The sequence below is a fragment of the Sorex araneus genome, chromosome 2, assembly GCF_027595985.1.
Source record: "Sorex araneus isolate mSorAra2 chromosome 2, mSorAra2.pri, whole genome shotgun sequence".
In the NCBI taxonomy this organism is placed as follows: Eukaryota; Metazoa; Chordata; class Mammalia; order Eulipotyphla; family Soricidae; genus Sorex; species Sorex araneus.
In genome coordinates, this window is record NC_073303.1 from 42382660 (window position 1) to 42512151 (window position 129492).

General features: G+C 56.6%; 1 protein-coding gene across 5 annotated transcripts; it reads left to right on the forward strand.

Annotated features, from left to right (window-relative positions):
- The first annotated feature begins 19165 nt into the window (after positions 1-19165).
- WNK2 (WNK lysine deficient protein kinase 2) lies at positions 19166-106545 on the forward strand. Of its 5 annotated transcripts, none has more exons than XM_055129144.1 (29): positions 19166-19854; positions 44976-45148; positions 45685-45905; positions 47749-47906; positions 49706-49794; positions 49995-50214; positions 53920-54202; positions 56312-56505; positions 58324-58476; positions 58999-59196; positions 59826-60362; positions 60999-61343; positions 61757-61806; positions 62317-62485; positions 62559-62675; positions 62947-63117; positions 63203-63248; positions 63800-63919; positions 77007-77692; positions 77799-77868; positions 78592-78671; positions 78768-79450; positions 81043-81257; positions 81732-81926; positions 82481-82579; positions 88044-88088; positions 89423-89682; positions 104493-104604; positions 106365-106545. In XM_055129144.1, exons 1-29 carry the CDS (start codon positions 19168-19170, stop codon positions 106388-106390), a joined length of 6402 nt encoding a protein of 2133 aa, XP_054985119.1. In that variant the 5' UTR covers positions 19166-19167; the 3' UTR covers positions 106391-106545. The 5 variants fall into 5 exon arrangements, with proteins under 5 accessions (XP_054985119.1, XP_054985120.1, XP_054985121.1 ...); XM_055129145.1 differs by having other exon boundaries at positions 78595-78671; XM_055129146.1 differs by lacking the exon at positions 82481-82579.
- The last annotated feature ends 22947 nt before the right edge of the window (positions 106546-129492 follow it).

Here is a 129492-nt window from a genome sequence, read left to right on the forward strand (position 1 = left end):
GAAGGTGTGCTGGCTGTACCTCCTCCGTCTGGCTCCCCGGTGTTGCTGGCCCGGTCTGGGGTCCAGAGCAGACTCGGCCTGTGTTGGTTACCGGAACGCCCGGATCCTTCTCTGTTGAATACACATCCATTCTTAACCCTTTTGAACATGGCCCTGTCTGCTTAACCCCATGCAAACACAGTGGGGTGCTGGGGACCACTGGCTGGGCGCTCAGGGCAAGGATGCACCAGGACCCCAAGAAGTTCCAAGAAGGGCTAGAGGTGTCCTGGAGAGGTGGCTGGCCATGTCATAGGTGAGGGCCTGTTCCCTGCCCCCTCACACGGCCTCGGCTGCTTCCTTAGATTTCAGCTTCTCAGGAGAAAGGCCAAGTCACCCTTCCTGCCTCAGGGGCCCACGGGGAGAGCCAACCCAGCGTGCTGGCCTGGACGGACCAGCCCAGGGACTGACTCTCGTGCCGGTGGGTGTCAGAGGGCCCCGCCTGCCTTAGTGTGCTCCGAGTCTCCGCGGGACAGTGTGGAGAAGGTGCACTGGGCTCTGTCCGCAGCTGGCCGTTCTCCGCAAATCCCACCCATGACATCCCCTCTGCGTGGCGTGGGGTGCTCCCCCCAGGCCTCAGTGCGATGAGCCGTGGGAGCTCCAGCGGGCCCCTGCAGGCTGGCAGCCCGTTCCGACAGCAGGGGGCTGGCACGCAGGCTGCCCTGTGACCCACATTCCATGCCACAGCCTGGAAGCCCCGGGCCGCACTCCCCACCTGGGAAGGAAGCCAACTGTGGAACCCAGGCCACGCCCGCCAGGGCCACGGCGGCCCACACCGCCTCTCTCTCGGCTGAAGAGCAGAGTTGAGCCACAGTGAGAAGAAATCTGGACAGCGATCGGACATTGCTCAGCCCTGATGTGGGAACGGAAGTGCTCCCGTGCACGTGCCAGGGAACGGTGGGTGTGTCCCGGTGCCAGGCACCAGTGTCTACGACCTCGTCCGCGTCCTCCCCTCCAGCGTACTTACACCCTCGGTTGGCCTGACCTGGCTGCAGGAACATGCTAACGGACGTTTGTGTCGGCGCTTCTAAAATTCACCTTTTACTTTCAGGCACTGTGGCTGACGGTGCTGGGAGTGACAGGGCTTTATGCCTGTCCCAACACCACACCCTCCTCCAGTGTCCCCCCGCCCTGCCCCGCCCCGTTCCCACACTGGGGAGCTCAGTTCTGCGGACCAGGTCTCAAGCTCTGTTGTCTTTGGCCATTTGTTACTCTCCCTACGTTGCTTCCTGTCCCAAGTCTTAGGGGAGAGAACAATGATTCTGTTCTGTGCTAATAGGGATTTTTTGTTGTTGTTGTTGCTCTTTGGTTGTATTTGGGTCATGCCCAGTGATGCTTGGAACTTACTCCTGACTGCACTCAGGGGTCACTCATGGCAGGGCTCAGACGACAATTGGGGGCACTGTGGACAGAAGCCTGGTCAGCAGCATGCAAGGCGAGCACCCCGCCCACTGTCCTACTCTCCAGCCTCTGTTCTTGTAGTTTTAACGGGAAGTTTTCTTCTGGGGTCACACCCGGGGGGTGCTCTGGGAAGCTCAGGCTGCGGTGCCAGGGATAGAACCTGGGTGCCCACACACAGAAGACTCACTCTAGGCCTTTGACCATCTCCCGAGTTTAGCAATTTTCTAACAATAACTAAAGTGGCACTTTAAAAATACCTATCTATATTTTTTTCTGTTAAGTTTTTATTTACATTACTTATCTGTTTTTCTGTTAGGTTGCTTGACCATACTTACTGATTTGTAGAAAATCTGCAAAAATTGGGAATGTGTCATTTGTTTTCTGTTTAATCATAGATAATAAAATCCAGTATATATATATGTATATATATATATATATATATATATATATATACTTTTATATGGGCTGGAGTGAGAGCACAGCAAGTAGGATGTTTGCCTTGCATGTGGCTGACCCGGGTTTGATCCCTCTGTCCCTTTCGGAGAGCCCAGCAAGCTACCAAGAGTATCCTGCCTGCACAGCATTGCCTGGCAAGCTAGCCGTGGTGTATTCGATATGCCAAAAACAGTAACAACAAGTCTCCAGCCCCGAGAGATGGATATTTCTTCATCTCAGCTCAGCCCCTGAACATCCTTCTCAGCCTCATCCATGCTGCCGGGACATGGTCTGGTTCAGGATGGACACGGTTCAAATAGTAAAAATTGAGTTTCCATGTGACCCAGCAATTCCACTTCTTGAAATCTATCCCAAGGACCCCAAAACACTCATATTTGCACTCCTATGCTCACTGCAGCATTATTCACAATGGCCAAGATCTGGAAACATCCCAAGTGCTCAAGAACAGATGAGTGATTAAAGAAACTGCGGTCTAGATACACAATAAAATGTTACTCAGCTAAAAGAGAAGATGAAACCCTGCAATTCGCTGTAATGTGGGTGGAAGTAGAGGGCACTGTGTGGAGTGACACCAGTCAGCAGGAGAGCGACAGATGCAGAACAATCTCACCGGTGGGACGTAAAGCACAGTAAGGGGCAGGGAACTGGTCAATGGGGACAGACTCTTGGTCTGCAGAACCGAGTCTGTCCACAGGACGCATTGGAGGAGGGTGGGAGGGGACCTTCAGTCATTGGCTCGAGGGAAGTTGACACTGGTGGTGGGATTAGTGTTGGAATACTGCATGCCCAAAGCTCTAGTATTAAGAGCAGAACAAATCACAGTGCTTAGGTCAAACTGGGAAAAGAGAAAAAAACATCCTGGGGCTTGAGAGACAGTACAGTGGGTAGGGCTCTCGTCTTGCATGCAGCCCACCCCGGTCTATCCCTGGCATCCCATAGGGTTCCCCAAGCCCATCAGGATTGATTCCAGAGCATAGAGCCAGGAATAACACCTGAGCACTGCCAGGTGTGGCCCCTCCCCCAAGCAAGCAAAAATCATCCCTCCACAGCTCTTAGCGCCCCCTTCTCTGTCTCTCAGTGTCTCTTGTGGGTGATTAGACGGTGTGAAGCAGCCCCAGGCTGGGAGCTCCGTGTGGTGTTCTGGGAGCAGGGCTGAGATTCACCTTCCAGGGCAGCTGCTGTGCTGGCTGGATGTCCTCCCACTGTGCCCAGCCAGGAGCTCAGGGTGAGCGGGTAAACGACACCAATGAGGCGCCTTTACAGAAGCTGCTGTAAGCTGGGTGTGGGCCGGTCGGTTCCTCCAGAAACGTGCCTGAGGTGTGGGAGAGTCAAACTCTGCTTCTCGCCCAGCTCCAGAGCAGCTTCCCGGAGCACACGGGATGCCGGGAATCCCCCTGGCTCTCACAAGGGTCTCCTGGGGGTCCTGCAGATAATAGCACTCTCCCGCCCAGTCCCCCCTGCGCCCCCAATCTTATTCCGCACTTGCTTCCTGCTATCCCTGGTGGGTGGCACCTGCACGCCCCTCGCAGTGGCCTTGGTTTGGTGCGCCCCCTGCAGGCTGGGGACGGCACTGCACTGTGGGTGGCGCTTGCTGGGGAACCCCGGGGTGAGGACTCTAGGGAAGGGGTGGCCCTGGGGCTCAGGGGAACCTGTGTGTGTGTGGAAGGGGGTGGGCTACACTGCCTCTGCCCACTGCTGCACTGCCTGCTGCCCACTGCGCCGTGCTGCCCTCCACCCAGGCCTGCCGCCCGGAAGCAGGTGAAACCCCTGCAAGCCTGGCTCTGGTGCAGTTGCCCCAGTGCCCAGCCGCCCTGGCCAGTGGCCGGGACTCCGGTTGGGGTGCCCGAGCCATGCCCGTTGACTGGTGCTAGACCGACTCCCACACTGCTTCGCTCGCCCTGTCCACCTGAGCCCGCAGGCCCGCAGGTCCCGTTACCCCCAGAGCTGGCGGCTTTGCCTGGTAAACTCACCCAATGGACATGAAGACTGTTTGCTTTCCTGTTTAGACTTTTGGTGTGTGGTGGGTGGTTTCCTCCCAGACGTGCTCGGGACCCAGGGCCCAGTCCCAGCCATACGGGGTCCAGCGGCCTGGGGGCTCCATGCTCGGGCCCCACCGACAAGGCCCTGCTTGGGCCTGGCAGTGTGTGGGGAGGCGCTCATGGTCATGGCGGTGGTGCTGGCACGCTGGGCCTTTCAGCTGAGCTCTGAGTGGAGGCCATGAGGGAGGGTTGTGTGCTTTCTGGCCGTGACACTCTGGCATTGTTTATGGTTGTGGTGTTTGTGGACATCACACACAACTGAGTGTGGCCAGAAACCACGGGTAGTGATAGGAATTGCTAGTCCACAGCTCGCAGGATCACGCTTGACGTGTGTGGAATACCAGGGATTTGAACTTGTGACCTTGTAAGGCAAGGTGTTGTCTAAAGTATTGCAATACTTGCAAGGCAGATATTCTAAGCCCCTATGCCCTCTGGACCCTACTAATATTTATAGCAGATTTGTTTTGATTTGTTTGTCTTGTTTTGGGGGGGTCAGGGCTTACTTCTGGCTCTACACTCAGGGATTACTCCTGTCGGGGCTCATATGGGGTGATGGGATGGAGCCCAGGTCAGCTGTGTGCAAGGCAGGTGCCTCCCCACTGTCCTACTGCTCCGGTCCCTACAGCAGATATTTGCATCTACATTTATCAGGAATGTTAGCCTGCGATTGCTCAGGGCAGCCTTCTCTGGCTTTGCTTTTAGGGCCATTCTGACTTCATTAGATGATTTTGCAAGGGTTCCCCTGCTTCTCCTTTTCGGGAAAGAATTCAAGAAGGATTGGCATTGATTCTTCCTTGAATACTTGGTAGAATTCACCATCTGGTCCTGGGCTTTGTTTGCTGTCGAGTCTTGATGGCGGATCCAATCCCTTAACTAGGAGTCCTTGGCAGGGGCTGTGGATGGTCTCTGGCAGAGTTTTGGGGCAGTCGGGCGCTCCCGGCCCTCACCGATGTCCTGCGGAGAGAGGAGTGGTGAGTCCATCCCCCCTGGGGTATACCTGCCTCTGATTTTCTCTTCAGGACTCGGTGGAAGGGAGTCACCGTGTCCCCATGGATCGTGGGTGCTCTGAGATGGTTCTATGCCAGCACAGATCTTGCCAGCTGGTAGCACTTCAGAAGAGGATGCGCCTGCAGCCATGCACAGATGCCCTCGATCACAGATGTGTGCGGTGGCACACAGATGCACATGGCTGCGTACTGATGCACTCTGGTCTGCAGGCGGAGGGCTCAGGGCCCCAGGCTGCAAAGGTCAGGAACTGCTGAGATGGCCTCCAAAAAAGCCCATTTTCATGCTCTTATTTCTCCATGAAGCCCCAGATTAGGACCCAGGGGTCCTAAGAAATCAGAATGTTGGTAGTGGGGGTGTGGTTGTTGGGCCAGGAGAGGTGGCAGTTAAACAATTCTGCCGAAATGTGGGTGATGCTCCCCAAGGCTTGAAGGAATGTGGAATGTGCCAAGCGCTGAGCTTGTGCCTCGGAGAGATTCTGCTCCGCGTGCCCCCGCCCACGGCCTGGAGGGCCACACTATCAGACAGGAGGGAAGGCGGCAGGAGAGGACGTGCCTCTGGAGGGCCACACTATCAGACAGGAGGGAAGGCGGCAGGAGAGGACGTGCCTCTGCTCCAGCTGCAGCACTGGCCCACAGGAGAGTGGGACTCGGGCCCGCACCCCGGGAGCTGCAGGCCTGCCCCCTCCAGACTGCCATGGTCAGCTCGGCCCCCCAACTTCCTTAGGTCCGAAGACGGGGTGGGGTGTGTGATCTTCCTCTCCTGGCCCTGCTGGTTTGAGGTGCTGGAGGAGGTCCTGGCTGGGAGGGAGGCACGCTGGCTCCGTTTCTGACACCATCAGTAGCCGCTGGGCAGGACAGACCCTCCTCCTCCTGCCGCTGCTTGCCCCAGACCCGGTGTCTGCACCCCGCACAGAGCAGAGCACTGTCCCCCTGCCCAGGAAAGGCCTGAGATGGCCCTCCAGCCCGACTTCACAGCCGCTGCTTCTGCTCTGGGACCCCACGGTGGGCCATGGAGCACTGCATGAGGCCTTCCATTTCTCTCTTCCCAGGGGGGCTATTTCTTAACGGACAGGCCAGGGGTCAGGATGTTCCGTCCATTCCAGCTTGACCTCAGGCCCAGCCACACCCACCTACCACCCTCCACAGTGGCCCCCACCAGGCCAGAACACAGTTTGGTCTGTGTTCCCCTCTTGATCCCAACAAGTCATGCAAGGCAGACGGGGTCACATGGGGAGCTCGCTGAGTGCCTTAGAGTCCCCTGCCCCAGGGTCCCTGCAAAGCAGTCCAGGAAGAATCAAGACTCAAAATACCCGTAGGATGGGGAGATGGTCATTGGGTTGGAGGCACACCTTGCCTGCATGCATGAGCCACCAGCACTGCTGGCGTGGTCTGCTGGTGGTTTGATCTAGTGGCCCCATACCCAAGCTTAGGTCAAATCCTACCAATTACCCTAAACTTAATATCTGCTTTAATACTAACTTTCAATCACAGGAAAAGCTCTTCCCTAACCATAACCCGAACCCTAGACCTAACCCTTACTATACTCTAACCCTAACCCCTAATAGTAACATTTACTCTGGCATAGGCCTAATTTACCAATTTACCTAAATTTAATATTCATCCTAATCCTAACTTCGACCATAGACACACCTAAATTTTTTTTTTAATTTATTTATTAGTGAGTCACAGTGAGGGTACAGTTACAGATTTATACATTTTCGTGCTCGTTTCCCTCATACAAAGTTCGAAAACCCATCCCTTCACCAGTGCCCATTCTCCACCACAAATAAACCCAACATCCCTCCCACCCCCCCAATCCCATCTCCCCCCACCCCTTCCCCTGCCACTGCCATTGTTCTCTCTCTCAAATTACGTGTTGTGGTTTGCAATAAAGGTGTTGAGTGGTCATTGTGTTCAGTCTCTAGTCTACATTCAGCACTCTTCACCCTTCCCTCATGTGGCCTCCAACCACATTTTACTTGGTGTTCCCTTCTCTATCTGAGCTGCCCTTTTCCCAGAATGTGAGGCCAGCTTCCAAGCCATGGAGTCAACCTCCTGGTACTTATTTCTACTATTCTTGGGGACACACCTAAATCTTGACCCTCACCTGAACCCTAGTCCTAATTATAACCCTAATATCTTGAGTTAGGTATATGCCAGGTCAAGGCTTAGTAGAAGATTTAGGGTTATAGTTAGGAATAGGGTTACTATTAGGGTTCAGGATAGGTTTGGCTATGGTTGAGTTTGAAAATGAAAGTTAGTAGTAGGGTAAATGTTAAATTTAGGGTAATGTTTAGGGTTAGGTCTATGCTTGGGCAAGGTTAGCATTAGAGTTAGGGTTCCGGTGAGGATTTGTGTTGGATTATAGTTTCAAGCATCATAGGTTTAACATTGGGTTGTCCTTTCTCCTCCCGAAGAGAGCTTAGGTTAATCGTATTATCCCACGGCAGTGCTTCTGGGGGCACACCCTATCTCATCAGGCACCCCCAATCCTCTGTGTTTATCTTTAAGTTCCCCTTTGTGCTCTTCTTCTCATACCTGTTAGTCACAAATATCTCCAAATCAGAAACTGTAACCTGTAAAGTCAAACCTTCTGATGAGTCTGGATTTTGTATATGTAAGTGAAATATTGCTTTTCTCTTTCTTTTATGTTCTTTGCATAGCTTTATTTTAGAGTAATGTCCTTTGTTTTTTCTTTTTGGGGTCATACCCAGCGATGCACAGGAGTTCTCCTGGCTCTGCACTCAGGAATTACTCCTGGCGGTGCTCTGGGGACCATATGGGATGCTGGGAATCGAACCCGGGTCGGCCTCGTGCAAGGCAAATGCCCTACCCGCTGTGCTATCCCTCCAGCCCCGCAATGTCCTTTTTGTATAGACACAGGAAGACAGTTAATGCCATGCTTTTGAAATGTAAGCATTAACTGACAGTGAGTAATATTTACTTCTGTGTATCCATCATATTTACTTGACTTAACTTAAGCCTCAGTTGCCCTTAGGTTGACCTTAGTTCCTAACACCCTGAAAGGTGGGTCCTACTGTGGACATGGCAAGCCGTAAGCTACCCTGATTTTGAGAAGGGACAGCTTAAGTGCCATAAGAAGTATGATAAACTAAGAGCATGGTCATGGAACAAACTCTGTCATGACCCAAAAAGTAACTGAATAAGGACCCTGTTGGGGTTAGGAAAAACTAAACTGGCCTGATAAATGAAGTCTGGAAATATAGCAAGATGTCTCCAGGAAAAGCCACCCTTTATCACTGAGTCCAGAGAGACCATTTAACTTAATCTAACTGATAGATAAAAGCCAATATCTCTTACTGTGTTCATACAAAATGACCAGAAATATTATTCAGAAGTGAAGTTAATATGATTGTTTAAATGGACTGCCAGTAAAGGAAAAAGCAATATGCCCTTAGACGGAATTCCGCCCTTGGGCAGATCTCCTAGTGGGAATCTGGAGTGCCAGAGACCCTGCATGATACTCTGTGCTTGGGTGGGTGTCCTAGAAGAATTCCCTGGAGGCAGGGATTTGCATCTGTTCACTGTTCATGTTAACATTCTATCACACCTACGTATAATTGCTTCCCCAATCCTTCATGATGCCTTATATAATAATGCTGAGAGATTTGAACACAGGACCACTGATTACCAGCCACTGATTACCATGCCTGTGGCCCTGTTCCTACACCTGTCGGCTGGGGGAACAGTCATTGGCCCAGACACATGAGGGGACCGCTGGTTATCTCAGGACTGTGATGATGACAGGTTAGGATTTAGGCTTTTCTATTCTTAAATTTTAAAATGAATATTAGTATTAGGTGAATGTTTAATTTAGGGTAATCACAGGGCTAGGCCAATGGCAGGGTAGTTTAGTATTAGAGTTAGGGTTATAACCAGGGTTAGGGGTAGGCTCAGGATTTAGATTAGGGTTAGGACTTAGTTTGGGCTATTGTTGACTACGAATATGAAAGCTAGTATTAGGGTCACTGTTAAAATTTAGGATAATTGGTTGGATTAGGGCTCTGACAGGCTAGGGTTAGTATTTGTGTTATAATTAGGATTGGAGTTACTGTTAGGGTTCAGGAAAGCGTTATGAGTTAGGTTAGGCTATGATTAAGGTTGAAAATGAGAGTATTAGGGTGAATGTTAAATTTAGGTTGATGGTTAGATCTATGCTAGGGTAGAGATTCATCTTAGAGTTAGGGTTATAATAGCGGTTCGATTAGGGTTAGGGTTCGGGTACATTTTAGGATTTAGATTTGTGTATGGTAGAAATTGAAAAGGAATATTAGTACTAGGTGAATATTTTTAACTTTGTTATAGTTTTTGATTGTTAAGATTATTAAAAATTACCCTAAATTTACCATAAGGTCATATTAGGGTTAGGATTATAATTAAGATTAGGGTTTAGGTTAGGGTTACAACTTAGATTTGCTGGTGGTTGACTTTGAACATGACAATATCGAGGTGGATGTTCATTTTAGGTAATCAGTAGGTTTGGACCTATGTGAGGGTAAGGTTAGTATTAGAGTTAGGGCTGGTGTCATAGTTCTGGCTTAGGGTTCAGGTTAGGGTTTAGGTTTGGCTATGGTCAAAGTTAAAACTGAAAGTTAGTATTAGGGTGATATTAAATTTAAGGTAATTGATAAGGGTAAGTTTACACTAGAATAAGGGTTGTATTAAAGTTAAGATTATAATTAGGGTTAGGTTTAGGGTTATCGTTCAGGTTGGGATTAAGTTTAGGTTTGGCCATGATCAAGTTTAAATCAAATTTAACATTAAGATGAATGTTAAACTTAGGGCAATTGGTCAGGCTAGACCAATGCAGGGCAAAAGTTAGTATAAGGTTTAGGGTTATAATTAGGGTTAGGGCTCAGAATAGGGTTATGGTTTAGGTTTGGCTATGGCTAAAATTGAAATTGAAAGTTAGTATTGAGGCAAATGTTAAATTGAGTGTAATGGTTAGGTTTAGGCCTATGCTATGGAAAGGGTTAGTAACAGAATTAGGGATATAATCAGTTTTAGCATTAGAGTTAATGTTTAGGTGAGGTTAGGATTTAGGTTTGGTTATGGTTGAAATTGAAAATAAAAATTTACGTTAGGGTGGATGTTAAACAGTCAACCCCAGTCACTGCACCACCTCCAATAACCACAGAGAAGGGAAGGAGAGGAGACATGAAACAACAAATAAGGAACCCAAATAAAATGCCAGTTAGCCCAACTCAACAGTTTATCACAGGGTGAGATGCCACAATCAAGCAGGATTGACCTTAGGGATCCAAGGGAGTTTCAACACTGCAGCTCCATTGGTACGATATGTCACAGAAGCAGCTAACAAAATGTGGCATCCATCAAGGACAACAACTTCATGAAGCATTATGTGAACCCGTTAGGCATTTTTTTAAGGGGGAGAGGCACACTTAGTGGTGCTTAGAGTTTACTCCTTGTGGGGCTGGGGAAACCAGGGAATCAAACCTGCCTTGGACCTAATCTGGCTGCGTGCCAGGCAAGTGCTTTTCTGACTGTACTATCTTTCCAACCCCGATGACAAAACCTTTCAAGTGAGCTAGTTCAAGGGGCTGGAGGAGGCCCAGGTTCAACCCCCAACTCCATGTACTCCAGTGCACTCCAGAAGTGAGCTCTGAAGTTCTGTGCTGGGATGGTCCCCAGTACAGGTGCTCTGGTGTGACCTCCCCAAACCAAAACAACCAATCAAAATCCAAGACAAGCCTACAACCAACTTACTTAGTGACTTTCTTCTAAGGTGAGAATTAAGATAATGGTGCCCTTCTTATCTCTTCTACTCATGTTAGCGTAAGGGTTTAGTCCTCTGAGCAACCAGGCAAGAAAAAGAAAAAATAAGAAAGGAAGATGTAAAACAGGTTCTATTTGCATATTTATATATAGAAAATCCTAAGAACTCCACCACCAAAACATTGTCAGAACAAATAAGCCAATCCAATAAAGCTGGAGGCTACAAAATTAATATACAAACCAGTTTTTTCCCCGTATACACTAATAGTAATGAACTAGCAACAAAGAACAATGAAGAAATCAGTTCTATTCACAGATGCATCCCAGAAAAAAACAACCTGGATAAATTGAACCCAGGAGATAAACGACCTCTACATGTAAAACTCTAAGAAAAGAAATTAAAGAATACACACATAAATAAAAAGATATTCCCTGCTAATGCAAAGAATTAATATTGTTACAATGCTTATACTTTCCCAAAACAATCTACAGCTTCAATAGAATTCCTAACAAAATTCCAATGACATTTTCCATGGAAACAAAACAGAGACTCCTGAATTATTTAAGGAACCATAAAAGGCCAGCAATAGCCAGAGCACTCTCGTTATTTGTTCTGGGGACCACAGGGACTACTCCTGAGCCCAAGCTCAGGGTCACTCCTGGTGATGTGATCCTCTAAGGTCCATGCAGTGCTATGGATTGAACCCAAGGCCTCTGGCACGTAAATCATGCTCTGAGTCCTACTAGCTCTTTGAGCAATTTTCTGGTCCCCAAAGCAGTCTTTTTTTTTTTTTTCTTTCGGGGGTCACACTCAGTGATGCTCAAAGATTACCCCTGGTGCTGTACTCAGCAATTGCTCCTTGTGATGCTCGGGGGACCGAACCTGGTCGGCTGTGTGCAAGGCAAATGCCCCATCACTGTACTCCTGACCCACTCTGGTCCCCAAAGCAGTCATGAAAAGAACAAAGTTGGGGCTGGAGCGATAGCACAGTGGGAGGGTGTTTGCCTTGTACTGGCCAACCCGGGTTCATTTCCCAGCATCCCATAAGGTCCCCCAAGCACCGCCAGGAGTAATTCCTTAGTGTATGAGCCAGGAGTTACCTCTGTGCATTGCAGGGTGTGACCGAAAAAGCAAAAAAAAAAAAAAAAAAAGAATAAGAATAAGAACAAAATTGGAGGCATCACACCTTTTGACTTCATTATGTTATGAAGCTATTATCATAAAAACATTATGGTACTGGCGTAACAACAGACTCATAGATCAATGGGACAGAACAGATATCCCAGAAGAAAAATTATGCCGAACATTAGATATGATATGACCAATACATATGGCCAAATAGATATGACCAATTATTTTATGACAACGTGGTCAAGAAAATCAATGGGAAGATGAGAGTCTTCTCAATATTGGGAAATATTTAGTAGTGGGAAATCAAGGCAGCCACATGAAACCAAATGACATAACCCCACCCTCTCACACTGTACACATTAATTACTCAACATGGATTAAACACTTGAATGTAATACCCATAACACTCTCAAAAGAAAACATGTGCTGCAAGGTCCTATTATTCCCTTCTCTTTTTCCAGTTTTTATTTGGGCACCGTGATTTCTAGCACTATTAATAATAGAGTTTTAGGCACTCAATGTTCCATCCCCACATCCACCACTAGGCCTTTCCATTCTTCCACCAATATCTCCAGGTCCTCTTCCACCACCAGTATCTGTCTCCCGGCAGACTTGATTCTGTAGGCTGACTCCTGGAGTCAGGTGTCATTGGCCGATTGTCATTCTCTTACTATGTCCCTTAGGCCCCACATAAGAGAGAGATCATTCTGTAATTTTTCCTAACTTCACTCAACATGATGCCCTCTAGGTTCTTAACTAACTTCACTTAACATGATGCCCTCTGGGTCCATCCACATTGCAGCAAATTGTATGGTTTCATCCTTTCTTTTAGCTGAACAATGTTCATTGTGCCTGTAGACCACAATTTCTTCATCCACTCATTCTGTCCTTCGGCACTTGAGTTGTTTCCAAATCTTGGCTAGTGTGAATAGCACTTTAATGAATACAGGAAGGCAAATATCTTTTATAACAATTGCTATTCTCTGTTTTGAAAAAACTGTTTCTGGGTCTTTGGGGGAGATGCCAAGAAGTGGAACTGTTGGTTCATACAGAGACTCATTTCTTCCTTTGTGGGGAGTAGGTTTGGGGTCACACCCAGCAGTGCTTACTCCTGGCTCTGTGCTTAGGGGTCACTCCTGGTAATGCTTGGAGGATCCTATGAGGCACCATGGATGAAAGCAGTTGTGTGCAAGGAAGTGCCTTACTGTCCAGCCTGAAATTTCAATTCTTTTTTTTTTTAATTTTAATTTTTTAATTAGTGAGTCACAGTGAGGGTACAGTTACAGATTCAAACATTTCGTGCTTGTTTTTCCCTCATGCAGTGTTCGAGAGCCCATCCCTCCACCAGTGTCCATTCTCCACCACCAATGAACCCAGTATCCCTCCCACCCCCCAACCCCACCCCCCCTCCCCACCCCGCCTCTGAGGCAGGGCATTCCAATTTGTTTTCTCTCTCTTCTTTTGGGTGTTGTGGTCTGCAATAGGGGTATTGAGTGGCCATCATGTTCGGACACTAGCCCACTTTCAGCATGCATTTCCCTTACCACTTGGGATCTCCACTCACAATTTACTTGGTGTTCCCTTCTTCATTTGGTATGACTTCCCCCCAGCATGTGAGGCCAAGTTCCAAGCTATGGAGTCAACCTCCTGGTCTGAAATTTCAATTCTTAATTTTTTTTCAGAAGGCTATATACTGGTCAAACCAGATGAAATCCCCACCAACAGTGGATAAGGGTTTCTTTCTCCCCACATCGCTGCCACCAGCTGTTTTTGCCCTTTTTGATGTGTGCTAATCTCACTGGTGTGAGGTGATCTCATTGTTGACTTGATTTGTGTTCTCCTGATGACAAGTGATAACTCTTTTAGATATTCCTATTGGCCATGGGCGTGTCTTCTTTCAGGAAGTGTTTGTTCAGCTCTTCTCATTTTTTCATGTCTTCCCCCCTTATGTTATGCTGTATTAGCCCTTTGTCGGACATGTGATAAGCAAATATTTTCTTTCTCTCATTCTGTGTGGTGTCTTTTTATTCATCATTTTTTGCTGAATTGAGATAGTAGTGGTTACTGCTATCTCCTTTTTCCTTTTCTTCTTGTTTTTGGGTGACAACAGTGTGCTCAGGGTTTACTCCTGGCTCTATACTCAGAGACCACCTCACCTTTGGCAGGGCTCAGGGGACTACATGGGGTGGTGGGGATCAAACCTGGGCTGGCTACATGCGTGGCAAGTGTTGTACATGCTCACATCTTTTTTATTTTTATTTTTTCAGTATAGAAGCTCCTTAATTTGATGTATGAACTGTAAGCTCCTTAATATCGGTCTTGGCAATGATTTTTTTTGGGGGGGTCACACCTGGCAGTGCACAAGGGTTACTCCTGGCTCTGCACTCAGGAGTTACTCCTGGCGGTGTTCAGGGGACCATATGGGATGCTGGAATTTAAACCTGGGTTGGCCGTGTTTAAGACAAATGTCCTACCTGCTGTGCTATTGTTCCAGCCCCTTGGCAATAATTTTTTAAAAAATTTTGCACACACAGAAAAAATATTAACACAAGGTAGAACTTATCAAACTAAAAAAATTTTGCACAGCCAAGAAAATCCCTGAGTGCAGAGCCAGCAGTAAGCCCTGAGCATCACTGGGTGTGACTCAAAAAAATAAAAATAAAAACCCCAAAAAGATGAAGATGCTTAACGACTACCACCACTGGTGGACACGGAAATGCAAGTCAAGAGAACAAGGAACAAAATTTTCCTTCACACTCATTAGGATGACTATGATAAAAAAAAAAAAAGAAAGAATGGGAGTTGGGGAAGATGTGGAAGGAAGGTAAAACTCAAGCACTGTGATGTCGACTGTTGCAACTGATGGGAAAGCCAGGACAAAGAGGCCAGAGAGATAGTACAATGCGAGGGCACTTGTCTTGCACGTGACTGATCTGATCAGTTCGATCTAGACACTTCATATGGTTCCCTGAGCACTGTCAGGAGCAATCCCTAAATATAGAGCCAGGAGTAAGCCCTGAGTACTGCTGGATATAGCTAAAACAACAACAACAACAAAAAGAAAAAAATAAGCAAACAAACAGAAAAGAAAAAAAACAAAAAAGGAAAAAGGAAACCAGGATGAAATTTCCTCAAAAAATGACCAGGAATACCATAAAATCCCAACTAATCTATTTGTGAGTGTTTATTGGAAGGAGATTAAAACACTAACTTAAAAAGACATATATGCCCTATCTTAACAGCACTGCTACAATAGCCAAGACACGGAAGCAACCTAACATGCATCAATGGGTGGATGGACAAAGAGTCATGGTATTATATTCAATATACAATATGTCATACAGTGTCTATATTCAATGGAGTATTTTTCAGTCATAAAGGACGAAGGCAACCTGGTCATTAGCAAATCGTGGATGACCCTCAAGGGCACTATGCTAAGAGAAGAAAATCAGAAAAAGATATATATCACTAAAAGAAGAAAATCAAAAAAGATATATACCATATGATCTTTCTAATATGTGGACTCTAAAAGAATTAAAAACAACATTCCAAACCCACAGATATGTAGAACAGATTTGGGTCATTGGGTGTGTATGAAGGATGGATATAATACGTGAAGGGTGTCAAAAGTCATACGCTTCCAGTATAAACAAATTGGGACTGGAAAGATAGTATAGCTGGTAGGGCGGTTGCTTTGCATGTGGCTGATTTGAATTCCATCCCAGGCATCCCATACGGTCCCCAGAGTACTGCCAGGAGTAATTCCTAAGTGCAGAGTCAGTAGTAACCCCTGAATATCAGAGTGTGGCCCCAAATCCAACTCTCCCCAAACTCACAACCTCCCAAAAAACAGTTATAAAAGAATTAAGTTCAGGGTGTGTAAGACAGAGTCTGGGGAGAATAGTTAAAACCCTCTACTGTACTATTAAAAAATTGGAAAGAGAATAAATCTTAAAAGTTCTAGCTGGGAAGAGATGCCAACTAGACTTCGTGTGGTCCTTTTTTAATATACACAAGTATTGAACAACTGTCTACATAAAAGTAATATAATGGTATGTGTCAATTACACTTCAACACACCCCTCTTGGAGATCAATATGTCTATACACAAAGTGAAAACGACTCTACCATCGAACAGGAGAGGGGCAGTGAGAGACCTGCTACAGTGTGGATAGAAAGTGAAACATTATTTTGGGTGCAGCAGCCAGACTCAAAGGACGGGGAGCCTGTGGCTTAGCCCAGAGCAGTGGCCACCACAGGCAAAGCCACAGAAGCAGGAAGCAGGTAAATGAGCCTCTGTGGCGGGGCCAGGAGGAAGCGCGCAGAGACGGCTCTTTCTTCGCACGCTCAGGACACACTGGAGGAGAGTCACACGGGTTGACTTTAATTTGGGAGTGAAGGTCCTATCACACCAGCTGACTGTACAGGAGGAGAGAGATGAAGAATGCCACAGACACTGTGGCCCCTAGTGGCTCAGGGGCTTCCTCAGCGGGGAGCAATACCTGGAGTGGCCCATCTACCTGGAGATACTTTGCGCACCCCCTAGGACGCCCCAGTACCTCTGGTCCTGCCCTCCCAGCAGCTCACTCCCTGCACCCCCACTTGTGGGACCTGAACCCCTGGTGTCTCCCTACAGCTGGGTGGACCGCAGAGCAGTGACCAGAAGGGGTCCCTGTAGGCTCTCAGGGAAGGGGTGGGTGGTAGCGCTGCTTCAGACCAGGCAGGTGGGGCTGCCTGGTGCATCCAGAGGACACCCCATCCCCCAAGGCCTCGCCACCTCCCTCCTCGCCCTGAGCTGCCCTGTCCCTTCCCCACCTGTTGCTTGTGGGCTCCCAGCTTGAAAGTTGTCTTGTGAGGCAAGTGGTACCTATAGGAGGCCAGTGGTCTTCTTGGCCTGGCCATGGGCAGCTGGAACTGAGGGGTCTTGCAGTTCCCTGGTACTGGAGGTACAGAGGCAACAGCTGGGGACTGGGAGCGTGGGCTCCGGCTCTGGGGTCTTAAGTCAACTCTCTGAAGCTGATGGGGCCAGAGCGATAGTACAGAGGGGAGGGCACTTGCCTTGCACACTGCCAACCCAGGTTCAATCCCCGGCACCGCACATGGTCCCTTGAGCCCCGTCAGGAGTGACCCCTGAGTGCAGAGCCAGCAGTAAACCCCATACACAGCTGAGGGTGGCTCCCAAACAAAACCAAAACAAAAAGCTATCAGAGGTTGCCAAGCTTTAGGGTCTCAACCAGCCCCTCTGGGACACGGAGGTGATTGTGCCTGCTGGACCATCAGCAATGTGGGGTGTGGTCTGCAGGGTCCTTCCATGCGCCAGCCCAGGTTAGTCCCAAGACAGGAAGAGCTGGTAACTGGAGCTGGCAAGGGGGGGGGCTCAGGGACAGGAGGTGACCTGTGACCTGCAGAGGGTACCATGACCCGAGAGGCCCTGGCCCCCAACCCAGGACAGGGCCCCTCAGGTTCACCCTCCCTGTTTTCAGGCCCTACTCCCGAGTCCAGCCCAGGCGCCCTGGTGAAGGGGCTTGTGAGCTGCCACCCTGTTGGCCTTGTCTTAGCCAGGGGACCAAAGTCCCTTCCATGAGAAGCTTGTAGGCGGGGCTCCTGTCAGCTACCTCCCAGGTCAGAGAGAGCCTCAGCCCTAGGTAAGGGATGGGTTCTCCACTGCCTCGGGGTCTGCACCCACTGCCCACATGTTGGGTCACTGTCATTCATGCACACCTGCCATTGTGGGTGGCTGGCGCGGTGGCCAGCTATCTTCTCTGGTGGCAGATGTGGCCAGACCAGTGTGCACCTTTACTCATTTAGCTCACTTAGCCCCACCCCTGCTGGCTCTCGTTCGGCCTGGCCTGAGCACATGCCAGAGACAGTCTTGGTTTTTCAGCGCACAGCCCTGTTGAAAGGTTGGCAGCCTTTCCAGATGAACTGACTAGGATGGCCAGGCCAGATCTGCAGGGGTACGTGGGCCTGGAAGAAGCAGGCTGGGCCCGGGGTTATGCAGACGGTAGGGCAAGGGTGGCACTGGGTTTCAGATGAAAGGCAGATTCACCTCTCTGGTCCCCACTGCCACCGGCAGACCTGACCCTCCTCCCACCAGGACATGGCACTCTCCCCACGTCACAGGGCTTCCTTAGATGGCCGGGCAACTGCCTGATGTCCTCCCCTCTCTTCTGCGCTCTGAGCCGGACACCTCTGTGGCCAGGAGGATGCGATGGGCGGAGGATGCCCGGAGCGGGTGTGGGGTGGTGCTGAGTGCGGCAGCAAGCTGCTGATGTCTCTGCAGAAGCCCGGAGCAGTCTGCGGGTTTCTGCGGGGTAAATGCTCCTAGCAGAGACTCTGGCCAGTGTCCTGGCCTCACACGGGGTCTGGGCTCGCAGTCCTCGCAAGGCATCTGGATGTGCGGTTGTTCCGACCATCCCCCTCCCATCGCCAGGATCTGGCACCCCATGTGTTAGTTGCGCCACGGGCCCCAGGTCCGCAGCCCCCAGGCATCCTCAGAGGATGGGAGCCCCGTCCGCCCTAGGCCGTCATCGGCACAGGGCTCTGAGGTCGTGGTGCCCGCCCGCGCCAGGTGAGGCGGGGAGCCCGTGCTGCGACCGGGGGCCGGGGTGGGGCGGACACCCGGACCTCGCGCGCCGGGGGCGGGGCCGGGCCGGCCCGCAGGTGGCCGCGCGCGCCGCAGCCCGGGGGGCGTGTCCGGCTCCGCCCCGCGCGCCGGCCGGGGGCGGGGACAGCGCAGGCCCCGCCCTCCCCGCGCGCCGGGTCAGAGCCGGTGCCGGAGCGCAGCGGCGCGGAGCCGGGGCCGCACGCGGGAGCGCGGTCCGCAGCGGGCGGCCCGAGGGAGCAGCTCCGCGACTCAGCCCCGAGCGGCGCTCGGCCCGGGCCCCGGCCCCGGCCCCCGGCGCGACTCGTCCGGCGCGCGCCCCGGCCCCGAGAGCGACCCGGCCCGGGCGCGGAGCCTGGCCCTGGAGCGCGGCCTCGCCCGGCCGGCCCGCCGCCGCCGCCGCCCGGCCGCGGGCATGGACGGCGCCCGCTAGCCCGTGAGTCCGAGCCCCCCGCCCGCCGCCTTTGTGTGCGCGCCGCGCGCCGCGGCCCCTCTCCCCGCGCGCCCCTCCGGCGCCCCCGGGCGCGTCCTTTGTGGAGCCGCCGCCCGGCCGGTGCCGCCCGCGCCCGCCGCCGCCCGCCGCGGCCCCGGGACCCCCGCGGCCGCGCGCCCCGCGGCCCCCCGGCGCCCCGCAGCGTCGCGCCCCGCGCGCCCGCGGCGCGCCGACGCCCCAGCCCGGGCCGGGCATCCCGCGGGCAGGTGCGCGGCGCTCACCGGCCTGTCCTTGCCCGCAGACATGGACGGCGATGGCGGCCGCCGGGACGCCCCCGGCGCGCTGAGGGAGGCCGGGCGGCGCGGCGGCGCGGGGCCGGCGGGCATGGCGGAGCCGCGGGCGCGGGCGGCGCGGCCCGGGCCGCAGCGCTTCCTGCGGCGCAGCGTGGTGGAGTCGGACCAGGAGGAGGCGCCGGGCCTGGAGGCGGCCGAGGCGCCGGGCGCGCAGCCCCCGCAGCCCCTGCAGCGCCGGGTGCTGCTGCTCTGCAAGACGCGCCGCCTCATCGCCGAGCGCGCCCGCGGCCGCCCCGCCGCCCCCGCCGCCGCCGCCGCCGCGCCCGGCGCCCCGCCCGGCGCCCCCGCCGCCGCCGCCGCCCGGCCCGCGCCCGCCGACCCCGGCCCCGCGCCCGCCGCGCCCGCCCCCGACGGCCGCCCGGCCGGCCCCGAGCAGGACCAGCCGCCCGCGGCGGCGGCGGCGGCGGCGGCCAAGGAGGACGCGGGGGCCGCCGAGGCGAAGCCCGAGGCGGGGCGCGCCCGGCGGGACGAGCCCGAAGAGGACGAGGACGACGAGGACGACCTCAAGGCCGTGGCCACCTCCCTGGACGGCCGCTTCCTCAAGTTCGACATCGAGCTGGGCCGCGGCTCCTTCAAGACCGTCTACAAGGGGCTGGACACGGAGACCTGGGTGGAGGTGGCGTGGTGCGAGCTGCAGGTGAGGCGCCGCCGCGCGCGGATGGGCCGGCGGACACACTGCCGCGGCCCCGCGGGGTCCCCGGGGCGCCCTGGGCGTGCGTGCCCGCCTGGTGGGTGGGGGCCGTGCCCAGGTGGGGCCGCGTCGGCTGCGCACAGGTGGGGAGGTTTCGCCCTGCCCAGCCGGCGGAGGTGCGGGGGGCCAGGTGGACCGTGGCAGCCCTGCCCACGATGGGGGGGGGGGTCCCGGCGAAGCCTTCTGGGAGAGCGTGTTGTGGCCGCGGGAGAGTGGGCACTGAAAGGGCGTGTCCCTCTTCGGCTCTTGGGGTCTGACCTCGGCCCGCCAGACCCTTGTCTCTGCAGAAGCAGCTGGGGGGGCCCGCTGCAAGGCCTTTGCCAGGCTGGGGGTCCCATGACCTGGCAAAGGGAGGCTGCCCTCCCGCCAGCAGCTGTCAGTGTAGGACAGACCGCGGGAGTCCCACCTGGGCAGGGCTGGGGTGGGCTTCTGGACTGGGTGGGCAGCAGCTCTGGTGGGCCAGGCCTGGAAGGGAACAGCCCCCAGCCTCGCCAGGCACCCTCCCCTACCACCTGTGCAGCCCGAGCCCAGAACGCGCACAGGGCGGGTGGGCTTGCGTTTATTTCTGAGTAGGGGGTTGCGATGCATTTTTCATGACAGGGCCGGCCCGTTGGCGGTGCCAGCCCCAGGCCTGAAAGATTATATAAACGTAACCCGAGCTGCCCGGGGCCAGCCCTGGGAGCTGGGGCTGTGCCTGTCACAGCGGGTGTTTACGGGCCCTCCCCTGGATTTTGGGGGGGTCAGCTGCTGGGCACAGGGCGGCCTGCGTGTGCGGGTGTAAGCCTACCCGGGCGCTGTAAAGTTAGCTGCCTGCCAGGCCTGACGCAGGCGCTCGCCTCGCTGCAGGGCGCCTGCCTCTCTGGCTCACTCACGCGCCTTTGGTCCTCTGCCCTCTGGGCCCGTGCAGGGTGGCCTCCTGCGTGTGGGCACGCGTGTGTGCGTGGGAGCGGGGCCCAGTGTGGTGGGTGCTGACCCGCCCGCCACCCTCTCCTGAGACAAAGAGCGGGGAGCCGCCCCTCCCCACGGCCCCTTGGTCTTGCCAGGGGAATGTGGGCAGCCCCTTCCTCCCGGGGCTGCCCGCAGAGGGCGCGGGAAAGGGGGCTGGGGCCATGGTGTGGGGGCCCGAAGCGCTGGCGGTGCGTGGGGTCCATGCTGGTCCCGCACTGAGAGGGCAGCGGGAGAGGCCAGGTGCCCTGTGGTGGGGGCTGCGGTGGGCAGGCGCCCCGCAGGGCCTCCCCGCAGCGCCCTGCCGCCCTCCTGGGGCACTGCAGCGCATGTGACTCTCAGGACGGGCTGTTTGTTCCCGGCCCTTTAAGGGAAGGCAGCGCTCCTGTTCCCCGGGGCCCCCCAGCCGAGTGCCCGGAGGAGGAGCCTGGCCACCGTTCAGGGGTCATTTATTCCTGGACTCCGGTGGGAGTGGGGAGGCTAAAGATGGCCTCTCCTCTGTCTGGTGATGCTCCTTCCTCCTTGCCGGCCCCGGTGCCCCCGGCCCTGCAGGCGCTCTCACCCTCCACCCCTCCCCCGCCCCGCCCCACACAGGAGGGTCCCGTGAGTGTGGCTGTAGGTCCACGCTCAGGGCCACTGAGGGTTTCCCACGGGAGGGCCTGGCCCGGCCCAGGGTGCCCTCACAGAACTGTTTGTCCTTTATGTTGCGGGGAGGATGTAGCTGCCCAGGGGGATGGTCGTGGCCACGCCTGGGAAGAGCGCTGACTGGGGAGGGGGCAGCGGTGCCTGACAGTTGCTGCCTCTGACTGCGCCGGGCTTCTCAGTCTGTCCTCCCAACTCGGGGCTGCTGGGTTCGGGTGTCTCGGAGAGTGGGGGTGCTGGGTGCTCTCCCGGGTCGCTCTACCCTCTGTCCTCTCTTCCCTGGCACCTAGAAGTACCTGAGCCAGTAGCTCCGGGATGCTCCAGAAACCACCCCCAACTCTGCTGCCTTTCCCTTCTTTGCCGTGGGGCCACCCCTCCCTCATTTTGGGAGGGTCCCCCCCCGGTAGTGCTCAGGGGACCGTATGTGATGCTGGGGATTGAACCCAGGCCAACTGTATGCGAGGCAGATACTTTATGCTTCCCCATAGTTCTCTGCTGAGGGAGGAGAGGCCCACTGGGGCCTGCTCGCCCCTGAGGGACGGAGGGGTAGCCGGGACCCCCAGATTCCTTTCCTAAACCAGTGCTGAAGGCTTCGTGGGAGCAGCGCGCTCACCCTCAGGCCGTGGTGCCTTGCCCCTGCCCGCCAGGCCTCCAACACTAGCTCTGAGCTTTTAATATTTTTTGGGGAAAGCCATTTAAAATCTTAGCTCTTTTTTACCTTTTGGATGAACGTTTGTCCTAGGAACTATTGTAGGAGGATGTGGAAATGCACCTCTTTATTTTTCACCTTTTTTTCCCCCCCTTTTGGGTTATGTCCAGTGGTGCTCAGGGTTTACTCCTGGCTCTGTGCTCAGAGCTTCCCTTCTGCCGTGGCTCAGGGGACCCTGTGGGGTGCTGGTGATCAAACCTGTGTCCGCTGGGTGCAAGGCAGGCGCCTCACCCCTGTGCTGTCCCTCCGGCCTCTACCCTCTGCCCTGCCGACCCACGTGGCCTGGGCCCATCTGGTCTCGCACAGACTCGTGTGGTCAGAGAGTTTGTGGCGCTACAGGCTCCCCTGGAGCCCTGGGCTGCTCAGGGTCCCCTCGGAGTCGCCACGGGGAGTTGTGTGTTCGCTGTGTCCTTGCCCTCCTCAGCTGTGTCCCTGCCAGCTGCCCAAAGGGCCATTCTGAGCACAGTGGCCCCTGCCCTGTGCCTCAGGGGTGTCACCTTGCCTCTCCCACAGTGTTGGCCTGGGACCTCCCGACTCGAGGGTCAGCCCGCTGGGCAGCTTGGGCCCGGCTGAGAGATGGCCCTGGGCAGGAGGTGCTGTCCCGGGAACCAGAGCCGCTGGCCTGGGGGCAGTGGGGGGCGTGGACAGCCCTGCAGTCAGGTGAGGGCGCTGAGCGAGGCTCAGCTCACCCCATGGGTGGCCATGGCACTTTCCCGGTTGGCATCACCTCAAGGACCGACCTTTGCCTGGGAGAACTGTCCCTTCGAGTCACCCATGGCCAGCACCCAGCCTGCCCTTCCGAGGGGAGGTGGGCGTGTGGTGTGCCTGGCCGGCAGGGGCACTGGGCGCTGGGCATGTGGGAGGCACTCTCCCCACCCCCCGGGCGGAGGTGGGGGTGCCCGTGCTGTGGTGTGGTGAGGGTTGAGGCCGTCAGCTGTGGGTCGCTGTTCTCTGCCAGGCTGGGCACTCCCTCGGCCAAGCAGGTCCCTTTTCTGGTGGTCCGCAGAAGTCCTGTGGTGTGGGTGCGGGGCTGAGCCTGTCCTTGTCCTAAATTCCCATGTGACCTGGGGTCCAGTGCGAGGACGCCAAGACAAACCTGTGTGGACGGCTGACGGGCCACCTGCAGGAGGTTGCGGCGGGGGGGTGTGCTGGGGGCAGGGGAGCTGTGACTGGACTCTTCAGTCAAAGAAGAGGTGGTCAGTGAGAGGGTTGCGGAGAGGAGAGGACATAGAATGTTCTGGATCTGGTCCCGTGCTGAGGACCCCGCGGCACTGGCTTCTGTGGCTTCCACCAGCGTTTGTGAGTTGTGTGTCCTGGTTCCTGCCCAGAAGTCGTGACTAGTGTCCTGGGATCCCAGGGAGCATGCAGGGCATTTGGTGGGGAGCCCGGAGGCCCAGCCAGTGGGGACTCCAGGGGTGGGGGGAGCCTGGGGAAGCCTGGTCTGCGCCGGCCACGCTTCACACTGCCACTCGTGTTGCGAAACAGCCGCCCCGCCCCGCACAGGGTCATCGGTGTCTCCTGAGTCTGTGGCTTGGTGCGTCTTCAGGCCAGAGTTGGCTGATGCCCAAGGCGACGGCCCCGCCCTCTGGTCAATGCTTTGATGGAGCAGTGTTTGACCCGGGCCTTTGTGGTCTGCATGGACTGGGTGTCCACCGTGGGGGCGGAGGACCGCTCTGGGCATCACAGCTGCATCCTTGCGGTAGCCTCCCACCTCCAGACCCCCCCCCCCCAGTGTGCCTTGGTTTCCCCCTTTGCACCATCCGTGCAGCTAGTGAAGGCTGACCACCACAGATGTGTTAGCCCCGGGGGACACTCAGTAAAGGCTCTTCCTCAGCCTTAAACTCGATGGCCCTGCAGGGAGTTTTCAAAGGCCGGTAGTGGGCTGCTCCCCCCCGCCCCCCCTCCGTGCAGCCGGCTGTGGGCGCTGCTGGTGGCCTCAGCTTCAGCCCTGCCCAGCTCAGCACCTGGCAGCCGCCTTATCATCTGCGCTGCAGATAAGGGAAGGGTGTGAACCCAGCAGCTGGAGTTCTAAGAAGCAAGTCAGGATTTGCTTCTCCCTGCTGACAGTCCCAGGGCTGTCTGGGAGCTGGTGCTGGGCGAAGTTGCCCGGGTAAGGGGCACAGCCCCCTGAGCGACCGCCCTGAAGCGCAGACTGCAGGGATTGGATTTCAGGGCATTTTCAAATCCACTTCTGTTCCCTGCTAGGTTGAATCCTAGGGATTTCCCAGAACAGTTAGCTTCTTGTATTTGTCATTGATGTCAGCTGTATATATACATGGGTGTATATATGTATATATATGTGTATGTATGTGTATACCGTGGGATGGGGTGGAATAAGAAAAGAGGTTGCCATAACGTGGTAAGGAGAAATGGAGCAATAGAGCAGAAAATAGAGCTTCAGCTGTCCCGTGAACGTAGTCAGCTGACCTTTGACAGGGAACAAAGGTAGTACGCTGAGGTACGATAGTTTCTTTTCCTTTTCTTTCTGCTTAAACAACTGGACCCATATATGATAAGAAACGAATATTGAGACAAAGAGTGCACCTTCCACAAAATTAACTCAGGATGAATAAACATAACCACAACAATGGATAAACAGAAAGACATTAATGTCAAGTGCGAGACCATGGAACTTCTAGGAGACAGCCGGAGAAAGCCAGCTGAGCCCTGAGGTCTGTGACGTTTCAGATACAGCACCAAGGGCTCATGGTGCAGGAAGAAAACCTAAGTTGGACTTCATTAAAATGAACCTTGCTAGTTTAAACTTCATTAAAATAGACTTTGCTAGTTTATGAAGTCCTGGATTTGCGCGCGCACACACACACACACACACACACACACAGAGAGAGAGAGAGAGAGAGAGAGAGAGAGAATAAATAAATGATTCTTTGGAAGACTGCTAGAGAATGGAAGGACTGGCTGAGGGAGTTTTCTTCATCACATACACATCTGATAAAGGACTGTTGCCCAGGGCAGGCAGCAAGCTCTTCTAACTCTGGTGTGAGAACACTTTGTTTAAAAGTGGTTTAAATAAATAAACTTTTTTGGGGGGTGGATAGATAGTACAGCAGGTAGGATGTTTCTGCTTGCCTTGCATGCAGCTGACCCGAGTTTGATCCTCAGCATCCCATATGGTCCCCTGAGCACTGCCAGGAGTAATTTCTGAGTGCAGAACCAGGAGAAACCCCTGAGCATCATCAGGTTGCCCCCACCCCCCCAAAAAATAAAATGGGTCACTTGTACTTCCCTTAGAAAGATCCAACTGGGGAACACTGCTATCCCCCACAAGGGCTGGTGGGGATAGAACAACAGACTCCTGGTCCATCGCAGGGGAGGATGGGACGCCAGCGCTTACAAAATAGACTCAGGATGTTCTCACGTGCAGTCCGCGCATCATGCTACTGATTTTCCAGAAGGGGTTGGAAATTTATTTGTACGCACAAACCTACATGGATATATTAGCATAGAAGCCTTATTCATAACTGCCCGAACTTGGATGAAACCAGGGTGTCCTTTAGTACGTGGCTGGATAAACGGGCACATCCTGAGGATGGACTATTACTCAGGGCTAAAAGGACATTAATTACCGAGGCTTGGAGGAAAATTAAATGCATTTTTACTGGAGGAAAGAAACCAGTCTGAAAAGGCTCCATACAGGTACCATTCCAGCTATCTGAGGTTCTTGAAAAGGCAAAGCTATGAGGAAGATAAAAATGTCAGTGGTCGCTAGGGTTTGTGGGTAGAAGGTGGCATGACGAGGCAGAACACAGAGGAATTTCAGAGTCTGTGATACTGTATGGTGGATACTTGGCAGTGCTCTCACATCCACATCCACCTAATGTGAGCCAAGAGTGAGCTAATGCACGTGTGAACTGTGTATCAAGTTGTAACAAAATCAATGCACTGTGTTAATTGTTGCGACCTGGAGGGCTTGGAGATTCAGTTTCAGGCAACTCTGCTTTTTGCTCAGTCTTGCCATAAACCTACAGCTTCTCTGCAGAGCAGTCTGTTTAAGAAAAAGGTAGTGTCACAGTTTCCTCAAGGAGATCTGCAGAGATGCAGAGAAGGACCCCAGAGTCTGGGTGAATGTAGCTGATTGGGTTTTCATAGTAGCTTCCTGTTCCTTTATACCTACAGCTGCAACCCAGGCTCATGTCACGTAAAACCCACCTTTTTAACCCCTTTCCCAAGAGGCAGAGAGCGTCGTCCTAGGAGGGCCGTGGTTTCTGAGGGCCTTCCTCACCTGCATGCCTTCAGCTCTGGCATTGACCCAGCTCTATTCCAGAAATGTCTGCCCAGGTGCAGGGGCGGGGGGCTGGCCCGATTCCCCCAGCCCACAGTGAATCTGCTCTAGGGGCGTGGGGCGTGGTGGTCTCTTGGTGCCCAGGGCACAGCCCTGCCTGCCTTCCTGAGGACCAGGGTCTCTGGGCTCTTTCCAGAATGTGAAGTGATGTCTCCCCACTCCCTGGGATCGACCTAGAAATTCAAGTCATCACGGCACAGAGCTGCCTGGCCGGTGGGGTCGAGGAGAGGCCCGAATCTGTGCGGGCCCACCCTGGCTGAGAAGGGCCCGGCTGGCCGTGGTCAGGGGGAGGACTTTGCTGGCTAGCTGGACCCACGCTGAGTCGCTGTTGTCCCCAGAACCACTTCCGGCAGCTCAGGGTGCTTCACGATGAGAAGTGGGGGCTCAGGCCTGGGCCTGCCCCGGAGACCGGGTCCTCCTTTGGGGCTCACCTCACGTGCGGCTGCAGAAAGGGGTGTCCCGAGTGGGCAGTGTTCTACTGCCACGTGGGTTCTCAAGGTGGTCTGTTACTCCGATCATTAACATTTTGGTTCAGGGTTAACTCGCATCCAGTCGTGCTCAGGGGCCACTCTCGACTCTGCTCAGGTGTGCCCCCTGGCATAGTGCTGGGGGGGCATCCGTGGTGCCAGGGATCAGAGTGGATTTGGCTGCAGGCAAGGCGAGGCCAGTGCCTGCCCCGCGGTGCTCTTTCCCTCCCTGGCCCTCTCGGGACCGTCAGACGTGCCCACCGGGTTGCAGGCTTCCCAGTGGGAGGGGAGTGTGGTCTTTTCTCTCACCCACATGGGACTGGGCAGGGCGGTGCCCCCTTGGTGGGGAGGGGGTGGGCGTGTATAGTGTTTGCTGTGAACCCCACGGGGGCTTCCCTGGTGGTGCCAGTGACCACGTGTGGACGCGGTGGCTGAGCCTCCGCTGGGGACTCCCCACTTGTCTGTCTCCAGCCAGAGAAAGGCCTGTCCTCCCGCTGCTGTCCCGGCCCCTCCAGACACCTGCCTCTCAGGACGGGAGCCAGGAGGACTTTGCAGCAGGAAGTGGCTGAGGGACTGCAGACCTTTGATCGCCCCCAAAATCTGATACCTGGAGGTGGTGCTGGGGCCCAGCTGCCTGGTAGTGTCAGCAGGGATGGTGGTGCCCTCCCACTCCTTTGTGCTTCCCTCAGCTGTGTTGGGTTGGTCCTTAGCCTCCACGCCTTTTGGCTACAAAAGGGCTGCCACAGCTCCAGGCAACACAGCCATATTCGAGGGCAGGAAGCGAAGCGAGCAGGTGGTTAGGTGTGGCTTTGGCTAGGTGTCCACAGTTTATCCCAGAGGGGAAGGTGTTGGCTGGTAAACCTCCTCGGTGTCTCTGTGGGAAAGGGGGTCTGCGGCCCCGCCTCGCTGCGTGGGACCTGATGGGATTGCCGGGTCTAGTCTGATTCCGGGCTGGGCCGCGCGGGCGGGAGGCGTGGCAGGGTGTGGGTGGGGCACGCCTGGCCGGGTCTGTCCTGGTTACCTCATCCCTCCGGCGTCAGCCACTGTCCTCGTGCAGGACGGAACAGCCACTGCCCCGGCCCCCGAGACGGTTCCTCCTGGTCGTGGCCTCAGGCCCACCATTGCGCCCCACCCCTGCTGCTTCCCCCCTGCCAGGTTCTGTTTCCATCTCTCCATTGCGATGAACCGCAGCCGGGGTTGGAGGGCCTGGTGCGCCCTCCTCGCGCCGCTGGGGCCTCCGTCGGGACGACACTGTTTTCCCGCTCGCCCCGGCCTGGCCTCCTCGGCTCCTGCTCGGGTCCTGAGCCCCATACCCGCGAGGGCTGGCACGGTGGCACTTGGGGCAGGGGCCCACCGGGGGGCGTGGCCAAGTCTGTTGTCCTTCCTCACTCTTCTCCTTGGCGTCCTGCTGACCGCTGGCGACGTCCTGGTGCTGTCCTTTCTGGGGAACCGTCCGGGTTTTGGCACGAGCAGGTTCCTGGCATGGGGCCTGTGGTCTGATGCTGGCCGGACCGTGTGGTCAGTCTGGCCCCTGTGGGAGTGTGGGACGCTGTCTCGGGGTGGGCCCACCCCCAGGTGGTAAAGAGGGTGCTGAGAAGGGGGTCATGGCCTGTGGCCTCAGCCTCCAGGGTCCATCCGGCAGAGACACATGTGGCCATGATGGTTCCCAGGGCCGCCCCTGGAGAGGGAGGGAGGGAGGGAGGGAGGGAGGAAGGAGGGAGGGAGCCCAGGCTCTGGAGACGGTGCCAGTGCGTGCATGTCTGCCGTGACGAGCCCGGTCACCTCTGGGACCCGCAGATCTTAGACTCCGGGGGCCTGTCTGGGTGTCTTCTCTGCCCACCCTGTGATATCCCGAGGCCGGTCTTGGCCCTTCCCAGCCCTGGAGGACACGTCTCCTGCCTCCGGATCCCGGGAAGGTGTTGGGTGTGCGGGGCCTAGTGAACACTGAAATCTGGCCTGTGTGCGCGAGCACGCGTACACACACACACACACACACACACACACACAGACTCACACGTGAAGCAAGGAGCGAGGACTCTGCCCCGTCTTCCCTCTGACATAGCGGTTTCCGCTCCGCTGCGCGCCCCTGGCTCCTGTCTCTGTTCCTGGGTGTTTCTGCAGAGTCATAGTCGGAGTCTGCACCAACGTGCGCTGTGATGGTGACTCACGCCACTGCCTTCAGTACCTCGCTGCCCCGCCTCGGGGGGCCGGGGGCCGGGGGCCGCGCAGCCGCCCTGCATCCTGCAGAGGTGCCCACAGGCCGGCTCGGTCCAGCCTCACCCCGAAGCTAGGGCCAGTCTCCTGGCCTTGTCTGGACCATGCTGGGTGCCACCCCGTCCCTGGCCATTGGTGCCTCACGGGGAGATGGCCTGTGCCCTGCCCCTCTGGGAGCCAGGAAGTCATCTGGCCTGGGGGCCGGCGCCAGGACACCTGCCTGGGCAGGTTCCGAGGAATCTGTGCTGAAGAGGCCTGAGCCTGAGAGTGGAAGCACCCCGGCAGGCGGGCACACGGGGGGGGGGGGGGCGGCCCCCAGGCTCCCCTGCAAGGCTTTTGCATAAGCCAGCGACCTCCTTCTTGGACGAGAGCCCCCGCCCTGGCCACAAGTTCCAGGGCTGTCCTGTGGTCTGGGCGTGGGAGGTGTCCCATCGGCTGGACGGCTCAGAGTGCACCTCGTGGGGGCCTCGCACAGGCCAGGCATCTTGTCCCCCCGCTGCCCCACACTGTGTGTGTGAATGTGTGTGTGTGAGGGTGTGTGTGTGTGTGTGTGTGTGTGTGTGTGTGTGTGTGTGTGAATGTGTAAGTGAGTGTGTGTGTGAGGGTGTGTGTGTGAGTGTGTATGTGAATGTATGTAAGTGTGAGAGTGTGTGTGTGAGGGTGTGTGTGTGTGAGAGAGTGTGTGTGTGAATGTGTGTGTGAGGGTATATGTGAATGTCTGTAAGTGTAAGAATGTGTGTGTGAGGGGGTGTGTGTATATGTGTGAGTGTATGTGAATGTGTGTAAGTGTGAGAGTGTGTGTGTGTGAGGGTGTGTGTATGTATGTGAGTGTATGTGAATGTGTAAGTGTGGGTGTGTGTGTGTGAGGGTGTATGTGTGTGAGTGTGTGTGTGTGAGGGTGTATGTGTGTGAGTGTATGTGAATGTGTGTAAGTAAGTGTGAGAGAGAGAGAGAGTGTGTGTGTGTGTGTGTGTGTGTGTGTGTGTGTGTGAGAGAGAGTGTGTGTGTTTAGGCCCAGTGGCACCCCGTGTCCCTCTGGCCCCATGCTCGGGGCTCCATACCAGGTGCTGGGGATGGTGCCCAGGTCTGCTGCTTGCCAGGCAGGAGCCTTCTCAGCTGTTCTGTTGTGTGAGACTCCGAGCTGGCGCGGCTGCCCGGGGTGGGCCTGTGCCTCTGGGCACCTCTGAACCCTGCTGCGGCTTCCACTCACACTTGTCGTTTGAGGGTCCCCAGGAGGAGACTTTTTGGCGGGGAGTGTGGAGGGGGTGAAGTGTGAGTGCTGCATGCGGACCCCAAGCCTGGAGCCCGGGGCTGCAGAGGGCCGAGAGCGGGGCGGGGGTCTGGCGCCTCTGCTTTGGCTTGGCTGGGGTCACAGTTCTAGACTCGGTGGATCCTCCAGCTTGTGTCCAGGTGGTCTCAGGCTGGGGCAGGGCGAGGCGGGGTCCTTGAATCTGGGCGACTCAGAGTGGGCACTTCAGGGCAGGCTGGGTGGCCTGAGCCTGGAGCAGGAGCAGAAACCACGCCCAGGAGCGGCTCCCTGGACGGCAGAGGCAGCGAGCAGCGGGGGTGAGGGAGCGCGGGTTCCTGGAGGAGCAAGGCTCGGGGGCCTGGAAGGAGGGTCTCCTGGGCTTCTCTGGGCAAGCGGTGGTCTGCCCGCCCTCCTGCCTCTCGGAGTGGGCCAGCGCCCTGGGCCCTGCTACACTGGCCCACCATCCTGTCCGTTCCCACCTGGGAGCTGCTTCAGGGAGCGGCATCAGTCTGTCTGTCTGTCCTTCTGTCTGCCTGCTGCTGCGCGTGAGGGGTTGTGGGCAGAGGTCGAGGTCCAGGAGGGGGCCTGGGGGGGCTTCCTGTGGGTGAGGATGTCTCTTCCTGGTCCTGCGCCTGCTCCTGACTTCCCTTTGGGACGGGTCTCGGGGATCCAGACCCAGGCTGGGTCCTCGCCGCGCGCCCACCCCGGGCCCAGCCCTGCTCACCTGCTCCTCCCGGCCTGGGGCAGGGTGCCTTTGGCTCCGAGCTCGCCTGCTGAGATGGTCCATCAGCCTCAGTAAATATTTGATGACGGGGACGATAAAAAACAAAGACCTGCTGTGTTCCCGAGGGCAGCGGGCCCCGCGGTGGGCCCTGCCGGCCGCTTCCTGGGCTGGCTGGCAGATGCGTGTCTGAGGCAGGCCCTGTGCGTCCTGTCCCCAGGCTGTGGGCAGGTGGGGGCAGGGACCACCGGAGGCCTGGTGAGGTGATGTTTTAGGCCGCCACTGACTTGCCCCCAGAAACTGAGAGCACTGCTAGCCAGTGCAGGGGTCACTGTATGCAGGGTTCTCCTGAGTCAGACGTGGCCCCTGGCTTGGGGAGGGGCTGTGGGTAGTGGGAGGAGGACAAGGGTCTGGCTTACGGGGCCTGGCAGTAGAGCGGAGGGGCAGTGAGCTCAGTGCCCCCTTGCGGCCCCCTCCCCCATCTCCGTGGGTCTGAGTGTGGCAGTAGCTGTGTCCAGCCTGGCCCCTGTGCTGGGCAGTGAGGACGCCCCGGGTTTTGCTACCTCTGTGAGCACAGGAGCCATGTGGGTCTGTTTTCGAGGAAGGAGACCCGCCCACCTCATGGGGGGGGGGGCATGAGAACCCCAGGAGGTACAGGACGGTTTTTCCTGGGCTTGCCAGAAAATCTGGGCCCCAGCGCCCAGGAAGTGGGGGGTGGGAGGTAGGTTGTTCCAGGCGGATGGCCTTTAAACAAAGGTTCCTGCTGTGTTTTCTCTTTGGCGGGAGGGTGCCTCGTGGGCCAGGTTGCCGCCCAAGTGCCTCGGTGGAGCTTGGGTCACGAGTCTCGGAAGGACCTTCCTGACCGGGTGTAGTGATGCGGGTGATAAGAGCCGGGCACTCCTGGGTGCGCGCCGAGGGCCGGCTCAGTGCTGCTCGCTGAGTCCTGCCTGCCTTGCCGAGCCTGTGCTCACTGCAGACAGTCGCTGGGAGGCGGGGCTGGCCAGGAACATTCTTCCAGGGGCGCTGGCAGGAGCCTCGCGTGTGTGCTGCAGACCTTGCACCTCACTTCGGAGCATGCGTCCCCGGGGAAGTCGGGGTGGCCGGGAGGATGCGGGGAGGACGGAGGCAGGGTGGCATGAACAGCTACGGAGCAGTGACGGGGTATCGGGAGTGGGAGGTGCAGCCGGTGGCGGCCTGTGTGGGGCTCCCCTCTCCGTCCAGACAAGAAGGAAAGGGCGGTGAAGGATGACTGTGGCTCCCCAGGGGTGACGCTGGCGACCGCAGGAGCCTGATGACCCAGGCGTGGGTGAGCCCGCGTAGCAGGGGAGCTGGTGGGCCGGGGAGGGCTCTGGGGTCTGGGTGGCAGAGGCGTTCGTGCCACCCTCGGTGTGGCTTTGTGGAATGCGAGTGAGGTAGGGCCGCTGGTGTGAGGGATGCCTCTGGGGTTCCAGATCGCCCACCCCCAGAAGCCTCGTAAGAAGGTGGGTCCCTGGGAGGTTGGAGGGAGGAAGACGGCCAGGATTCACCGGGAATGGCTCTCCTGTGTCGGCCTCTTTGTGCTGCCACTGCATGCAGGTGTAGGTGTGTGTGTGCGCGTATATGTGTGATGCTGTGTTCTTTGTGCATGTGTGTGTGCTTCTAGCGTGTATATGCATTACACCATGTGCACACATGTGCATGCACATAACGTGCATGTATGCATGTGTATGTTGCACTACGTGCAACTGTAGCACATGTATGTATTGCAGTGTGCAGGTGTGTGTTTGCATGTGTCCATGAGCCTGTGATGTATCTGTGTGTGCACCTAAGTGTATGTGTGCCTGAGGTGTATGTATTTGTGTGCATGTGCTTGTGGTGTGTGTGTATTTGCACGTGCACATGAATGTGTGTGTGCCTTTGTGCCTGGAGTGCATGTATGTGTTGCATTGTGTGCATGTGTGTGTTTGCATGGGTTTTCATGCCTGAAGTGACTGCGCACATGTGTGTTTGTATGCATGTGGTGGCACAAGCACCCCTGCCCACCTGTCCTGGCAGCCGGGGTCTCCTCTGCAGGGGGGAGGCGTCCTCCTGCCCTCCTGCCGCCAGCCCCCAGCGAGGGAATCCTTGAGCGCTAGGAAGTGCGCACGACCTGCTGTGCTCGAATCAGAAGCGTGTTTGCGTTTTGGGGAGATCCTGTTTCCTCTTTCCACTCTGCTGTGAGCCCCGCCACTCGCAGCCACCCCACCCCCCACCCCCAGAGTCTGTGCAGCTCCGCTCGGCTCCGCCGTGAGGGCCCGGGTGCCAGGCACTCTGCTCCCCTCTGGTTCTCCCATCTCCGTCCCCAGCTCTGCCCTTTCCCGGCTCTGCCCCCCCACCCCCCTGCTGGCTGGAGCCCCATCTCCATAGCAACAGTTGCTGCTGTGGAAGGTGGCGCCGCTCCCTCATCCCGTGGGGAGGTATTTTTGGCACTGCAGAGGGATTTCATTTTATTTTATCTTTGGTGTTGACTTTTACCCCTGAGTGAGCGCTACAGAGCTGGGCACAGGGTTCAAGGAGACTGAGAGCCACCCCGTGGGGTGTGTGTGGCGGGCAGACCCTTCCCCGTGGCTCCCGGGCTCCGGGGCCTTTCCCAGGAGGTCCCGGGACATCCGTCCTGGATGTGGATGTTGGCCTGGGCAGCCCTGGCAGTGACCTTGGCCATAAGAGGAGCCCGGAGTTGCTGTGAGCCTGGTTCCGGTGCCTCGGGCGTGGCCTGTTCCCAGGCCCACCCCGTGCCGCCTCCCGCCTTCCCCCTCCCCAGGCGGGAGCCAGCTCTGTCTGGGGCTCTGTACTGCCTAGGAGGTAGCCGCAAGGCCACGTGACGGCATAGCTCCTGGGGTCATCTTTCTCACCTTGGGGGCTCCCCGTCTCTTGTAGAAGGGGCTGTTCTTGCCCCAATGCTCAGGGCTTCCTCCTGGCTCTGCACTCAGGAATCGCTCCTGCGGTGCTCGGGACCATGTGGGATGCCGGGGATCGAACCTGGGTCAGCTGCGTGCAAGGCCAACACCCTTCCCACTGTGCTATCTCTCTAGCCCCAAAGTTAGCCCAGCTCCTGCCCCTGCTAGGGGCGCTACCAGCCAGCCCAGGAAATGGGACTGCCCTGCCTGGGCCCCACCCCACAGTGGACAGGAGGGCTGGGCAGTGCATCCCAGCACTGAGGATGCTCCCCTGGGCCCGCCACCGGGGGGAGGGGGCGACTCTGGTCTCCTGGGGTTGAATCTCGCTCCTCCAAGGCTCCCGAGGTGAGCTGCCCTCTTCACGATGGGCTCTCGAGGTGGCCTGTGCCTGGCTGGCCCCGTGAGCAAAGTGGCCTCCAGGGGCACCCCTGTAGGGGGCCCCGACCCGCCCTAGCAGAGGCTTCCTGAGTGCCTGGACACTCTGACTCTGCTCACCCAAAGTGCTCGGGAAGGTCCGAGACAGGAACACCCAGGGCTGCTTCTCCTGCCATTGTCACCCGGGGTCCCCATCCTCCTCTGACACCCCGTGTGCACACATAAGGGGTATGACCCGCCCGGCTCTCAGGGGCCCTCAGCCTCTGGCCCCCCATGTGGCATCGTGTCCTCGCTCTCCTGCGTGTGCCCAGGGCGGCCGCTGCCTCCCGCGCTGGCGCCTGCTGTGGGTGGGGGTGTGAGTTGGCAGCGAGAGGCGTGAGCTGTGTGTGTGTTGAGGGGAGGTCAGGGGGCGGCAGGGAGGCACCGCCGTGGGCTGCCCAGTCGGTCTCGGCCACACGAGCCTGTCCTCCCTCCTGGAGCCGCGCCGGGAGAGCCATCGGCTTCAGGTTCCCGCACGGTGCAGGTCACTCCGGGGCTACGTCGGGGTCACCCCTCCTGTCCATCACCTCGGGCCCCGCGGTATTGTCACCTGCCACTTCCTCGCCGTTATTAATAACTGCCAGTGACGAAGTCCAGACACGTGTGCAGGAGACAGGGCTGAGTGCTGGGGCCTGGCAGCCTGCCCGTGCCACGCATGCTTCCTGTGTGGCATGCGTCACGGGTCCCCGCGTGGTGTGCATTGCCTGAGTCATGGTTTTGTCTACATTATGTTTGTTGCCCATGTCACATGTGTTGTCTGCATTGTATAAAGTTGCCCACATCACACGTGTTCCCCATGTGGTGTGTATTGCCCGCATTGTGTATGTTTCCCATGTTATCTCTGTGTCACATGTTGTACATGTTACCTGCGTCACATGTTACCCACACCAGGTGTGTTGTCTGTAGCACGCATGTTGCCCATATTGCAAGTTTAGGTTGCATGTTTAGCCTGCACTGTGTGTGTTTCCCATGTTGTATGTGGTGTCCATATCATGCATTGCCCATGTCACTTGTTGTCCACATCCCTTGTATCACCGGTGTCATGTATGTTTCCCTGTTGTATGTAGTGCCATGTACCACATGCTGGGGCACGGCCGAGGAGCCTCGTGTGTGTCTGCTGCCCTCGTGCTTAGTGTCCTCTTGAGAAATGGTGGAGTTGGTCGGGGACTGGTTTCCGGGCAACGCGCCCTGGCCCTGTCCCCTGGGCGGAGGTGAGCCTCGTTCCTGAGTGTCTGCCCGCACGCGTCTGCCCGTGGGGCTCAGGGGTGAGAGTCCTGCAGGGTGCAGATGGCCAGGCCCTCATCTAGGGCTCTGCCAGGTGTCCAGGGTGCTGGGTGTCCACCGGGCCCGTCTGGGTTATCGAGCAGTGTGCCTCAGTGGGTGCTCAGTGAGGGCATGTGAGTGCCCAGAGGCCCTGCCCGGCCACATGCAGGGCCCCTCGTCTGCTCCTTCCTGGGAAAGGCAGGCGGGCGGCCTTCACACGGAGTGGGGTGTCCTGTGGGTCACCTCGCCCAAGGCGAATGCCCACAGCCCCAAAGGCTGATCCCCAGGTCAAAGCCAGGCAGCCGTTGGAACCCATCCCTCGGTGCCCAAGTCCTGGCCCTGAGCTGGGAGCCCTGGCAGGGGGTGTACTGAGCTCTGCCCACTTGGGAGGGGCAGGTGGCCCTGTAGGGGCCTGACCCATGCCCGGGGTGGACAGAGCCCCTCTGAGTGCGTCCCCAGCTTCAAGTGCAGAACTTCCTGTGCTTTCCTGGGGAGCTCTCGGGCCACCGTGGGGTGTCCCCCTGCCCTGCTGGACAGCCCTCACGTCTCAGCAGGACTGCCCGAGGCAGCTGTCCTACAGATGCAGTATCAGAGTCATGCGGCATGGGCTGAGGCCTGGCTAGGCCCCTGATGTCGCCTCTGATGGTGTCAGGGCCTGCCCGGTGGCCTGTCCCAGGTGCAGGTGTGGGCACCCCACAGGACAGTGGCGTTAGCAGCAGTGGGCCGGAGCCAGCGTGCTTGGTGCTGCCTGCGTTGTGGATTTGGGGTTCAGTGTGGCTGGCGGGGGGAAGGGTGTGTGGACTCTCCCACAGACGGGGACAGGTGTGTGGGGGATTTGTCCACTCACGCTGCATGTCTCGAGTCCCAACCGTCGCTTCCTTGGCGTGTCCGTCTCTGGGCTCTGCGGAGTCTGGGTTTGGAAATGTTGCCTGTGTAAGTGCGGTTGGCCGTTCCGCTAGTGAGAACACATCCTTGATTTTTATTTTATTTCTCGGTGTTGGGGCCATACCTTGGCGTGGTGCTGGGAGCCCGGCTCAGTGCTCGGCTGGTTCCCCGCATTCTGAGGGGCTCAGGCATCAGGACTCAGACCCAGCTCCTGCTGTGCAGCACCGCCTGATGGCCTCGCGCTCCGCAACCTTGACTTCATCTGCGGCCACACCTGGCAGTGCTCAGGGCTCACCCCGACAGGGCTCAGGGGACCACGTGGGGTGCCAAGGCCGAACCAGTGTCAGCCGCGTGCAAGGCAAGCACCTTACCTGCTGCCTCATTTGATTCTTATTTCACAGGTTCTTGTTCTGCTGAAATTCTCTCTCCTGCCATCTGCTGCCTTTTCTTGTAGGGGAGGGGGATGTTTGGGCCGTCCCTTGCAGTGCTCTGGGCTGACTCCTGAGTCTGTGCTCAGGGATCACTCCTGGTGGGCTCAAGGGCCCACAGGGGTGCTGGGGATTGAACCCAGGTAGGCCTCGTGCAAGTCAGCCCCTCACCCGCCCGCTGGCCTGTCTAGCTTTCCTTGACCACCCTAGCCACTGTGATTTATTAACAGCCGTGCCTGACCTCTGTACTATTTGAGCACTGTGATGACTTGCGGGCATTGCCTGGTTTTCCCCCTTCCTCCGGCTTTTCTGCCGTTTCTCTTCTGGCCTGGCTGGCCTGGCCACCCGTTTGGACGGATACACGTAAAACTTCCCAAGCTATCGGAGGACTTCTTCTTTCTGAGGGACACTGACTCTTGCTCATGGTGCTGGCGGATCACGTACTGCGGGCCGTGTCGACACTGATTCAGAGCCCGGGGCCGAGGGCGCTCTCACGGCCTTGCTCTGTCTCCGCGTCGCAGGCTCCTGTCCCCACTGAGGCTCTGGCCTCACTCCAGCCTGCGGCCACCCTGCCCCGGGAAACCGTGGTGCGGGTTGTGTCGGGGACACTAGTGTAAGAAGAGCACGCGGGGCTCGTCTGCGTGCGTCCCTGCTCCGCTAGACGGGAAACACTGTTTAGCTTATACTCGTGGGTGGTTACCGGAAAGTTTCAGAAGCTCTTTCTGCACACGCCCCCGGCTCAAGCCTGTCTGTGAGATTCACGCAAGCAGCCGCGCTGGGGGAGTCTAGAGCGCGCGTGTCTCGGCACTGGGGCGTCTCTTGGGGCCTGCGTGTGGGCACTGAGCAGCCTGAGGCTTGTTGTGGGCCTTGGGAGGCCTGTGAGCCACCCCCCAGGCCTCGGGCACTGCAGCCTGGCCGCGCTGGCCTCAGCCTCTCTGGCTCTCGGCATGTGTGCTGACCCCCTCTCTCTGCGGCCACATGCCTTGCGCCTCGGTGGTGGTCGGCCTGGGGGTGACCAGAGCCGTGGATGTGGCACGCTGAGGTTGTCCCCGAGTTGCTGGCAGGGCTCAGGCCAGGGCCGACGCTGACCCCAGACCAGCCTGGCCCAGTGGCGCCCGTGGCCTGGAGCTGCTGTGTCTGCCCCTGGGGGCTCCCCGCTTGGGCGGTGTCTCCTTCCCCTGCCTCTCCCTGTCCTGTCCTGTGTGGCGTCTCTGGCTCTGGGTTTCTGCCACCCCCTGCTCCTCGCCCGCTTCCCCTGCTGGCACCTGCTTCCAGGAGAGAGAGTGAGAGGGAAGGGGCAGGGGCAGGGGCAGGAGTGGCCATGGGCTGCCCGGTGTGGAGTGGCCCTGCGTGCTGCCTGAGTCCAGTCCTGCCTCGGAGGTGGGTGTCCCCAGGACCCCAGGAAAGGTCCCGGAAGGTGAGCCCAGGAGCGCCCCCCTCAGCCCTGCTCACTGCTGTCCCAGTGTCCCCCTGGGGTGCACAGAGGCTGCGGCACCCTCGTCCCTCTGTACAAGATGCCCCTCCCACACGCCCCGGTTCCCTGTGACTCCACCACCCTGGCCTGGGGCCCTGATGTGGGGTCGACGCCCCAGTGGCTGAGCCGTGTCGCTGCTCTGTCTGCTGCTCCTCCACGCCCTCCATGGGCGTGTCCTGTCCTGGGCAGCTGCCGAGTGGTTTGGGGGGCCCGGCCTGGCTCTGGGGAGCACAGAGAAGGCGGTTACTGCCTTGGTGTCTCTGCAGAGCTGCCCCTGGGGCTGCAGCGACATCCATGGCATGTCCCCCAGGAGGGGGTTGTGTGTGTCTGGGCCACCCCGGCATGGCGGTCCCTACGGTCCATCCCGGCCATACCTCTGAGCCATGCAGAGTGAAAGCCCACTCTAGTGCCAGTCTGTGCTGGTCCCCAGGGCGTGGGCATGGCTCCACGGTGTTCCCTGGCCCAGCAGGCCTGCTGGTTCCATGGCGGGCCACCTGCACCTGGACATGGGTCACAGCCCATGGCCTCACCCCTATGTATAGGACCCTGCACAGTCCGTGGCCTCACCCCTACGTAGGGCCCTGCACAGTCTGTGGCCTCACCCCTGCACACAGGGCCCTGCACAGCCCACAGCCTCACCTCTACATATAGGACCCTGCACAGCCATGGCCTCACCCCTACACACAAGGCCCTGCACAGCCTGTGGTCTCACCCCTTCCTCTGCACTCAGAGCTGGCTGGTGGGGGGTGGCCTGGATGTTGGGGGCTGGAGTCTCCTGCAGAGCCCCTGAGAGCTGTGTGCTTTCCTGCACCCACCCTCAGAAACAGAGCCCCCAAGCCCCCTGCCCCTGTAGCGTGCCTCTGGGCACTGCACCTCCCGGTGGCCAGCCTGCCGGGTGAGCTGTCCAGGCCTGTGGGGGGAAGGGAGCTAGAGGGAGTTAGAGACCTGGCCGTGGGAACCTTCCAGAGAGCCTGTCACAGAGCAGGGCTGGAGGTGCCAGCTTGCAGGGGGGCCGCAGGCCAGTCTGGGGCAATGAGTGGGGAGGGCCTTTCAGAGGGCCAGGCTCCTTCTCCCGATCCTTTCCTTTCTCTGCACTCGCCTTCCAAGTGGGGGGCTCACTTTTGCAGAGGGGGGAGGGGGCTGTCCCCTCTGTGCTGTGCCTGCAGGGGTGAGTTGGAGGCTGTGCCGCTGCCCTTGCGCTCAGGGGCTTTGCTGTGGGTGCCAGGTGGGCAGTCCCCGGCACCTGCCGCTCACCCACCTTCCCCGGGGTGGCACAGCCCCCTCAGCCCCAGCTTGAGTCGGCTGGGCTTAGGGTGGTCCTGGGGGCGGGGGAGACGTGAGTCAGTTTTGAGACCCACAGTGAAAGTGCCCTCTGGAAAGCAGAACACCCGCCTTCCTGCTGGTGCAGGAGTGAGGACCCCCAGACATAGCGCCCCCCGCCCCCGCACTCCCACCTGGGCCCTTGTCAACTCCTCTTCATGCAGAAGTGACCCGCCTACCCCTGCACCCCTGTGGCCCCTGACACGGGTGTGGTGGTGAGTGGGTAGCAGTGGTGCCCCCTTCTGGCACTGCCCTCCTGCCCTGTGGCCCTGAGTTTGCCCGTGTCGCAGCCTCCACACTGCTGTTCCCTTGCCCGCCATGGTCCATGGCCCTTCTGACATGTCCAAAGCCCCCAGTGAATCCAGTGACCGAGTAAGACCCGGGGACCTCCCAGGGGTGGCATTCGGGGCAGAACTGCATTTTCTCCATCTGTGTCCTCGCTCAACACCTGGGAGTGGCCGAGACCAGGCCAGAATCACTGCGTCCCTGAGTCTCGGTGCCCGCAGCCGGCCCTGGAGCCGGGCGAGCCTGAATTCAGATAGTCCAGATCGTGGCCACGGGGCCTGCAGGCATGTGGGAGGCTAGTTCCCTCACCCCAGACCCCCGCTGTCCAGGGCCTCTTGCTTCACTCAGGACACTTCACAGCCAGCACCCGCCAGGAGTGTAGGGCCGGATTATGGGCATTCGGAAAGGCACTTGCCTTGCACACGGCTGACCCACGTTCGATCCCCGGGATCCCGTATGGTCCCCCTGAGCTTTGCAGGTGCGGCTCCCAAATAAACCAGCAGTCCCTTGTGTAACTGATGATGGATGGGGCCACCCGCCCTGGTCCGAGTCCCCTGGACATCACATCCTCCTCTTCACCCAGCTGGACGGGGGCTGCTGGGACCCTGCCTCTCAGCCCTCACTGCCCGGGCAGCGCCGCAGGGGGCCTGCCCGCACCCACTCCTCTGTTCTTCGTCAGCACCACAGGCTTCCCCTGGGGCCCGGGGCCAGGCCTGTGTGCTCCCTCTCATTGGTTTTTCTCATCTCTGGGGCAGCAGGAGCCTCTCATTTAAGCAGAAGCGGGGCTCATGGGAGTGGAACTGCTGTGTGTCTGGGTGGGTGAGTCTGTTTGGGTGTGGAGCATGTGTCTGGGCAGCCCCTGCCTGGGGTACCCATGTCTCAGGGAGCCCCCGTGTCTGGGGGGCCCATGTCTCAGGGGCCCGTGTCTGAGGGCCCGTGTCTGGGCGGACTCATGTCTCAGGGGGCCTGTGTTTGGGGGCCCGTGTCTCAGGGGGCCCATGTCTCAGGGGGCCCGTGTCTGGGGGCCCGTGTCTCAGGGGGCTCATGTCTCAGAGGGCCCGTGTCGGGGGCCCTTGTCTGTGTTGAAGCCGTGTCTGGGGACCCACGGCAGTGCCGCCAGCTGTCCCGGGGCAGGCAGTGTGCCACCTGGTTAAAAATAGCCCAGTCACTCGAGTAGAAACCAGGTCTCCCCTGTCACCACTGTCCCAGCACGGCAGCCCAGGTGCTGGCCACGGTCACGTCCGCCCGGTGTGGAGCCAGAGCAGGGCGGCACTGTCCCTGCCTGCGTGGGGCTGGCTGTTGCTTGCCGTGTCGGCCTCTGCCCTGGAGTCACGGCGAGGGCTTCGCAGCTCGGCGCTCAGACCCAGCGAAGGCCATTGGCGCCCTCGGCGCCCTCAGTGGCAGGTCCCCGAGACAGCAGGGGACGAATCCGTGTGGGGACGCGACCGTGGTTCCCCTCGCCCTGCTTTTCCCCCTCTGCTTCCCCGCAGGCCGTGCTGCCAAGTCCGGGGCCCTTTCCGGTCCTGTCCCACGCGTGGTGCTGCCGTGGGGGGAGCTCTGCTTCCCGCCGCTGTCCGCGGGCCGCCTGAGGGCCCCCATGTGCACGTGGGGTGCAGGGTGCAGTCTGCTCTGGGGGGGGCTGGCGCGGCCAGGGAGGCTGAACTCAGCCCTGCTCGGCAGCCACGACGAGCCCATTTGCTACTCGCAGGTCCTGAGCCGGCCTGGCCCGGTGTGCCGAGTCCCTTCAGCACTGGGACTCAATTCTGCTCTGCGCTGCTCTTCAAGGGCCCTGAGGGCCTCCCCCCGGGCCTTTGGACCTGCTTTGTCCGTCCTTCGCTCTCTTTCCTCCCACAGCTTCTCTCCTTTGGTCTTAAAAATTTTTTTAATTAAAAAATAAAGGCACTCTGATTTACAGAGTTAGTCGTGATCGAGTTTCAGGCATGCAATACCTCGAGCACAAGTCCCCTCATCCGTGTCCACTTCCCTCCGCCAGTTTCCCTGGTCTCCCTCCCAGCCCCCAAACTGTCGGAGGCATTTATTTAAAATTTATTTTCTTGTCATTTGTGGCTTATGAAGTTAGAGAGAGAGAGGACTTAAGAAAACAGTCTCACTCATAGTTGTGGCCCAGAAAAATCGAGTACCTGGGAAACAGCTTTAACAAAAGAGGTGAAAGACTTACAGGAGGAAAATAGTCAATCACTACTGAAAGGAACTAACGAGAACTTGAGGAAATAGAAACAGCCCCTGGAGTGGATGGGGAGATCCGCATGGCCAAAGCTGCTACATTGCACAAAGCACTGTGCAGATACAAGGTATCCCCTCTAACTGCCACTACACTTTACAAAGAAATAGACACAAGCTGTTGAAATGTGCATGGGGTAATATACCGCCACACAGCATCCCAGGGGAAAAGATGCAGGGTTCATCTCCCTCTGGTCCTCAGACATGGGACAGTGGCCCTTTGGAAGAGACCCAGCCACGTGAGCATTGATGGAAACGCAGCGGGGAAGTGTGGGCGCTGGTGGACTCAGGACTCCTGTGGGCAGGGGCGGGGCCAGGCGGGATCCCTTTCTTCCTGGAATGTTCTCAAGACTCTACTTGGGGTTACAGCACAGACTCCCCCTAAGTCTGGCAGGGGCCTCTGGGGAAGGCGCCATGCGGCCGGGTTCTGGCTTACCTTGTTCCGGTGCCCGGGCTATTTTTCTCACTTGGTGGTCCCCCATCCAGTGTTGGGTGAGGGTAGGTGGGGCTCTGGGAATGCCAGGTGGAGGATTGGGCTAGAGCAGGGGTGGGTCCCGCATTGGGACCCCCCCCCCCATGGTTCCTCTAGCTGGTAGCTGGGTGGCCGGTTGCTGTCCATCAGGGCCAGCCCCGCGTGGCTTCGCAAAGGCACATCATCTTTCAGGTCAGCTGCCTGCTGGGGAACTGGGTCTCCGTGACCACCCCAGTGTCAGGCGCGTTTTCTGGTGCTCCTCACCCTCTGTGACTCCTTTAGTGACAGACCTGGTCTGGTCTCTTTCATCGCAGGGGTGGAGCAGGGCTTGTGCCTGTGTGCTAGAGGGACCCCCGTCACATGGCTGAGAAGAGCCTCTCCGAGATGGTGGCTCGGCTCTGAGGGTCCTGCTCTCACTGACGTGCCGTTTCAGGGGTCACGGGACGGCCTGAAAGAGCTTCGATTTGTACGAGTTCTTTCTGGGTTGGAGGGAGAGCTCGGGGGGCGCTGATCAGGAGCTCTGGCCCACCTCTCCACACTGCGTTGGCCCGACTCCTCCGGCACCCCCAGAGCCCACGCAGCGCCTCACCGAGGGTCCGTGTGTCCTCCTGCTTTGATTCACACGCCCCCTGCCCTGCGCCATTCCTGCTCATCCGCGCGTCTCGGTCCGCGGTGGTGACTTCTGTGGCAGCTGGCGGGAACATGCCGGCATGAGCACTATGACCAGCTGGGGTGGGGGGAGGCCACAGTGGCACTGCAGAGGAGAGGTTCCCTTGGGGAGATGGGGCTGGGAAAGTTTGCGGAGGGTTTCAGGAATGGCAGGACCCGGGCCGAAGGCTTCAGCCGGTGGCGAGCACTGCAGGTGTGAGTGAAGTGCTGGCCTCGGAGGCGGCTCGGCCGTTTCTGGCAGCAGGCTGGGTGCAGCCAGGCTCCGTTCCCGCCCTGCTGGCCCCCGGCCCTTGGCTCTCGCCTGCTGCCGGCTTCCCTGTGCTGAGCGGCCGGGGAGCGAGTGTGCCCGCAGAGCTGCGAGTGGCTCCAGCGTGTGCTGGGTCACGTGCCGCCCTCCGAGGTGGCTGAGGGCCTGGCCGAGGCGGCAAGGGGGGAGGGGAGAAGCGGAGCCTCCGGGGTTCCTCTCTGGGGCCTGCCTGGGCGGGTCCAGACTGCGAGTCCACTGCGGGTCCCCGAGTGGCCTGGACACTCGCAGGCGCTGGCCTTGCCTGGCAGGCCTACCCCCCATGCCCCAGGTCCCGCTGACCCCCGAGGAGTGAGAGGCTTCCCTGACCACTTGGTCTCTCGGGGGGCCGTGGACTGAGGCCGGGGCGAGGAGCGTCCACTGCTGCCCAGGCTGCTGCTTTCCCTGGCAGGGAGCAGTTCCCAGAGGGGACGGAGAAGGAAAGAAAACAGTTTGGTTTCGAGGTGGTGGGGAAGGGAGGGAGACACTTCTGAGAGAGCACGGGCTTCCCCAGCGGGGCAGAGTCAGGGGCGCTTCGTGACGTGAAGGACACGAATCCCACAGCCCGGGTTGAGGTGTGCCCGCAGGGGAAGACCCCCCTCTCTTAACACAAAGTCCCCAGTTTTGTAGATTTCTCCCAGGCGACCCCATGAGGGACCTTGTGTGCAGCCAGTCCAGCTGGGAGCTTTGGGGGCCACCTTCATGTCCCGTCAAAGCCTCTGCTTCCTGCCCGAGTTTCCTCTCAGAGGGGTCCCGCCATGGCCAGCACCTGCCTCAGTGTTTCGCATCCATAGCGTGGGTCCCGCCTTCCTGCTTTTAGAGGGACTAGGAGCTGGCGGCCGAGTGACTCTGAATCACTGTCTGTTTTTCTTATTCTCCGAGACTCACTGCCGGCGCCGGCCCGGCTGTCTGCTTCATGTCTGCGGGAAAGCACTGGGTGGCACTGCTGTGGTGGGGTTGGGGGCCGTTTCCGGGGGCTCCTGTGCACAGAGGGTCAGGGTCTCCGGGGAATGGGGGGGCAGCCGTGCCTCTCCCGTGGGTCCCCAGCACATGCTCGTCCCGCCTGGCTCGGGGGCAGGTGCTGACCCCCCAGCGGGCCCATGGCAGGCTGGGCAGGGCGGCTGTGGGGGTGCCCGCTGGGCGTGTGCTCACCGCTCCCTCGCCCCAGGACCGGAAGCTCACCAAGCTGGAGCGGCAGCGCTTCAAGGAGGAGGCCGAGATGCTGAAGGGCCTGCAGCACCCCAACATCGTGCGCTTCTACGACTTCTGGGAGTCCAGCGCCCGGGGCAAGCGCTGCATCGTGCTGGTGACAGAGCTGATGACCTCAGGGACGTTGAAGACGTGAGTGCCCAGGGCCGCGGGCAGGGGACAGGCCTGAGACTGCCCAGGGCCTCGGGCAGGGGGACCAGCCTGAGACACCCCAGGGCCTCGGGCAGGGGATGGGCCTGAGACACCTCAGGGCCGAGGGCAGGGAGACGGGCCTGAGACTGCCCAGGGCCACGGGCAGGGGGACAGGCCTGAGACTGCCCAGGGCCTTGGGCAGGGGATGGGCCTGAGACACCCCAGGACCGTGGGCAGGGAGACGGGCCTGAGACTGCCCAGGGTCACAGGCAGGGGGACAGGCCTGAGACTGCCCAGGGCCTTGGGCAGGGGATGGGCCTGAGACTGCCCAGGGCCTTGGGCAGGGGATGGGCCTGAGACTGCCTAGGGCCTTGGGCAGGGAGACTGGCCTGAGACTGCCCAGGGCCACGGACAGGGGGGCGGGTCTGCCTGCCAGGACACCTACTCCCAAGCGCCCTGGGGGCACGGCCCCCCCAGCCCCTCAGCCCCACGGAAGCCAGCAGGGCCGCAGCCCCCCTTACCTGCCGTCCATCCAGGTACCTGAAGCGCTTCAAAGTGATGAAGCCGAAGGTGCTGCGCAGCTGGTGCCGGCAGATCCTGAAGGGCCTGATGTTCCTGCACACCCGGACTCCCCCCATCATCCACCGAGACCTCAAGTGCGACAACATCTTCATCACTGGGCCCACGGGCTCCGTGAAGATCGGAGACTTGGGCCTGGCCACCCTCAAGAGAGCGTCGTTCGCTAAGAGCGTGATCGGTGAGCCCGTGTCCCGTGTCCCTCCCCCCGTCCTGTCAGCGGCCCGTGTTCTCTCAGTGACGGTTGCAGCCCCCGGAGGCGCCTAGCGTGATGCTGGGGGGCCAGCAGTGCCCACACGAGAGGGCGGGGCCGTGGGCCCCTCTGTGTGTGAGAGGGTGTGCAAGCTAGTGTCTGTGGGTGTCTCTACTGTGTGTAGGTGCGTGTGTGTGTGTGACCCTGTGTCTGAGTGTATGTGTCTGTCTGAGTTTATGTAAGTGCATGTGTGTGTGTGTAACTGCGTGTGTCTGGGTGGAAGGATGTATGTGCTTGTGTCTGAGTGCTTAGTTTGTATTTGCGTGCATGTAAGTGCGTGTGCCTGAGCGTGTGAGTCTGTGTGTGCCTAAATGCACACGTAGTATGTGTGCCCGCCCATGTCCTCTGATGGACATGTGGAGTTCCCAGCTGCAGTGCCTGTTGGGAAGAGGTGGAGTGCTGAGTGCTGCGTGCTGCATGCTGAGTGCTGCGCGCTGAGTGCTGAGTGCTGAGTGCTGAGTGCTGTGTGCTGAGTGCTGCATGCTGAGTGCTGCAGTCACAACATACAGCCAGTCCTGGCTCAGCCGAGCTCTGTGCCCCGTCCCCTGCGCCCCGAGTGGGACTGGCCGGCTCCCTGGAAAGCGTCTCCCTCTTGTGCTTTTGGCGGACAGACGCAGCCCGGCGCTGAGTGCTGCCGGTGCGGCCCCGGGGCTCGCATGTCAGGGGGCGCCTGCCTGTGGACTTTCCCTCTGCCCACGTTCCCTGTTCCGGAGCTCTCCGGGATTCCCTGTGCACATACGTACACGAAACAACTTCTGCCTTCTCCACTTTCACTCAGTGTGGATGACTCTTCTGCTGAAGCATGGTTAGCTGAGTCGGCCTTGGGAATGAGCACAGAGTACCATCTCTGTGTAGCCCGCCTGCATCTCTGTAACCATGTTTTGGTAAAAACGTGTGTTTTTGGTTTTTGGGTTTTTTTAGGGTTTTTTTTTGGGGGGGGTGATTAGGGTCTGCTCCCCCTGCTCTGCGGGCCCCTCCCGGCGGGGCTGGTTCCCTTGCAGTGCTTCGGCTCAGACCCAGGCCGCCGCCTGCCACTGCCCTGCATCTCTCAGGCCCCAAACGTCATGTGTCTTTAGTGTAGCAATTTGTGCTGTTTTGTGTCTGATTTTTAAAGGGGGGATTGTTGAGAATCTCCCAAGGCCAGCAGCAGGACGCTGGGGGCAGCCGGAGGGGCTGCTGTTCCTCCCTCTGCGTCCCGCCCAGCTTGTGCTGGGACGTGCTCGAGGGAAGGGGCTCATGGTGTAAGCGGGAGAGCTCGGGGCCGTAGTGGCCGTGGTGCTGACCCCAGCCCAGTGTCGCACCATGAGTCTGCCCGGGCACGCTCACCCGTCCCGTGTGTGTCTCGTTTGCCCCACGTGTCCCAGCTCCACAGATGTCCCGAGCGAGTGTGGTCTGGGGGCTTCTGCTCTCAGGGGGCCACCACTTTCCCGCGTGACTGCCCAGGCCCCGCCTGTGCCGCCACAGGTGACGCCTCCCTACGAACCCCGTCTGCTCGGGACTCAGCTTCGGTCAGTCCGTGGTGACGTTTCCGTCCCACGGGGGCTCCTGGCACCCTCCTGCTCCCCAGGGGGCCTCCTCGGCCTCTGCCCCGCCCCGGCCCTGCAGTCCTGGTTTCTGGCAGGGCTGCAGCGGAGGCAGTGAGCCCGTCTCAGGCCCAGGCCTGGGTGCTCCAGGGGCCGGGGAGGGGGGGCGCGTGGGTCTGCTGGCGGCCCCTGGGTGGGAAGGGGCTCCAAGCTGCACAGCTCACCCTGTGCCCTCTGCTCCGGCACAGGCACCCCTGAGTTCATGGCCCCCGAGATGTACGAGGAGCACTACGATGAGTCCGTGGACGTGTATGCCTTCGGGATGTGCATGCTGGAGATGGCCACCTCGGAGTACCCCTACTCGGAGTGCCAGAACGCCGCCCAGATCTACCGCAAGGTCACCTGTGTGAGTCCCGCGGCCTGCTGGGCATCGCGCGCCCAGACCTTACAGCAGGAGTGAGTGTGTGCGTGCCTACGGGGGCATGTGTGTGTGTGTGTGTGTGTGTGTGTGTGTGTGTGTATGTGCATACTTGCATGCATCTGTGCCTCCTTGGTGTGCATGCCTGCCTACATGTGATTATGCGTGCCAGCATTGTGTGTGTGCATATGTACCTTTCTGTGTGCATCTATGTGTGCATGCTTGCCTGTGTGCATGTGCATATGTGTGCAAACTTGCGTGTGTGTGTACATGTGTACCTTCCTGCCTTTGTATGTGTATGTGGGCGTGCCCTTGTGTATGTGTGTGTGTGTGTGTGTGTGTGTGTGTGTGTGCCGGCCGGCCTCTGGGCCTGCACCTGAGGAAGGCGTCCTCTTACACCTGGGAGCCCAGCCCCGTCAGTTGCTCAGCGCCCTCGTGGGGCACAGAGCCTCACTGCTGCCCCGGCCCCTCCGCGGGACGGCCGTCTTCCCACCCTCCGCCCTGCCCAGGCTTCCCGGCTCCCGCCCGCTGGCTTGACTCTGTAGTGTCCACGCCCCACCCCCATCGTGCGCAGGGAGCCGCTGGGGCCAGGGAATCTGGGTCCCCACACGGCCTGCAGCTGAGTCCCAGGGCTGGACCCCGCTTCAGCGCAGGTCACCCCGCCCCGGGCCTCCCGCAGAGCCCAGGTCACACATGTCCCAGAGGTACGCAGGAAGTTTCGATCTCGCTGCGTTGCTGAGAGGGCGGGCTGGGTGCCTGGCTGCTGGCACTGGTGGTGGCAGGTCAGACGCCCACAGACAGGTCTGGGTGAGCAAAGAAGATGGGGGGCATCAGACCTCCAGGGCGTGGGGAGGGCCCGTGGGCAGAGCAGGGCCGTGCAGAGCTGTGAGGCCCGCATGGGGGGTGCTTCCTGCCCAGCCCCCCTCCCGCTAGTCCTCAGTGCCAGTCCTGCCACCCCCACGGGGGCCCAGGAGACAGGCTCGCCTCCACCGGCCCTCCGGGAGCCTAGGAGAGGGTGCTAGCAGCTGCCCCTGCACCTGGTGCCCTCAACGCAGGGGGTCTGGGCGCTGCAGCTCGGGGCAGCCAGCTGCGTGCTTGCGTCTGACCTAGGTCCATGCACCTGGTGCACGGTCCCTCCCGGAGGTTCCGGTACCGCCCTCGCTCCAGTGGGGGTTGCGCCTTCCAGAACCAAAAAGGGAGTGTAAGCACACACTCGGGTCCCCGGGCACCCCGTCCCGCTGCTGCCACAGGGTGCCCAAGAGTTCCCACAGGCAGAGCACACGGGGCCTCTGAGCACTGGGAAAGGTGCTGCCGCCTGCCCTCTCTGTCTCCCTCCATGAGGAAATCGAGCCTTTTCTTGCCACTAAGTGCAGCCCCAGAGGAATCTTCCGGGAGGCTCTCCTGCAAGGGCGGAAGGATGGCCCTCATCCTGTGTCCCACTGTCCCAGCCCTCTGCCTCCCGGTACATGCGCTCTGGGCGGCCCTGCTTCTCCCGGAGCCCCAGCCCACCCCGCCAGCCTCTCCTCCCTCTGTTTGGTGCCCCCGGTCAGTACAGACGCAGCCTGTCCCCGCCACTCCTGCAGACTCCTGGGGCCCACACGCCTTCCCATGCCGCTGCACCCCTGCCCCGCGCTCACTGTGAGGCCGGCTGGCAAGTCCCTGGCCTCCTCAGTCAGGCCGTGCCCTGGGGAGGGCTCCTCGCGTGCGAGCCTGGGGCTGGGGAGGGGCAGGAAGGGACAGCTGCCGCCCGCCCCTTCCGTGCCCGGTGACCCGCTCTGTCCCCGCAGGGCATCAAGCCAGCCAGCTTCGAGAAGGTGGTGGACCCTGAGATCAAGGAGATCATCGGGGAGTGTATCTGCAAGAACAAGGAGGAGCGGTGAGTGCGAGGGGCTGCGGGGGGCACACGGGTTCTGGAGCGGCACCGGGGGTCTTGGGGCACCCCGAAACTTCGAGATGTCCCTGCTTCCTGGAGCCCCTGCAGTGAGGCACATGGTGGCCAGCCTGTGGGGGTGCCCAGGGGCCTGCTGGGGTCCCAGCCCAGCCCACGGGACACGCCCCCCCCGCTGTGCTTCCCAGGTACGAGATCAAGGACCTGCTGAGTCACGCCTTCTTTGCGGAGGACACGGGCGTGCGGGTGGAGCTGGCCGAGGAGGACCACGGCAGGAAGTCCACCATCGCCCTGCGGCTCTGGGTGGAGGACCCCAAGAAGCTGAAGGGCAAGCCCAAGGACAACGGCGCCATCGAGTTCACCTTCGACCTGGAGAAGGAGACGCCTGATGACGTGGCCCAGGAAATGGTAACGGGGGCCACAGGGCAGGGGCACGTGCCGTCCAGCGACTGGCCGGAGTGGGTAGCCGCGGAGACCGGCCGTGCACAGGCGTTCCAGCGGGGGGAGGGGCGCCGGGGGGCCAGGGAAGGTCTGGCTGCCTCTGCCCTGGGCTGGCCGCCGGGGGGGCCTCTGCCCTTCCTCCTGCCCTGGAGGGCTGCGTCCTGCGGGGAGGCCGGGTGGTCGGTCGTGGCGGGGTGTGCGTGGATGTGGCCTCGAGTGTGTGCAGTGTGCAGGGGCGGCAGCGACGGGTGAGAGCGCGGGGGGTGGCCGCCCTGGGGTGGGCAAGGAGTCGGGGAAGGATGTGCGGTCAGCAGCAGGAGCGTGCTGACCACCGCGCCTTGAGGCTCAGCCTGCGGGTGCCGCCATGCAAGCTGTGGGGGCTGAGGGGCAGACCTGAAGCCCCTCTGGCGGAGGCGGGAGGTGGACGGAGCCTGGTGTTGGCGGGGCTGCAGGGCTCAGAGGGGGAGCTGGTGCCGCCCGGGCCCGAGTCTCCGAGTGGCCGTCGCGTCCACATGGCGGGGACCTGCCTGCACCTTCCTGGCTCCTGGCCGCCCGTGTTCTGAGGGGTCGCGTCAGGGCCCCTCTCGGTGTGTGCGTGACGGGAACCGACTGTCCCGGCCCTGCCCACCGGCTGCCTTCTGCCAGGCTCTGGAGGCACGTCCCGAGCCTGGTCCTGCGCCTGCCGCCGGCCTGGATCCGGGGCCTGTGGGCGTGTGCTGTGGTCCGATGGGGGCACTGGCCAGGTGGCGGCCGGGTGTGGGTGGCGTAGAAGCCCGGGCAAGCAGCAGGCCCACCCTTCCCTGTCCCCTCCCTGCCACGCCCACCCTCCTCCGAGCACCACACTTCGAGGTGGTGCCTAGGGCCGCCTCCCGGGGCTTTGCTCTGCTCCATCCAGAGGCTCCCCCTGGCAGGGGGCTGCCCACGCGCCTGGGCTCCTCTCCAGGCCTCTGCGTGTTCCTGGCACCACCCACGGCATCCGTGACCCCTGGTGCTACCCCACACGTGTAGCCTCAGCGGGGCTCCTGGGCAGGTGCTGTGTGTTAGGGGCCCTGGGGCCACGCCCTTCCCTCTCCCCTCCTGTGCCCTTTCGACTGGCCCTCCTCTGGCATCTGTGACAAGGCTCCCGTTGTGTCTGTCAGGGTGAATGACCGAGGGCCAGAGCAGTAGGACAGCAGGTGTCGATGTTTGCCGTGCACACGGGCAGCCTGGTTCGGTGTTCTATATCTCGGCCCTCAGGCACTGCCAGGAGTGATGCTCCCAGAACGCAGAGCCAGGAGTAACCCCTGAGCACTGCTGGTGTGATCCAAAACACAAAAAGTGAAGGAGCGAGACATCTGACTTGGGGAGGGACAGAGGCCACGTGCCTTGCTGGGACCCAGCGTTTCCTGCAGGCAGGGCTCTAGCAGGGCTTGACCGCACCCCTCCCCCCTTCTGCCCCATGCTGGGCGGTGTTGGGGGGCTGCGGCCCCTCCCCGCTCATCCAGGCAGCCCGCAGAGGGCAGCATCTGGACAGCGCTCTGCTCCGTCACTCAGTGCAGCCCAAGCCCGACATGTATGCTCTGAGCATGCTTGAGGGAGCCGTGACTTTCAGGGACCCACGTGGCATGTGTGCTTTCTGCCTACACTGCCGACTCGTGGAAGTTGACAGGCTGGATGGTCGCCCTTCGGCTGTCTGCCCACGAGTGTCCAGAACTGCTCAGGGGTCAGTAAGCCCAGCTGCACCCGCAGACCGGCGCCCGGGGCTGTCACGCTACCCGGGAGCTGGGCCCTCCCCAGGCAGACCCCGCAGGCCTGGGCTCCTTCCCAGGCTCCCGAGGGGCCGCAGGCTGGACAGGGACCAAGTGGCTGCTGTGGGCCACCTCCCTGAGGATGCTGTGTCCTCCCTGCCAGCGGCCACTCAGCGAAGCATTGAAACAGTCGGCCCAGCGCTGACGGCCCCAGGGACTGTCAGTTGTAAGCTCACGTGAAGGTGACCCCAGGAAGGAAAGGCTGGGCCTGTGGGCTCCCAGCGCCCCCGTGTCCCCACCACAGAGTGGCGGGTGTTGGGGCCTCCCCAACATGTGAGCCCCCCGCCTGCTCCCCACCCCGCCCTCTCCACGGCCCTGCTCCTGAGACCCACTGGATGTGGTGCCGGGTCCCCTCAGCCGGGCTCTTCGGAGACCTGGGGTGTTGGCATGGGGCCAGGATGTGGTGACGCTGCGGTGGCCGGGAGCTGTGCCACTGGAGGCAGGGCCCGGGCAGCTGGGGCCCGGCAGGGCTGCGCCTCCCCCAGGCGTCCTCAGACCTGCCGTCAAGGGCCTCCGGATAACGAGACGTTCCACTATGGCCCAGAATATGGCTAAATTCTCCCCCGTTTGGGAAAAAATAGAAGAAACACCTTGAAGAGGCTCGTGGGGGGCTGACGGTGCAGATGGAGACGGGAGGGAAAGTGGGTCACGGGCAGAAAATAGACACGCGGGCTGCGTCTGCGGCCACTCTCCTCTGCAGCTGCAGCCCGGGGCTCCCGCTGACGAGCGCTGGGCACGGCCGTCAGCCCGGCCCGGCCCCAGCCCTGCCCTCGCCCGGCGGGTGAGCCTGGGTGGGCGGATTGGCTGCCACTGCCTGCAGGTCTGTGCAGGGAGCTCCGGAAGCTTCTGCAGAGTAGGGCCGTGGGGCTGCACGGCAGCAAGCACGGAGCCTGTTCTGCTGGCCTGGCCCTGGTGTCCCCTTACTGCCCGCTGGCTACCCGCTTCTTCCTTTATGCAACGCCTGTGTCTGCGTCCACTGCGACCGCACTGTTGACTGTCACTCATCATGTCCCTGATCTGAGCGGGACCCAGCCTTGAGTGGTCTCGTCACCCTCCCTGACTGGCTCCATAAGGGGGTCTGGCCCCTCGTCTCTGCTTTGAAACCTGCATTTTGCTGGGCACCGGGGCTCAGCGTGGGCGGACACTGGCCCCAGGCTGGCAGAGTGGGTGACTCAGCACACACGCCACACATTTGTGTGTGCATGTGTGTTTGTATGTTGTGTACGTGTGTGCCTGTATATAGGCCTTTGTTGTGCATGTGTATGTACACGTGCACTCGTGTGCCTGTGTGCGTACGTGTTTGATTGTGTGTATGTGTGTGTGTGTGTGTGTGTGTGTGTGTGTGGTGCATGAAAACCACAGTTCACACTGACTGCTCTTCACTCTTGTTGGCACACCTGGGTGCCCTTGGGTTTCCTGTCTGGAAAACCCTTTCTCCGGTGTGCCTGGCTTCTGTGGGCCTGCGGTTTCACCGCCAACGTCCTCCCCGGTGCCCTGTCACCCGGCAGCCCTTCACCAGCTCGCTGAGCGTGTCTGGCGCCACTTTGCTCTGTGTGTCACATGGGGCTCAGGTTACCCAGGCGGCCACCTCCCCTGGCTCCAGGCCTCCTGGGGGATTAGGGGCCAGTGCTGGGCTTGGCTCCCTGTCCACGTTGCAGCACCAGAGGCCCCTGGCCAGGCGGGCCTGGGTGACGGTGCTGCCCTGGGAACCGGGCCTGCGGGGGGAGGCTGGGCGGGCGGGCCCCTCGCTGCCCAGCTCCGGGGCTGAGCGGCCCTGGCACCCCGATGACCTTCTGGCTGTTGGGTGCCACTGGGTGATGTGGGCGAGGATGTGGGTGAGGGCGTTGCGGGGGGGCCCCACTCAGGACGCAACTCCCCTCCGCAGATCGAGTCAGGCTTCTTCCACGAGAGCGACGTGAAGATCGTAGCCAAATCCATCCGCGACCGAGTGGCGCTGATCCAGTGGCGGCGGGAGAGGATCTGGCCCGCGCTGCAGCCCCCAGAGCCGCCAGACCCCGGCAGCCCCGAGAAGGCCAAGGGCCCCCCGGTGCCCCTTCAGGTCCAGGTGACCTACCACGCGCCGGCTGGGCCTCCGGAGCCCGAGGAGCCCGAGGCCGACCAGCACCTGCTGCCGCCCGCACTGCCCGCCAGTGCCACCTCCCTGGCCTGTGAGTGCAGCCCCGGCGGGAGCGGCAGGCGGGGCCAGGGCGGGCTTGCGGGGTCACAGTGCGCCGAGCTCGATGCCCAGGGCCATCTCTCAGGCCAGCTGCGCCCTGCAGCCCCGGGGCCTCTGCCCAGTGCGGCTTCCCCAGCTCTTTCCTGTCCCTGCTCCGGCCCACGGCACACCCGGGCTTGGATGTCACAGGCAGCAGCGTTGCCCCTCGGCTGTCTGTCTTCTGGGACCCACCCCGGGGTCTTGAGTGCCTTTATGGGAGACTGGAGGGTGGCACCTGTCGAGTGCCCTGGGGCTGGGGGCTGTGGTCTTTGCAAGCTGGTGTGTGGGCCACAGTTCAGGCCATCTGCGGGCACGGGTGGAGTGGCCTGCTCATTCACTGGGCAGCTGTGTCGTCCGGCACTGAAACAGCCGAATGCTCCTCAGAGGATGCTGTTTTACTCTGGCCAGCTCTGCACGACATTCTCCTCCCCGGAGCCTGCTCCTCTTTGCCTGGAGAGGAAAATTCGCTACATCATCACTGTTTTCCGATAGAAGTTGAAGGTGGTCACTTATAAGTAGGGGCAAACAGGCGTCAAAACTTGGTTGAAAAGTTTTGAAAAGTTTTGAAGCCAGCAATAAAGAAGTCTTGGTTGCTCATGAAGAGACAGTCAGGGAAGTTCCAGAAACGACCATGAGGCTGGTGTGATCTGAGAGGCAGCTGTGAGTGGCCGCTGTGCCGTGTGCTGGTACCGATGCTCCTACATCTCGGAGTCGGGGTGTCTGCCTCTCATCACCCTCACCCTGCTACCTGTGATGGCAGGCCACGTGTGCGTGTTAACACGGAGCCGATGGTGTGGCAGATGGCGTGCGTGTCACTGGAGCAGGGCATGGTAGCCAGTGACAGGCTGCAAGGCGACTTCTCGGTGCCCGAAGGTGTGGCCAGCCTCCTCTTGGTGACTGTCCCCTGGGTGTCCCGTAGTTGCACCAACAGCCCACATCCCGCCCCTCAGGACAGCGTGTCCTGTGGCATGCCTGCAACTTGTCAGTTGATCTCGAAAATGGCTTTGGAAATTAGTATTTAATTGGACACGCAATAAACAGGGTCACTTGGAAGTGCCGACTGTCACCAGATGGTTAGTGTCACTCCATTTGGAATATTGAGTCTGTGCATACCTCCTCTAAAGAACCGTGACTCACAGGCACTTGGTGAGAAGTCGGAGTCCCTTGTCTGCTTGGCTTTGCACGATGCACCTCAGCGTTCTCATGTCTCCCCGGCTTAGAATGGGTTCTGATCACCCCTTCTCTGCGGGGCCACCGAGATTTGCATGTCCTTTGCCTGAATTCTAAGCAGAGGAAGTGCTGGCGGGGGAGATTCAGCCCCGTTAGGAGCAGCTGTGGGCACAGAGAGCAAGCCCTGTCTTGTGTGGACTGTGGAAGCAGTGACGAGGAAGTGACAGTTCAAGCCGGGTTCTGGTTTCTCGTTCTTGTCTGGCCTGGCCGTCAGGTGACCTGTTTGCTGGCTGTGTCTCAGGTTCTCCTGAGGACCACGGGGGTCTGTGCCCTGTGGGGGATGCTCTGTCCCCAGTGGCAGGTTGAGTGACCTGGCAGGGCTGACCACAGTGTGACTGGCCCTGCAAGAGCTGCCCTGGGCAGTGGAGCGACCCCTGTGGAGGGCGTGTGGTGGCCACAGTGGACCCCTGGCCTTCCGGGGCAAGGCCCCCTCCCGGCATTGCTCTCTGCTGGCGAGACGAGGGGGTTGCGAGCAGTGGTCGCTCCCTTCCCGCCTGGACCTTCCGAGCGGCTTTCGGCCCCCCTGTGCCTTCCAGGGGTGTTTGTGTTTGGGCAGGGGGTGCCCCTGACGCTCACCTGTAAGCCAGGGCTGCCTGGCAGGGAGCTGAGCGAGGGTCCCCCAGGGAGCCCGTAGTGTCCCTGTGAGGCGCTTGGGGTGGTCTCCCCGCGGCCCCCAGAGCCTCCCCACCCTCCTCCCCGCAGCCGGCGGTCATCTGCCGCGACGCGTGGAGCCCCCCGCGTGACTCGGAATTGCAGCCACGTCTGTGTTCTGCCGAGAAAGGGCGCGTGGGTGACGTGGGCCCCCTCTGAGCCGTGCCTTTGTCCCCCGCAGCGGACAGCACCTTCGACAGCGGCCAGGGCTCCACCGTCTACTCGGACTCTCAGAGCAGCCGGCAGAGCTCCCTGGCGGTGCTCAGCTCCCTGGGGGACGCCCAGGGCACCGGCAGCCCCCCTGTGAGCGCGGGCGAGGGCCCCGCCCTGCCGCACAGCGTGCCCTCGTTGGGGGCCTACCAGCAGCCCCCCATGGTGAGTGGCTCCCTGGGGCCCCGGGGCCCGTCCTGGCCGGGAGGGCAGCTGCAGGGACGCAGCCAGTGCTGTCCGAAGGGCCCAGGTGGCAGTGGGCGGTGGCCTCTGCTGGCGCCGGGCTCGCCTGGGCCGGGATGGAGAGAGGCCCCGTTCCCAGCGGGAGGGCAGGGGCCCGTGGGCGTGTCTGCCCGTCGACACTCCGTCTGTCACGCCCGCGTGTGGCTGGGGCCTGTCCTGCCCGTGCTTCGGGCTGGCGTGTGATGCCAAGCGCTCACCATGAGCTGGAGGTCGCCTCTGGAGTCGGTTTCTTCACGAGCCCCCCACCCGCACTCTGGCCCCCAGCCTCAGCTTGGACCGGTGCTTCCCGGGCCTCCGTGCTCAGCCCCAGAGCAGCGAGGCTGGCTCTGCGCCCAGCAGCAGGTGCAGGGCCGGATGCCCCTCCCGAGGGCTCTGGTGGGCGGGGCATGTCGGCTGGCGTGTGGGTGCCCCTGTGCAGGCCGCCCTCGGCCAGGCCTGTCTCCTCTCCCCGCCCGTGGGAGACCCCAGAAGCCTCTCGGAGAAGCAGGGGCTGCTCTGCCTCAGCTGATGTGCCCACCTGCTCTCGGCACCCGCAGTCCTCCTGTCTCGGACAGCAGTGAGGGGGGACAGACAGGGGGCGGTCGGGAAGAGGCTGCTGGCCAGCGCGGGGGCTGAGAGGGGGTTTCTGGCCTGGCCTCTGGCCTGGCGTGGGCCAGCGTTTCCCAGCGGGCACTCGGGGGCCTGGGCTAGAGGGAGGCTGCGGGACAGCCCCTGCCTCCTCGCCCGCAGCAGGGGACAGGGAGCAGACGGGGGTGGGGTGAGGCGGGTTGGGCGGCTTCTTCTCACCCGGGGAGCACTGGGCGGGGTTGTGGAGCAGGTGCCCAGGGTGCCGGGGTCAGCTTCCTGTGCTTCTCAGGTCATTCCCATGAGGACCAGAGAGCATGTGGGTGGCCACTGTCCTCCTCGGGGCCCTGCTGTGCGCTGGGCTTAGCGGCACCCCCAGCAGGGAGCCCTGTCCGCACGTTCTGGGACCCGTGTGTCCAGCCCGGGGAGCGAGCCCAGTGCAGCTGAAGTTGCACCTGAACAGGGACAGATTTGCACCAGTTTTAGGTGTCGGGGATGGAGAGGTTTCACCTCTGACTCTTTTACTCTGGGGCGGGCACACCCAGCCATGCACAGGGGCCACTCCTGGCTCTGCACTCAGGAATCCCTCCTGGCAGTGCTCAGGGGACCATTGGGATGCCGGGGATTGGACCTGGGTCGGCCACGTGCAAGGCAAGCGCCCTCCCGGCTGTCCTGTCGCTCCAGCCCCTCCGTTCTTTCCTGTCTGTGTCCCAGCGTCCCGGCCCCTCCTGGTGCCCAGGGCCCTGGAGGTGTGGTCTGTGGAACATGCTTCTCCCAGCTGTCCCGTGCTTAGTCCACTGCGCAGGTCTCGACAGCGCACACACTGGCTGCATGTCCTAGAAATGCATCTGTGTGTCCCCCTCAAGCCCCCCTACCCCCCCACGTACTGGCTTACCCACATATCCACAGTTACATGGAGCTGTCGGTCCTTTCTCACAGTTGCATGAACTTCTGTGGCGCTGATGTTCCAGAACATTCTCTGGCTGGGAGTCAGCCATGCTTAGTTTGAAGGGCTGACCCTGGGCTTCCGCAGAACCACGTTTCCAGAAACAGCATCTGCAGTGGGGCAGTGGGCGGGCGGGGGGGCGGGGCCACGGAGGAGGCCAGGTGGTGGCGGGAGTGGCCGCCCTGCCCAGCCCGGCTGGCTTCTAAGCATGTGTCCTGTGCTCTCTGCAGCCCGGCCTGTCCGTGGGCCCGGTCCCACCCCCCGCCCGCCCTCAGATCCCACAGCATTTTCCAGAACCGGCGCTGAACTTCACCCCTGTGATGCCACAGCCCAGCACCTCTGTGCCGACCAGCCAAGGCCAGCCAGCACCTGCCGCCCACCAGGTGAGAGTGGGCTGCCACCCGGTGGCAGTGCCCGAGCCCCGGCCCCCACCCTGGGCCTCTGTCCTGCCCCCTCTGCCGGCTGAGATTGCCCAGGGGGCTGGCCCCTGCTCCCAGTCTCCAGGTGCTGGGAGCCAGCGGGAGGGGGCTCGGTCTCTCTGCAGTCCCGGGGCCCCCAGATGGGAGCATCCCGGGAGGGTCCACTTGCCCAGAATATTTAGCCCAGATCTATGCACCCAGGCATGTGTGGGTGCAGAGATGTGTGAACATATGTGTATGGGTGCACACGTGTGTGCAAACGTGACTGTGAACATGGGGCACACTGTGTGTGGACTTGTTTGTGGCTGTATGTGCATGCGCGTGTATGCGTGAGTGGGTGTAGGAACATGTGTACATGGATACACATGTACAGCGTGCCCACAGATGTGTGTCTGTGGATACAGTTGGTGTCTTGATTCCCTCTGATCCATTGGGGTGCCCCTCATGAGGACGACGGTCTAGGAGACGCCCCCCCTCTCTCTCCAGCTTCCGCCGCTGGTGCAGCCGGCGCCCGTGCCCGTGCCGCAGGCCCTGCCCTCGCAGCCCGTGGCCCCTCTGCAGCCGGTGCCCTCCCACCTGCCCCCGTACCTGGCGCCCACCTCCCAGGTGGTGGCCCCTGCTCAGCTGAAGCCTCTGCAGATGCCACCGGCCCCCCTGCAGCCCCTGGCTCAGGTCCCCTCTCAGGTATCCGCCCACGTGGCCGCGCTGGGGCCCGTCTGGGTCACTCTGGCTCTCCGGTGTGGTGGGCAGAGGGCAGGGCCGGGCTGGGAAGTGCCATCTGACGCAGAAGACTTTCATGCTGGCCCTGCCGCTGGCCTTGTCCTTGTCCTGCCTGTACTGGTGGCTCCCACCTGGTCGGTCAGCGGTCACGGCGCCCAGTTGCTTTTCACAGACAAGTTGGTTTGTTGCGTTGTCTTGCGCTTAGTCAGCACGCAGGCCGGCTCCCGAGAGCCAGACGTGGGGGCCTCGCTGTGCCCACTGCCTGTGTGGGCCCACCGGCGGTCTGCAGGCGAGGCCGGTGCCCTCCTGAGCGCGCGCGGCGGGGCAGAACCGTGGTGGGGGGGTTGGGCGTCTGGGCACTGGTGGCCGTGCCAGGCTGGGCCGGTCTGAGGGAGGAGGCTGGCCGTGGTGGTGGGTGGTCTGTCAAGCTGTTGTCCCGTCCAGAGCCACCCAGTGCTCAGGGTCCCGGGCTGGCCTCGGTGGCGACTCAGGCGCTGTCCACGGTCCTTCTGCCGCCCCTGCTCCTTCCCCGCTCTGCTGGGCGCGTGGGCTGGGGGCAGGCCCGGGCTCACCCGCTCCCCCGTCTCTTTCAGATGCCTCCGCTTCCTGTCGCTCCCCCCGCCGCCCCTCTGGCGGCCATCGACGGCCTCCCCGCAGCCCTCCCCGACCTGCCCGCAGCCAGTGGGCCCCCCGCGCCGCCCCCCTCTCAGTATTTCTCTCAGGCCGTCCTCTTGCCAAGCCTCCCCCTCAGCGCCGCCGCCAGCGCCCTGCCCGCCTCCCCGGCCCTGTCTCTGCAGGCCGTCAAGCTGCCCCACCCCACCGGGGCGCCCCTGGCCGTCCCCTGCCCCACCATCATGCCCAATATGGCCACCGCCACCGCCATCCCCCTGCTGGCCGTGGCCCCCCAGGGGGTGGCCGCCCTGTCCATCCACCCCGCCGTGGCCCAGCTCCCGGCCCAGCCCGTGTACCCGGCAGCCTTCCCTCAGATGGTGCCCGGCGAGGTCCCGGCTTCTCCCCTCCGGGTGGCTCAGACCCTGCGCGCTGCTCCCGTCCAGCCGGCACCCCCCACGCTGCCGGGCATTGCCCACCTTCCCGAGCAGGCTGCCCCGGCCGCGGGCACGGGGAGCCAGGTAACCGCCTGCTTTGGGAACCGCTCTGGCAGCCAGCGTGGCAGGCGGTCCAGCTCCTGGCCCGCCCTGGGTGGGAGCAGAGCTGGGGGGGCTGTCGCGATTCTGCTCTGCTTACGCCCGGGGGTCCCTGCTGCTTCACGCCCGAGGAACGCAGGACTGCAGGATGGCCAGAGGCAGGGGGAGGCCATGGGCAGCATGCAGAGGAGCAGGCGGGGGCAGGGGCTGGGTGGTGAGGGGCTGGGCACGGTGCCAAGGACCGTGCTTGGTGCTGGGCTGTCGGCTTAGTTGGCGACTCAGACCCTGTGGCTCCGACGCCGTCGAGCTGGTGGCAGGACAGGGTAGACCCATGAGCACTGCCCCTGCCCCAGGCCGGTGGGTCTCCACGAGTGTGGGGCCCGGGCTCCGGGGTGGGTGGCACCCAGGCGAGCTGGCAGCTCCCACAGAACTGCTCCTCTCGTCGTTGTGCCAGACGTGTGCCCAGCATGCCCAGAGCCTGGGGCTGGCCCCGGGGGCGGGGGGAGACTGGAGAGGGGGTGTCTGCATGGCCGGGGGCGTCTGCATGGCCTGCACCCCGGGGTCTGCCTGCTTGTCTCAGTGGAGCGTCCCGGCTTGATTCTCTGTCCCCTGTGTCCCCAGACTCTGCTCGGCCACCCGCCTTCCTACACGGTGGACGTCACCACCCAGGTCCCCACTGCGCCTGTGCCCGGGCCACCTGCTGTCCCGCCCGCTGTCCCGCCCGCCGTGCCCGTGCTGCCCGCTGCCGTCCTCTCCCCACCTCTGCCCGACGCCCCGCAGCCCGCGGTCCCTGAACAACTGCCTCAGCTGCCCGGTGCCCCTGCGCCGCCCGTGGTGGCCGCTGCCCAGAGCTTGCCTGTGCTGGGCACTGCAGCACCGCCTCCCGCCGACCCGCTGCCCCCCAACGGGCCCGTGACAGCGGGCCCTTGTCCCCCCGTCCAGCTGACTGTGGAGCCCGCGCCAGAGGTACGTGGCCCCGCCCTCTGCGCCCTCTCGGCCCGACCCTGTGGTGTGCACCGTCTCTCGGGGCCTCGCCGAGACCAGGGCCTGGGCCGCGGGGTCTGCACAGCCAGGTTTCAGCGCTGCCAGGGCCTCCGTTTTCCTTTGGGGCAGGAGGGGGTGGCCGGCATGGCGGGCCTGGTGGGCCCGGAGTGGCTGGTTTCCAGCTGTGAGAAGCCGGCCCCCCGGCATGGCTCTGTGTGGGGCAGGAGCTGTCCCCCTGCTCGGAGGCTCCCTCTTAGCTCCCGAAGTCCGACAGGGTCTGAGCTGGCGCCGCCACTGGTCTGTCTTTGGCGTGCTGTGGTTAGGGGTGCGGCTGGCTGCCTGGGGTGGGATGCTCAGGCTGTGTGACCCGCCCTTCCCCTCCCCTCCTGATGCAGGAGCAAGCCCCGCAGGAGAAGCCTCCCGGCGCCCCGCAGCACTGTGACAGGTAACCCTGGCCCGGCCCAGCCTCCCTCTCCCGCCCGGGCCCTGCTCATCAGGGCTCTTCTGCTCTGATGTCCGGGTCATAGCTCTGGCCTGGGTGCCAGGAGGGCTCAGAAGACAGAAGTCACGGAGCGGGGAGGTGGTGGGCCGGGGCCAGGGCAGAGTGTCACGGGTCCGAGCCCTGGGCGCAGGGTCTGACGCGTGCCGCCTCTCAGCTAACTCGGGAGCAAGTGACCTTGCGTCCCACCCTTGGGGCCCAGGCACTGACCCCCGGGCTTGTCACCCAGCCCTCGCTGCTGCGCACATGGAGGACCCCAAAGCTGTGGCGCAGCTTTGGGCAGTCCCTGCAGGGTGGGATCCGGGCCCGGACACGGCCCTGGGAGGCTGCCGCGCTAGCCGGCTCGAGGCCGGGAGCCGCGGGAACCGCTGTGCCCCACTCCCTGGGTGAGGCCCACCTGCCGGGTGCCCCCGGCCCCGGGCGTCACACAGTGCCGCGTTCTTGCTTTCCATGCAGCTATGGCGGCTCGGACGCCACTTCCGGGAAGGAGCTGAGTGACAGCTGCGAGGGCGCGTTCGGCGGGGGCAGGCTAGAGGGCAGGGGCTCCCGCAGGCACCACCGCCGGTCCACGCGCGTGCGCTCCCGTGCCGAGAAGACCAGCCGGCCCAGGCTCACCATCCTCAACGTGAGTGCCCGGGGCCTGGTGGGCCGCGGGGCTTGTGCACGGCCGCCGCCCGACCCTCTGGCTGCCTCCGCAGGTGTGTAACACCGGGGACAAGATGGTCGAGTGCCAGCTGGAGACGCATAACCACAAGATGGTGACCTTCAAGTTCGACCTTGACGGGGATGCGCCGGATGAGATTGCCACCTACATGGTGAGGCTGCTGCCCTGCCCGGCCCCTCCCCCGTCTCAGGGCTCCAGCCTGACCTCGTAGGTGGTCCCTGCTTGCTCTCTGTGGTGCTGGCCCTCTGCCGTGCCTCGGTGGGAGCGGGGGACCCCGTCGCCGACCTGTGTGTCCCCCAGTACAGGCCCGGCCCTGGTTGGTGTCCCTGGTGTCCTGGGCAGACCAGGAATCAGAGTGGTCAGTGGGTCGGGGGGGGGGGGCCGCGCCCCTGTCCCCCTGCGGACCCGTGGGTGCCTCGTAGGTGGAGCATGACTTCATCCTGCCGGCTGAGCGCGAGACCTTCATCGAGCAGATGAAGGACGTCATGGACAAGGCCGAGGACATGCTCAGTGAGGACACCGACGCCGACCGCAACTCGGACCCGGGGGCCAGCCCGCCGCACCTGGGGGCCGGCAGCCTGGGCAGCGGGGAGGTGAGTGGCGGGGGCGTGCGGGGCCGCCCGGGAGTCCTGGGGTCCCGCCATCCCGTCTGCTGACTCCTGACCCTTCCCCCTCCAGGAGGGCCGGCAGTCACAGGAGAACGCGCCGGTGTATCAGCAGAACGGTAGGTCTGCCTGCTCCTGGGCGCCTGCACCCCGGGAGGGGTAGGGCCCCAGCAGCGCGTGGGGCGGGGCCGGCCTCTGCCTGAGGCCCCGCGGGGTGTGGGTGCCCTGCACTCCGGGAGGGATAGGGCCCCAGCAGCGCGTGGGGCAGGGCCGGCCTCTACCTGAGGCCCCACGGGGTGTGGGTGCCTGCACCCCGGGAGGGATAGGGCCCCGGCAGCGGGGTGTGGGTGCCTGCGCCTGGCCCGCGGCAGCGTGGGCCCTCCTCCCCCTGCAGGCCCTTGGCAGTGTGGCCCGCTCTGAGGACACACGAGTGTTCGGGGCTCAGCCCTGCCCCCCGCTGCGGGAAGGCCTGAAGCGCCTCCCCAGGCCACGTTGCCTGCAGAGGTCTGGGGAGCCACTGGCTTCACAGGGGGGAGCCGTGCAGAGTTCCGGCTGGGTCAGGGCCTCCCACCATGCCCTTCCTCGTGGAAGCCCGCGTGTCCCCCGCGCCCCGTCTGCGAGGGTGAGGGCTGCCGCAGGAGCTCTTGCTCTGTTTCCGCCCCACTTCTAGTCCTGCACACGGGGAAGAGATGGTTCATCATCTGTCCTGTGGCCGAGCACCCAGCCACCGAGCTCCCTGAGTCTTCACCCCCTCTTCCTCCGGGCTCCCAGCAGCCTGATGCCAGCCAAGGTAGGAACAGCTGGACCCCCTGACACCTCCTGTGACCCAGCGCCTCCCTCCTCAGCCTCGTTCTGCGGGGGGCTCATATGTAACTGGCATGTGCTGTGAGCCAGGCTGGGGCGCCGGCCCTTCCCCGCGGTCGCCCCAGGTGGCCGGTGAGGTGGCACCGTGCCTGACTGCAGAGGGAGCCGGGCAGGGCTGCTCGGGGGCGGGCGGGCCAGTCCGTTGCTTCTCTGGTACAGAGGGGTTTGCTGCAAGGTGAGCTCTCCCTCCCTTCCGCTTGGGCCGCCGTCCTGCTTACTCTGGGGTGGGCAGGACTGTCCCTGCAGTGCTGGGCCTGTGCCTGGAGGCGTCCACGTGGAGCAGAGCACTCTGGCGTCTGCACCTGGGCGGACAGGTGCCAGCGAGCTGGCCCTTGGCGCTGTCGGCTGCACCCTGATTTGTGGTCAGCGGGGAGGCTGGGCAGATCAAAGCCTTTGTTCCCTGTGTGCTGCCAGGGAACGTTGCCAATTATATAACTTGACCTAACTTTAAGGGATGTTTGTGGAAAAAGATCAGTAAATCAAAACGCTTGGAAATACTGTGTCCGGGCGGGGAGAGGTCGGAGTCGGCGGAGAGCGCGCCCTCGTTAGATAGGAATGTTTCTGTGTCGTTCCTTGATTTTCACACTCTCTTCCCGTCACTGGGCGAGGGAGGGCGTGGGGAGGGCCCAGTGAGGACAGAGTTAGATGGTGTCGTGGTTTGGCCCATGCAGAGTTAAACCGTAGTTTCCCCATCTGTGTCCTGCTCTCAGGACGTGCAGAGCAAGTTTCCTTGGCAGCGGGCCGGGTAATTTGGGTCCGTTGTTCCAAGGGGGCTGGAGAAGGTTGAACAGTCACGGGGTCTGTCAGCCGGGGACGGGGCTCCGGGAGCGGAGCTCCTGCTTTGCACGTGAGGCCCCACACGGTCCCCTGAGCACCACCAGCAGCGAGCCCCAGGCCCACCAGGAAACAGTAACCAAAACCCGAAACCCCCAAAACCAATCCCAACCCCAGCCCGTCAGCTTGAAGCTACTCAGGGATTCTGGCGACAGTGGAGGGTTCCCCGGGCAGGGCCCAGGGGAGCCCGGGATCTCGTGGGCCCAGTCTGGCCCGTTTCCCTGGCACGTCTCCATCCTTGCAGGGCGGCCAAGGGGCTGAGCATGGATGCCTCCCCAGCCTCTCGGGCCCGAGGGGCGTGTTGCAAAGTCCCGGGCCATGGGTGTGTCCGTGGGGAGCACCGTGCGGAGAACTTGGGCGCCAGGGGCAGACAGGACTTCCCCGTGGAGCCTGGGCACCCTGACCTCAGGGTCCTGGGGGCCCGGCAAAAGCTCATGGCTCCTTGGTGTGGGGAGGGGACACCTTTCGGGACCTCGCGTTGCTCATCCAGGTCTGTGAACGCGGTATCTGGCACACAGAAGCAGCCGGGCAGGGCGCCAGGGCACGGGCGGAGGGGGTGTACACATGCCGCTGCCCTTCTCGCCAGACTCAGTGTTGCCTCTGGGCCAGGGAAGGGCTCCGCCCTCGGGACTCGGAAATGAGCAGCTGCAGAAAGACAGGAGACGGTCAGCGGCAGAGTCCCACGGAGCTGGTGTTTCCTTTCCATGTCTCGTGGGCCGAGTTCAGGGCGAGGTGAAGCAAGGACGGGAGCCCCAGGAAGGCCCCTCGGTTTGTGGCCCCTGCAGCTCAGAGCCCTTCGGTTTTCTTGCTCACACTCCTGCTCTAGCGAGCGGCTGCGCCCGCGGCTGCAGGGGAGCCACACAGCCCTCGGCCCGGCGGAGAAGGACAGGAAGGAGCGGGGAGACAGCCCGAAGGAGGAGGAGAGATGTTCCCAAAAGCTGCTGATCCCGGCGAGCGCAGAGAAGCTCAGGCTTCAGGCTGGCATCTCGAGGCACGTGCTTGTTTCAGACCAGAGCTGTCAAGACATGGAGAACTCGTGGGTCCTTGTCACCACTTTGCCTGGGAGGAAGGCGCCTGTGACTTGTAGCTTGCATGTAACGAGACTGACCAAAAATAATCAGCATTTGCTATAGGATTTAAACAGATTTGGGGTTTTATAATAGGATTTAAAATGTACCCCATTGCGATTAATATTTATCAAATGAAGACCCCCCTCAAAAAAAAGTCTGTTGTGTGAAAAATGACAATTCTACATGACAGCAACAAGATGACATTGATATATTGAAGTTATACAACCAAATATCAGCCCCTATAACAACACAACCTATAATAGACAACACGAAAATTCTTGAAACAGATGTTAAAGTAGAAAGCATTAGAAGGGCTGGGATGCGGCTCAGTGGGTTCTCCTCCTGTGTATATGCCTCCTGTGTGGGTTCTACCCGAACACTTGAAAGAGAAACAAAAGTATCAGTAAATAAGTAGAAGATACAGAAAAGCAACAAATGAACATTGTATGGGAGGTTGGGGAGAGGGAAAAGGAACAGAGTCTTGGATTGTGAAACAGTAATAAAGTCTCAAATTCTTGTGTCTTCAAAGTCACAGAAGGACAGCAAAAGAATTGAAAAAAATTCGAAGAAATAATATCAAAGACAAGTTTGACAAGGACATAAATCTACAGATTCAGTAACCTAAGAGAATCTTAAAATAGGACAAACTATGCCAAAGCCCTACAAGAACATATCTTAAATTTCTGAGAACTCAAGACGAAAAAAAAATGTGAAAGGATGTGGAGACAAACCATGCATTTCTTGGAGAAGAATAAGGATATTACTTAAGATTTCTCACCAGAAAACCTGAAGGACATTTTTTAAAAAATATTAAAACAAGACAAAACAAAAAACAAAACTGGGGGCTAGAGCAATAGTGCAGCACGTAAAGCATCGCCTTGCAAGTGGCCATTGACCTTCGATGTCCCATATGGTCCCCGAGCCCCACCAGCAGTGACCCCCGAGCACAGAGTAAGGAGTCAGCCCTGAGCACCACAGAGTGTGCCCTTGACCCCTCCCCCCCAAAAAAAGTAGGCATGATTCAATATTTAGAGAAAATACAGCAATGAAATTTAAACGATACCATTCCTAGATCCAGAAGGGAATGTATCTTACGCTGACACTCATCTTTGAAAGAATTGCCAGAGACCTTGAGACAGGAGGAAGTGATGTCACAAGTGCCAAAGGAAGAGGGACAGAAATGCTGGCTGACCACGGGGGTGAGTGTCGTGGACTCTTCTCCCGTGCCCGAGTTTTTAAAACAGGCCTAGAATATTAAATGGGCCTTAATACATGGAAACGTCACTTCCAAAATGAAGCCAGTGCAAACAGAAGGAAGAAGTGAAGATGAGCCCAAGTTAATGAAATCTGAAACAGAACATAGAAAGCAGAGTAGCAAAAATGGATGTGTTGAATTTAATGATAAACCTCTTAAAAGACTGATAGAAACAAACAACATTAGTTATAAAATAGGAGACAGTACTACAGGCCCTGCGTAAAAGAATAATCGTGGAATATTAAAATGAATCTACACACAGTTTAGATCAGAGAAGTGAATTCCACATAAACCAGAACTGCTAAAATGTATCCACAGTGCAATCGTTGGTCTGATACTATGCCTAGTAACAAATTTGGATTTGTAGTACAAGTTCTTGCAAATGAATTCTCTGGGTCCAAGTAATCTCAGTGTTGAATCTACCAAAATTTTAAAGAAAAATAATACCAATTCTGTACAACCTCATCCAGAAAATTGGGATAGGCACTTTTCAAATATTGTATAAGGCCAGCATTGCTCTCATATTAAAACTAGGGAAAACAAACAGAAAACCAAGAACAGTACCCAGAAAAGCAAAAGACAGATAAAAATCTCTCCGGGACATAGAAAAATTCTTAGTAAAATGCTAGCAAGTCCAATTCAGCAGTACCTTAAAGGAACAAAGAGACAAAGTAGAACAAACCCAGGAAAGGCAACATTCAGAAAGTAGGTTAATGAACCATCTGAGTAGCTAAAAAGTAATTTTCTTTTGCTGCAAAGGTACAAGCACACAGCCATTTCAACTGATACAGAAAAAGCATTTGATAGAGTACAATGTCCATTCATGATTTAAAAATTCTCAGCAAACTAACCATGCAGGGAACTTCTTCAGCCGGACAAAGCCCTTCCACAGCAAATGACAGCTGACGTCTGCAGTGGTGCAGTGCCAGCAGCTCACTCTGAGATGGGGTCAGGGAGGCCTGTTCAACACTGCGCTAGAAGTCTTAGCCAGAGAGCTCTCAGAAGTCAGCAAGTCAGAAAACAACTCAATAAAAATACTTTTAAAAAGAAATATAGGAGACTTAAATAGTTTCTGCCTCAAGGGCGGTAGCAGGATGGCAGTTAGGAGTGTCAGAAATGTTCGGCACCGTCGGCTGCTAGAGAAGTGAAAGTGAAGGGCGCAGTGGGGGATCCTCTGCCCTCGTTAGTAGGACCAAGCAACAGTACACCCTGGAGCTGGCATGCAGCAGCTGATCTCAAAAATTGCTGACACGGAGCGTGACGGTCCAGCTATCCCGGAAAACAGCTTGACACTTTAAAAATAAAAAGACACTTATTACAGGACAGAAAATTCACTACTCAGTGTTTACCCTAGAGAAATGAAAGTCTGTTTTCACAGAAACATCCCTAATTGCCTACTTGTCCAAACTGTAAACAGTGTAGATACCATGCAGTGGGTAAACGAGTAAACAGATTGTGGTGCTTTGAGAAGGAAACGGTCGTCAGCGCACATAACGTGCATGAAGTGTGCAGAATAAAAAAAGGCCAGTAGTGAAGAGCTGTATACCATATAATCCCATTTATTTTGATGTTTGTAAGACAAACTGTAGTAGTAGAGATCAGATCATTTGTTTATGTGGACGTAGGCATGGAGAAAAGGGCTAAAAAGGGACCAAAAAGGAATAAGCATAAGAATGTATTTTTAGGGTGATAACTGTAGTGGTCTTATGGGCATGTATGCTGTAAGATACAGTAACATAAGGATAGGAATGTTTCCATATGTTAAAAAGAAACCCAGCAGGCCAATGAGGAAGAGGAGTGGAAAGAAAAGCATGGGAGGAAAGCAGTTGCTACAATGAGCAGAAGAACCGCCGCGCTCTGCTGTAGGTCGTGAGCGGTGTCAGGCGTCTCCTCCAGGTGACAGCTGAAGGGTGCAGCTCAGAGGGAACCGTGCTGTTGAAGTCTTCATAGGGTGACGAAGGACATGGAGCGCTTCAAGTGTGGAAAATAAAAGAACAATAACTAAGATCATCTGGGTTGAGAAGAGTTTCCACGTAATGTAACAAGGAGAGGCCAGATGAACTCGGCAGGGCCCCTGTGGTCAGCAACTGGCTTGAGTCCAGGGAAACTCGGGTGAGAATTGCAGGGGTCCAGGAAGGTGGCCCAGAGGGTTGGAACACATGCTTTGTATCCCTGGCCCCTCATGGGAACATTGAACATTGCTGGGTGTACCCCAAACACCCCCCCACCAAAAAAAAAAGCCACAACACTTGCAGAGTAGAGTTCTGGGGAAGAGAAAATGCAAAGAAGGTCTGGGGCCCGTCTGTAGACTCCACTGGGCTTTTCTGGCAGAGAACTGCAGAGGGGGAGACTCGGCAGTGCCAGGAAGTGAATGCCCTCCGGAGTATGGGGAAGGGCGCCAGGACTCGCACGGGCCGGGGAAGTCTGCTCCCACTCAGTAGCTGGGAAAACCTTATAATTCAAGGGACATTTGGGAGAGTACTTGTCCCTGCAGTACAGTTAGCTCGAGACTAAATGTTCTTTTCCTTTCTGGCGAATCTTGAGAGCAAGGTCTGAATTATTGAAACTTCTATGAGTGCTATGTTAATGGAACATAACTCACCATGTTGATAAACTGTAAAGGAAATAAAAAATTCCTGTGTTCATCTCAGCTGATGCAGATGAGGCATATGACATAATTCAAAATTCTAAACGTCCTCAACAAATTCCGGCGAAGAGGGAACTTCTTCAACCTGACAAGGGGATGTGCACAACGATACCGCCAGCCTGCGCGCACTGGAGAAAGGCCACTGCTTTCCCCACCGATTCAGGAAGAAGACGGCATGTTGCCCAAAGAGCTTCTGCTTATCATTTTACTGGGGATTGTTGGCCATGCGAGAATTAGCAAAGTAGAGACTGGAGAAATAGTACCACAGGTAAGGCACTTGCCTTGCACCTGGCCCACCCAGGTTTGATCCCATGCACCCATTATGATTTCTTGGGGGCCATCAGGAGTGATGCTTTCTGAGTACAGAGCCAGGAGTAAGCCCTGAGCACAGATGGAAATGGCCCAAGAACAAAAATGAGCAAAAAAAAAAAAAAGTACAAGACAATTCAAAATATGGTTATTGAAAATGATGGGAAATAGAGAAGGGGGCTAGGAAGTGAGATATCAGACCAGCGTGACAGAATTTCCAGAAGGCAAAAGAGTAACAACAGAAATGATTACTAGGGGAAATGCAATAGAATGGTATTAATTCACAGATTTAAGTCCTCTCAACTGAGAAAAAGGTCTAGAACTGTTGTACTCTACAAGCCAGCGGCAGATGGCAAAGTTCAGAGGATGCTGGCGGGGGTGGATAGCTTTCCTGGATGAGCCCGGGAGATCGGAGTTGCTTTTGTCCTGTGGGTCACTAACTGCCCTCACTGCTCCAGACCCCCATGGGGGGAAATATTGTTGCATGTTGCCTGACCAAGGACTGAGTTTTGTGCCTCGGGTCCAGGACTGCCAGCCTGCCCTCAGCCTCGGCCACATGCCAGGCCCAGGGTTCTAGGTGCACCCTTTCTCCAGCTGCCGGCTCCAAGGTCATTTGTGAGCATCTGTGCTCTAGTCTGAGCTGTCCCATGGCTGGATCCTTGAGGCATCACTGCTGAGAGCTGTCTTCTGTGCAGACATTTGCATCCTGTCTGTGCCTTGGCCAGTGCTAATCTCAGCTGATGGGCAGCGTGGAGATGGCTCTGCTGGCCTTGCCCCATAGCCAGAACCACCACATACCATCGAGGCAACAGCTCTGCACCCCCCAGAGGTGAGGGTGTTCCCCCACCAGACTAGTCAATAAAGTCTGGAGGAAGTGAAGACATCAACTCATTGCTAAAGGAAATATGACCCCCCAAAAGAAACAACACCAAAGGAACAACAATTTTCAAATGACTCACTCCAGAGAAACAATGATCTACAGCTTGTTGGAACAAAAATGAAGGGCCCCATGCAGCTCAGTGGTGGAGTGCTAGCCTTGCATGTGTGTGTTCAGTTCTTTAAAGAGACTCAGTGAGTTATAGGAAAATGGACAGGCAACTCAACAAAATCAGGAAAATATTGCATGGTCAGAATAGAACAGAAATTAAAAGGGAGCAAACAGTACTAGAGCAGAAGATACAGTGAATAAAATGGGAAGTATAAAAGAGCACAGACTAAGAAGCAGAAAGAATGTAAACTTGAAGAGAAGCCATTTGCAGTTCCATTCATCAGAGAAGAATGAGACAGAAAAGCCAAAGTGAGCTGGGGACGCTAAAGGAAAACAATGTTTGATCTATGGACCTCTCAGGAGAAGCGAGGGAGCGTGTGGAGAAAGCTTATTTAAGAAATACTCAAATATAGGCCAAGTCGGGATGCTCAGGTACGCGAATATCCTAGGTCCCCTCACAGTTTTCCAAAGAAGACTTTAGCAGGGCACGTTATGATCGAATTATAGGTATTAAAGATGAAGAGGGTTTTGAAAACAGCAGGAGGAGCTCATTTCACACCAAGAAATGACCAAATGACCAGAGGCTTTCAGATTTAGCAGAAATCTTTCAGGCCAAGAGAAAGTGGGGTGACACTGTACAAAATCGGGGAGCAGGGGGGAATGGTTGCCTTGTATGGATGAGGCCCTTGGTTCAGTCCCTGATGCTGCCAAAAGGGGGGGGGCAAAGAAAATAAATAAAGGAGAAATAGAAATTATTTCAGATTAAAAAAAGGTGTATGCCTGCCTTACAAGAAGGAAAAGGGAAGTTCTCTAAGCTAAAATGAAACATTAGAATACATGGAAGACAAAATAGTTCACAGCCGAACTATTTACTCAGTCACTCAGAATATTCTTTACAGTGCTTGTATAAAATTCTTTAGCATGGTGATTAAAAGAATAGTTACCATATTTTTAATGAGTATACAGTGCTTTAGAGAGCAAATGGTGACACTGATTTAGATACATGATACTTTAAAGATCATACTTAAAATGGATACACAACACTTTAAAGATTGAGTTGTGTCAGTTCCATTGTAATCATTAAGAAAACCCCAATGGAGATAACAGAAGTTGAAAAGCAAAGAAATAAAGCATTCCACTCTACGGAAAGTTACCTGGTCACAAAAGAGGAAAGCAAGAGAGAAAACAAGGAATGCAGAATCTTACAGAACAGCTAGAAAACAGCAAAGGACAACAACAGCGACGATAATGAGGTCTCACTTTTCAGTAACGACTTCAGATGTAAGTGGATTCAGTTCTCCTCTGACAAGGCAGAGTAACTGCATGGAGACGAAAGCGGGAGCCTGCCGTACGGTGCTGACACAGTCACTTCGACTTTAAGGTCGTGCAGGTTAGAATTGGAAAAAGATACTCCATGCAGTTGAAAACTGAGCAAGCAGGTTTGGCCACACTTAGACAAAATGGGCTTTCAAGTCAAAAGCTGTAGCAAGAGACAAGATCATTATATCATGGCAAGATTCAGCTCACCAGGAGACCATAACGATTGTAAATATACATAAACACCATAGCGAGCTACTCAATCTATTAAGGGTATATTAATAGATATGAATGCAGAAACAGACAGCAGTGCACTTGTAACAGGAGACTGCAAAGCCTCACTTTCAACAATGGGTAGATTATGTAGACAGAAAATCAATGAGGGGATATTAGAGTTGAGTGATACTTAAAACAAATGAATTTAGCGGACTTACATAGAAAATGCCACCAACAGCAGCTGAATATACACTCTCGAGTGTACTCTACCCTGGGTGATCTTTGGTATTGGTTCTACATTAGATCGAGAAGCAAATCTTAACAAACTGAAGAAGACTGAAATTGCATCCGGCGTCTTTTTTTTTTCTTCGATTTTTTGAGTACACCCATTAGTGTTTAAGGATCACTCCTGGCAGGCTTAGGAGGACCATATGGGATGCCAGGGGTAGAATCTGGGTTGGCTGCCTGCAAGACAAGCACCCTACATGCTGCTGTACTGGCCCCAAATAGTTTCTTTCTTTCTTCTTTTTTTTTTTTTTTGCTTTTTGGGTCATACCCAGCAATGCACAGGGGTTACTCTTGGCTCTGCACTCAAGAATTACCCTTACTATGCTCAGGGGACCATATGGGATGCTGGGATTCAAACCCGGGTCAGCTGCGTGCAAGGCAAACGCCCTACCCGCTGTGCTATCGCTCCAGCCCCCCCCCCCCAAATAGTTTCTTATCTAGCCACTCAATATTTGGGGGATGCTTGAAAGCGCACAAATGCAGTGAAATCAGATTATTCATTTCTGTACAATCAAAGAAAAAATTCCAAAAGAAAATGGGAGAAGATCAGTAAACCTTGGAGTGTCTTAAAAAGAAACAAAATTGATAAAACTTTTTGTGAGATTAAGTGAAAAAAAAAAGACTCAAATCATATCAAGCAGGAAAGAGACCACTTAAAGATGAAAGAGACTACTTAAAACCAAGGAGACCCCTTACAGTGCTGGAGCGCGTGTTTGTGAGTTCCTGAGTTCTGCCTCCTGAGTTCTGCCTCCTGAGCACTTCAGGCAGAGCCCGGTGGCAATGGCAGGCCTGAGCACTGTTTCCGGGCTGAGTGTGAGCAGTCAAACCTGCACTGCCGGGCCAGCACCCCAGCATTCGCCCTCAGCACCCTGGGGCCCAAGCACTGCAGAAAAGGCTCCTTCCTTGAAAACAGGAAGAATCATTACAGCTGAGATCATGGAATATGATTTTTCACAAGAGAAGATTCACATCATGAAACTTAGGGGGGAGATGGGTGAACTCCTAGGAATAGATGGTTTGATAAGCCTGAAGAAATCAAAACTCTGAATAGACAAATTCATAGTGATGACGTGGGATCCATAGTATCTATATATTCTTAATGCCAGCAAAGCAAAATCCAGGATCAGGTCGCTTAATTTGTGAGTTCTGTGAAATATTCAAAGAAGAATTCATACAGGTCCTTGCCCAACCCTTCCCAAATGTGGATGCAGAAGGAGCACTTCCAAACTCATTTTCCCAGGCAGCCTGACTGGGCAAAGACTAACCAACAGTATTGTCGGGGTAATGCTAAGTATAGTATTAAAAACAGCATAGGACACTAGAAGAAAAGAAAAATGTAGGATAAGATCCCTCCAAAACAGGGACACTGACTTTCTCAATAAAATGCCCGCAGACTGAATCCAGTAGCACACGAAAAGCATCCTACACCATCAGCAAGTTATGCTTGTCTCTGGGAGATGGTTCCACATACAACAAATCAGTAAGTGCGGTATTGAACAGATATTAACAGAACAATGACAGTGGATATTATGGTCATGTGGATACATACAGAAAAAAATATCTGACAAAACATCCTTTCATGATAAAATTCTCAACAAATGAGATATAGGTGGACTGGATCTAATGAAATAAAATTTACATGGCTTGTACAAAACTCAGCAGTGGAAAGCAAAAAATATGTTCTTTAGAATTAGGGGGGAAGATCTTAACCAGTCTTAACACTTCGATTTGGCACTACCCTAGAAATTCTAGTTAGAACATTTAGGCATGAGAAAGAAGGAAAAGGCATTCAAATTAGGAAAGCAGAAAAATTGTGTTTGATTTGTGGTTGTAGTGACAATTTTACAGGTAGAAAACCCTGAAGACACCCTCCCCCACCCCCAAAATAACCCTTTACAACTAATAAACAAGTTAAGTAAATGTTGCAGGATACAAATGCAACATGCAACATTGAATCGAATTCCTGTATACTAACAACAAATGATCTGCAACTTAAACTAAGAAAGCATCCTGGGGTACCACTTGCTCTTCTGCATCCCATATGGTTCCTTGATTACCATATGGTCAGGGAGTGGTCAGGAGTGTCTCCGGGTGTAGAGCCAGGAGTAACCCCTGAGCAGTGGGTGTGTCCTTCCCCCACAGACAAGAAAAGGAAAGAAAGCATGCCCACTTAGAGTTTCTTTTTAAAAAATGGCATACTTAGGAATAAATTTAACTGGGATGAAAGATCTGTATGTCGATGGCTTTCAGACATTATTGGAAGGAATCGAAGAAGACGTAGATAAAGGAAATGCTTTTCTGTGCTCATTCTTGATACGGCTAAAGTGCTCATTCTCTCCAATATACAGCCCCTGTCAGAATCCCAGTGGCACATCTGAGGACTGCTCCAACAATGCTGAGTTTATTAAAAAAACAAAACACAAATCGTCCTAGGTAGCCAACGCAATCTTGAGAAAGACCGAGCCGGACGCCTCCTGGTCTCAGACCCTAAAGCTGTGACACAGCAGCTTGGTTCTGTGCAGGGCGGCCACGCAGCTACCCAGTGCAACCGGGTAGAAAAGCATGCCCGCTAATGCCAGGGCCCGTGGGCCGGCCTGGGTCATGGCATGGTGGCTGAGCGTGTACGGCGAGGGGGAAACTGCAGGGCCTCCTGGGGGAGAGGAGCTGGAGAAGCCCGACCTTGCGCCACACTGAGAAGCACCTCAGCGTCCAGGGAAGGCCAGGTGCCTGCCTTGCACGCAGCCTGCCCTGGGCCAGCCTCTGCCACACTCATAGTCCTGGAGCAAGCTCTGCACCCCCTGCACCCAGTACCCTCCCCTCCCCCAAATCCCCAAAATGGATGAAGTCGTAGAAGCTGAAAGGATAAACCAGGAGGCGGGGGCGCTCCTTGGCATGGATTTGGCAGTGATTTTGGAGGGATGTGGGAACAGGGAAAATCAAGTGGAACTGCACCGAAGTAACGAATGAAACTCCTGGGGAAATGGAGGGGGGCTTCAGAGGGGGACGCAGGTGCCCAGGGGTCTCTGGCGTAGCCTGCTCTCGGGGTGCCTGCTCTCGTAGCCTGCAGGGGCAGTGCCAGCACGTGTGCCCCCAGCCCCCATTTCCTCTGGCGTCCCCGTTGTCACGCCCAGTGCCCCCAGCCGCACGGCGGGAGCGGGTGTGGGAGCGTTGTGAGGGGCTGTGGTTTGAGGCGGCAGCCCCCCGTGCCAGCCTTCCCGTCAGGTCGATGGACGTGGTGTTTCGGGACCTGCTTGGGCAGCAGCGACCATGTAAAAGCTGAGGAGGGCAGAGGCCAGGTCAGGTCCTGGCGTCCTGGCGTCTTCCTGTCCCCTCACCTCTTGGAGAGTCTCACTTTGTTTCATGGGTTGCAGGTGGTGTGGCTCAGTGGTAAGAGCACGTGCCTCACGTGGGCTGTCGGGCAGCCTGTGCCCGCCCCTTCTCTGCTGGGTTGACCCTGGGGACCCCCGTACCCACAAGCCCACAGCCCCTCCTGCCCCTGCACTGCTGGGTGCAGCCCCATGTAGAATTAACATGCCGAGGGGGCTGGGGAGAGAGTGCAGTGGGTAGGGCGTCTGCCTGGCACGTGTCTGACCCGGGTTCGATCTCTGGCTTCCCGTACGGTTTCCCAGGCACTGCCAGGAGGTTCCCCAGTGCAGAGCCAGGAGAGAGCCCTGAGCACCACTGACCCGGAAACAAAACCCCGAAGCCACGCCGAGTTTGCCGAGCTCCGGGCGCGCCTGGCGGTCAGGGTTCCGGACCCTGCCCAGACCCTGGCACGCTGCCGGGGCTGCCGCCCGGAACAGGCCCTGCTGTCTGCTTCTGGGATGTCCTGTTCACTGTGGGCAGGGTGTGTCCTTGACAGCTGGGACAGCTGGTCTGCCCAGGCCGCTGTCCCCGGAGCTGTCCCCGGAGCTGTGATCCTCGCGTGCTCCCGCCTGGGCCGGGGGAGACGCAGGGTGGTGCCTCGAGGCCAGCGAAGGAGGCAGTGACGGGAGGCGGCTGGTGGCGTGGGGGCCGCCGGGGCAGGGAGGGGCTGGCGTCAGCGCCTGTCCAGCTGGTGATGCAGGTGCTGTCCCCTCTCTCCTCCAGATCCAGCCCCCTGCCCAGACCCGCCGTCCCTGCCGGACCCACACGGTGTCCCCGCTGCCCCGAAGCCTCTGAGCCAGGCGGGCCCCGGGGAGGCCCCTGGTGGCGCACCCGCCCCTGTGGTGCCACCGCCCCCTGCCCTGACGTCTCAGCCCCAGGACCCGGGCACGCAGGCCGCTGGCCCCCCGCCGGAGCCGGCCACAGAGCGCGAGACTCCCCAGCCCCTGGCGGAGACTCACGAGGCCCAGCTCGCCACCAGGCCCCCGGGCACAGGCCAGGAGCCTTGTGCCCTGGCCCCGGAGGGGCGCCCCGACTCTGCGGGCCCTGGGGAGCCCGCCGCAGCCAGAGACGCCAGCACCCTGGGGGAACCGGCTTCGGCGCCGCAGCCGCTCCCGGCCTCCGTGGCAGCCCCCAGCCTGGCCACGCCCCAGCTCCCCAGCCCCCCACTGGGGCCCGCCGCGCCCCCGCAGCCCCCCTCGGCCTTGGAGTCGGACGGCGAGGGCCCGCCGCCAAGGGTGGGCTTCGTGGACAACACCATCAAGAGCCTGGACGAGAAGCTGCGGACCCTGCTGTACCAGGAGCACGTGCCCACGTCCTCGGCCTCCGCCGGCACGCCCGTGGACGCGGGGGACCGCGACTTCACCCTGGAGCCCCTCAGAGCCGACCCGGCCCCGCCGCCCCCGCCGGAGGTGAGTGTGGGGGTGGGAGGGGGGCCTGGAGGGGGGCAGAGGCAGAGCCTCCTGCCGCGGTGTAGGAGGCTCCAGGCCCTTCCAGCTCTTTCCTGTCTACCCCCAGGCGGAGAAGCCGGTGTCCGGCGCGGGCGCGGGGGCCGTGCCGGAGCAGAGCACGTCCTCATCCCTGACGGGTAAGGCCCGCCCTCCTCTGAGGCTCGGCTGCATCTCCGGCCACCCAGCCCGCTGCTGGACCACTTTCTGGGTGTCCGAGCACCAGGTCCCCGCAGGGGCCGTGGCCTCCCAGCCCGGGGGCAGCCTGTCTGCCCCGGCTGTGGGTCCCTCTGCAAACCTGACCCGTTTCTGGGGACGGTCCCGTGTGTGCGGAAGACAGGCAGGGTCGGGGGTTCCTGTGCCTGGTGTCCGGCCCGAGAGAGCTGGCCAGCCTGAGGGGAGGGCGGGATTGGCCCCGCTCACGGGGTGCGGGGTCCTGACTCTGGGCGGCCGCGCCCGGGTCCTCTGCAGACTAGAGCCGTGGCGGGCAGGTCGGGATGGACCGCCTGGATGGGCAGGTGCTGCCGGCGGCCGCCTGCCCCTGGGGGTGTGCAGAGCCCCTCTGAGACGGGTGTCGGGTGGGGGTCCCAGAAGCCCCTCCTGGCCTCTGCGCTCTGGGCCCCCGTCAGACCCCCTGCAGCACGCTCTGAGGCCGGGCAGAGCGGGGGACGTGCCGGCCTCCTGTGGCCCCGGAGACCCGAGTGTCCTTGGGCCTGGGCGGTGGAGGAGAGGAGGGTGGGTGGTGCGGGCTCTGCCCTTCGGGGGTGACAGCGGGAGACGGGGAGGGGACAGTAGCTCCCTGGGGCGGTGCTGGCTGTGCCCGGCCTCCCCAGGTGACGCTCTCCACGGTGCTCGCTCCCCAGCAGAATCCTCCAGCCCCTCGCTGGGCTCGGACGAAGGGTGCGCGGCCGCCCGTCCCGCAGTGCCCCACGCGGCGCCTCAGGTGAGGGGATGGCCCGGGCGCGGCTGGGGGGGCCGGCTAGGGGGGGCCGCGGCTGCGGGTGCCAGTGGCTTCTGCTCATTTCTCCTTGCTCCCAAGGACGCCCCCACGTCTGCCGTCCCCCCACGCCCGGAGTCCAGAGACCAGAGCCATGGGGCCCCCCAGGGAACCGCAACGGGGCCCCCCCACCACGGCCCCGGGACACTGGCTGAGGGCGGCCCCGCCTGCCAGCCCCCAGAACCCGGCACCCCGGTCTCGGGGTCCCCTCGGAAGCGGCCACAGGACAGCAGCTCACCCGCCAAGACACTGGGCCGCTTCTCGGTGGTGAGCACGCAGGACGAGTGGACCGTCGCCTCTCCCCAGAGCCTGCGCTACTCGGCGCCCCCCGACGTCTACCTGGACCAGCTGCCCCGCAGCCCCGACGCCAAGCGGCTGGTGCGCAGGGCTCAGACGGCGGCGTCCATCGAGGCCGGGGCCGGCGAGCCGCTGTCCAGTGACTCTGCGGACGAGAGCCCCCGCCCGAGGGCCCCGCCACACAAGCACGGCTCGCTGGCCGGCGTCGGCGCCGCGGCCGGGGACCTCGTGAGCAAGGCCGCCGCCTTCCTGGCCGGACCCTCGCCTGCCGGCTCCCCGGGCCTGGGCACGGCCGGCAGGACGGGCGTGAAGGTGCCCACCATCAGCGTAACCTCCTTCCACTCCCAGTCGTCCTACATCAGCAGCGACAACGACTCCGAGGTCGAGGATGCCGACATCAGGAAGGAGCTGCAGAACCTGCGAGAGAAGTAGGTCCGGGCGGCCCGCGGGGCGGTGGGCCTGGGGCTGGGGGGGGCGGGCAGGCGGGCCTGGGGCTCCGGGGGCAGGCGGGCCTGCAGGCATGCAGGAGGCGAGCACGGGACCTGGGCTGAGGGACCGGGCAGGTCTGAGGCCAGGACTCCCCCGCCTCTGCCCTCGCTGGGGTCCGCACCCCTCCCCACCCCCTACCTTCTCCCTGGGGCCCACACCCCCTCCCCACCCCTCTGCCCTCCCTCCGAGGTGTGTGCCCCCTCCCCAGCCCTCTGCCTTCTCTCCCTCTGCTCTGTGCCCGCCTCCTGACCTCCCTGCGCTCTCTCTGCTGTCTGTGCCCACCTCCCCACTCCTCTGCCCCCCTCTCTGGGGTCTGTGCCTGCCTCTCCATCCCTTGTGCTCTTCTCTGTCTCTGTCTCTGTCTCTTTCCCTCCCTGTTTCTCTCCGGGATCTGTGCCCACCCTTGTCCCAGCATTGGTTGGGAGCAGCCCTGGGGGCTTGCAGAGTCCCAGAACCTCTCTCGCAGCAGGGGGCGACCTTCGGAGGACAAGCACGGCAGGCCTGGCCCAGGACACTGGGCCCTCTGGGGGTGTCAGGGGCAGAGTGGAGAGCCCCAGGGCTCCTGTGCAGGGGCGTTGTCCTGGAGCGGGGGGGGGGTCCAGTAGGAGTTGGGGGTTCCTGGGGCCCAGCGGGGGCCGGCAGTCTCCTGATTGTCACGAGGGGCCGAGGAGGAAAGGGCTGTCTGGTAGGAGAGAGTGAGGACAGACCTGGGGTGAGAGGGAGGCCGAGAGGCGAGGACAGGCTGAGAGAAACTGGAGGCGAGGGGCCTGGAGGCGAGGGGATTGGAGGCGAGGGGCCTGGAGGCGAGGGGCCTGGAGGTGAGGGGTCTGGAGGCAAGTAGGCCTGGAGGCGGGGAGCCTGGAGGCGAGGGGCCTGGAGGCGAGGGGGTCTGGAGGCAAGTAGGCCTGGAGGCGGGGAGCCTGGAGGCGAGGGGCCTGGAGGTGAGGGGTCTGGAGGTGAGGGGTCTGGAGGCGACAGGTCTGGAGGTGAGGGGATCTGGAGGCGAGGGGCCTGGAGGCGAGGGGATCTGGAGGTGAGGGGCCTGGAGGCGAGGGGATCTGGAGGTGAGGGGCCTGGAGGCGAGGGGATCTGGAGGTGAGGGGCCTGGAGGCGAGGGGATTGGAGGTGATGGTCCTGGAGGTGAGGGGATCTGGAGGTGAGGCAGGAACTAGAGAGGGGCCGGGGTGAGCGGCCTTGGACGTGGCAGGCCCTGCGGGAGGAGGTGTCCTGGGGCTGTGCAGCAAGCCCCCCAGGGCCCACAGGTGTAGGGACCCTGCATGCCCGAGCGCAGAGCTGGCGCCCCACGCCTCTCCGGCCGTTGCTCGCAGGGTCCTGCCGCCTGGATCGGGGCCGGCTCTCCCTGTCTGGGCTGCTCCTGGGCCCCACGAGACCCTCTCTGCTCTGCGCCCCGGGCAGGACCGGCCCGGCCACTCCTCCCTGTGGCACGAGGGGCTTGGCGTGGTGACCCGTCCTGCGGGCGTGGCGGCGTGTGGCCGAGGGCCGGACCCCAGAGCCCCTTCCCTCCCCGCAGGCACCTGAAGGAGATCTCGGAGCTGCAGAGCCAGCAGAAGCAGGAGATCGAGGCACTGTACCGCCGCCTGGGCAAGCCCCTGCCCCCCAACCTGGGCCTCTTCCACACGGCGCCCCCTGCCGGCCGCCGCCGGAGGACCAGCCGGAGCCGGCTGAAGGCGGGGAAGCTCCTCAACCCGCTGGTGCAGCAGCTCAAGGCCGTGGCCTCCAGCACAGGTCGGGCCCGCCGGGCTCAGCGGGGGCGGGCGGGAGGGCCGGGAGGGCGGCTCCGTGTCTCCCTGGAGCCCTGCCGTGTGGCCTGTCGGAGGGCCAGCCCCTCCTCTCTGCACGCGCCCCCTCCTCAGGCCCAGTGGAGTGGCAGGTGCCACAGCACGCGGTGTCCGTCTCCACGGGCTCCTGCCAAGCCCCCAGTGTCGGCCCCGCCTCTGCCCGCCGGGGGCAATGGCCCGGAGGGTCCTGTGCAGACCGAGCCCCGGCCCCCGCAGGCAGGGCGCACGCACGGAGAGCTGTCCCGTCACACACAGTCACACCGAGCCCCAGGCTAGGCCCGACCAGTAGCCGTGCAGTGGCCTCAGCATGGCCGGAGCATTGGCCTCGACCGCCCCCAGCCCCCAGCCAGGAGCCGGCGGAGGCCGCGTCCTGCCGCCCGCCCACCGGGGGCCTCATCCCGCCTGTCCCCCTTCTCCCCAGGTCACTTGTCAGACTGCAGCAGAAACCCTCCCGCCAAGGACCCTGCTAGCGCCAGGGCAGGGCCCGCGGCAGCCCCGGCCCCGGAGCCCGGGGGGAAGGCGGTTCAGACCCGTCAGCCCTGCTCCGTCCGGGCCTCCCTGTCTTCCGACATCTGCTCCGGCTTAGCCAGTGACGGAGGCGGAGCGCACGGCCAAGGTGATTCCGCTCGCCGTCCCTGGGCATGCTCTAGTGCATCGGGCCCGTGTGTGGCGGGAGGCGGCGGCGGCCGTGCACGCGTGCTAGGCGTAGCCTCGAGGGCAGGGTCCCCCGGTCTCGCCGTGAGTGGCTCGAGGGAGGCGGGGCCTGGCGGGAGCCCGCCGCGAGGGCAGCCGTGGCGTCCGCGTGAACTCTGCGCCCGTCCCCAGGCTCTGGCCGCCCGGTCCTGTCCCGTAGGCGGTCCTTCCGTCGGGAGGGCCGGCTGGGCGCGGGGGCCGAGCTCCTGAGCGGGGAGCCGGCCTCGAGGAGGAAGTGCTCGTCTCCGCTGCCCTGCGTGGTGAGGAGAAGCCCCGCGGCCCCCCCCGCCCGTGCACGCCCTCCTGGGGTCCGCTTCTCTTCTGCTCCTGCACTGCCTCCTCTCCGTCCTTGGTCGGTGGCTCTGGGCCTTCGGGCTGTTAAGTGGCGAGGCTGATGTGGCTGGTGGTGTGTAGGTGGCGGCCCGAGACCGATACTTGATGCCTGTCTCTTTCTCTTCCCTCTATATTCATTTGCAGGCTGGACGCCTTCCCACCCACCGTCCGAGAGAGTGGCCTATAAGTCTAGTAGCAAACCTCGCGCCCGATTCCTCAGTGGACCCGTGTCTGTGTCCATCTGTCTGTATTTGTTCTTTTGTATTTTATCACCTCCTGGCCCTTGGTTTCTCCCCGCCCCCCTGTCTTCATCACCTCCATCCACTGTGTAGGGTGCTCCCGGCCCTGGTTAGCGGCCCGTCCCTAACGGAGAGGGAAGCTCCGGCCCTGCCCGACACCGCCCGTGCATGCTCTCGGCCGCGCCGGCCACCAGCATGTCCTGCCGCCCCCCCACACACACTGCCCCCGCCCTGCACCCCAGCTTCTCTGCTTCCTTTCCGTCACACCTGTGTTCCTCTTCTTTTCCTTTTTTTGGACGTGTGGACGTCGTTTTGTTTCTGTTGCGACTGTGGCAAATACACACACGTCCACGTCCCCAGTTGCAGCGACAGCCGCGAGAGAGCCCGGCTCCCCTAGACGCGTGCGGCTCAGCCCTGTCAGGACCCTGAAGACATGCATGTAGCGAGCCGACACGGTTGTAGAAGGTCACTGGAGGGCGTCACTCCCGTCCCAGGGCTGTCTCCGACAGGCCGCCCCACCCCGCCCTGCATGCAGAGGTGCTTGGGGACACGGGGCAGCCCTCGCCCCTCCTGTCCCTGGAGCATGTGACTCCCGTTAGCCTGTCCGAGGCCGAGTCTGTCCCTGCCCAGCGCCCTGCCCTGCCCTCCGCGTCCCGCAGGCCCCAGACTTGCCTTCACCCCCGGAGTGAGGGCGGGGGACCCCAAAGCCGTAGGGGGTTGAGGTCTCTGGGGGGAGGGTTGGCAGAAAAGAAATCAAGCCCCTCCCCCACTTTTCCCCCCCTTTTTTTCTTCTTTTTTTTTTTTTTCTTTTTTGGCTCTTTTTGGTTTTGTTTTTTTCTTAAACCCGCTGGATTGGACATGCTGGTTCGGGGCACGTGGCTTTTGCTGGTACAATAAAGATACATTGTCCTTGTCGGGGCCCAGAGGCCATGCCTGCGGCAGTGCCCGCGGGGGAGCCGGGGCCCCAGGCCCCAGTACCCAGGGTGGCTGTGGTTTCTCCTCCCTAGCGGGTGCTGCTCAGGGCTGGGGGTGGGTGGCACTCTGCCCAGCTGCCCCGCCTGGCGTCCATCTTACCGCCAGCTGGTCCCCATGCCCGTGCCAGAGAAGGGCGTACGCTGGGGGTGCTCCCGAGCCCCGGGCGGGGCGGTGTGGTGGCCGTGGCTCCTGTGCCACCCGTGCGGCGGTCTCGGCGGGCTTTGTGCTGCTGACTCTCGTTCCTGGGACGGCCCGGGTCGTCCCAGCACGCGCTGCTGGGGGCGGGGACACGAGGGGCGTGGTGTGGCAGCAGGTGGCGAGGCCGGGCGAGGTTCTGCCTGGAAGACCCCCATGCCAGCAGACTGGGGGTGCCCCACCCCCTGTGCTCTGGCGTGAGGCGCCCCGCGGGAGGGATCCGGTTGCCTTTTGAGGTCGAGAGGGGCAGTGGCCCCTGCCTCCGAGCTGGAGGGGTGTGCGGAGTGGCGGGGCCTCATGGGCCCGAGCGAAGGCACGGGGGCCACTGCTGGGCGCGCCTGCGGAGGACCCCAGTGGCAGAGCCGCGGGCCAGGAGCTGAGCATGCCCGGCCTGGGCTCAGGGTCGGAGCCAGAGCACTGCCTCGGGGTGCCCGGCTCTCGGTGGATGGAGCCCCGGGGAGGGAGGCCCGCCGGGCTGGGGCTAAGGGTGAGGCCGAGAGACTGAAGGCCGGAGCAGGGCAGGGCTGGGGACTGCGGGGGCGAAGCAGCCTGGTGCTAGCGTGCGAGGGGCGGCTGGGAAGGAGGCCCCAAGGGACCCTCAGCAGGGCTGGCGGTGCGGCAGGGGACCCGAGTGCGGGTTCTGCAGTGACTCCCTGCTCACACGGCGCTCTCTGTGGCGGGGACAGGTGGGGGAGTGTGTGGTGGGTGTGTGGTTAGGGTGTGTGGTGGTGACGGAGTGTGTGGTAGCAGGTGGTGAGGTCTGTGGCAGGGAGTGTGCAGTGGTGTGTGGCGGCAGGGGAGTGTGTGGTGACGAGGGAGTAGGCGGTAGGGGGGTGGGGGTGTGCAGTGGCGGGGATATGTGGTGTGTGGGGCCTGTGGTGGTGGAGTGTGGTAGCGGGGCTGGGTAGTGGCGGGGGTAAGGGTGTGGTGGCAGAGTGTGGCGGGGTGTGTGTGGGGGGGTGTGGCAGTGCTGGGTGTGGTGGCAGGTGTGGTGTGGTGAAGGGTGTGAGGTGAGGTTGGTATTGTGGCTAGGGGGTGTGGTGGGTGTGGTGTGTGGTGGTCAGTGTGTGCTGGTCTGTGTGTGTGGTTGGTGTGTGTAGGTGAGGGGGGTGTGGTGTGTGGTGGTCAGTGTGTGCTGGTCTGTGTGTGTGGTTGGTGTGTGTAGGTGAGGGGGGTGTGGTGTGTGGTGGTCAGTGTGTGCCGGTCTGTGTGTGTGGTGTGTGTGGTGGTCAGTGTGTGCCGGTCTGTGTGTGTGGTGGTCAGTGTGTGCCGGTCTGTGTGTGTGGTGTGTGTGGTGGTCAGTGTGTGCTGGTCTGTGTGTGTGGTGTGTGTAGGTGAGGGGTATGGGGTATGTGGTCAGTGTGTGCCGGTCTGTGTGTGTGGTGTGTTAGGTGAGGGGGGTGTGGTGTGTGGTGGTCAGTGTGTGCCGGTCTGTGTGTGTGTGTGTGTGTGTGTGTGTGTGTGTAGGTGAGGGGTGTGGTGTGTGGTGGTCAGTGTGTGACGGTCTGTGTGTGTGGTGTGTGTAGGTGTGGGGTGTGGTGGTCAGTGTGTGACGGTCTGTGTGTGTGGTGTGTATAGGTGAGGGGTGTGTGGTGGCCAGTGTGTGACGGTCTGTGTGTGTGTGGTGTGTGTAAGTGAGGGGGATGGGGTGTGTGGTGGTCAGTGTGTGACGGTCTGTGTGGTGTGTGTAGGTGAGGGGTGTGGGGTGTGTGGCAGGAGTGTGTTGGCGGCAGGTGCGTGTCGTGGGTGGCTGTGGGGGTCTGTGTTGTAGAGTCAGAAGCCGGCTGCAGGTCAGGCTTGCGGAGGTGCCCGTCCCGGGGTGTCCTGTTCTCGCCCCGCTCTGCCCAGGGCTGCCCGCCCTCCATCCTGCCCACGCGCTGCCCAGCCCGGCTGTTCCCCGTGTGCTGCTCGAGTCTGGCTTCCGTCTTGCGACATGTTTGCCCCCGGGATCCCCGAATGCCACTGTGCCCGCACCGTCCCCCCTCGCTGGGCTTCTCTGGCCCGAGGGTTCTGGCCCCTCCTGCCAAGCCCAGGCGCTGGGGGGAGAGGGAGCAGACAGAAGGGCCCGCCGCGCCCACACTGGGCCTGCCCGGACCCGTGACGCACAGCCGCCCCCAGGCGGGCCGGGTCCTGGGGTGACGGCACCCCGGGTGGGGCTGAGGCCTCTTGAGCAGATTGGGGCACATTTCTTGGCGCGGGTGGAGGCTGGCGTCACACGCTGGTACCCAGGGCTCTGGGGGTGCGTTTGGGCGCCAGGAGCCCATTTTCCTGACTCCCTTGCAGGTCCCCCAGCACCGTCCAGGACTGGGCACTGCCAGTGCGGGCGGGGGCGGCCAGCGACCCTGGGAGGTGTCCAGGCACGTGCTGTGGCCCCTGGCGCCGGCCTTCCCGTGGTGGGCGGCCTCGGTGGGCTCTGGGGCTGCTCCGGCCATGCTTGGGGGTCTGTGTGGCCTGTTGGAGGCCAGCCCCCCGGAGCCAGAGGCTGCTCGGGGCCTGGTGACCCCGGGCAGACCTCAGTGGCCTCCGTGTAGTCCCTGTGTGAGTCACGCGTGTGCCCGGGTGGCCTCCTGCGGTCTGTGCAGTGCTCCCGGGGGGTGTGTGCTCGGGGTTGGCTGTGGGTCCCCTGGCAACCCTGCCCGGGCCGCCCGTGGCCGCAGGGGCTCCCCGCCCGCTTGCTTTGCTGCCTCTTGTGGGGGGACGTGGGCAGGCGCCGGGGGCGTCTGGACGGCAGGGAGCCGCCCGCGCAGCTGGTCACGGCGTCTGTGCGGGTTGGAGGGCAGGGTCCGGGCAGGCCTGCAGAGGTGGCGAGGGTGGACAGGCTCGGGTTCGTGCTTGTTCTCGGCTTGGGGGCCTGCGGGCAGCGCTGCAGCCCCGATCTGGGCTGGCGCCGCCCGGGCTGTGTCAGTCACCTGGTGCGCGCTGTGTACCCTGTGCTGGCGTGAGGCTGGCTGTGCGGTGTGTGGTGTGTGAGTGTGAGGGGGTTGTGTGTGCTGCATGTGTGCTGTGCCGGGGTGTGTGTGTGTACGTGTGAGGCGTGTGTGAGCGTGTGAGGGTGCGTGATGGCCGTGGGACCCCGTGGCGCTGTTCCCCAGGGGAGGGTCTGTGTCCCCGCTGGCCGGCCCAGGCTCGGCCCCGTGTCCCTCAACAGGGCCCCCTGGGGTCTGTCCTCGGCACCATGTCTCGGGACTCAGCGTCGCTTCCCCTAGAGCCCCTGGCTTTGGGCCGTGGCCCTGACGGGGGGTGCTGCAGTGACAGGGGGTCCCCAGAGGACCCTTTGTGCCCGGGTTCTTCGGAGCAGACTGGCCGGAGCACTCGGAGCTCCTGCCGGGTCCGTCTGTCCGTCCGCCCTGCCTGACCTGGCCAGCCGTAAGCCACACAGATGAGCTCAAGGACTGTCTGGACCCAGTTCCCAAAGCCAGGTCACCAGGTCACCCGGCTCTTTGTCACGAGCCTGGACTGACATGCGTCCCCTGCCCCTAATGCAGGAGGCAGAGCCTTCCAGAAAGGGCAGGTGGCCCAGCCCAGCTTTGTGAATCCTGGGAGCAGCCCAGGGGAGCACCTGGCTGTTGGCGAGGGCAGTGACCTTGGGCTGTGAGGCTGTCCCCCCCTCCCCCTCCGCCTTCCCCTCCCCGCCAGCCCTGCCCTGCCGGCAGGCGGTGGGCTTGGCTCTGGAGCGGGGCCTGGCCTGTCAGCCCAGGGTCGGGCAGCCCTGGGGAGTGCAGGACCCAGCCACGCTTCGTGATGGGCCAGTGGCCAGCGGCCAGTGCGGGCCCCTGAGGGCTGCTGGAGAGCAGGGGACGGTTTGCAGAGATGCCGGGTGACACGCCCTGTCTTCCTTAGACCAGCACCCACCACCTCCCCCCTCCACCCACCGCTGACCCTGCAGGGACCCTGACCAGCCTCAGACCCACAAAACAATGTATCTTTTTGCACTTGGAAAAACCCTTCCGTGGGCCGAGCCGTGCAGGCCCGGCCTCCGCCAGTGGGGGTGGCCTCCCGAAGCCGGGGCCCAAAGCGGGCGGTGTGCTTCGTTTTTTCATTTTTGTGTTCTTTCCCCCCAACTTCCTTTGAAACAAAACGCACATCTAGACACGCACACACATTCCACCTGGAGCCTGGGGGTCTGCCCGGCGCCCCCGTGGAGCTGCACAGACGCAGGCGGGCGTGGTCCGTCTCGGCCCGCAGGCCTTGTCCTCGCACACCGATGACCTTTGCTTAGCGTGTGGTGGCTGTCCCCTCCCCGTGTGTGCTGTCCTGCCTAACCCTGTGGTCTTGTGTCATTTCTTCTTCCCTTGCAGGGTCTGCCTTGAAGCGTCTCTGTCTAGGCAAAGACCACAGCAGTCGTAATTATCGGGCTTTCTTACGCTTCTCGCTCTCCATCGCATGGGCTGCCTGGTGCTTTAGTGACGCTGCAGGTTTCCGCGGGCGGGCGGGCGGGAGTGGGCCTGTCCCCAGCCCACCCTCTGCAGCCGCGTCGCCTGCCCAGAGGGAGAGCTGCCCCGGGCCCACCCCCGCCTGCCTGGCTCCCAGAGTCTGTGCCTTCCCGCCAGTCCCCAGCTAGCAGGCTTCCCCGTCCCGTGCCCACACTGACCGGCCCCTTCTCAAAGCCGTAGGAAGGGCATTGCCTTGGCGTGCTAGAGAGGAGACCCCAGGAGAGACACCAGACGAGGCGGGTGCCCACCTGCCCGGCCACGCGCGCTCTCCCTGCGCCCCTCTCCCTCCCTCCCTCCCTCCCTCCCTTCCTTCCTTCCTTCCTTCCTTCCTTCCTTCCTTCCTTCCTTCCTTCCTTCCTTCCTTCCTTCCTTCCTTCCTTCCTTTTTTTCCAACCTCCTCTCCCCACCCCACCCCAACCTTCCATTTTTTTTATTTTCTGGCTGGAATATTCATGTAGAAATAGCCCCGTGGATATAAAAATCTCACCACTAATGTTTAACTGTTTGTGTCTGTGCTTTTTTTGTTGTTGTTTTTCTCATCGCTAGCCACTAAAGTAGACTACACTCTGCAATGGCTTGTTTGAAGAGATGGTCGTTGGGTTATTTATTTATTTATTTGATACAGAAATTTTTTAAAAATGGGGCCTCTTCAAAATTGGCAACAAGAAAATCACACAGGAAGCAGCGGTGCTGGGGCGTGGCAGGTGGAAGAAGGACAATGGGGAGAAATTGCGGGCCGCTTGGGGTTCATTGCATTTGACTGTTTCTGTGAGGCGGCTGAATGCATAGTCCTTATCCGGGCTGTCCACAGACGCCTGGTCACCGTGCCGCAGGCCAGAGGCCCCGTCTCTGTGTCCTAGCTTCCAGACTCTCACGCTCGTCAGCAAAGCTGGTGTGCCCGACAGCCGTCGGGCTGAGGGGACAGCAAGGCAGCCGTGCTGGCCCTGGCTGGCGAGTGCCCTCTCGCTCGGGATTGGGGTGGCAGCCGCAGAGCCAGCCTTCCCTGCGTGCCACCGGGGGGCGCTCTGGCAGCCCTGGCAGTGTGGGCCAGCTGCTTCTGCTGCAGGGGCGTGGCCAACGGGCACCTGCACCCCCGTGGGCGCGTGGGAAGGGCCCCCCGTGAGACCATCTCCTGAAGCAAGGTGTTGCCTGGCTAGGCGAGGCCATTGTGAGAGTGAGCAGCTGGCTGGGGGGTGGGGGCGGCCTGCGGGTGACCCCAACCCTGGCCTGTGTGTGCTCCCCAGGGTCCTCCACCAGCAGCCTGGTCCCCGGCCCCGACCCGGGCCCTCCGCCCGCCCTGCACGCCCAGGCGCAGGTGAACAATAGCAACAACAAGAAGGGCACCTTCACGGACGACCTGCACAAGCTGGTGGACGAGTGGACGAGCCGGACGGCGGGGGCCGCGCAGCTGAAGCCCTCCCTCAACCAGCTGAAGCAGACGCAGAAGCTGCAGCACATGGAGGCCCCGGCGGGCCGCCCGCCCACCCGCGGCGACGCCTGGGCTGTAAGTGGGGCTGGGGGAGCGGGGAGTCTCCGGCTCAGCGGAGGGGCCGGCTCCGGGGCCCCCTCCCAGGCGGGCAGTGACCTCCGGTGGCTCTCACGCGCCCGTTAGCCACCCGGGCCGAGGCGTGGCTCCGTGGCCGTGCTGCCCCGCCCTGCTCCATGCGGGTGGCGTGTGAGGCCTTCTCCCGCCTGAGACGCGGGACGTGCTGTTGCTGGTGTTTCCATCCTGCGAGCTGACAATACACTGTCAATGGTGTCCTTGGACGCACTGAAGGTCTTTCTGGGTTCGTTTCTCTGAAGTTCAACATACCCATATTTATTCTTTTGCTCTCTGTGCCTTTGGTTTTCCATATAGACAAAATCATTGCCAAATCCAGCATCAGGAAGATTTTGCTGTTTTTTTTCTAAGAGCTCAGTGATTTAAATTTTCATTTATTGTCATTAATCATTCGAGTTATTAGGTAATATAGGTAAGTACCTAATTTCCACAATAAAGAAATTGTACTTGGACCTACACCTTCTTTCATATATGTGAGTCTAGTTTTCCCAGCAAATTTTGTCCAAAGCATTACTGTTTCCCATGGGATAGGCTTCGCTGTTTAATGCCCAGGTTTGTTTCTATTCTGTCTTACTGGTCTCTGTCCTTTTGCTAGTACCACACTGTTTTGATTTCTATAGTGTCATAGTAAGTTTTGAAATCAGGACTTTGAGTCTTCTAATTTTGTTCTTCAAGACTGTTTTGGCTATTGGAGGGTCCTTGAGATTCTGTGTGGAGTCTCGGATGGATATTTCCTATTTCTTGAGACGATACTGTTGAGACTGATTGTGAATGCGTGGGTTCTATAGGCTAGTTTGCTTAGTATGGACATGCTATCTGTCTCTACCTGCCAATCCAGGAGGGCTTTGGCGGTGTGGGCCACACCTGGCAGTGCTCAGGGGTCACTCCTGGCAGGGCTCAGGGCACCATGTGGTATGCTGGGGATCGAACCCGGTCAGCCTGTTGAGGCAGGTGCTTATCTCGCCCTGTACTATCACTCGGGCCCGGTTCTTTCTTTTGACAGTGGCTTATAGTTTTTAGCATGTAAGTCTCAACTCCTTTGCTAAATTTATTCCTCAGTATGTTGTCCTTTTTAACACTTCTATAAATGTTTCTTTTTCTTTTCTCAAATCACTCGTTGCTAGTGTAAAGAATGGAACTTATTTTGGTGTGCTGATCTTGTACCCTACATCACTGCTGACCTTAGAATTAATTAACCATAATCTTCCAAAGGTTTCTAGGAATGTGTGGATTCTGTAGAGAAGGTCATGTCATCTGTGAAAGAAGATCATTTTAGTTTTTTCCTTTCCAGTATAGATGACCTTCACTTCATCTTCTTGCCTAATTTAATTGGCTCAGCCTCTTAATGTGTATTGAAGAGGCCTGGCAGAAAAGGCAGCCTTCTCTCCACCCCCCTCACTCCCCTGCAGCCTCAGGGGAAACCTTTCCACCCGTCACCACTGACCTGTGGGTTGTTTTTTTTTCTTATTCAGTCTTTGTTATATCGAGGAAGTTCCATTTTACTTCTGGTTTGTTGAATGTTTTAATCACAAAAGGGTATTGAATTTTGTCAGATTTTCTCTTTGTTAATTGAGATGATCATTTAAATTTTTTTGTCCTTCACCCAATCAGTGATTATTAAATTGGTTTTTATACCTTAAGCCATCCTTGCATTCCTCGATCCCACCTGTTTGTGTTATATACTAACATGCTGCCAGAAAATGCAGTTTGCTAATATTTTGTTTGTTAATTTTTCATTAATGTGCAGAAATACTAGTTGGTAACTTTCTTTTTGTTATTGTTGTTTTCTTTGGTTTGGTTGGGGTCCACACCTGGCTACGCTCAGGGCTTATTCCTGGCTCTGCTCTCAGGGATCACTCCTGTCAGGCTGGGGACTGTAGGGGGTGCCGGTGGTTGAAACCAGGTGGGCCACGGGCAAGGCAAGCGCCCTACCCACTGTATTGTTGCTCTAGCCCCTAAAACTGTCTTTCCGTGTGACACGTCTTTGATCAGTCTTTTGGTATCCTGGTGGTATCGCCACCTAGAACGAGGTAGGAAGCATTTGCCCTCATTCATTTCTTGGAAGAATTTGTGGAAGGTTGCGATTGTTCTTTAAATGCAGAGGCCAGGGGTGTGGCTCAGTGGAAGAGCACTTGCCTCACCTGTGTGAGATCCTGGGCTCAGTTCTCAGCACTGCCCAAACTTACGTTTGTTTGGTAGAAGTCACTAGAAGTCACCCGTAAAGCCTGGTGCGGGATATTCTTGAGACTATGTTAAGAGTCCGTGTTGTCAGGTTTCGGTTCACTAATTCAATATACCAAGTTATGGGGGGCCCAGAGCTGGAGCACAGCACGCAGGGCGCTTGCCTTCCATGCAGACGACCTGGGTTCAATCCCCAGCACAGAGTCAGGAGTCGGCCCTGAGCACTGCCAGGAGTGGCCAAAAAATATATAAGGACCTATTCAGATTTTTTATTTCTTCTGGAGTCAGTTTTCATACTTACCTGTTTCTAGGAATTTTTCACCAAAGGTATTTAATTTAATGGCTAAAATTGTTCAGGTGTCCATCTTTTCAGAAAACCGCTTTTGGTCTAATTTCTTCTCTTCTGCGGGGATGTATTTTGTTAGATACCTTGTGTGCGAGACTTGCTCTTCACCAACGAGCCACATCCCCACTCCCTATACTGGCTTTCTGCTCTCTGTTTCTCTCTCTTGTAAACCTTTTTACGGCATATTCCTGGTTGTTAAAATTATTTTTCAATAAATTATTTTCATTTCAGTCTAAAAATTTTAGGATTTTTTTTTTTCTTTTTGGGTCACATTTGGCGATGCTCAAGGATTACTCTTGTCTCTGCACTCGGGAATCACCCCTGGCAGGGATAGGGAGGCCATATGGGGTGTCGGGGGTCAAACCCAGGTGTGTTGGCATGCCAGGCAAACATCCTACCCACTGCACTGTCGCTCTGGCCTCTTTAGGATTATTTTTAATGTGTGCATTTAAAGTTAATATTTCTAAGAACTATTTTTACCACATCTCATAAGTTTTGGTATATTGTATTTTCCATTTCCTTTGTTCCAGGATATTTTCTAGTTTTCTTAATGTTTACTTCTTTGATCCTTTAGTTGTTTAAGATTGTGTCATTTAGTTTCTACAATGTTTGTTTTCAGGTGGTTTATTTTGGGGTGAGTTATTGATTTGTAATTTCGCTCATAGTATTAGAAGTTACTGTGTGTGGTTTCATTCCTCTGAAATATATTGACTTGGCAAAAGAGATTGCACAAGGTTAAATTTCTTTTCTTGCATGTAGCTAACCTTGGTTCGATCCCTGGCATCACATATGGTTTCCTGAGCACCTCCAGGAGTGATCCTTGAGCACCACTAGGTTTGGCTTTCCCCAAAATAGGGGCTGGAGTGATAGCACAGCGGGTAGGGCATTTGCCTTGCAGGCAGCCAACCCAGGTTTGATTCTCAGCATCCCATATGGTCCCCCGAGCACTGCCAGAAGTAATTCCTGAGTTTAAAGCCAGGAGTAACCCTTGTGATCCCAAAAGCCAAAATTAGATAAATAAAATAATATAAAATAAAACGTATTGAATGCTTGTGATCTAGTGTATGGCTTATTCTAGAAAGCGTTACATGTGTATTCTGCTCTTGTTGAGTGGGATTTTATGTAAATGTTTCCAGGGTTGGTTGGTCTAGGACGGCCTACAGGTCCTCTTTTCTTTATTGATCTTCTAGCTGATTATATCCATTATTTAAAGACACCAATTGAGGGGCTGGAACATGGCTGACCTGGGTTTAATCCTCAGCACCCCATAGGGTCCCCCGATACCCGTCAGGAGTGATTCCCTCAGAGCCAGGAGTAAGCCATGAGCATCACTGGGCGTATCCTCCACAAACAAAAGGAAACAGTAAATGATTGAAGAGTTTGGTGTAGAACTGTTTCTCTCCATGTTTGCATCATATAATTGGAGACTTTGTTGTTTGGTGTGTGTGTGTGTGTGTGTGTGTGTGTGTGTGTGTTTATTTTATGTCTTCTTGATGGACAGTGCGTTTGTCTATATCTAATGTTCTTATTTATCTCCAACCGTAACCTTTCGACTTAAAATCCTGACTTAAAAGTTTTAAGTCTGAGGCTGGAAAGATAGTATGGTGGGTAAGGTGCTTACCTTATAAGCAGCCAACCTAGGTTTGACCACCAGCTCTGCATATGGTCCCCAGTACCACCAGGAGTGACCCCTGAGAGCAGAGCCAGGAGTAAACCCTGAACACAGCTGGGTGTGCACCAAAAAACAAAACAAAAAATTTTAAGTTAATTTAGTTTGATGATATCACCAGCCCAGCTCTCTTTGTTTGCTGCTTGAATTGTAAATCATTTTGTATTCTCTTAATTTCTACTTCTTTGTGTCTTTGTTTCTAAAGTGGTTCTTATGTAAATTAGTGTATAGATTGGCCATTTTTTTTGGTCATTTTAAAAAGTTATTTTGACAATTTCTGCTTATTAGTTAGAGTTGAATTCATTTACATTTTACATAATTCTGGATACAGAAGAACATCTGCCATTTAATAAGTTGTTTTCTATATGTCTTACAAGTTGTAATTCCTTAATTCTTCCATTATTGCGTTCAAAAATTTGTTGTATTTAATAGTATATAATTTAGAATTTATTCCTCTTTACACACACACACACACACAAAAATAAGAAACTTAGATACACACACACACCCCCCACACACATGTGTATCTAATTTCTTATTTGTTATCTTGGGTATTACAATTTACATTTAAAAGTTTTTAATGATGTACTTTAAATTCCACAAGTTTTACCTCTTTGTATTGCTTTTGTCACATGTTGCATCTTTATATACTGTATGCCCATTGACAGACTGTATAATGCATTTTCCTTTTAAATCGTATGAGGGAAGAAGGAAAACCAAAATTGCAATAAAACTGACATATTCACCCACATAATTTTGTTCTTTATTCTTTTATATGATTTTAAGTTCCTGTTAACCTCTCCTCTGCTCTTTTTTTTTTTTTTTTTACTGGATGACTTAAACGTCCTCAACCTTTCCTCTCAAGCCCGGATCAGAGAGGTACGTGGCGGGGCAGTGCTGGTCGCGTCTTCAGGACTGCCGCCTGCCTCGCTCGGCTGCCGGGGCTCTGCGTTGCTTTCCCTTTGTGACTTCTGCAGCCTGGTAGTGGTTTCTGTGTGTGGTTGTGTCGCTAGGTAGCTAGGATGAGGATGTCGTGTATGCTCTCTGGGGGTAGGAATAAGTGAAGTATCATGCAGCCGCGCACTTGAGAGGGGCCTGACCCGAGAGGAAATGGCCACCCTGGGGCCGAGAGCTAGTACAGTGGGTGGGGTGCTTGCCTTGCATGTGGCTGATCCAGTTCCATCCCCAGCACCCCACGTGGCCCTCAGTGCAACGCCAGGACTACTCTGAATGCAGAGACAGGAGCGACCCCTGAGCATCACCTGTGTGGCCCAAAAACTAAAAAGAAGAAAAGAGAAAGAGTAAGAAATGGCCATTTCCGAATGTGGCTTCCTAGTTTCCGAGGCTTTGAGCTGGCAGGGCTGGGACAGGGCGGAGCTGAGGCCTTGCCGGGTGGCAGGTGGCTTCCTTACCTGGGGGCAGAATGGTGACTTCTGAGCGTCAGGTTACTATAATCTTTCAGCCTGCGGCACTCCCTCTCATAACAGTCTCGGGTTCCCGTTTCGGAATGGTTTTCCTGCTGCATGTAGAATTCTCCGCTGACGTCTCTGCCTCCTTGGGCTCTAGGTACATTTTCTGCCATCCCTGCTTCATCGGAGTCTTCTGTAATGAGCATATTGATCCCTAAGTGGTATCCCAGGGGAGCGCTTGGCTTTGTATACTTTCCTTTGTTTTGTGTACTTTGTTCTTCTTTCTGCTCTCAGATTGGGTCATTTTATTTGGCCTGTTTCCAGTCTGCTGGCTTATTCTCCTGCTCCGGTCAGCTGCTGGGCCCTGGAGTACATTTTGCAGTTTCAGTCTTCATACATTTTAGTTCTACTATTTCTTTTCCATTTCCTCTTTGTGCATTAACAGATGTTCATGCATAATTTTCCTAGTTTCCTTTTGTTCGTGGATTCCTTTCGCTCTTTTGAGCATATTTTTGATGGCCGATTAAAAGTATTTGTCCTATAACCCCCAATGTCTTGAGTTCTTTGGGGGTGTCTGAATTCTTTTTTCCTTTGTACAGGCTATACTCTCCTGATTCGTGATGTCTTTTGGAACCCCAGACATCAAAATGCTGTTTGGAAATCAGAATTCGGGAATTCCCGATTTTGTGGGTTTAAGGCTTAGCCTGCATTCAGCCTGTGTTTTGCCTGAGGTTCGCTTAAACATCACTTTGAGAAGTCTCTCTCTCTCTCTCTCTCTCTCTCTCACACACACACACATGCACACACACGCACACACACGCACACACACATGCACGCACTGAGTCCTGCGGCTTCTCCCTGCAGTGCGCCGAGGCCTTCAGCTCTGGCTGGGAGACTTGATCCTTCCCAGCATACACTCTCCTGGACACGCGCATAGATTTCTAAATTCCCCAATAGAGAAAGATTTTTGATGGAAATCTGCCGCCATGCCCCAATTTTCTGTGCTTTTCCATGCCGAGGATGGACAGTCTATCTCTGTTACAACCCTTCGATCCAGACAACTGAAAAAATCCACTTCCTTGGGTGTTTTTCAGCAATGCCCCCGGCTCCTCTGCCCCAGGAGTTCCAGAGTCAAGACAACAGTTGTGCACTACGGGACGCGCTTCAGGCGTCTCCAGACAGGGGAGAGCAGGCAGAACCGTGTGAATGAGACCTGCCCTGCGCCCTTCAGAGCCATGGCTCAGGGTCCTGCACAACCAATGGGGCGGGGCAGGGGGGGAGGGTGACTTTTTTCGATAACTCTCATGCCAGTAGGTGACGGGGTAGACTGCAGTGCTTTCCCACTTAAAAAAAAAAAAAAAAAGTCTTTTTCCCAGTTTGTCTTTTCTTTCACTTGATTGCTGTAAGACATTGGAGTTTTCTGGAATTCTGACAAAGCTCATCTGACAGTTTCTGGTTTCTTAAAGGTTTCTGTGGAGGGCCGAAGAGGCAGTACAGCGGGCAGGCTGCTTGACTTGCTGTGGCTCACCTGTGTTCTACCCCCGTACCCCATATGTTGTGCCCCGAGCTGTCAGGAGTGATCTCTGAGCACAGAACCAGGGATGAGCCCTGGGCACTGTCAGGTGTGGCCCCAAAACAAAGTTTCTGTGAAGAGTTGGAAGTTTGGAGCTAAGTACTCCTTTTTGCTGATCTCCTGCTAAATGAGTTTAGTGTATTTGGACATATCTAATCAATTATTCTAAAGAAAAATTGAAGTTTCCTGTTGTGGTTGTGGGTTTGTACATTCTTCTGGTTGGGGCTTGTGTTTTCCTTATGAGCTGTACTTTGATATGAAGTATCTCTGTTGTTTTGTTTTGGTTTTTAAATCGATGAGCAATGGGATGACAGTGATACAATGTCTTTAAATCCAGTTTGTCTGAAGTTGCTATAACGTCAAGAGCTTGCATTGAGTCATTCTTTACATGGTATGTGGTTTCCCATCTTTTACCTTTAGTATTTCTATATCTTCTTTTAGATGTCTCTTGTAAGCAGCTTATAATTTGCATTTATATATTTATTTGGTTTTGGGTTCACCCCCAGTGGTGCTCAGGGCTTACTCCTGGCTCTCTGGTCGGGGGTCACTCCTGGCATTTTTCAGGGGACAGGGATCAAACTGGGATCAGACATATGCATGGTGAGTGCCTGAACCACTAGACTATCTTTTTAGTCCACATGTTTAAAATTCTGCTTCTAAATTATTATCGATGTATGTTTTATATTTAGTTTAAATTTATTATATATTCAATATGCTTCCTGTTTATTTTCCTTAATCTTTTCTCCTGCTGGCCTTTTAAAAGATTGGTTGGATTAATTTTTTTAATTATCTTTTCCCCTCCCAACACTAGTTTGAAAGTTTTACTTTCACTTAATGATTATTCTGAGAATATGCATCCTTATCAGTCTTAACTTCCCTTACCCATATCATAGACAATGCAAAGGCCACAAAACATTGACTCTTCGTTCATACTTCTTTCCTGACACTCATTTTTAAATATTCTCTATAGGGGCTGGAGCGATAGCACAGCGGGGAGGCCGTTTGCCTTGCATGCGGCCGACCTGGGTTTGATTCCCAGCATCCCATATAGTCCCCAAGCACCGCCAGTAGTAATTCCTGAGTGCAGAGCAGGAGTAACCCCTGAGCATCGCTGGGTGTGACCTAAAAAGAAAACAAAATTCTCTGTATGCTTCAGTTCCACAGTCAGTATTCCTCCATGGCTCTCTGCACATCTACCATGTGTGTTGATGTTTTATTCTTTCTGGGTTATAAACCTCCCTCTGGAGCAGTTTTCCTTGAGCATATTTTAATTGGGGGCTGGGGAGATAGCCCAGGTGGTAGGGCACTTGCCTTACACACGGCCAAGCCAGATTTAATTCCTGGCACACATGTGTTCCCTCAAGCCACCAGGAGTGAGCCGTCAGTACCAACAGGTGTGACTTCCCCTCCTCCCCCCCCACAAGAAAGCCCCAGCTTTATTTTAAATTATTTTAGTTGAGGTACCAGCAGAATTCACAGCACTGTTAACTGTTTTCATGCATGCATTGTTCCAGTACCACAGCCGTCACCCACAAGCCGGCTTCCCTCCGTCAGTGTCCTAGGGCCCCCGAGGGTCCCTGTCCATGTGAATTTATTCCGTGGACAAGATCTCCAGTTCTGATGACTTTGGCCAATTGCTTCTTTACTATGTTGCTTTTTTTTTTTTGCTTTTTGGGTCACACCAGGCGATGTACAGGGGTTACTCCTGGCGGAGCTAGGGGACCCTATGGGATGCTGGGTATCGAACCCGGGTTGACCGTGTGCAAGGCAAACGCCCTCCCCGCTGTGCTATTGCTCCAGCCCCACATAAGTTGCTTTCTTATCCCACATAGGAGATCTCTTTTTTAAAAAATTTATTTTGGATGTGGAGACACCTGCGCCCATTGAGATGAATAGAGCCAAACTCCTGAAATGCCACAAAATTGTAAAGTCAATAAAATAAGTTTTTCAGACACTGCATATTTTTAATTTCTTAATGACATAAAGTTTAAAATTAATATTATGAATAATTCTGTAACTTTTTTTTGCCACCCCCAGCAGTGCTCACGGCTTACTCCTGGCTTGTGCTCAGGAGTCACTCTTGGCTGGACAGCAGGGACCAGATACGTGGTGCTGAGGTGTGGAACCTGAGTTGTGAAACAAGCACCCTCCCTGCTGTGCTGTCACTCCAGCCCCTCACACGGAATAGAGAAACCCTGCAAGTGTAGAACTTAATAAGAGTGAAGAGAATTAAAGAAATTTTAAGGTGAAAATCTGAATTGGCCTATGAAAGTATGAAAGTATGTTTCATCCTACGAAAGGAAATATTTTCATATTAGAAAAATATAGATAATTCTTAAATATCTGCATTAATAAGTAAAAGGTTGTAATAACAATCTCTGGATGTAAAAAACCAAAAACCTGATTAGACTAAAACGAGATGCTAACTCATTATTTATTTAAGAAAACCTGTAAAATTCCATAGTAAGCGATGAGTAAAAGTAAACTTTTCCTAATCTAGTAGAGGCAACCGTAGCTCCATGAGTGCATGCCAGACTCATAGCCATTGCTGAGACGTTTGTCTTTTTGAAAAACACTCCTTTTGCTTCAGGCAAAACTGGCTCCACAGCTCTGAGTTCCCTGAACTTTGTTTGTCCTTGAAGCGCTGCGTGGTTCCCAGTGAGAATCTCGCCAGATGGTGTCTCTTGCTGACATGTTCATTTTGTTGAGTTTTTACACTAGCGGCTCCTTTCCCTTCTGACTTGTAGAGTCTCATTTGGTCTGATAGGAATCTTACAAGCTTTCCTTTGTATGTAAATTTCTTTTTTGGTTTCTCGACATTAATATTCCGTCTGTATTATTGGCTATTGTCATTCTGAGCCTGAAGTACCTGAGAGTTTTCCTGTTTGCCGCTCTTCTTGCTGGGACCCTTCAGACCCCTGGGATATGGGTGTCTGTATCCTCAGCTCTGGGAAATTCTTACCTACAACTGCTTTAACTGTCATTTCTTTTTTTTCTTTTTTTTTTTTTCTTTTTGGGTCACACCTGGCGATGCACAGGGGTTACTCCTGGCTCTGCACTCAGGAATTACCCCTGGCGGTGCTCAGGGGACCATATGGGATGCTGGGATTTGAACCCGGGTTGGCCGCGTGCAAGGCAAACGCCCTACCCGCTGTGCTATCTCTCCAGCCCCAACTGTCATTTCTTCATGGAATTTCCCTTCCTGTCCTCCAGGGCCTCTCGTGACTCTTCCATCGTTCCTCTTGAACTCCGGCTGTGCCTTCATGTGTTTTCAGACCTGTTTTCTAGCTTCTGTTGTTTCCTCAGGTGTCCTGCATCTCCTCTTGGAGCTCTTCAGTGTTTTTCTCAGCTGCTATTGCTATTCTCTGTTGCTCAGACTTCCTGTTGAGGTTTGTTTCCGAGTATCACCCACCCTGCTCTGCGTTTCTGTCACGTCTGATTATCGTCTTCTCACTTCAGTCCTTCCTTGTGCTTTGCCGACTGCCTGTACTGGGATGTCTCCGCTTGTGTGTTTGAGCCTACTAACCATCCTCACCGTGGTGTCCCTCGCGTCATTCTCTGAGAACTGACAGAGCTGGTTGGCACTGGGTCAGCTTCTTTGTCTCTGTTGAGCTTGCTGCATCTTCCCTGCTGTGCTGAGGGTGAATCTCTGGTTAGCCCCTGGGAGTCTCTGAGGGGTCCGGCTGGGAGTTGCTGTGTTCACCCAGCGAGGGCAAGAACAGCGGTCGCGGTTCGAGGCTTGGTGAGCGCAGCCGCTGGACAGCCGCGTGCAGGGCGCGTGCGTCAGGAGCCACGGTGTGGAGGGCAGGGGGAAGGCCCGGAAGGGAGGCCCGGAGAGTCAGAGGTTAATCTCACCTGCAGGGGTGCGGCGCAGACAGGTCAGGAGATGTGGAGCTGGGCCTGCTGGTGGGACGGAAAATATTTCATTCTGCATGTTCCAGTGACTTGCTTCTGTTTCTATTTGTCTAAAATATTTGTCTTTCCTGGTCATTCTTGGAGGCTCTTTTCAGTGCACAGCGGCCTCGACGCTGGCGGCTCCTTTAGAGCAACCCGACGTCTCCGACCTCTCCTGTCGACATCTCCTGTCATTCCTGCCTCCCCTTTCCTCGGGCGAGAACTAGCGGCCTACTCGCTGGTTCTTGGACGCTGAGCTTTCACTGAGTGGGAATAGTTGGTCTGTTTGCTAGTCCTTTGAAGAGCATACACCTTTCCCCCTTGACCTCCCACAGGAGCTGCCTAGGTGAGACACTTCCGTCTTGCTTAGATGTGATAAGACCTCTTGGCTTCTGGGATTGATTTTTTTTTCTTTTTGGGTCACACCCAGCGATGTTCAGGGGTTACTCCTGGCTCTGCACTCAGGAATTACCCCTGGCGGTGCTTGGGGGACCATATGGGATGCCGGGGATCGAACCCGGGTCGGCAGCATGCAAGGCAAACGCCCTACCCGCTGTGCTATCGCTCCAGCCCCTGGGATTGATTTTCTTAATCAAGTTTGAATGTTTGCCTTCCCCGCTCCTCCCCTCCCCTCCTCTCCTCCTGCGTCCGTCCAGTCTCTCCCTCTTCCCCTGTCACATACATGTTTTCTCATATTTTATCTCTTGATGCTTTCATTCTAAACGTTTCCTTTAGGACTATGGAAGTATGTGTCTAAACTGCACGACCCATTGGTTTTGTCATCCTTCTTAATTTTATCAGCTGACAGCTTTATTTTTTCTTGCCACACTGGTCTAATCATTTCTCAGTTACCAATTCTTTGCTAAAATCCTTTGCTAAAATCTTATGTCTCTATATCATACTGTCCAGTTTCAATAGTTTACTGTTTTACCAGCTTTCTTCTGTAGCCTTGGGTTTTTTGTTTTTTGTTTTTTTTTTCTTTTTGGGTCACACCCAGCAATGCACAGAGGTTACTCCTGGCTCTGCATTCAGGAATTACTTTTGGCGGTGCTTGGGGGACCATATGGGATGCTGGGAATCGAACCCGGGTCGGCTGTGTGCAAGGCAAATGCCCTACCCTCTGTGCTATCGCTCCAGTCCCTATAGCCTTGTATTTTCTTGTGACTTTAAAAAAAATTTTGTATTGTGTGTTGGTCACTGTATTCAAAAACTTTTTTTGTAAAAAAAAAAAAAAAAAAGAATTTGTGACCCAGAAGGTTGTTCCCACTATTTGAATTTGCCTTTGAGTATACTTCCATGTTTTATTTGGCCCTGTTGAGTAAAATGCTTGGTCAAGAGTTTTGCTATTTAAAAGCTGATACCCTCTTTATTATTTTTTTAAAAAAAGTTATATGCCTTTGCCATACATATGTGTACATATGTATATGTATACATACATTTATGTTACATATATGCATATATAGACATAAAATGGGCCTATGCCACTAGCCTCTGCTTTTTACCTTTTTTATGATGAAATGACAGTTTTCCCTTTGTTGAGATCCACTTTATTATTTATTTTATACTAGATGATTTTTGTGCTAAAGCATCTTCCATCTCATAGGGTTTGCTGTAGGGCGAGGTTGGCCTCTTCTCGTATACAGCTGCTGCTCCCAGCCCCTGCCTCTCCTTGTGGGCCCCCCGGGCCCTCCCCCGGGTTTCCCTCACCCTCCTCTCTGCTCTGGATGTGTGGCCCCTCCTCGGGCATTCCTCTTCTGGGTGTAGGTTTTTTCCTGAGCACCCCATGCTGCTGTCCTTAATTGTTGTCTTTTATCCGGATAATGCTGTGTTTTCATAGTTATTCCACTTTTTTAGCCAATTTGATATCTGGTAATATAAGACTGTCAATGTTGATCTTCTTCAATAATTTATTGGGTTTTCTATTCCTGTCTGCATTTTCAAAAGAGCCTGTCAGTAGCCTTCTGGGAATTGGATTGGGATTAAGTCTATTGATTAGCGCGTGAGATTTGACATATTAACAGTACATTGCTGGGAGTATGGTGCCGCCAGCAGGTCAGCCTGTACCTGCAGGGCGAGTGCATCAGCAGCCTGATGGCGCCCTCAGGCTTCCTGGTACCCCAAAATTGCTGCTGTACCTCTGGCCAGGCCCCAACAACTTGGGACCACGTTTCCCAAATTAAACCGTCAAAAGTTAGGTATGTGGGAGTCACACCTACAAACCTCCTCTAGCTCAACTATACTCGGCATGGGCCTTCCTTCAGAGGCCCATAAGTCTCAAAAGAGATCAAAAGCAGGCTGTTTAAGCGCGTTAATGGCCATGATTCAGACTCACAAATGAACCTTGGAGAAGAACAGCCAAGCATGAGAATGAACCCGCTGAAAAACCCAGGTATGCGGGACCAGTGACTGAAAACTCCAGGTTTCAAGACTCAGGATGGGCGACTTCCCCCCATCTCCCCGCCCTTATGGTTTCCTGGCAGTGCCGCCCAAGAACTGCCTCTGGGCTCCATTTAAGCGCATTAACGGCCAAGATTCAGACTCTCAAATGAATCCCCTAAAAGAGCAGCGCTCCACAGAGTTGCCTCTGAACCCCAAAAGGTTAAAAATTTTAGAATGCCAGGAGTGGGCAGACACTTTCGTGGCCACATGATACCTCATACTATTCATGGCAAGCAACACAAACTATTTAGCAGGGGCAGGCTAGGGTGGTGATGGGAAGATTCAAAGGAATGGTGGTGGGAAGGTGCAAGGTCGTGGGATTGGTGTTGAAATATTGAATGTAAATAATTATTGTGAACAACTTTATGAAAAAAAAATAATTTTAGTAGTGTGAAGTTCATGCCTGCTTCACTCGGCTTAATCAGGGGCTGGATAAATAGCAGTACTCTTGCATTTAAAAATAAAACAAACCAGTATATTGTGTCTTCCGGTGAACACAGCCTCTCTTTTCTCTCAGGAAAGCTTTGTAATAGTGTCAACGTATTACACGTCTGTTGCTAGGTTTATCCCTGGCTAGTTGGTATCTAAGACGCAATTATAAGTCACATGTTTTTAAAGGTTGTCCCCGGTTGCGTGTTGCTGATCCGTAGGAACGTGGCTGGCCCACTGCCCTCCGACTGCAGACTTGCCGCCTGTCCTGGGGTCTTGCTTGCTCTTTGGGGTCTCCTCCGCACACAGCGGCCACCTGCTGCTGCTTCCTTCCTTCCTGTCCAGTCCAGCCTCTGGCCTCGTAGGTGTGGCTGCCGTTTTCCCCGCGGGGCGCTGAGGCTGAGGAGCAGGGAGCCCCCGAGTGTGTGGGCGGACAGTGTCCGGCCCGGGACGGTGGCCACGCCTCCCTGCACCACCCTGCCAGCGCCTTGCTGTGGGTCTGTCTGCTCCTTCCTGCAGCAGCCCCTCCGTTTCCACACCGCGGCTCCCCGTCTCCCCACTGCCCTGCTCCATCCCTGACCCGCACTGGCTGCTCGCCCAGTCCCTGCCCCTCTGTGCGCAGCTGTGGGCCAGCCCGAGTCGGCCCTGTGCACTGCCTCCCAAGGCCCTTTGTGCCACCCAGATGGGCAGGGCTAGGGACAGGGGTCAGCTGCCTGCCTGCCCCGTGCAGTCAGTCTGACTACATCGGGGGTCCCGGGGACCCGGGCGGAGTTCCTGCTCCCCGTCACACACGCCCCTCTTCTCATTCCCTAGGTCAACGCACCCCGAGCAGCAGTGGGGGCGCCATGCCTGGTCCCAGTGCTCGGCCCTCCACCCGCCGTGGTCATTCCTGGAGCTGCCTCAGCCCTGTCCATGCCTGTGCCAGGTACTGCCCTCGCTGGCCCCCCACCCAGCCCCGGGGCCCCTGAGCATCCTCTGTGCCCGTCTGGGAGTCTTTCCTGTTCCTGAATCCTGGGAGCCCCGGCGGGCAGCTGGGGGGTCACGGCATCTCTCTGCTCCTCGTGCCGCTTGTGTGGCCATGTGTGGCCAGCACGCCTGGCCCAAGGCCGCACAGCCTGCAGTCAGTGTCTTCCATGGCAGGTGATGGGTGGGGCAGGCGGAGAGGCCGTGGTGTGGACGCCCACCAGCCCTGCTCATGGGGCAGAGCCTGGCCCCTCCCCGGGCTCCACTCTCTGTCTTTGCACTCACTTCCTGACCCTGTTATCACACACACACACACACACACATACACAAACAGCCTCAAGTTACAGCTTTTCTCTTCTCTAATAAGAAGAGAGGCTTAAAAAAAAAAAAAAGGAAAGGGATTTTGTGTACTTCTAGAGCCAAAGTGTCACAATGGAGGTCTTGCTCTTTAGTTTTCTGTTGTAAAAACCTTTTAAAAAAAATGGGGGGAAAAGAAAAGTTGGACCTTGAACTTGCAGAAGTTGTGGATGTGGCACGTGGCACTTTCCCATGGACCAGCACAGATTCCTGGGACTCTCTCGGTCACTGATGTGGGACAGGACACACACACACACACACACACACACACACACACACACACACGTGCACATGCACACATACATGCATGAGCCACAGCACTCCCAGCCGCCTGTGGCCAAGCTTGGTGACAGGGTCACACTGCTAGTGGGTCTCTTGGGAAAGAACTTGAGCGGCTGCATTAGTCTATGTGGAATCTTCTGGAAGGGGCAGCGGGGACACTGGCATTCTGACCGCAGCAGAGGTGAGGGGGTGTGTGTGGAGGGACCCTGTTTAGCCCCTTCTGCCCAGTCCTGACTTACACTCTCAGCTGCTGCCCTCCTCAAGTACTTCCTGGGCCAGAGGGCAGCGCCCTGGCAGAGCAAGGCCCCTCTGCCCCAGGTCCCCGGAGGCCGCTGCCCTGAGCTGCTTGTTCTGGTGCTTTGGGGCCTGGTTATAGGGCTGGACGCTTTGGGTTTAAGTCTGTTATTTGTCCGGTTAGCGTCGAGTTTTCCGGATGGCCTTGCAGGGCGCAGCGCAGTTAGAGGGAGTTCTGCTCTTCCTGCCTGTGTGGGCCCCCACCCGGCTCCCTCCGCCCTTGGCTCTGCGGGGCCTGTGAGGAGCAAGTCTCTGTCACGGTCCAGCTCTGCGAGGGCGAAAAGAAACATGATTCTGTTTTGAAAACAGTATGAAACAGCCTCTTTCTTACCCTGCGTCCTTGTGGCGGCTGAGCTGGCCGGGCTGTGAGCGGGCTCCCCCTCCCCACCCATGCACGGGAGCCCACGTGGCGTCGGGGGTGGGGGTCTGCCGGCAGGTTGGTACAGCAGCAGGTGTGGGCGGGGCAGGGGGCAGCTTGGGGGGGGGGGCCCTGGGGCTGGGTCCCCCGCACTGCCCCTCGCTCAGCCCGGCTCTCCTGGCAGGACGGGCCGTTTCTGTCCCCTCGGGCGGGGTCCCAGCCCGGGACGTCTGGAGGCGGCTACATCAGCGCTAGTCCCGGGGAGCGGCCAGGGCCCTCCGGAGGCCGCTCCCCCCCTGCCGGGCCCAGCAGGACCCCTGGCGGCTCCCTGCGCCGTGCCAGCGAGACGGCCAGACCACCCGGCCTGGTCCTCCAGGCCCCCCAGCGGCCCCCTGTGGCTGACCACGAGCTATGGCGGTTTTGTTTTCTAGATTCTGAGAGTGAAGAGCCCGACTGAGCCCAGCGCGTCCCGACGCCAGGCCCGAGGGGACGCTGGGAGCGAGCCCTGCCGGCCACTCACGCTGTTTTGTAACCACTTTCTAAGCATTTTTTATTCACAATTGGAAACACAAATGTAATGCAAGAATAAAAAATATTTTGGGGGACAAAGGACTTTGCTTCTTCCAACTCTTCTCTCCTGCGCACGGGCCCCGGGCAGGTGAGTGCGAGGGCGCTGGAGAGGCTGGATGCCACGGCCTCCACCCGCGCCAGCTGGGGGTCCTCGACCTCGCCAGTGCCCCGCCCCTCTTGGCGCCCCGGCCCCGCCCCCGTCCCAGGGAGACCCGGGAGGGCCGGCAGCTGCTCCGTCCCAGCCTCCCCTGACCATCACAGACTTGCCCCCTGGTGGCCCCGGTGGGGGCGAGGTTGGGCGTCACCCCAGGACCCAGGCTCCCCGAGAGACCCCGCTGAAGAGGGCCGGGCCCCGCCCACCCCTGGGAAACGCAGAGCAGCCCAGCCTCCAGCCCCTGCCCGCCCGGAGCGTGCCCGCACGCAGGGAGGGGCGGCTGCCCGCCGCTGGGCAGCTCTGCACCCAGCTGGATCGTATCCCCTCTGGGGACACCGGAGGTCCGCCTCCGAGCGTGAGCAGTGTAGGGTCCCCGAGTGGGGACGTGCTGCCACTGTTTGCTTTGTCGCCACCTGCTGGTCACTGGTGCTGTTGCGTCTCTGGGGACCGCAGCCACACAATTTGCCCCTTGTGCAGCCGGTGTATGAAACCCACAGGGGCTGAGGTCTACCCTGCGTGGACGGTTAAAGTAACGGGCGGGGAAGGGCCGAGGGCTCAAGGGCTGGTCCTTGCGAGGCCCAGCAGGGATCCCATAGCCCTCAGTGGGAGGACCTCACGGGCTTTGATTGTGCGGCTGGGTCCTGGGGGCGGGGGGCACGCAGGCTGAGCAGCGGCATGGTCGGCCCCGCGTGCCGAGCCCTGCTGCGTGGGGGCCAGTCAGCACACAGGGGTGCCAGGCCCCGTCTCCGCGACATGGTGGTGGTGAGCTTCCGAGGGGCCCTGTGTGTGGCCTCTCGCCTCCTGGGTCTCGCACACACACCCGCGCCCTCTGAGAAACGCCCGGCAGGCTCCAGATGTGCCCCCACTCCCACTCGTACGTGGGGTCCGTCGGCTGCACCCCCGGCTGTGCCCTCTGCAGAGGCGCGGCCGCCAGAAGAGGGGTCTCTGGTTTCCCCTCCACATCCCTCGTGTCAGGTCCTCTGGGGTTCTCTCCCGGGCCCGCCCCTGCCCTCGGGACCCCCTCGCCAGAGCCCCCTCCCCTCTGCACCACCTGGGACCCTCACTTCCCGTTTTCCCAGCGAGGGGTCCCCCGCCTGCCTGGTGGCCGTGGGCTGACAGTGGCTGGTGGCCAGCTCCGGTGGAGAGAAGCTGCCTGCGGCAGGCCAGGCCGGCAGTCTCGTCCAGCTCGCCCCACTCCCGGGGTGCGGGCTGGGGGGCCTCGGCTCTGGCCACGCACCCGCCAGGGCCCCTCCGGCTCCCGGAGCCTGCGGCAGTCTCCGCACCCTCGCTCTGCTCGTCCACAGCTCCCACCTGGGCTGCCTCAGGCTCTACGACCCCTGGAAATGCAGAAAACCAAATGTGGTCACTCCTCAGGGACCCCCACGGTGGCAGCTCCGCCAGGCCGTCGGTGAGCTTGTGCTCGGGCTGGACGCCCGCTCTGGCGCCTCTGCTGTTTCTCTGAGACACAGGTGTGTGGAGCGGCAGAGGACAGCACCGGGGCCCGTCTGCATCTCTCAGCTCCGGCACAAGGAGCCCAGGCCTGAGGGCCAGCAGGGCGGGGCTGTCCTGAGGCACCTCAGGTGTGCGCACCTGTTTTCACAGTGTATGCTTGTGCAGTCCCCGAGCTCGCAGAGACGAGGGTCTTTGAGTAATCAAGGTCCTGGTGTACGTTGGGAACGCTGCCCTTTGGGGAGGGGCACACCTAGCAGTGCTCAGGGCTTCTTCCCGGCTCTGCACTCAGCAGGCACTCCGGGCGGTGCTCGTGGAACCGCATGGGTTGCTGGGGATTGAACCAGGTCAGCCGCGTGCCAGACAAATGCCCTGCTCCGGCCTTGGAAACATTCTTTATAATTTTCTTAAATGTAACTCTGTTCTTTACAAAGTTATTCATAGTTGAATTTTAGACAGCTGCTATTCCAGCAGTGTTCCCGGGCTCGCCCGCACACCCCCAGCCTGCCCTCTCGACAGGCACCTTTTTAAGGTCAGTTGTTCCAGTTTGTGTTTCATGATTTCAGTGTTGTTCACTCTGTCAGCCCTGAGTGCCACTGACTTACCTGTATCCCAAATCCCCGCGACCCCTGCCCCGTCTGTCTCTTCTCCCCACCTCTACTCACTCTCTCTCCTTCTCCCTACTACACGCTGGTCAGGGGCGGCCCAGGCTCCCTTCGGGCCATTTCATTCTTAGAGCTTACTCCTACTCACTGCGTCTCACTTTCGTCACGTCCACAAAGCCCCGTCTCTGGGTGTGTTCATGCCAGGGATGAGAACTTAACCATAGTTACTGGGAGGGGGCACACAATTTAATCCCACGGTGTGTGATTTATCCACCGGTGTGTGCACGATTCCTTGGTAAGGGGGAGAGTTTCTATACTGGTCTCGACTTGCATGGTTTGAAAGTAAGTGACTGTCAAATATACCAAGAGCAGCAGCGGAGGTTATCGTGATACGTTCATGGCAAACAGAGAGAGAGGGTCCAGACCCCTTCCGCTAAGCCCACATGCAGAATGAGCTCTGGACCCGAAGCTCCCGGATGACGGGCGATGGACTGCAGACAAGAGTCCGTGATGACACCAGGCTGTTGGCAGAACGATGTTGGTTGCAAAGCTGCTGCCTTAGCACTCAGGCAAAGGGAGCAAATAAAATGAACAAAAATTGATTTTCAAGGCAATAAACTTAAATGATATCAATAACCACATTTTGTAGTGGTGTATAAATGGCCTGATGACTTTAATGAAAAGATATTGTCAGATGGGATTTATAAAGTCCCCCCCTGTGTTGACTCTAATAAAGCTGCTATCAAGACATACAGGTTAAGGTACACGCATCTTGACATCAACAGTTTCAAACATTGCGGATTTCGGAGCAAAAGTTTGTTCTGAAGGCAGAGATGATTATTTCAAAATGAAAAGGGATCAATAACACATCAACAAAACAGCTAGGGCTAGAGGCATAACAGTGGGTAGGGTGTTTGCCTTGCACGCGGCCGACCTGGGTCCGATTCCCAGTATCCCATATGGTCCCCCAAACACTGCCCGGAGTAACTCCTGAGAGCAGAGCCAATGCACACACCCTGTGCATTGCCGGGTGTGACCCAAAAAGCAAAAAAAAAAAAAAAGTAAACAACTAAATGTTTATGCCCCCAATAAAAGCAAGGAATTATGCAAGGAACACCGGACCCCAGGGGAATAAATCCACAAGCACTGATGCTCCACTCCCTCAGTGACTGAGAGAACAAGCAGAGAGCCTGTGTGTACTGGGATCTGACTCGGGCCTAACCGCGGCTCCAGCTTCCTCTTCTGCCCGCATCGGCCCCGTCAGCCAAGAGCTCTGCACTCTCACCTGCCACCAAGGGAATGAATCGGTGCCGTGTGTGGACGCCTGCAGTCTGCTTCCTCCTCAGCCACTTCAGCTCTGCGGGTTCCCCCCGTTACCCCCACAATTCATTTTGAATGTCATTGGGGCTGTCCTGTTCCTCCCCAGAAAGGCTGATTGCGCAGAACAATTCATTTTGGTATGTGTGCGTGTGTGCGTGTGTGTGTGTGCACGTGTGCATGTGTGCGCGTGCAAGGGCATGAGCCCATCCATCTCAACCCCTGAGCCACACTTTCCGTGGAGGACCCTCCCAGCAATCCTAAAGACCCGCAGAAGAACCGAGCAGCACCCCCTCACGGTCTCTGACACCCACCAGAGTAGAACCGTGTTCTTCTCATTTGCTTTTGTTCAGGGCCACACCCAGCAGGGTGCTCGGGGCTCATTCCTGACTCTGCACTCAGGGCTCACTCCTGATGTTACTTGGGGGACCACACGGGGTGTCAGGGATCGAACCAGGGTGGGCCACATGCAAGACGAGCCCCCTCCCCGCTGTACTGCCACTTTGCCCTCACATGCTCCTTTTATATATCCAGGGGCTGCGCCCCAAGATAGACCATAAAGGGGAAAACAAGTACTGAGGGAGCAACACATTCAGGCACCGTATTCTGGCCGCCGTAGAAGTCAATCAGAAAGTACTAACAAGTCTCAAGGAAATATCCAAGTGTATGGGAATCAAAGAACATACTTTGGATAACCAATGAAGCAAAGGAGACATTAGGGAAAATTTTTTTAATTGAAGAAATGTGGAAAGAGGGGCTGGAGTGATGATAGCACAGCGGGGAGGGCACTTGCCTTGCACGCGGCTGACCCAGGTTCGATTCCCAGCATCCCATATGGTCCCCTGAGCATCGCCAGGAGTGATTCCTGAGTACAAAGCCAGGAATAAACCCTGTGCATCGCTGGGTGTGACCCCAAAAAAGAAAAAAAAAAGAAATATGGAAAGATATAGAAACAGGAAGACTGACTAGACGGTATTTGAAAATCAGTAACTTCACCTCCTAGTTCAGAAACTAGTAAAAGGAGAGTACATTCAAAGTAGGCGTAAGAAATGGAAATAACAAATAGAAAGCAGTATCTATTGCAGGAAAAACAACAAGTAACACCAAATGCGACCAAACACTGAGAAGACAGGAAAAGTAAAAAATCACTCACTACCCTATTTGGGAGGAGGGGGGAATCAGCAATATTACAAATCAGGCGCCATCAAGTTGGTTCTGGATACAGTGAGAAACTCCAGTGAGGACTCTCACAGGCACCTCTAGCCTGATACACAACAACAAAGAGAAAATCAACAAGTTATTGGAAGATGCAAATTGCCAAAGCTGGTTTAAGATGAAACGGGTAACAACCTGATACTCAATATCTGTGAAGTAATTTATTTTTAGTTAAAAATCTTCTCACAAAACTCCAGGCACAGATGGCTTCATTGGTGATGAATTCCTCTAGCTATTTAAAGGGAGAACAAAAGTCAGTTTTATACAAGATAGTGTAGATAATCGTTCTGGGACAAACATTCTAGAACAAGACGCAAAGTAAACAAAAATTCTAGAGTTCTCTAGTTCAAACTCTGTTTGTTTTTCTTTCCTTTTTTTTGGTCACAGAAGGAACTGCACTAATCTTGGTTGCTGGATGCCACTTCCGAGAGGACGGCTCCAGTTGTGTTTGCACTATTGCCAGTCACAGGCCAGGTTGAAGCTAGTCGCCTCCTCTCATTTGAGGCTGCTTGTGTCTTGTCTTTATTCTTTTTTTTTTTCCTGTCTCTCTTTCCATGCTTTAAAGTCCGGCTCTTGTGTTTTAAAATTCACCAATAAGGACTGAGTGCATGAAATTCTAAGCCCCTGTGCCCCAAGGCCTGACTTTCAGCAGAAACAATTCCAGGCTGTGTTTTCCCTTTCGCCCCTCCCCTGCCTTTCTCTCTCTCTCTCTCACTACCTGGCCCAGGTCTTATAAGTAACAAACTTATTTTCCCCCAAATTACCTGATGGTTATTCATCAATGTCATGTCGACGGCATGCAATTGTCATGAGAACTCCAAAATCAAGTCCTGACATTGGTTTACAGGGGAACGGTCTGTGGAAATGTAGGAATCCATGTATGTGCCACCAGGCACTTCAGGCCAATTATTATCATTAGGCTGAGAATGACACAACCCAAGACCAATATCTCTCATGAGTAACAATTAAAATTTTAAATAAAATATTAATAAATGCAATATATGCATTATATGAAAAGGATGGTATTTTACTACTACATAAGATAAATAGGTGGTCAATTTTCAAAAGTTATTCACTGGTACTGGGGAGATAGTCCAGGAATTAAGGTGCTTGACTTGCATGTGATCTATCCAGGTTCAATCCCCAGGACCCTACGTGAACCTTCCAGGCCCTGCCAGAAGCCAGCAATAAGCCCTGAGCACTGCCAACTGTGGCCTAAACACACACACACACACACACACACACACACACACACACACAAATTCTATAGAGCTTTTGATAGTCTTAAAAAATGTGAAATACTTAGGAATAAATCTGACAAAATATGTAAAAGACCTATAATCAAATTTATAAATTGAAAGTAAAGAAGACTAAGAAATGAATTGTTAGGCCCGAGGTAAGGCGTTTGCTGTGCATGAGGCCAACATGCCCTGTCACTGCAGATGGTCCTCTGAGCACCACTCGGGGTGACCCCTGAACACAGAGCCAGGAGTAACCCCTTAGCACAACTGGGTGAGGTCCAAGACAAAACAAAATATTAAAAATAAAACTGAGTTTATGGATTGGAAAATTAAATGTCATTAAAATGTCAGTTCTTGAGCACATGAAGTGGAGTAAAAATAGCCCTTCAACAAATGGTGTTGGGAAAATGCAACCATATGTAAGAAAAATGAAACCAGATCCATATCTCGCACCTTACACAAAAGTCAACTCGGGATCAAAAGCTTTGCAGTAAGATCAGAATCGTAAACCACTTTGAGCAAAATAGAGTCAGAATGTTCCCAAGATTTGAACCTAAAGGTTTTTTCAATATGATTCCATTGGCAAAGACAACAAGAATAAAAACAAATGGGACTGGGGCAGGAATAATAGCACAGCGGGTAGGGCGTTTGCCTTGCACGCGGCCGACCCGGGTTCGATTCCCAGCATCCCATATGGTCCCCCGAGCACTGCCAGGAGTAATTCCTGAGTGCAGAGTCAGGAGTAACCCCTGAGTATCACTGGGTGTGACCCAAAAAGCAATAAACAATAAAAAAATTAATGGGACTATATAAAAGGTTTCTTCATGGCACAAGGAACACGGGCGATAATGAAGACACCCAAGTAAGTGGGAGAAAATATTCGCACCCAACACATCAGAGGCTGGCACCCGGCCTCTGAGGCCAAGTTTCCCTGGGGACAGAGCCTGGATGTCAGGGCAGCCTGCTGTGACTGCCAGCTGGATCCTGACTCAAAACACAAGCCACATGCTTGGATACAAAAATCTGACTTCTAAGCGTCAGGACTTACTTAAGTCACTCCAAGGACAGAAGTGCTCTGCAGGCCTCGGCACTCTCAGGCCTGTCTGTTCAGCTCTGCCTGAGCCCCACATTCCTGCAAACCCTTGTACGCACGCAAGGCACGCTGTCCACGCCAGCGAAACACTGTGACCGGAGTCCCGGGACAAAACTGGTTCGCCCCGTGACTGTCTGCTCACCAGAAGACATAGAACCCAGCTTTCCTTTGGTCGCAGGACACATGCAGGCGGAGTTTCGACCTCGCTGCCCCGAGGATCTGAGCATCTCTCCCCTGCAACCAACTAGAGGCAGAGAATGTGTCATGAGATGTGGAACTGTGAGAGTTCCCCAAAGCACAGAACGTCGGACCTGCAGTCCACCACCCTGGGAATCAACCTACCAGGCAATTACCTTGAAATAACCCACTTAGCAGTTAGCTGTAAGTCCCCACACACACACACACTTGGTAAATCACCCATGAAATACTCACCTGTAAAGCAATCATCTATAAAAGTCAATCGCCTGTGGATCAGTCACCGCTAAAGCAGTAAGAAACAAACCTCATACCTCGAAGTCACTTGCCTGTAATCACTCCTATCGTGTGTCCACTCCTATTGCTGCAAAGGCTAACAACTCCCTCCTCACCTATGTTCCTTTATTCTTGGCAGATTCAAGCTTGGTAGAAAGAAGCAGAATTGGAGTTGTTAGTGCTCCCATGAGCCACCCTACCCCAGCAGGCAGTGTGGCTGGGTGAGAGCTCCCATGAGCCACCCTACCCCAGCAGGCAGTGTGGCTGGGTGAGAGCTCCCATGAACAGGAAATAGATTCTTTGGCCTGGGGGCTGACCCCTAGCCCGTGGGGTCCTTCCATGGTGGCCAGTGGATTTCTTTCTTTTTTTTTTTTTTTGATCACACCTGTCAATGCACAGGGGTCTCTCCTGGCTCTGCACTCAGGAATTACCCTGGCGATGCTCAGGGGATCATATGGGATGCTGAGAATCGAACCCAGGTCGGCCACGTGCAAGGCAAATGCCCTACCTGCTGTGCTATTACTCCAGTCCTTCTCTTACACTTTTGGTCTGCAAATAATAGCATTTGAAATAAAAGTTCTAAGTGAAGAGACAATTGTTTTTTGTTTATGAAATGTTTTCTTCAATTTTTAATACTAAATATAAAGCACTTTCTTCTCTTTTCTAGAAATTTTCATTAAAGATTTTCAGTGATCCTTGGGGCTGGAGCGATAGCACAGTGGGTAGGGCGTTTGCCTTGCACACGACCGACCCGGGTTCGATTCCCAGCATCCCATATGGTCCCCTGAGCACCGCCAGGGATAATTCCTGAGTTCAGAGCCAGGAGTAACCCCTGTGCATCGCCAGGTGTGACCCAAAAAGCAAAAAAAAAAAAATTTTTCAGTGATCCAAATATTAAGCCATATTATTGAGGGGTGACCAGCATCCCAGAGGAAGAATTAGAAAATGATATGGAATCACCCCCGGCTTTGGGGGAAGAGTCCATGAATCTTAGGGCAAGCTAATTAAAATGGGAAAACCAAAGATAGAGAAAACCCAGAGAGCAGCAAAATTAAAGAAAAAACCAAAACTTCACATAAAAGAGCTTTCTAAAGACTTAGACAGATCTATCAAAACTCTATAGGCCAGAAAGGGTTGATTAATATGGTGAGCACATTGGTGGAAATAGACTTCCACGCAAGAATATTCCATTCAGATATATTTTTATTCAAAGTCAAGGGAATGATATGAAGGTCTACAGTCAAATAGCAGCCGAGGAACTTACTTCGTGGCTTATTCTTCAAGCCCAGGTTCTCCCTTGAACACGCATCCCATTCAATCATCTGTCTTTCTTTGCTTGCTGATTTCCGTTCTGGAGAAGCCCGTGTTCTCTCCTACACACATTTCCTCTCTTTGTCTCCTCTCACATCTTTCTAAGCAAGTTTCATTCAATAAAAACTACCTTGAGTTACTAAAACAAAAACCAAAAAGTCACTTCATAGTCATCAGTCTTCAAGAAGAACTAAATGGTGTCATGTAAAAGGCAAAGAACCCCTACTCGGAGGGAGGGAGGGAGGGAGGGAGGGAGGGAGGGAAAAAGGAAGGATTAAAAATAGAAGCAAGGAAAAATGAATAATGGTATCTCAAAGTATAAACATGGCTCACCTTGCTATGAATGGAACAGCAAATAGAGACTCAGAATTTAAGAGGTAAACTACACGGTCACCTCCAGACAAGTATGCATAGGGGACACAACTCAGAGGGTACCACCGAAAACTGGATAAAAGTCAGATGTCAAAGTATAATGGAAGAAAATAAAAGAAACAAAGACAAACCTCACAAACACAAAACATGCAAAATATGGCATTAGTGTTCCTTCATTTCAACAGTTTCACTTACTGGCCTGAATTCATCAATCAAAAAGGCACAGAGTGGCTGGATGGATCAGAAAATTAAACCCAACCATTACTTATTGTAAGTGATACACCCGAACTGTTGTCATAAACAGAAGCACGAAGATAAAGGCTGAAAACACAGTCACACAGGCAAACAGTAGCCTAAAAAAACAGGATGACCGTACTTACAACAGACAAAACAGATTTCGAATTTTAAAGGGTATAAGGAGCAGATGGGGGTTGGGAGATACAGCAGTTAGGATACATGCCTAGCAAGAACCCAACCTGGTTTTGATCCCTGACAACACATGGTCCTCCCATGGAGCACTGGAGGCAAAATACCATTACATGTGACCTTGCCGCGCCCCCCCATCACCGGGGTGGTCCAGGCTTCTCCAACACCACAGGATGCTCATAGCATCGCATCTTTAGGCCCTTGCATTGGACCAAGGTCATGATGGGCCAAGGATCACCAGGTTCTCCCCAGGCCTTGTGCTCTGGAGTCTCCACAAATGGCACACCCCCACAACGGGCAAATATGTCCATTGAAAAGTGACCCAATATATCATGAAAATTAATACTCATTAACATAAACGCACCAATGAAGTACCATAAAAAATAAAAGCAGCTGCTAACCGACCTGAGAAAAGATACTGACAGCAACAAAGTAATAGTATGAAATTTTAATAATCCCCCTCCCACCATTCGATCTATCAACTAGATTTTTTAAAAATCAATAAAGAAACATTGGGTTTTTTGAGGGAAGGGGTCATACCCAGCGATGCACAGGGGTCAATCCTGGCTCATGCACTCAGGAATTACCCCTGGCAGTGCTCAGGGGACCATATGGGATGCTGGGAACTAAACCTGGTTGGCCGCCAGCAAGGCAAACGCCCTACCCGCTGAGCTATCACTCCAGCCCCAAGAAACATCGGTTTTAAAGGAAGAAACAGAAGAGATCAGCTTCATAGCCAGGTTCAGCACCCTCCGTGCCTGAGCACTCTTCTCCCACACACAGAGGACATTTTCCAGGATAGGCTACAGGTTGGGCCACACCAAAAATTCCTACAATCAAGAGGACAGAAATCATATCAGGTATCTTCTCAGACTCTCATGCTTTGAATAAACCACAAACAGAAAGCTGGGGTAAACTTAAACATTTTTTTTTAAATTTTATTTTATAGGGGCTGGAGCAATAGCACAGCAGCTAGGGCGTTTGCCTTGCACTTGGCTGACCCCGGTTCGAATCCCAGCATCCCATATGGTCCCCTGAGCACCGCCAAGAGTAATTCTTGAGTGCAGAGCCAGGAGTAACCCCTGAGCATCGCCGGGTGTGACCCAAAAAGAAAAAAAATATTTTATAAGTTCACAATATTTGATTGCATTTAATATTCAAACACCAATCCCACCACTATTACACCTTCCCACCACCAAATTCAGGATGTTTTCATCCCAAGCCCCAATCCCTGTCCCAAAACAAACCGAAAGAATCTATTTTGTATTGTCTGTCATAAAGAACTGCTAAACATGCTTACAAAAAAGTGTTCGTATAGGAAACAGTGTGAAGATTGTTCTGTTTTGGCAGGAGCCATTAAGACAGTCTATAGGATATCACTAACATATTGTTAAAGTTTGGGGGATGTGAGCTTTGGCATATATATCTGAAAATATGTACATATGCATATATATATTTCCCTCTATGATTTGTTGCCTGCTGTCTGAACCCCATCAAATATGGTGTGGTCATTATGGAGAATGGGTAGAGAGTGTCTTGTAATGTGTCTCGAGGCTACGTTCTTGGCCACATGGTCCAGTGTAAAAAACTAAGGCTCGCCGAGGGGCGTGCGCACTCGCGGGCTCTCCGGGCAGCTGTCTCACCGCCCGCGTTCGGTGCCCCAGAACTGCTGTGTGTGCTGTCGGTCAAGGGCAGGCGACAGAAGGAAGAAGGCCAGACTGGTTGCTCGATCAGTTTATTTCATTCTCTCTCCCTGCTTCTCTCCCGGCTCTCGGTCTCTCCCTGGATCTCTGGATCTGGCCCCCGTGGATCTGGCCCCCCAACCCACTCTTCCAGCCTAGTTAAATCTCCACAGCATGAGGGGGTTGGGGCGTACACATAGGTGTGGTCACCATCAATAGGGTAAGGTTCCTTTCCCTTAGGGGATGCTTCTCCTAGGACTTAATTCTCTTTCAGCAGGAGGATCCACCCAAGGGCGGAGTCCCATGAATGTGTTTCTCTTCTCCTCAGCCAGCAAACATATAAGAATTCATAATATTAATCATTTTATATGGACACAATAAGAGATGCATTAAAGCTTATAGAATTGCTCTCCTGGGGCCATCTCAATCTCAGACTACAGTGCTCAGGCCAGATCAGTTTTTCCTATCCCTGGCAGGGTCCTAGTCTCATAATTACTATTGGATCATGACAGCATTTGTCCATGATCAAGCTCTTAACTTATAGTTAAGCATTAGGCACTTTGGCCAGGCCCATCTCGATGCCAGGGTAGCACACAACTCACTATTTGCCCTGGGTCCTTCTCGTCCCACGTCGGGGACCCTGCTTTGGGGTGCTAGGAACTGAGGGCAACTGAGGCTTAAGTGGAGAAAGCAGATGCCTGGGAGGGAATAATATTCGAGGCCAACTAATTCCCAAGTTATAAAAACATAATATTGTCTTCTTGTGTCTATACAAAACAGACATAGCTTTAAAGTAAATTATTCAAAAGTCACAAGAAGAGGAGAAAGGCAATATTAACTTATATAATATAAATTCAGTATCCTAGGAAGTTCTGACCTTAAAAATTAGCAGAGTCAGATTAAGGGAAAGCTGCGGATTAACTCTTTTGGGGAAGAGAGCATGGAGAAGTGATTATAGCTAAACAAAGGGATGGGAGAGGGTCGGGAACACCTTGATGGGTGAGACTGGGGTAAGCCTAAACTCCGGGGAAAACCGGGACAAGCTACTTGTGGCAAGCAGGGAGAGGACAAAGTAATGTCATCCTACAGTCCAGGAATATGTTCACTCATATGTGAAGCTCGGCCGAGCGTGTGGGTAGCAGCTTGGAGTGTGGCGGAGGTTGGATTATGGAGGTCGGCTGCCGGGGCTGGGTCCTTTAGGGCGCGGAGGACTCTCACCTGCCCCCCTCTGGGTGCCCCGAAACTCAAACATTTGTATACTAACCAGCGTACAACGGAACCACCAGCAGGTCAACGAGGAAGTCAAAGGAGAAATCAAAGCATTCCTGGAAACAAATGAGAATGAAGACATGAGTTACTGGCTCTCAGGAGACACAGCGAGAATTGTTCCAGGAGGGAAGCTCCTATCAATGCGAGCATTCATCGGAGGAAAAAGAGAGCGAAAGCGAGAGAAGGCCAAAGAACTCAGCTAATTCCTCATCTGAAGAGACTAGAGGGGTTGGAGCGACAGTGCCGTGGGAAGGGCCTTTGCCTGCAGCCGGTCCACTGGGGTTCAGTCCCCTGCACCCCGTATTGTGGCCCTCCGAGCGGTCCCGAGCCCTCCCTGAGCACAAAGCCAGGAGCAAGCCCTCACCGCCGCTGCGGGGCGGCAAACAAACCAGAGAAAGAGGAGGGCTGAGGCCACCCAACAGGAGAGTGGACTCCAGGCCTGAGCCTGTGCCCCCGCCTGCTGACCTGAGGGCCCTGACGCTGGCCCGTGCCCGTCTGCAGCGAGCTCACGGGCCCAGAGACCTCCAGGACCTCACGCACCCCATGGCAGCGGGCACAGGCGCCGGTGCCCATGCCCTCCGCCTTCTCTTGGTCTGCCAGTCTATTGCTCCTGGGCACCAACAGCTCTCCTCTGCCGGGCGCTCGGGGGAGCGGCTGTCGGGGCCCAGAGCGCCCCCTGGCGGCAGCCACTCGAGGGCACCACGTCCTGCAGACCGCGCTCCTGAGCTAGTGCTCCTGCCCACCCGAAGGTTCATCAGCCACACGCCCGCCTCGCCCTGGCTGGGTTGCAGGAGACCTGCCCTTCCGTGGGCACCCGGACGGGGCAGGGCCGTGCCTCTCGCCCGGTGAGGACCGCGTGCCGCAGGCGACAGAGGTTCCGGGCCACAGGCAGGACACGCCTCCTCCCCCGTCCCCCTCTGCCTTCCCCACTTCCTGTGCAGGGAAGGACCCGGCTGTCACCTTGAGGCAATGGTCGCTCTAGGAAACACAGCCCAAACATGGAAGTCAAAAAACACTTGAGACTTTGGACTCAGTCACCAAAAAAAAAAAGGAAACTAGAAAAAGAGCAAGAGAAGAGATAGCCCAAAGTAAATAGGGGGATAATAATAAAAATATTATTTATGTAAATAATTGATTATAAATTATCAATAAATTACAATCTGAGTGACAATCAATGGCATAGAAACACAATAATAATGCAAAGGCGTCAGAATGATATTACAGTGGGTAGGCATTTGCTTTGCACATGACTCACCTGGGTTCTATCTTCCACACCCCACAGGGTCCCCCAAACCTTCCAGGAGTGGTCCCTGAGTGCAGAGCCAGGAGAAACCCCTGAGCACAACTAAGTATGGCCCAAAAACCAAAAAGAGAGAGAGAAAGAGAGAGAGAGAGAGAGAGAGAAAGAGACAGAGAGAGAGAGAAACAATACAAGAGATCAATAAACCAAAAGAGTTGTTTTGGGGTTTTGTTTATTTGTGTTTGTTGTTTATTTGTTTGTTTTAGAATAACCAAGATTGGCTACTCCCCCTTTTTAAAAAAAATTTATTGAATCACTGTGAGATAGTCATAAGCTTTCATGTTTGGGTTACAATCTCACAAAGATCAAACACCCATCCCTCCACCAGTGCACTTTCCCCACCACTGATACACCACTGAAAGTATAGCCCCCTTTCCCACCCTCCCCCTGCCTCCATGGCAGACAGTATTCCCCTTACTCTCTCTCTACTTTGGGGCATCATGGCTTGCAACACAGACACTGAGAGACCATCATGTTTGGTCCATTATCTACTTTCGACATGCATCTCCCATCCCGACTGATTCCTCCAGCCATCATTCCCTTAGTGATCCCTTCTCCATTCCACCTGCCTTCTCCCCTCCGCTATGAAGCAGGCTTCCAGCTCTGGGGCAATCCCCCTGGATTGGCCGCCCCTCCGGTGGACTCAGGAAGAGATCCTCAGCACCCCCAGGAGAGCCTGGGGACTCCACAGCGCAGAGCCTGACTCCTGCTCCTCCTCCCCTAAAGCCGAGGCCAGGCTGTGGGAGAGAAAGAAGGGAGCGTTGGGGGAGGACTGAGATCACCCATCGGGCGGCCAGTGGGCGGATGGACGCTGTGGGCAGATCATCCTCACAGCCGGTGCCTGGGAGCTGTCCTGGCTTTTCTCGTGGTTCCTGGGAGCAGATGATTTCTCAGTCTTCTTATTTTGTGTCTGGAACACAGCGGGGCTAGGGCAGAGCTGGGTGGCAGTGTGGAGGTCAAGCCCGTCGATTCCATGCAGGGATTGTGGTGCTGAGTCCGTGCTGGACTGAGCGGGGCTGGTAACTGGTGCTCACAAGCTTAGTGCATCACCTGAGGCTGGCGGGCGGGGCCTCACCGAAGCTGTGTTGTGGAAATCCAACACACCTGGGCAGGGACACGCACCAGAACTCATTCTTCTTACTCTTTTTTTTTTTTTTTTTTTTTTTTGCTTTTTGGGTCACACCCGGCGATGCACAGGGGTCACTCCTGGCTCTGCACTCAGGAATTACCCCTGGCGGTGCTCAGCAGACCATATGGGGTGCTGGGAATCGAACCCGGGTTGGCCACGTGCAAGGCAAACGCCCTACCCGCTGTGCTATCACTCCGGTCCCTGTTCTTCTTACTCTGTTCGATGCCATCCACCTCCTAATCTGTTTATCATGCCCTGATTGACGGACACTTGGGTTGTCTCCACTTTTTGGAGTACAACTTTCTTTGAGTACACGACGGCTTTGAACACCTGTTTTAAATGAGCTTGGGTTGGAGTCAGTCTTTGGAGAAAGCGTGTTTCCTGCCAGTGATGTCTGAGGCATTCTAGGTTCTCCATCTCATGATGCTCGTTTATGTTCAGAGCCATCCCAGGGGATGTGAAATGGAACTTGGTAGATTTGGCTTACAGTTCCCAACAGCTAAGGACTCTTCTCATGGTCACTGGGGGGAGGTGACTGTGCAGATGTTAGCCCCTTGCAGCAATTGGATTACACGTTCAGATGTATATTTTTCGAAGATTTTTCTCCCTGTTGCAGTTTACGTGTTCATTTTCTTTTCCCTTCCTTTTTAATGTGACATTGTTAGTATGGTCTAATTGATGTTCTTTTGTGTATTGTGCTTAGGTTTAGTACCTAAGAAACCTTAGCATAACGGTCACAAAGAATCTCTGAAAATAAACGCACAGAGAAAGAGCCAGCTGGGTTTTCACACAGGTGCCAAGTGCTGCATTGGGAAACACGTCCTTTCAACAAATGGTAGTAGAACAATTGGGTACTCAGAGAAGGGGGAGGAAATGTGTAACCACACTTTATTTTAAAGATCCACAAAATGGATCATAGACCCAAAATGGAAACTATAAGACTTTCTTCCATTCTATTGATCTATTTACCTACATTTATATCAACTCATTTTAGTGTATTATAATCTTTGGAAGGGGCTTCAGGTCATACCTGGTGGTGTTCGGGGGCTATTTCCAGCTTTGTGCTTAGAGGTTAATCTCTGCTGTGCTTAGGAGATTATACGCGACGCAGGAATCTTACCAGGGTTGGCTGCAAACTAGGCTGTGTGATATCTGGCCCCTCTATAATAATTCTGGCTTGTCTTCTGACAAGGGTGAAGTATGAACATCTGAGTATTGAGCACTCAAAACCATCATAATGTTTCAAACTGCTACGCCTGGTTATTTTACTGAGTCTCCTGAGCTAATAATGTGGTAAATGCCGAACACTTACTTATCTTCTGGGGCTTAGACATTTAGAGGTTGTGGGTGATGAGCGCTGAATCACTCTTGGGTGCTGCTTCTCCGTGATCTTCTCTGAACACAGCCGATCTGCATGTAACTGCATCTTTCCTTCAGCATGAAGGCCGTGCCCGTGTTTCCCCACAAGACAGAAGCGGGAGGATTTCTCAGAGTGGATTTCTCCAACTCTGCCTCTTTTTCCTTTCCTTTTTAAAATTTTATTTTATTTTTTTTTTCAAGCCTATATTGTTTCAACACCACACCCTCCACCAGTGTCCACTCCCCCCCACCAGTGTCCTCAGTTTCCCTCCCAACCCCCAACGTCCGCCTGTGGCAGGTACTCCCCCCTCCCCCATCGTCCTAGTGTTCCCTTCCTTAACTTATCCCCGTCAGACCTTCCCCAGTGCTGGGCTCCCTGCTTCTCGCTCCTTGTTTCTATTGCCATTGGGCATTCGATATTCCCGGTGAGTTTTCTTTAGATCCCACATATGAAAGAAATTATTCTGAGTCTGTTCCTCTCCCTCTAGCTGATATTCAATGTGATACTCTCCAGATCCATCCATGTTGCAGCAAACTGCATGACTTTATCTTTTCTTAAGGCTGCATAGTATTCCATTGTGTATATGAACCATGGTTTCTTTATCCAGTTATTGGTTTCATGGCATTTGAGTTGCTTCCATAATTTGGCTATTGTGTATCTTGTTGCAATAAACACGGGAGTGCAGAGGTATTTTTTGCTTTATGCTTTTGAGTCCTTAGGGGTATACTTCCAGGAGTGGAATTGCAGGGTTATGTGGAACTCAATTCCTAGTTTTTGGGGGAATGTCCATATTGCCTTCCCAAAAGGCTGAACCAGTGAACCGTCTCACACCAGCAGTGACTGAGGGTCCCTTTCCCCCCCCTCACATCCGCCCCAACACTATTTCTTGTTCTTCTTTTTGATGAGTGTCAGTCTATGTGATGTGAGTTGATATCTCACTATTGCTTTGATTTGCATTGCCCTGTTTGCCTCTTTTCCCTGGATAAAACCATTTGCATCTTTCCTTTATAATGAAATGTTGCCTATACAAGCAACATAATTTGCAAAAATCTCCAAATCTTCTCAAGTCAATATTATTTTCTGTTATCGTTTTGTTATTATATATATTGTTATATAACCATGAGATATAGTTACAAAGCTATTCATGATTAGGTTTCATTCTTACAATGATCTCAAGGTAATAATTGAGTTTAGCTATATCGCACGCTATGAAAATACAATAGTAATCATATTTCTATATATTAGCCATAACAGAATCTGAAATTACAAACACAAATTACTTGGAGTAATTTGCAATTGCTCCAAGAAGATGAAGCAAACAGGCTTTAAGAAAAGAAGTATCAAATGTGCATACTGAAATGATCTTTGTTTAAAGGGTACAATAAGTCAACGACCTAGATAAGTCCAGAGTCCTACAGTATTTGTGGGTTAGGTCGCTTAACACAGCAGTGGGGGCTGTTCAGTCAAATTCCTGCGTAATGTAATCTTCTGTGAAGATTTCCACAAATCTTTGAGAGAAATAGATAAGCATATTCTGAACCTCCAATGATAATGATAAGCTCCGGGAAGAATTAATATATATTTGGCATCAGAGAACAAAGTGGTTAAGAAAGGAGGTTGGGCTGGAGTGATAGCACAGTGGGTAGGGCATTTGCTTTGCACATGGCCAATCCGGGTTCGATTTCCAGCATCCCATATGGTCCCCTGAGCACCACCAGGGGTAATTCCTGAGTGCAGAGCCAGGAGTGACCCAAAAAGCAAAAAAAAAAAAAAAAGAAAAAGAAAAAAGAAAGGAGGTGTTTATGCCGAGTCTCGGTCCCTTGCCATGCGGTCCTAGTTGGGTATGAAGGACTGGGGGGGGGGGCAAAGAGGGGGGCTGCCAGATGAGCCCGTGACAGATGCCCCCAACGCTGCAGCTGAGATGGCAGAGGGAGCAGCTGTCCTGACCATGATTCAGCCCAACGGCCCTGGTCTCCAGTGGGCGCTGGTTGCCTGGTTGTAACTGGAACCTCCACAGGGTTCATGCGGTCAGCGCAGCCCACTGGCCATGGGCCGGCTGCGGGACCCCGGGGACACAGGCGCAGTGGGAACCCGGAACGTGGGCCCCGCCGGCCTGCAGAGCTGTGGGTGCCCGGCTGGTGCGCGGGCAGCGGTCCTGGCGCCACCCGCGTGGGCTCCTGCAGGAAGGAGCGTCCTGGGGCTGGGGGCTGCGGAGAGGAAGGACCCCTGCAGGCGTCCCACCAGCAGGGCACCAGCTGGGAAGGGCCCCAGGAGGGTCTCCGGCCCCGCCCCCCAGGACCCCCCCTGGCTCAGCTGCCTCCAGCTCAGCGGGCAGTGGGCGGCCCTGAAGGGCAGGAAGGGCGTCCCGCGGGTCTGGCCACGGGGCTGACCGAGAAACCCGGGGACAGCGCAGACAGGTCCAGGGCGGGGCCTGCGGGTCCGGGAGAACGTCACCCGCCCCGGGAAGGGCCTTTGCGGCTGCACCGGCTCCTGCGGGCAGCGAGTCCACAGGGGCCGGTTCGGCTTCACGCCGGGCCCCCTCCAGGCCCGTCACCTCCCGCCGCTGGACAGCAAGAGGGCCCAGGGCCAGGTCAGCGCCTGCACCGGCAGGACAGAGCCCCCGCCTGCCGCCCCCTGGGAAAGGGCCGGGCCCAGACAGAGCCGCAGAGCGGGGCCTGCCGGGCCCAGAGCCCGGGGCGCAGAGGGGGTCGGCCAGGCCCTGCTGGCCAGGACGGGCCAGAGCCGAGCAGAGGAAGCGCTGCCCTCTGGCCTGGGCTCCGCGGGTCCCCGCACAGCCCCCAGAGGCCGCAGTGTCAGGGGCTCTCCTGCAGCCCGGGCTGGGGCCGGGGGTCTGAACCCCGGATACACACAGGCCCCGCTGAGCGTCTCCCCGATATTGCTCCTTCCTGGCATTTACCCCGTTATCCGGTGGGCCCAGAGAGCCTTACTGAAGCCCGATGGAGCACTGTGAGCCAGGCCCTTTCCCAACACAGGTGCCGAGGGCGGTTCTTCTGAGCTCCCTGTTTCTCCCGAGTGAACAGCCGTGCCGGCGGCCCTCGGTGCTGGCTTGGTTTGACCCTCCTGTCCCTGAGCACACATCCGAGCCCCGGGGGTGGGGGGCAGCTCTGTCTGAGCCCCTGTCCTGTGGGCATGGGGAGACTCAAACAGGACCCCAGACTGAGTGTAGTCTCAGAGCTCCGTGTACGCGAGCAATGTGCTCTTTATGAGCCCATTAGCTAAGCCCTGTTAAGTTCAGGGCTAAATTGCTGCTCCATCACCCGTGAAATTTTACAGGGTAGAGATTGTTAAAACAGATCGTGCCGCTCTGAGGCGGCCTTTCTAACACGTGTATAGAAAGGGCATCAGTTTGTTTGATTTTCAAAAACAAGACAAAGGCAAGAGATGTAAATCACACTTCTAGTTCAACTTCACAAACTATTTTTGGATGTAAATCTGCAGTCATAGTTTACTTTGAAGAGTTGATATTTTTCTTTTGAAATGGAAAAAGTGATTTATTCACCATAGTGGATACTACGGCAAAGAGTCTCTTGCCCACACGCCTGGCTGTCTTCCCCGGGGCCCCTCGGAGGGAATGGGCTCCAGCTTCCCTCTCCGCCCCCAGCAGAGCTCCCGGAGGCCAAAGACCACCGGAACCTAGCTACAGCCATGCTCAAGGCCCCTCTCCACATGTTCGGACAAGCCTCACGCATGAAGGTACCGGCAGAGAAACCCAGGTGTGTGTAACCCCATCAACGGCCAACATCCAGAGACTTAAAAGCAAGCTCCCAGAAGATACCATATAACCTACTTTTCCCCCTGGGAGAAACTAGCAAGCTACTGAGAGTTTCCTGCCCACATGAGACAGCCTTGAAAGCTTCCCATGGTGTATCCATATGCCAAAGCCAGTAACCAGCTGAATCTCATTCCTCTGACCCTGAAAGAGCCTCCAATGCGGCATTGTTGGGAAGGCCGAGAAGAGAGAGGCTTCTAAGATCTCAGGGATAGGACGAATGGAGACGTTACTGAGACCGCTCAAGGAACTCCACGATCAATGGGATTTCTTTTTTTTTTTATTAGTTTATTTTTAATTAGAGATTCATCGTGAGGGTACAGTTACAGATCCATACATCTTTGTGCTCATGTTTCCCCCATACAAAGTTCGATAACCCATCCCTTCACCAGTGCCCATTCTCCACCACCAGTAAACCCAACATCCCTCCCCCCTTCCCCAGTCCCGTCTCCCCCCACCCCACCCTGCCACTATGGCAGGGAATTCCCTTTTGTTCTCTCTCTCTGATTAGGTGTTGTGGTTTGCAATAAAGGTGTTGAGTGGCCTCAATGGGATTTCTTGATCGTGATTCATGAATGGATCCTACTATTGTTTTTAAAGTTTATACATGTTTCAATATATACATATTTCAATTTATATAATTTTTTCCATTTTGAAAGATATTTTAAAATTTTGTGGCACATGATTTACAAAATCATTCATCATTTGGTTTTAGAGGTACCTTGTTTCATCATCAATCCAGGCTCCTCCAACTCCACCCCCACGACACCCCCCCCACCCCTGCCATGTTGGAGGATCTTATTTTCAGCGTCGTTGACTCTGTGGTTTGAATATTTACCTACATCACTCGGATCCCCTTGGCCCCTGCTCCTGTTTCTCTCCTCCATCTCTTCCCTCCACCCCCTTTCTTTCCTTCTCTGCCCTGCTCCTCCCTATAGTCTAGGGCCAAGGGGGACCTAGGCAACCCCCTTTCAAACATTGCACCCCCCCATCCACAGAAACAGGTTGGCAACTGAGAGACCAGAGGAGGCCCCGGCTGATTCACAGATGAGGACTCGCCCTGGTTATTGCCAAAAAGAATCGAGCCACAAGTGCAGGTCACATGGGACTGTTATCCCTATGGCACGGGCTGCATTGCTTCTGGGGGGACACTTTTCATTTAACATATCCAATGGTTGCTCACATATACAACCAGTGAGCCACACAATCTGTTCCAAGTCCCACACAGACATTCACCTCTTGTTTCTGCAGCCCGGCTGCGGTTCACACAACCTGCTCAGACTTGTTTGCTCATTCTGCTCTTGTCTTCACTTGTGATTTACGATCTATTCAGTTTTGTGCAGTTTCGAGGAAGGGTCACTCAGGAGTCCCACTTGGCGTGTCACTTTAAATTCATTGCACGCATCAAAGCACCATCATCCCCAAGCTGATCTGGCAGTAGGTGGGTGACTGCAAGGCTGGGGCAAACCCAGAGAGTGTGGAGACCATCATCGGGGGGCCATTGTCCCCCTGAATATCCTCTGTTGGATTCAGAAAGAGCTTGAAGGGAGAAGGTGACAGGGATATTTTGGGTCCTGAACCCTCCCTCCCAGTCTGGGCTGACTCTGTAACTAAAGCCCCCTCCTCTCAGGGGGCTCCATTCCACAGTGGAGGTCTACAGGGGAACCTCCCGGAAGCCGCCCGCATTCCTTCAAGCCCGCGATGGGCCTCACTGGACGTCAGTGGCCACGAATGCTGTTAGTTCCTCTTTGACGTTGGAAAAGTCACTCCTATGCTTAGCCTACAGAGACCCGGTTTCAAAACCATTTAAACATTTTTTCATTTTAGGGGGCTGGAGTGATAGTGCAGTGGCTAGGGCATTTGCCATGCACATGGCTGACTCAGATTCAATCCCGGCACCCTATGTGGTCCCCGGAACCCGCTGGGAGTGATCCTGACACAGAACCAGGAGGGAGCTCTGAGCACCACCAGGCATGACCCAAAAACTAACAACAACAACAAACATCTATTTTATTTTATTTGGTTGATATGGACTATAATAATAATATTACTATAGTAATAGATTAATATTATAATAATGCTGTAATTAATATAATTGTAACAGTATTACAGTAATATTACTGTAATAATACTACAGTGTTTCTCATGGCCATAATTCCAACACCATCCCCATCACCAATGTACTCATCTCCCTCCCCCAGGGGCCCCAACCCTTCTCATTGCCCCTACTCACTTGTGTGCATCAGTTTCCCCACTATGTTGCCTTGGCCCTTTGTTGCTACCTCATTGTGTATCTCTGAGTCCCACGTCTGGGAGAGATCACTCTGCGTCTGTCCCTTTCCTTCTGACTGACATCACTCAACGTTCCATCCTCTAGTTCTATCCTGTTGTTGCACTTGGCATGATTTTGTTCGGTCTCTATGGAAAGCAATATGGAGATCCTCCTCAAAAGAGGAAGAGAACTCCTATAAGACCCAGCAAGGGGCTGGAGTGATAGCACAGTGGGTAGGGTGTTTGCCTTGCACTCAGCCAACCCGGGATCGATCCCCAGCATCCCATACGGTCCCCTGAGCACTGCCAGGAGTAATTCCTGAGCACAGAACCAGGAGTAACCCCTGAGCATCGCTGAGTGTGACCCAAAAAGCAAAAAACAAAAGAATAAATGCTAGAGATGGAATACATGGTAATAGAAATGAACAATTCCGTTCTGAGCTCATTCACACCATGGAAACTGCTAAGAAATGAATCTCTGGGAATGAGAAAATGTCAAGCCAGGCTTTTACAACGAGAAGGGGGAAAGGGAAC

Coding starts and splice junctions, on each gene's coding strand:
- WNK2 (XM_055129144.1), top strand. CDS start 19,168: ATGGACGGCGATGGCGGCCGCCGGGACGCCCCCGGCGCGCTGAGGGAG. Junction 63,920..77,006: donor GCAGCCTGATGCCAGCCAAG/GTAGGAACAGCT, acceptor TCTCTCCTCCAG/ATCCAGCCCCCTGCCCAGAC. Junction 104,605..106,364: donor CCTGTCCATGCCTGTGCCAG/GTACTGCCCTCG, acceptor TTTGTTTTCTAG/ATTCTGAGAGTGAAGAGCCC.